Here is a 144,179-nt window from a genome sequence, read left to right as displayed (position 1 = left end):
AATACTTTCTCAGAGTGGATTTGAGTATTGCAATAATAATTCATTTAATCTAAGACCATTTACACCTGGACTATAATGCCAACGTTATAACTCCGATTTCAGAGTGTCCGCTACAAAACACCACCAAGTGGAGAAAATCCGAGAAAGTAATCCACAAACATGCAGCAACCCCCTTTTTTTTATCCCCCTTCTTTAGGAGGCGCACGGTTCGCGCTCTCTTCCGCTGTTTTTCTCGGACTCGTTGCTCCTCTTCATTTTTAGCGGGTGGACGAGTATCTAACATAGAGCTCGGCGTTTGGTTAAGAAATAATCACTTTATTTTTTTTTATCCACAAACGAAATTATCGTTAATTATTAAATTGCTATATAGCCGTGGATAATATCCATGGATAAACAGTTAATCGTAATTTTTATGGTCAATCAAAACTTGATCGGTTAATTTATCTGTTTTGCCGAGCTGTAATCTAACACCATGATAAAAATGAGTAAAAAACATTTCCTTAAAAAATTAGAAAATTCATAATTAAACATACCTTCAACAAGTTTCCAAAACGTTTAAGGTGGGATTTCAATAATCTTTGCCATGTGGTTTCCACTTAAGCGTTTACGCCGGAAATAACGGGCGAAAATTGGTCACGACTCGCGAGGCGACCGAGTTAAATGTCGGGAGAGGAGGGGGCCGCTATGAACGAATGGAGCGCGAAGTGAACGCGTTTTTTCAGTTCGAATTCCCTTGTGGACGAAAGTTGCCTCTAAATAGCGATGGTGGCGTTGGGGTAGCGGCGACACTAGCCTAACAACAACGCCTATCTTCATTGCAGTCCAGGTGTAAATGCTCTTAGATTTAATTAATATCGAAAATAAATTAATATCAGATTGAACTCCGAAGTCACTAAGCCTAAGTGCCTAACCCGAGGTCCTTGTAAAATGTACTGCCAACTTTTTATTCAGTTGTAGAAAAAAACAGTGAAAGCACGTAAAAATATTTTCGTGTATCGTCAGTATCGCGCCATTTGTTTTTATGTTTCGCTCCGCCATTATACAGATCTGCTGAATTCGGGTAGCTTTAATGTTATATTACAGCGAGCTATGTGATATTTTCGCCTTTATTATAAGAAAGAAATATCTGTGATATGAATTAATGTATTTTTAAATGGACCTTTGAAGCATGGAATCTGATAAAGTAATTAAAGTTAAAATAGGTAAGTTTATAAGATGAAATTTGTATCTTTAGACTTACGCCTTGGCTGGCTTAGGATTTGGAATAGAACCATTATTTATTATTATTTTCTTGATAAGGACTAGGAGATACAGAAGTGCAATTTCCAGATCCAAACAAATTGACCAATTGGGAAGATGATGTGAATCAATGGCCATCTGTGACATTTGATCAAATATATTCCGACCTCACTAATACTAGAATAACTGAAAATAAAGATGGGTAATTTAAAGCTTTTAAGAGCTTAGAAGTCTACAACTATTTATGGAGTTGTTAGGTCGGGACCATTTTCCATCACATGCATAATGACGTTGCCATAATGAAGACAAAAGTAATTCCATCTCAAAATATCAACAACGAGCAGCACGAACCCTGGGTTGCCACACTAAAAAATGGGACAGTGTTATCGGCATCATGTACTTACATGTCTGGCTTGGCAAAATGCTGTAGTCATGTTGCAGTTTTGCTATTTAAAGTTGACTATGCCCATTTAAAAGGACTCACACAAACTGGCTGTACGGATTTTTTAGCCAAATGGAATTCTGGCACTCAAAAAAATATAGTTCCAAAGAACTTACCTGTTCCGAATGTAAAGATTTTAAAAATAAGAGACATTTCAAATTCTAATGACCAAGCTCAAGAAAGACTAGCAAATTCTCAGCAATCTAAACCAATGTTTACAAGCCATGAAAATTTAAAAAAACACCTATTATCAAGTCCTTTATCACTGGTACTTCAAGACAAATCATCATTTTTCAAACACTAAATAACATCGTAAAGGTTGTAGACCAACGCGCTCAAATCGGCTCAAATAAATCTCAACCACACTTGTAAAAGTGAAACTATTTTAGATGAGGAAAATATAGTCATTTTAAATTGTCAACGTTGTAGGGTGTTCTACGAAAAGTTAATAGTTTTATTAGATTTTAAAAGATAAAATTTAACAACTAATACAATTAATCAATCGGGTAGTGCAATATGTTCTCAAAGTCGTATGATACGAATAACTGGCAGTGGCGTAGCGTGGGTCATTGTCGCCCGGGGCAGAATCATAATTCCAAGGACGATAGGAAGAGAGGCGAAGTAGAAGGGATGAACGCGCCAAAATCATCCTTGTAAAAAGGGGCAATTTTGCCACCCTCCTAATGGTGGCGCCAGGGGCGGTCCGCCCCTCCGCCCCCCTCGCTACGCCACTGATAACTGGTTCCACTGCTTATAATATTTCCCAGAGGGAACCCACTAATCTTCAAAATTTTCTTCGTACAAAATTGGGATTCAAGAAATTTTCTACAGCTGCCATGGAAAGAGGAATTCTCCTTGATCCAGTCGCTCGTGAACAGTTTAAAGCCATAACTAGCTATAATGTTATTGAAACTGGTACTTGGATTTTTGAATCGGAACCTTGGTTACCGGCTAGTCCCGAGGGGTAAGACAGTCTCAGATAATCTGTACACCGAGTTCATGCATTTGGCACTGTTAAAGGTACATATTTTCAAGAGTTCGCGAGTTCCATTTAGCACTGTCAAAGGTACGGCAGTGTAGACCGAGTTCGCATAGTGTCTTACCCCTCGGCTAGTCCTGATGGATAAATTGGGAGCTTCGCCATTTTAGAAATAAAAAGTCCGAATTGCAGTTATGCAAGAAAATTAATTCAAAGCGGGAAAAAATTGATAAAAAATGCGAAAGCGAATTTTTCTTAAAAGAAAGTAGTAGGTATTATTTGCAAATACAAAGTGCCATGTTTTGTATGAATCGACACTACTGCTTCCTTTTCATTTACAGCGAAGAAAATCCTGTAATTTTAGAAATTACATTTGATCCTAGCATTTTTCAAAGAAGCAGAAGTTCCCAAAACAATTCTATTTTACCACAATGTTGTGTTACATTGAAGAAATGTACAGCCATAATAATCTAGTATTAAAAGAATATGAAAATTTTTGTTCTGAATAAATTACATGTTTTATTCTAAATGAATTCAAACAATGTTAAAAATGTTCCAAATTGAAAAGAATTAAAATACAAAGTAAGTGTGAAACATTTTTCTTGGTTATGAATGCTAATTGTCAAATAAAAATTTACATTTCCTGAGATATTATTGGTGACTGTAAATTACAAAGTGCAGCGCAAGTAATAGCAATACCTAAAACTATTGAAGTAGTTACGGGTAATATCTGCTTAAAAATTCTGAAAGTTTTCCACCTGCCAATGACACGCTCAACGGAAATTCTAACTGAAGCAATTTTTCTAGTTTTGTGCACGTCTTCAGCTGGTAGCTGTTTTTCCCCTTAGAGAAAGCTGGTATATTTAATCCGGCATAACGTTCACTCAATTCTTCTTCAATTTAAAACCCCTTGATCACACATTAATTCGTCACTTGGTCAAATGAAATCTAATATTCCACAATAAATAAATTTGTCACTAGCGCGTTCATCGGATCCGTCTGATACTAACATAATAAGACCATTTGGTGATATTGCTGTTAAAAATTTCGCAGTATTTTTCTTTTTATAATTGCTATAAGTTAACGCTTTTGTCAGATGAGATCTAGGACCATCAATGAATATTCTGTGCAGTCTAAAATGGCAGTAGTGTTAGGATACTTTTCTTTAAATGCAGTTGGCATGTTCGTTCGAATAGTCTCTCTTGGTAACCAAACTACTAGGGGTTTCAATGCATTTGAAATTTTTCTGATCCATGTATTAAATATGTTGCTAGCGAGGCTTGTTGAAATACCAAATCGTCACCCTAAATCTCTAAATTATGATCCAAGCCTAAGTCGCATAACTACTATTAATATCAAGAGGAAATAGGGGAGAGTGTAGCTCTTCACAGAAAGTTAAGTTAGAATATTTAATAATAATATTTTTACTTTAGTTTATTACTCGAAGATCTATTTGATCCGAGTTTCGCGTTACTCGAAGACCTATCGGTACGAGTTATTAGTAAGTTTTTAATTTTCTTCAAATTTGTTTAGGATTTAGCTATATTATCCCTTTTAATTATAGACTTATCTACCTTTTCGCGTATTTTATCATCCTAGCTCTTCACAGAACGCGCGCGTCGCCTTGTTTGAGGGGCAAAAAAATCCTCAAGAATAGCTGGCGCCCCCCCTCCCGCAGAAGCCTCATCAATTTTTCATGCGTATCTCGTTTTTTTGTTAATTTAAAACCGAACTAATGATTGTTTTATATGATATTTTTATTAACAAAGGTTAAAATTAAAAGTAAATTTTTATTTTCAATTACGAAATTTAGATGAAAGGAATATTTCGTCACGTGTCTACTAAGCTTTGTAGTAGTCTGCCTGCCTGGAGTTTTACGGTTTATGTCCAGTCAAAATGGCAACGCAAGGAATCATGAATCATATTAAACCCAGTCATTTTGATATAGAATTTTGAGTTAGACGAATAAGGAATTTACAGGTACATAATTATTTATTATATATGTAAATATTAAAAGCCACGAAACCAAGGGTTAAAGTTCTGACATTTAAGCGCGCTTTTCGTAGATAACGAGAGATAAACGTTTCCCTGTTTACCTCGGTCAGCACTACATTCCCGAGAAGAATGACGTTGGGGTCACATGACTTACGCGCGTCTTTATTGGTTCTCGCTCGCGGGGGGGGGGGTTGAAAAGATTGAGCCCCTCAAACCAGGTAGCCAGCGAAGGGAAGGTCATTTTTACCTCTCCGAGGGGACAAAGTCCCTTAGGAGGGGTTATACAACGACCGTGTCTATCTGTGGGTCTGTGGGTGGGTCTGTCTGTGGGTCTGTGGGTCTGTCAGGCCTGCGAACGCGTTCGCATTTTCGGTGCAAAGTGTAATCACTGCGTACGCAGTTTCTCAAAGGGTTGGCAAAACCACCGTGTGACGGTGAGCGTTAACGGATGCATTTGCGGTTTGGTTTGGATGGTGTTTTTTCGCTCACCGTCGTGACGGTTTGGTGTATTACGTTTTTGTAATGTTTATGCGTAGGTTGTGAGTGTTGAATTTGTGGTGTTTGTGTTCTGATGGTTGTGCATGTTGAGTCTGTTGTGTTTATATGGGCGTTTTCTCTCCAACTTCTTCTTAATGACTTTGGGACGGACCGAGTGCTGAGTGTAATGCTACCTCTCAACGTTCAATGGCAGGGTTTCCACCAGTTGTACACGGTATTCGTCTTAGTATCAATTTGCGATCGCATCGGGCGGGATTTGAACCCGAGACCTCCTGATTGACAGGCGGACGTTCTACCGCAGAACCACCGACACTTGTTACGCCTTATTGAAAATTAGACCTTCAGCTTTATCGGAAGCGTATTTAATAGAGTACGAAATTTTGGTTTAATTGAAATAGAATTGAAATTGAAATTATTGCATCGAAGAAATTCTAATTTAGCGTTTCTCTATTGATTATAAAACAAATGCGCCACCCAGGTTTCGAACCCAGACCATTCGGCTTGGCAGTCGAGCGCTCTATCACAGAACCACCGATCGCTGCTTAGATTCACTGAAATTAAGACAGGCATCGTAAGCATAATAGGTAATAAAGTCTTTTTTTATTAATGAATTTATGAAGGCCTAATCTGGTATTTTTTAAAGGTTAAATCTTGTTTTAGCGCAGTCAGCCGAGATTAGAGGGTTAAAGGGTAGACCCTGTGGGTGGTCCACTTTCTTAACGACCTATATATAGTTCTGTTAATTCAAAGGAGATAATTTAACGTTAATTGCTTTAAGAGCTGACGGTTAGTCAAGTGGCTCTCTGTGCTTTGTTGATGGTAAGGTTTTTGCTTCTTGTAAATACATTTGGTGTGGATATTTGGATATCTACGATTTCTAACGCAGTCAATGATTTCTTGGGTGTGCGAGTCATTATATGATATTGGAAGTTGGACGGCATTGGTCTTTTTCATGTGGTATGTGTCACAACGTCAACAGGAAGTGAACGAGCCGTCCACTACCAGATATCTACGGTATATTCATCAAGGGCGAGTGTTGAAATAAAATGAGCGTTAAAGATGCGGCAAGTATTTCGTAAGCGAGTAATTCCAAAAAGCCTCTGTAGATATTTCTTTCATTAAAATTTGCTTCGTATTATATTTAACTGATAAACTTGTTCTGTAAAAGGGTTTAATTCAATTGTGCATTGTTATAGTACGTCTAACTTACTGTTGTAACTACTTAACTTATGATATTCTGAATAAATTAAAATTGGTCGTTTCGTCTCAATTATTTTAATTATAATTAAAATTTTATACCGGGCGGGATAGAACTGGGATAGCATTTTTAACAAATAACTCTAAATTGCGGAGATATGTCTTTAAGGGTTATCTCGAGAAATTAATACCACTAGGGACAATTCTTCCGAGGAGAGGTATATTTTGGCTTGCCAACTTGTTGTTTTAAGAGGTACACTGTACACTCAAACATGGGCAGTTAGAATGAAGCCAAGGCTTATGTTCTTCACATAGGTAATTTTTCCATATAAGTAATTTTTTATTACTGTTTGAACAATGATAACACTGCACAGTATTTACCCGAAGAATTTTGGTATGCCATTTTATAAAAAAAAAACATTAAAGGGAATATAACCTCAGGTATTTGGTGTAGAACACCAACGCTTGCAGCTCTGGCCGCTCTTGCCTTTGGCTTTAAAAATGTTTGACGCCACTGAACAGGGACATTTGAAAAATTGAAGGGGTCTTCCGTAAAGTTTGCTTTGCAGGTTATATTCCCTTTAATATTAATATAGATTCACAATCGATAAAATTTCATCTCTAACAACAAGACCTATCATTGAAAAACATAATAGCTCGGGGAAACTTTCAGATCTATAATGGCGAAGAAAAAATATTTCATGCCGACACTAACGCCATCTTGTGATAATAAAAAGCCAACAAATCTAGTATTCCGGTAATAGCGTAAAGTAGAGCCATCGATGTGTCGGTATATGCACTTTTTCATTTATAGCTAAAATATTTTATTTTCTCAATTATTAGACCCGGTTTTTCTTTCCCAATTTTTCTTCCAAAAATATTTTTACCTCTTACAATAATATTTTTTTTTCAGAAACCTTTTTTTTTAAATATATTTTATTTTCTACTTTTTTTTCAGCGAAAAATACCGTTTTTCTTTAAATTTTGACCTGGGTGGCGTGACATATTTTCCACGCCTAAAACACCTACAATATCGATTCCACCCGCGGTTTTCAACACGTACGAAGCTAAGCTTCCCAATATTAGTATGACTTGTATACATAGAAGTAAGGAAAGCGTAAACTTGACCATGCTGAAACTATCGGTGAAAAAAAACATGAATTAGTCGCGCCTCCCGCTAAAACGCGCTTTGCCATAGGACGAAACGAGTCCGGAGTCGTCGAGGAATTATCGGCTCTTTAAATATCTTTACTGCAACAAAACTATTTGTCCCGAAGAAATGTATTTCGATCCTATGTTTCGATGAGGTAGAACTCGCAAGGAAACAAAGAAATATAAGTAATAAATACAATTAACATACGTAATAACAGCATTTGACAAATAATAATTTTACGTATTTTTATTCAATCAAAAATTAGTTAAATTAAATTACTAATTAAATGGGAATGTTCAGAAATAAAAACATTAATGCATTTATATCAAAGATTTTTAAAATAACTTGATTTACAGTGATTTAAATAAAAAATAGATACTTAGGTTCCTTTATTTTATCTATGAAGCACGTTTTCAACCGAAAGATAGATTTTATTCTAGTCGCGAGTCCGGCTGCATCGTAAATATTTCGATTTTAGCGTTTAAGCTTTTGGCTCAGTCCATAGACTTTCAACCAATGATGTTACCATGGCTCAATGGATTTTTTTCAAACTTTACATATACCTTCGCATGCATGAAAAACCTTGTACTCCAAAGTGTTAGTCCAAAATAAAATTAAGTTTTGGAGATATAGGCTCTTAAGTGTTACCCCTGGTTTTGAGAATGTCAAAAATACTAATTTGTCACCTAATTACCATATTGCCAATAACCTCTTTTTTATTTATGCAAAGCTCTGCAAAATCGGTTTTCTAGAGTACCTTTGTATGGGGAATTCATTAATTGCCACCAAATGTCTCTATTGTGAAGCGTTTCTAAGTTACAAAGGCCTAAAGTCATTTTGTCTTGGTTTTGGGGGGTCCTATTTGGGCACCCGTAACGGTCTGTGGGACTAATGGTAAAAATAAACTGAAAGTAGCCTTGGAAAGCCATTAGGCTGGCCTAAAAAAGGATGCAATAAAATTAAGGTATGTTTGCTTTTTTTTTAAATTTGGCGTGCTAAAAACTAAATTTAAAAAAATGACAAATGTGTAATTTATTTTTGTTTTATTTTTTGTAAATAACATTATAACATTTACTTTACAACCAGAATTATTTAGTAAAATGCTTAAGAATGCTATAGGTTGACTAAACATAGTTTCGAAATAAATTGTGATTTTTTTTAACTCAACTTCACTAATAGTAAATATTCTAGCTCTGGTGCCTTTTCCAGTTGGTTTGGAAACTGGACATAAAATTGATGAGTCATCAAATAAAGGCCAAGACAACTTATTTGTATTTTTGTCTCGCTTCATAAACTTTAAGAGAAAATCATTTTCTTCTTTGAATGTGTTCAAAACTAAGGCGATGTACCACTCCTTATCGTAAATAGCTGCAACGTATTCACCAACAGCTATTTCATCGAAAGACAAAACGTCTTCATTAGCTCGTACAACTTTAACTTTTGATCCAAAATCATCAACTGAAATTTTATACATGGTCAGTTCTATTCTGTTAAGAGGAACAAATTTATGATGGCTACGAGTTCCAATTATTGTGGAGAATTTTTATTTGGCGCTTGAAGTGAAGCTCGCGCAACCAAGCGCTTAACAATTCCTCCTAAACCATCGCAGGGACTTTTACCGTGACTAGTGGCATCTTGCACGAGAAACGAATAACTTTCTGCGATTTTCGTGTAATTGTCCTTTAAGATTTTTTAGGTAAGTTGATTGTGATTTTGCAATGAAATGATGCGGAACGGTACGAATGAGACATCTAATCAAACAAGGTATGAAATCGGCAACTGTTTCATGAATATCCAATAATTTGGTTTGCCCATCAACATGAACCCATTGTTTAAACGAAACCTCATCATCGAAATCGATTTCCATTTCTTCAAATAGGGTCGTCAAGTAGTTTCAACATTAAGGTTCTATAATCAATTTTAATAGGCAATGCAAGAGTCATTAACTTCAGATTTTGGTGAAATTCACAGATACACACTGTGCATTCCTTTTGAGGAGACCGTTACACACCACTTTGGACACAAAGAACAAAATTTGGAAAATCCAATTTTTATGTTAGGTCTACTACTTTTGAACTGAAGAAAAATCTCTCGAATATTTGACAGTAAAAGTCGTTTTTGCTTTTGAACTTTTTCGCCATTCACACGAATAGTGACAAATTCTTTTTTGCCGGGACACATTCGGGACACTTCATCATCTTCATAAAATGTTATTCCTTTATTTTCAGTTTCAGCTGAAAGTGCATTCCAGTGGCGCCTTTCTAAATTTGGCAAAATTCCGTATTCTTTCTTTAATTTTCTAGCCGTTTTATGGGGCGTCCATTAATTACGTGAGGCGTTTAGGGGGGGGGGTCGTGCTGAATCTCACCCAATCTCACGTGGGGGAGAGGGGGGTATCGGAAAATATCACGTAATTTTTTTCCGCAAGAAACAGCGTAAAATTGAGACCAAACTGGGCTAAATTTATAAGTAAAGCATGTTTCTCAACTAAAATATGGCTAAATGCTACACAATAACACCTTGCGCAGTGGCGTAACTACGCTGATGCAGTGCATTGGGACCCACCGTAGATAGGGTGCCCATACACCTTCACTTTGTCGACTATCCGATCGGTGTTCCACGAAAAAAACGCCGTATAAATAAAGTCAATTACAGAGAAAATTAAAGAAGAACATACATAATAAATATAAATGCGTCTGTTGTAGTATTGTCCAAGATTCCAATTACGAATTTTTCCTTTCTAAGTCCGGCGGCTACCAACGTAGTAATAACCATAAGTTATAAATTCCATCCAACCACGTCGACGTTTTAGCCGATCGACGATCATATTCAGTCTTATAGATTAACGAAACCTGATTATACCGTTAGAAATCACTCATTTGACTCAGTCTAAATTAAAATTGTAAGTTCTTTTTCTTTTCTGTATTATTTATTACTTCATTAATTTAACATAACAGTGATAGTGCATATAGTTAAGAATTAAGCTTAATAATCCTGAATTAACGTTTAAGATCTAAAATCTTAAAATCGAAAGTGAAACTAAAACTATTGCTTTCCTCAAACACCCCATATTTTTCTGATGTAGTAGGGTACACTACCACACAAAATATAATAGTTTGTTTAGGTAATACTATTATACCATTATATAAAACCCATTTTAATTCCAACTAATTCTAAGGTTCTACGTAGGCTATGATGGGAAAATATAATAATAAAACCTTTATAGTTATTCTCTTTACCGAAAAAACACGTTCAAACAATCTTATTCTGTTAAAATACCTTGAACACGTGTGCATTTTGCACCTTGTTATTTGCAATTTAAGGAGTTCTACTTTACTTCACTTTATTTTGCAACTGCCTTGAATTTGTTCATAAAACGGAATACACGACGGTGGCGTATTTACATGTTTTGTTAATAGACCGTTTCCAGACAACGTTCTGTCTATACTAGTCTTATTAAACTAGTCTTAAATATAAATAATAGAGCAAATTGTTTTTTTAAATAAATTTAACGCTATCAAACACATACTAACGTATTTACACTAAAAATACGCATTTTGAAAATCTCACGTGATATTAGGGTGGAGGGAGGGGGTTTAGCCAAATCTCACGACATCTCACCAAGGGGGGGGGGGTTGAAAAATCGTCAAAATCACCTCACGTAATTAATGGAAGCTCCCTAGCCTTTAGGGTGTTGTCAAACTGGCACGCCAATGAAACGAAATTAAAATTTCTTATTTAAAAATTACGCGCTTTTACGCTCCATGAGTTTCAAATTTTACGCCAGATTGGAATTTCAAGAAACAGGATTTGAAACTAGATGGGCTAGGTTGACGCCAGCTCGCCAATAATTACAATTTCCAAAATAAGATAGCACATATTTAGGCGCCCATTTCGCGCTATTGTGCGCCACTAGTTTCAAATTTTGCGCCATAAGGGTTCATGACTTATAACACATTTAAAAATTTTGAATTCAGTTGCAAAACTCATGAAAATAAGTAAACGTATTGCATAATATCGCTTGAATTATGCGCTATTGGGCATAATTCAAATTGGGCATAATTCAGATTGGGCATAATTCAAATTGGGCATAATTCAGATTAGGCATAATTCAAATTAGGCATAATTCAATTTAGGCAAAAATACATAAGTTTAATCATTTTTGAAACCAGGCGAGCCAATTTAACAAAAATCACAAATGTCACAAATTTCTATGTAACTAACTTTGTAATATGAGAAAAATTACGCGCTATTACGCGCCAACGATATTTTATTTCGAAACTTTCTGCATTGGTCTCAAAATCAATTTGAAACATGGCGAGCTAACTTAACGCAGAATGACAATATGAATAATTAGTTTCCTGAAATAGCCTTAAATTACGCGCCAATTAAATCATTTTGGAAACACATATAAGCTACTTAAAAAAGGTAAAATAATATTTTATTATTTGGTTTCTCAAAAACGCCTATAATTTCGCGCCATTAGGTGCCACCACTTTTAAATTTTGCGCCAAAATGGGACTTCGAAAATAATTAAAAATAGTATCTTAACTTGTAATACATAAGCTACGTAAAAATGATAAAATATAATTATATTATTTAGTTTCCCAAAATAGCCTATCATAACGCGCCGATTAGGCGCCACCACTTTTAAATTTTGCACCAACATGGAAATTAGGAAATAATTAAAAATAGTACCTTAACTTGTAATACATAAGTTACGTAAAAATTCTAAAATATAATTTTATTATTTAGTTTCACAAAATAGCCTATAATTACGTGCCAATTAGGCACCACCACTTTTAAATTTCATGTTTTTTTTTCTCTAGTGTAAATGCATAACGTCAGACGTATACATTTCCTATTTTTTTACATACATTAGAAAAAATAGTTGATTATCCCTTTCTTAAATTTAAAACACATCTTAAGCTCAACAAGAATCAACTAAACAAGAATTTTGAAAAAGTCTTTTATTTAGTAGAATATATGTAATAACTTCAAATCTACTCGGAGTACATTTTCATTAGGCGCCATTCTTATTTAGCTCAAGCGGTGGTTTCAAATGTTTGTACATTTTTATATTTATATTTTTATTTGTATATTTTTTATTTTTATATTTATATATTTTACTATTTTTTAATCTCCGTTTTCGCGTAAAAATTAAAAGTGGTGGCGCCTAAAAGCGCGTAGTTCGGGCGTATTTATAGGCTAATTTATGAAAATAATTAATCAAATAATATTTTACAATTTTTACGTAGCTTATATGTGTTTAAAGTTAAGATACTATTTTTAGTTATTGTCGAAGTCCCGTTTTGGCGCAAAATTTAAAAGTGGTGGCGCGTAATTGGCGCTTAAGTATAGGCTATTTTGGGAAACCAAATAATAAAATAATATTTTAGCTTTTTTAAGTAGCTTATATGTGTTTCATAAATGATTAAACTTATGTATTTTTGCCTAATTTGAATATTATTGAATTTTAAGTTGCTGGAGCCCAAGAAAGCATAATTCGACCGAATTTATGCAATATGTTTCCTTCTTTTCGTGAGTTTTGCAACTGAATTCAAAATTTTTATATGTGTTATAAGTCATGAACCCTTATGGCGCAAAATTTGAAACTGGGGCGCACAATAGCGCGAAATGGGCGCCTAATTATGTGCTATATTTTTTTTGCAATTTGTAATAATTGGCGAGCTGGCGTCAACCTAGCCCGCCTAGTTTCAAATCCGGTTTCTTGAAATTCCAATCTGGTCCGAAATTTGAAAATTATGACGCGTAAAAGCGCGTAATTTTGGAAAAAGATTTTTTTATTTTCGTTTGATTGGCGCATTATTAGAAACCTTCTCATATTATCGAATTATTAGAAACCTTATAAGCAAACTTTTTAAACAAAAAAATTTAAAACAAAGTTTAAGTAGGTTATTTTTTCCTTATTATAAATGAACGGTTAGTATAGAGGCTACAACGAAGGAGAGCAACGTCACATTAAATAGAGCAACTAGATTCAAACTTCAACTATTTGCTTTAAATATACGTAAACTTTCTTTATCTATAAATGGCTATAACCAGTATGTTTTACCCTGCGAGGAATTGTACACTAACTCATTTTCAAATAAAGACGCTAAACAAAATAACAATTTGTAAATATTGTAAATATTTTAGACAATAAAGAAATGTAGAGATGTTTTAATTAAAATCTCTTTATTTATTATTATAAATATTTCAATAATAAAACAGTTTAAAAATAAAATAATTTAATTGCAGTGATGTTTTAAAAGCAAACCTCAATTCTACAAAAAATAAAGATTTAAAAAATACTTTATTTTAACTAGCGATAAATCTATTTTAATAGATGCTTTGCGGACATCTATCGACATCAATGGAAAATATTATACTAAAAGTTTCAAGTGTTATTAAAATTTTATTTCCTATATTATATTTATGGTATGTACTTGAGCCAATATTGGTATTTAAAATAGCTTAATATAGAAGTAAATACATTACTTAACGCATAGAAAGCGTAATTATTTATATTATTTATTAATTACCTATTATTAAGGTTATTTTTCTTACTTTATAAAAATTAATTATATATTATTTACAGAGAGTTCTTATTTAAAAAAGCTTCGAGTGCGTTTAAATCATACAGATACTCAATGTAAAATAAATATTATATTTATATGCATAATCACACAAATACAAAAACCAATATAACGCTAGCTAAAAATTATGAAACAAGTTGGCAAGCCAAAATATAGCTCTCCTCGGAAGAATTGTCCCTAGTGGTATTAATTTCTCGAGATGACCCTTGAAGATATCTCCGCAATTCAGAGTTATTTACTAAAAACGTAATCCCGGTTCAATCCCGCCCGGTATAAAATTTTAATTTTAATTAAAATAATTGAGACGAAACAACCGAGTTTAATTTATTCAGAATAATATAAATTAAGTAGTTACAACAGCGAGTTAGACGTATTAAAACAATGCACAATTGAATTTAACCCTATTTACAGAACAAGTTTATCATTTAAATATAATACGAAGCAAATTTTAATGAAAGAAATATCTACAGATGGTATTTGTATTTTTCTCGCTTACGACATACTTGCCGCATCTTTAACGCTCATTTTATTTCAACACTCGCCCTTGATGAAGATACCGTAAAATAGCTATATTCGACATCTGGTAGTGGACGACTCGTAGACTTCCTGTTGACGTTGTGACACATGCCGCATGAAAAAGACCAATACCGTCCAATTTCCAATATCATATAATGACTCGCACACCCAGGAAATCAATGACTGCATTAGGAATCGTAGAAATCCAAATTTCCACACCAAATGTATTAACAAGAAGCAAAAACCTTACCATCAACAAAGCACAGAGAGCCACTTGACGAAACAACCGCTCGTACATCAATACACGTTAAATAAACGCCTTTGCATTATTATAATTTTTTTAAGACGATAATAAAACCCGTAAATAAATAACCAAAAACCCACAAGTTCTACCCTTTAACCCTCTTATCTCTGCTGACTGCGCTAAAACAAGATTTGACCTTTAAATTTTCATACATAAAATATTTAGACTTTAACAAGTTCACAAAAATTAAAAAACAAAGTTCAATAAAAAATATATACAGATATTGTATTCATCCGTTTAGTAAAAAAACCCCTTATCATAATGGTTCCTTTACTTTAATATTTTCCCTTAGGAAGTCAATGGCTCGGTGGTGAACTATCCGCATTGTAACAATGCGACCCGAGTTCAATTCCCGATCACGATCAAATTTTACGTTAAAGTACTAAAATATTTAATTAAATATAAAAATAATATAATTTATAAATATTTCATTAAATATAAAAACAATATAATTTGTAAATATTTAATTAAATATAAGATTAATATAATTTATACGCAATGGTTACGCTTTGCTCCGAAAATGCAAACGCGTTCGCAGGACAGACACACACACACAGACGGACAGATACTGTGATTGTATAACCCCTCCTAGGTTACATAGTACCTCAGTAGAAGGAAAGTGAGGGTGTGGCATCGATCCCGGGGTCGGGGTCAGGTTCGGGATCGGGGTCCGGGATTTAAGGGGTGAAATGAGGGTAAAATCGTCCAAAAGTCAATGTATTTTTGATATTTCTCGCGACGATTTGTTTTCTCATATCAACATATTTTGTTCAGGCCAACTTGTTTATTTATCTCCGCTTATCTTGAAAGACACTTGAACGTATATCTTATCACGTTTTATCGTACGGAATAAGTTGAAATGATGTAAAAAGTGATAACCTAGGCGGCGCGTGCGCGGATTACCCGGGAGGCGCGGAGCACGCGTGCGCGGTTAATTTGAATTTAAGAGTGTTTTGACGTCATTGAATATTCGTTGTTAAAGTAGAATGGAAATATTTTTAAACTTTATTTTAATATCATTGTAGTGGATTTGAGTGTTTTGACGTCATGGAATATTTGTTGTTAAAGTAGAATGGAAATATTTTTAAACTTCATTTTAATATCATTGTAGTACTTAAATACACTTGACACTTGAATCTATATCACGACTATTTCAAACGAATATTTTAAGTATGAGAAACGTATCGTTCTCAAATGATACTTGAATATACTATAAAAGGGGTTGTATAATGTTGTGGGAGGTCATTCCACGGTTAACTGCGGTAGCTATATTCAAGATGCCTAAAGCCCAACATATTTGCCCTACATGCGCGAAAAGTTTTTCTACCAAGTCCCACTTAAATCGGCATGTTAGAGAAGTACACGGTGATAGACATAAGTTTGTCTGTGAAGTATGTGGTAAGAATGTGGCTAGATTGGAACATTTCAAGAGCCATCAACGAACTCATGACTTGAACGCACCCGGCCCTTCCGAACCCATGGACCTGTCTCGCACAGAATCACCAATGCAACGTTCGCCATCACCAACCCGTCCACCATCACCTAGTCTGCTTCAAGACATTCAACTGGAATCTATCCAACCATCTGCATCAGCTTTACCCAACAGCCCAACACCATCACCTGTTCCCGCCTCACCAATACTTGATGAAACACCACCAGCATCTCCAAGTATGGTCCAGGCCCTAAATGATACGCTAGCGTCTATCCGTTACAATGCCGAGGACTATGATATTGATGTGGCTATGTTTATCGGACGTTACCGAGCCGCTTTCCGTAAATTGTTAGTAGAAAGACTCGCCAGTAAACGTGGAATTAAATGGTTCTTACTCGTAAGATCTGTTTATATGAGACCTTTGGGGGGTGCGGAACAAAGTGCGGAAGTGAGACCCTATTTCCGGAGCATTATGCAGACAACATTAACGGTCGATGTAATTGAAAACTTTGAAGCGACAGGTATGTACTAAAATTTATAAGTTATATTTTGAACTAAAACATTATATTTTCGATAGGATCGGGTTGGGTAATTGACCGTGTTCTGTATGTAGAATTAAATGTAGCATCTTACCAACCGTTGCGAGGGTCATCGTATATGGAACTACCTGAAAAACTATCTCGACGTCACGCGATTCTTAATATTAGAAACGAAAATGACGAGAAATGTTTTCTCTGGTCAGTTCTCGCTAAACTTCACCCAGTTCCTCGGACTCAAAACGCTAATCGTGTTTCCAAATATACACCTTATGAAAATGAACTTGATACCAGTGATATATCTTTTCCTTTCAAATTAAACGCTACGGAACTTAAAAAATTTGAATTAATGAATAATTTATCAATATCTGTGTTCGGCTTTTCGGGAGACATATTCCCTCTTTACGTAAGCGCCAACAAGTGTTGTAAGGAAAGGGAGGTTGATTTGCTATACATCACCGACGAAACTAAAGATATTGACGATGGGAATAGACATTACTGTCTTCTACGAGACCTAGGAAAACTGCTACAGCATCTAACAAAACACAGAAGTACAAGTTATTATTGCAGGTAATTTAGTTTCCAATATATTAGTGTGTAATCTACTAATTATTTTCTTTATTAGAATGTGTCTTCACCGATTCAGTGGAAACAACGCGGAACAGCGACGTGATGCGCATATCGAAGAATGCGCCACCCACGGCGTCCAAAAAACAGTTTTCCCTACCAAGAAGAAGACGCTTTATTTTGATAAATATGAGTGGACAGAAAAGGTAAAAATAAAAATTATTTAATTTAACTCTTAATGAAATGAAATTATTAGGTGCAGTATGTATTTTACGCCGATTTTGAAGCAATCCTACCGAGAGTTCAAGGATGTGATCTAGATCCCGATTTAAATACCAGCAAAGTAAACATGCATGAAGTCTATTCTAGAATTAGAGAAGGAGTTGATGGAACTCATTGAGACAAATGTACCAATGATTATTACCCCGGAGGAGGAACAGTTTCAAGCTGCTACGCATTGCTACATTTGTCAGAAGCAGCTAAATCAGGGAAATATGCCCGCTATTCGAGATCATTGTCATTTCAGCGGCAAATATAGGGGGCCAGCGCATAACGTCTGTAATCTTCAAAAGAAAGTTCCAGAATTTATCCCTATTTTCCTTCATAACCTTAGCAGGTGAATTTATTAAGTTAATTAACCAGGAAATAAACCTAATAATAATAAATCTTCATAGGTACGATTTACATCTTATATGTCAGGAGATTGGTCATTTTAAGGAACAGACACTTGACTGTATTCCTTCCACTAGCGAAAATTATATTTCGCTGAAACTAGGTAAAATATATTTAATTATGAATTTAACCTTAACATTAATTTTATTGTTTTTTAGGGAGATTTCGGTTTTTAGACTCTTATCGAGTTCGAAGTGATAGCCTCGATGCTCTAGTATCTAATCTCGTTTTGGAAGGAGCCAGTAAATTCCAGATTGTTAGGAAATATTTTGAAAGTGAGAAAGTTCAACTGCTTTTGCGGAAGGGGGTCTACCCGTACGAGTATATGGACGATGAAAAGAAATTTGACGATACGATGCTGCCACCTAGAGAAGCGTTTTTCAGTTCATTGAAAAATCAAAATATTTTAGAATCTGATTATTTACACGCCCAAAATGTTTGGACAGCGTTTAATATTCAAACATTATGTAAAATTACAATAGTATAAATATTTCAAATCTCTTAAACTCGGTTTTCGTAGGAGAATACACCGACCTCTATGTGAAAAGCGATGCGTTGCTCTTAGCCGACGTTTTTGAAAATTTTAGAACATTATCTATAACTCATTATAAACTAGATCCCGCTCACGCTTACACCGCACCAGGTTTAGCCTGACAAGCAGCTTTGAAGATGACCGATGTTCGCCTCGATCTCATACTTGATATAGATCAACACTTATTTATTGAAAAGGGTAACGCTTTTGTGATATTTTAAATATTATTGTATTTACATTGAATTTTTAGGTATTCGAGGCGGTGTTTCAATGATCTCAACTCGTTATTCTGAAGCGAATAACAAATATATGCCCGACACATATGATTCGTTTAAAGAGAGCAGTTATATATGCTATTTAGGTAATTTACATTTTTTTAAAAAAATATTTTTTTTTATTTTTTTTTATTTTAATTATTTTAATTTTAATTATATTAATTAACTTAATTTAACTTAATTGAAAATGCTAATAATTTGTACGGTGCTGTTATGTGTGAACCACTACCGCTAGGCGACTTCCAGTGGGTTCAGGAGGATGATTTGCAAACATTCTGTGAAAATATTCTGAGTATTCCCAATAACGTTGAAAACGGATACATTTTAGAGGTAAATAACAAGTGTTATAATTATTGAATTATATTTTTAAAGAATTGTTTCCTTTGCAGGTGGATCTTGAATATCCTCCAGAGTTGCATGACTTACATAACGATCTCCCAGTAGCGGCGGAATCTAAAGTTATTACACATGATATGCTATCTCCATACTCCAAAGATCTCTTAGGAAAATTAAATATTAAGGAGAATCAAAGTCTACCAAAACTTCTTCCTAATTTAAATAATAAAGAGAAATACATAGTACATTACCGCAATTTAAAATATTATGTAGAATTAGGTTTGAAAATAACCAAGGTTCATCGAGCTCTAACCTTCACTCAAGGAAAATGGTTAGAAAAATATGTTTGATTCAACACTGAACAGAGGAAATTATCCAAGAGTTCATTTGAAAAGAATTTCTGGAAACTTATGGTTAACCTGTTTTCGGGTAAATCAATTTAAATAATTTATTGCTGTTTTTTCCCTTACTTCATTTACTTCTTTAGAAAAACAATGGAAAATTTACGGAAGCATATAAATTTCGAGTTGATTCATAAACCAGAAAGAATGTTAAAAGTTACAAGTTCCCCGCAGTTTGAACACTTTACCATCTTTAATGAAGAGTTAGCCGGCGCTCATAAGAAGAGAACTAAAATTGTTCTTAACCGGCCTATATTTACCGGATTCACCATTCTAGATTTATCCAAGGAGCTCATGTATCGGTTCCATTATGGATTCATAAAAAATACGTACGGGAACAAAGCATCACTATTATTTACAGACACTGGTAATTTAATTTAATATGCATTTTTTATTTAAATAGTACTAATATATAAAATATTTACAGACAGTCTAACGTACAACATTAAGACGGATGATGTTTATAAAGACTTTGAAGTTCATAAAAACCGCTTTGACTTCTCTGATTATCCACCTTCGCATTTCCTTCATTCTAATCAGAATAAAAAAGCTCTCGGTTATTTTAAAGACGAGACAAATTCGCAGTTAATTCAAAGCTTTGTAGGACTTCGTCCAAAGCTTTATTCTATTAAATTGTACGGGGAGTCTAAGACCGCTGAAGAGATAGAAAAGGAGTTGCGATTGGGGAAATCTTTAGAGTCAATTTTAAACCATAAAAAGGTTTGTAAGGGCGTTGCCATGAACGTTATTAGAAACGTCATCCGCCACGAAGACTATGAACGTTGTCTTTTTAATCAAGAAACCATGTCAGCCGAGATGATGCGTATATAGCTAGTTTCAAGCATGAACTATTTACTTTAAATACTAGAAAACTTTGTTTATCACCAAATGATGATAAGAGATATATTCTACCCTGCGGGGTTCGTACATTAGCGCACGGTCATAAAGATATTGAAAAATTATAATGAATGCTTGTATTTATGTATATATAAAAAACTGCTATTGCTATAAATTGTAAAAAATTATTTTATTGAATACATTTTGCACATAAACTCTTTAATCATTTTATCGTTTACATATTTATCTTTCTTAAACCTAGACACAATGTTATACATTTCTATTCCTTTACACCTGTTTATAGCAAAATAGATACAGAATGCTCCACACGTATTACTAGAATTACTCGGTAATTGATTAGAATTAAATAATAAAGTCATTAAATTTAAAATAACCTGGCGGGTTTCCAAAGGAATCCATGAATTCACAATTTTTATGTTTAGAAAAATATATTAGAACCCAGTGTTCTCCAGGTTCAGCACTCGTATCGGTATTTACAATAAATAGAGAAGGGAATATTTTTACACGCCTCGAAATATACTTTTAGTACTTAAATCTTTTTCAAGAATTTTAGTTATCTGTAGCGAATCCATTAATTACTGTAATCGAAAATCACGGTTCGATTTTTATCAATTTCAATCAAATTTTGAAACTCAGCGTAAATTAGAATGGAAATCGTCTCCGGTAACGGTTTTGCAAATTTTAATTCTAATCTCAGGTTACTGTTTTTTACAAGATGCAAGTGATTAGCGTTGTTATTAAGATCCGAGGTTAAATTGTACGCGAATAAACAATTTCCGTAAGGGTAATCTTCCCGACTTATCTGATTCCCTTCATCTACGTTCCACTGATTAGTTTGAATGAAAAGATTGCAATACGCTTGAATATATTGATTTTCCTCAAAGTTTAGAGATAACCCCATTATGAGGGACGCTGCTACCGTCAATGTACAATCCAATGCTTGATAAATCGAAATGTTGAAAGTTGTACGGTGATTTTTTCAAATCTCCTAGAAACGCTTTTGGTTCCACAAACCCGATAACAACTTTCTTGGGTGCTTGTCCGGTAAATAAATGATCTTGCACACTAGCCATAAGACCAGCGGGTATAGAAAATGAGGTGCACTCCGAACGAGTTACAGGATATTTAGCGGTTCCATATTGTAGCGCCTTGGCTTGAGCGAGCGATAGTTCCGGTATCACTTTAACTTTCCTCAGATAAAGGGAAGCTGATAAAATCTCCACTTTACATTTTACGTCGGAGTGAACGCAAAAAGCTGCTCTATTTTTATCGAATTTAAATTTCAAATCAACCATATTTAATAAAAAACGTGGTTGTTGACATAAATCAGTATGGACTACGCCTAACAAGTCAACCGCCCCTCGTTTAGAGAAACCATCGTTATCGAAAAATGAATCGAACTTCCCAGGCGTATCCCGATAGAAAAGTGAACTCGTTAAATAACTTTTCTTCGCAGAATCTCCGAACGTTAATAAAGTTTGTATCATACTTTTATAAGCGTAATTTTGACTGGAAGGTGTTACTGATCTTTCATTAAGAAATACGTGGACGTCGCTAAAAAGCGAATGAAGAAACAAATTCTCGGGGGCGATATTGTCGGCTGGAGTTCCGGCGGCCCCACCCGCAACACCTGGAACCGCGGGTTGCGGTAGTTGACCATTATCTTTAGTTACCTTAACTCGAACGTGCAGCAAAGTTTGTGAAAGGTCTATATACGTTTCAGAGTTACCGTTGATAGAAAATGTAATTGATGCGTTATCAACTATATTTGATATTGGATTATACTCAACCCATTCTCCACCAATAATCGAAGATTGTGTCATAGGTACTTGAAACAAATCTAGCTCGGAATTTATACACTCAACTGAGTGCGGGTGTAAAAGGGACATTATGAGAATATATCGGAACGCTTAGGGAACCGTCCTTTCGCTATCATGCCTGCTGTTGAAATGGCGCTTTTCGACTGAGTTCGTTTCCTTTAATTTCCGGAACCCGTCATTCTTTTAATATGATCCGTAGCTGAAGATGTAAGCCTCATGGCTTCATCAGCTGCTGAAGCTAATGTTTCCCTTCCAGCGTTAATAGAATGCGATTTAAGCGCTGTTTTAATTGGGACTCCGCTAACAACATCGGTCGCTACTTTCGCTCCGGTACTTAAAAGTTTTTTTCCCAAGTAAGAAGCGCCTTTCTTCAGTAAAGGTACCGCGAATCTAAACGCTGAAGATAATATATTTCCTAGTCCATGTCCTCTTTGCACAGCTAAACCTCTATATACAGGTATTCCACCGAAACCAACCTGGTTTAAATAGTAACTTTCATAATCAGTTCTTGAAGGTGAATATTCAGACCTCATGATGTTAACTGTTCGCTCTCTTAAGCTAGAATGAGGGTGTGTCCTGAATGATTAAAGGTTTATAGTGAAGTCCACATTTTACGGGGTTTAAAATGTAATACAACGTGAGCTTTTCCACTATGAAACTGTATTGGCTCACCTAAATCATCTGTTATATTAATCTCTATAGTCTTAATATGATTACACACGACTGGTAGGTAATGAGGTTGTGAAAATATTTTTGTAGCTGTTTTCCCATTAGACTCGGCTTTCTCTTCGACGCTTATGATTCTTAATAGAGGTGCTAAACTATCCCCAACAACGTTATTTTCAACCAGATCTGAATAAACGAATAAGGAATGTAGCCCAGCGTTCATATCAACTGGGTAGGGGGTTATCATTGAATTTAAAATGGTGAAATCATTATCTCTTCTATCCTTAAAACCTAGTAAAATCGATAGATCGGGACCAATTACAACTCTGATTTTCGGTTGCAATTTAACTTTAATTCGATTAGAATAATTTAAATAACCGAATGCAACTTGTTCTTCTTGGTTGTGGACGTTCATAACATGTAATAGTTCTTCCGGAGTTTTATAAAAACCCGCGGGAACTTCAATTATTTTATCATATTCGAGAGGGTCTTTAACTAGAGGGTTATCAGTCATTTTATCATATTCGAGAGGGTCTTTAAAAACCAATAGATTAGGTTTTCGAACGTTATACCATGTCCGAGGATAGCTTATTTCCGCTAACCCAACTTCGTACTGTTCCTCAAATCTTAACGGTTCAGCTAAATACGTTCGAAATTTACCAACGCTATTATCTTGGTAATATAATGACGAGGAATCTGAAGGTAGCGTTACGTAAAAACTCATTTTAAATCCACTTCTTGTATCCAAGAATTAAATGTAGGGTCGTAATCTTGCCACTTGACATACAGTTCTACGCGGCCGTCCGATTTTTTCCTCTTTTTTATTACTTTTTCGATTATGAAGTAACAGTCTTTTAAATCTCGACCAACAATCTGAACCTCCTCTCGATAGAATACTCCTAAAATGGGGTTAGAATTTAAATCCATCAGCTTATATACAGGTGGGTCACGTGGTAGTCTCTCAGCTATTTTAAACAATTCTGTAGTAAAATTCGGGTTATATTTCTTATCGAAAATTGATAAATTTCTACTTATTCTACAAATATTTCCAATTTCAAACGCGTATGTTAACGGAGGAGAAAAATTTACCGAACCGTAAAGATTTTTCCATATTTTAGCAGAGTTATCTAGAGTAACTTCCGCGGGTTTACATTTAATTGATCTGTGATAACTATTGTTATAAGCGTTTATAATATCATCTAAAACGTCGATATATTTAAGGGTGTTATTCTGCGTGAAATAGCGATATAAACGAGATTTAAAACTTCTAATGAATCTTTCAATAATGGACGCTTTCATTTCCGATCGGGTAGCGAAAAATTTAATGTTCCTTCTTTCTAATTCACTCTGCACTTCTTGACAGACAAATTCGTTTCCATGATCACTTTGAATTCTTTTCAAAAATGTTACGTAACGCTTCTAAAATTGTTACACCTTTCTTATTTTTAACTGCTACAGCCATAGCGTATTTGCTAAATATGTCAATAATACATAATACGTAGCGGAATCCTGAATTATATTTAGACAGCTTCTGAAAATTGCCAAGTCCGCTTGCCACTGTTCGTCAATTCCATAAACAATAGTTCGATTTCGTTTGAATCGTCTTCTAGCAGGTTTATGCAGCGTATATGTATCCTGCTTTATTAGAAATTGTTTTACTTTTTCCAATGAAACCTTTAAATCTTTCTGTCGAGCTGAATTATAGAGCGTTCGAACTCCAGCGAATGACCCTGGGTCTGCGGGATTAGTATAGATTTTCTCAAGTTCTTTCTCCATATCGGGTAATATTTTGATGTAATGGCATGTAACGCCAAAAAAGGAAATTAAATAATTCTAATATTATAATATCTATGATAATTAATACAGCTGTGATAATTTTCGGTGATTTTGAAAATGATTGTGATAAATAGGCTAAAAGTCCCAAAGAGACTGTTTCTGTACAACCTTCCATTGTAGGCTTATACTATGAAATGAGAACAACATTATCAGGTTAATATATTTTATTTAGTATTTATCCAAGGACTAGGTGAAGATGATGATAACATTGAACTACTTGGTGGTGTATGAAATACAGCGAATGTTTTTAACAGTGTCAATATTACAGGATTTTTAATTAAACGTTTTGAAATATTTGACTTATGAATGCCCTCGTAAAACTCAGTAACTCCTATAGGATCAATTGCTGTTCCAGGCGTTTTTCTCACAGCGTCATACAAAAGATCGATTATATTAGATCCTCCAATCACTTGTCCTCGAATAGAAAGCTCTCCTGAGTTAGTCCATCTAATATATCTCGGATCTTCCGTAGTCGCTCGGTATAATGAAATCGCATCACTAACATAAGTTGCAGGTAGACGACAATTATCGCTCATTGCAGCCACGAAAAATGGCGCTGGTTCTGGCGACCTGCTGTTACGACGAACGTCGGTTTCGTACCGACTTCAACTTCATTGAATATTTTGAGTCGATAAAGTTGGCCCCCCTTTTTTGATTTCCCAGAAAATTTCTCTATAAATTTTATTAACCCACAATGCGACAAAATGCGAGAACAAGAAAAAGAGATGCGACTTAACCCTTATCGAGATATAATTAAAATTAAAAGGGGGGCTAAATTAACGTCAGCCCCCATAATTTCGTTATTCAACCAGGATACAATATCATAGCCACTACATGTCAATGCGAAGAAATGCGACAGATATAATTTTGATTGCGAAAACATAGTTTATGAGAAAAAAATAGAGAAAGTGGGGGGCTAACTAAACAGTAGCCCCTCATATTAATTCATAATTTTAATTAACATTAATATAAAGATACGTCAATGCGAATTAATGCGACACCATTTTTACCGAATGCGACAAATTAGGTTATGAGATAATTGACAAACGAAAAAAGGAGGCTAATTTAATGGCAGCCCCCAAATTATAAAAAATAAGTTAAAAAAATTACATTACGTCCTTAACGCCAACCAATGCGACAATCGTTTTTCCAAATGCGACATCAATAGAAATAGTTCTTCCTAACCAGATTGGAATATGACCAATAATAGATAAAAAAGGGGAGCTAGTTTAATGGCAGCCCCCAAAATATAATAAAGAAGTTTAAAAAAAATCATTTGCGTGTTTAACGCTAATTAACGCGACAATCGTTTTTTCAAATGCGACCTCAATGGAAAGAGTATTTCTTAGCCAGAATTTTTTTTATCAGAATTAGAAAAAAGAACAATCTAAGGAGACGTCAATCAAATTAATGCAACACTATTTTACACGAATGCAACAAATTAGGTAAAGTAAAAAGCTAATTTATTGGTAGCCTCAGAATATTAAAAATTTGAAACAAAATATTAAATTATGTCTTTAACGCGGACCAATGCGACAACACCTTTATTAATTGCCACAACATTTAATTCCGGCGAATCTGACTACTAAATGCACCCCATTTGTCTTTTAGAAACGATAGCTTTATTCAAGAAAACTGATAGCACCAATTGCAAATGATTACGAATCATCTCGATTCGAAAGAGACATCTGGGTGACTGCTTGCGACATCATTTTAATGAATGTGACCTTATTTTAAATGAATGGGACATCATTTTAACTGAATGCGACATCAATATAAAAATATAACATCAATATAAATAAATGTTACATCAATATAAATGAATGCGACATCAATATATATGAATCAAATTGATTTAAATCAGCCATCCCTGATAACACTTCCTATTCTTCCAACGCAATTCTTTTTCTTATTTCTGTTTCACCATTGGTCTTCGGTGCCTAGGGACTGACAATTCTCCGCTATGTTTAACTAGTCTTTGAAATTATCAGATAAAGATACCTAAGTACGAATAACCGCGAAGATATACATCTGTATGAGCACTGCCTTCTATAATACCAGCCCTAAAAATGCCAGCAAGGATTATTTTTTTTTACATTTTCTACCTGGCAATATTTTCACGCTAGATGTCGTTCTTCTGGTTGTGTGATTTGGAATGACATAACGAATAGGCAATCGCGAACCTCGTGTCGACAATGGCCGATTTTGCGTGATAAAAATTGTGTAGCTTTGATTTCAGGTATTTCTGCTTTTAATATTTAAAATTTCTTACAAAAGGGCTTGGTTTTAAATATACAAAGAAAAATGTAATGCCTATCAGAAGTTAAAACGCACTACTTATCATGGGGTGGCGGAGTGGTTAGCACTTTGGCCTCGCGGTAAGAGGAGCAGGGTTCAATCCCAACTTGTGGTACTGGGTGAAAACTCGGAACAACTCCTGCGTTGAGTTTGAAAGTTCTCTCCCGACTGGTTTAAGGGTTTTCCCCGAGCACTTCGGTTTCCCCTTCCATAAAAACTTGTCGAAGTTAACGGTAATAATTAGTGTAGGGAGCTGTTGGCTCGCGTTGCATGACGGGCTTGCCACCACTCTCCTACGCATTGTAACCCTGCCGCCTGAATGAATGGCTTTAGAAGTTGCTTGATGACTTGGGTATTAGCCTTGCTGATTATTATTATTATTATCTTTTCTTCTTTGGAAAATCAAAAAAGGACTATAATGGTTAACACTTGCATCATAAAGGGTTGCATAAAGGATGGAAGTCAAACTACTAAGACAAGTTTTAATTCTTTCCCTAAACATAAAATGGCAAGAGATATAATGTAACGTTACTGAGAATACATGAATATGCAGCACGAATTTTAAGGACAGCGATTTCAATATTTCAACAGGTTGAAAAAGTAGGTTATTACCAAATGATAGTCCGACATTATTTAATTTAGAACCAGCGGTTAGTAAACAACTCCAAGCTCCATTGAATTGCAGTCAACTTTAGTTCCTAGAAATTATCCTGTCCATGAAAATTACCATTGGTCCAACACTAACAAAGAGGCAGAATTATATGTTGAAAAAATTCTGTAGCCCAAACTCCGAAGAATAGGTCAACTTTAGCACAAACTCTAACTTCAACCATAAGATACCAAAATAATGTTAATATATTACGAAAAGACTTTCTGTAAAACCTATTTGAGTCAGCTGAATTTAATATCAGCCCAACTTCAATTACGAAATCGAAAGTCATATTAGATAATTTATCTTCACAAAACCAAAAGCGAAAAGCTGAAAATGTGATGAACGATATTCGTGATGTACATGTAACTGAGAATCAACAACACTGTGATCAGAATGAATAGCCTAGCGACGGTTTTAATCACAGTATTACTATTAATGAAGTTCCTAATGAAATATAAAAGTACCTACTGTAGAAAGAAATAAAAAGCACAAAAATTCAACATCATCTCGTAATTGAAGAAATTAGAGAAAGCTCATGCCCGTGCCAAAATAATTGAGGCAAAAGTCAAAGATATTAAACTTCTCACTACTCTTTAAGGAAGAAATATATTACCGCAAATCTGGGAAATTATTAATGCAATAACGAATGGAATCCTGAAATCTAATATTATAGCAGAGCAGCTACTTTGTTTTGGAAAACGAAAAGCCAAGTTTAATTAAACAACTCTGGGAGTGTGTTTTGTGGAATCAGAAATCACCCGCAACTTATAGGAACATTAGATAACTTTGGGTTTTATACAGGGTGTTATGAATTGCTCTGACTGGGAATTTTTTTCAGAAACTGCAAGATATAGAGTTGCGAAATTTTCATGGTATTAATTCTAGTGTGGGATCGCTTTAAATCGTAAATTTCAGAAAAATAATTTTGGGTTTTTGTAAAAAATATTTTTTCACCGATAGGTGCTAGAAAAAACGTTTCAATGAGAAAATTGTGAGGCTCTATGATACCCCCGTTTGCCGCTATACTTGTTTGGGCACGATGAAGCATGTTTTGATCATATTAGGAGTGACAAGTTCGAAGGCTGCAATGATTCGGTGATGCAAATCTTCGATGTTCTCAACGGGCGTCACGTAAACTTGCGCTTTGATGCACGGAGTTAGGTCCGGACACCTCGCAGGCCATAGAACGTGACTGTTCCTGCCAACCGGACGCTGAGGGAACTCGTTGTTAAGATGCTCCACTACACATCTAGGTACGTGGGGTGGTGCGCCGTCATGTTGGTACCATATCTGTCTGTAAGCTTCCAGAGGAATATCTTCTAAAGCGTCTGCTATTTCGTTCTGCAAAAGCGCCTAGAGGTCGGCATTATCTGACCGTTATCCACGTTATTTGGGGTTATCTATGGATAAGTATGAAAGTCCGATAATTTTTTTTGATTACATGACGTAGTAGAATTAATCAAATAAAATAGTTGTGGATGTAGAAGATTACCATTTTAATAAAAAAAATTATTGCGTTAAAACATTTTTCCAAATCTCTTTGTCAACAAACTAAACCGTTCAACTTTCGACAGAGAAACAAATGTTCAACTTATCAATAACAAAATAAAGAGTCAAATAGATAGTTTCCGTAACATTATTTTTTTAATTTTTTTTAGAAAGAACTCAATAAATAATTGTTTATGGAATTGTTTTTTAAAGGTTTTTAGAATCAATTATACAAAAACCAATATTTTAATTTGTTGAATCGTTATCCTTCCACCATAACTTCAGAGACATCATGTCGGTAATTGTATCCGCCTGGAGACTTCCCCTCTTAGTGGTAATAAGATCACTTCCAGCAGAAAATGCACTTTCGGCTGGCACTGATGTTGCTGGTATGGCAAGAGAGTCTTTCGCCATTACACACACCGAAGGATACATAATTTGGTTATCCTGCAAAGAGGACATCGTAATTAAGGATGTATTGGTAATAGGTTTTCTAGATTGAGTATGTAAACCTGTTTGTTTAGTAGGATCAAAATTTGGTCGAGTCTTGTATCAAGTACTTGATTAAGAAAATATTATTTACGTAGTCAAGTTAAGAAAAACGTCCGGTTACTCGCACGAGTTTATTTAGTTTAGCACTTTCTTTACGCGCGTAAAAAGGTCTAATGCTTGTTTTCCACTGGCGCGCGCAACGACGCGTTTCTCAGCTTTGAAACGTTCAAACGTTTTTACGCGCGTAAAGAAAATAACATTATGAAAACAAGCATAAAGCGCGCGTCATAATGTAATTTTCTTTACGCGCGTAAAAACGTTTGAACGTTTCAAAGTTGAGAAACGCGTCGTTGCGCGCGCCAGTGGAAAACCAGCTTTAACGTGTCAAAACTGAGGAACGCGCTATCGCGTGCTAGTGGTAAACAAGTGATATGCTTGTTTCGGACTTAAGACCGATCCACACTAGGAATTTTTCGCGATTTGGCACGCTTTGCACGCATAATCGCTGGAAACGTGTCTCGTCCACACACGAAAATTTTGAAAACTTTCTGTGTGAACGAGATGCGTTACAAGCGATTTTGCGTGCGAAATCGCGAAAAAATTCATGGTGTGAATCGGTCTTAACGCGCGCGATGGCGCGCGCCGGATGTAGGAGGGTTTTGCACGCGTATAGAAAAATACATTATGACGCGTGTTAGTGGAAATTAAGCTTAATGCTTGTTTTTCACTATAGTGGCCGTAACGACGCGTTTCTCAACTTTGACAAATACAAACGGTCTTACGCGAGTAAAAACATAAGACGCGCGCTAGTGGAAACTAAGCTTTACAGTCGAACGATAAATTCACGCAACTGCTTTATGAACGGTTTTTAGTTTCAATCGCTCAAGATCGTGGAACAGCGGATATCTCTCCATCACTTTTACTCCTTTAACGTTAAAGCGAATATCGCCGATAGCAAATCTCGGAAATAGCGTCGCAGCGAGCTTATAACATGTACCCAACGGAATTAGAAAAATAATAAGTCAGCTTATACTGTTATTAATAGATAAGGTATAATTTTCCTAATCTCGAAAAAACGACTGTAATCACAATGAAACCGTTATAATTACTTACTTTCCACCATTGTAATATGTTGGTTTTAGGTGGCTGGAGGTCATCCTGGAAGAACTTCAATAGTTCAGACCCGCGAACGAATTTGGCTGGGCGCTTCGGGAAAAACGCGAGAATACCCGTGCGATCTTCGTCAACGCATGCGGCGTTTGAAGTCGAGGCTACGCTACTCTTCTCGTAGTAGGTATTAAAAATATTTAAAATCTTGGTCTTAATGGATTTAGCTTGGGTTTTTTCGCAATTTGCTTGAATGAAATCCATTTTTAATGTAGGGTCCAAAGCTAAATAATGAAATAGTGAAAATAATATTTTACTATACGTTACATATATACAGAGCTTAATGAAGGTTCTAACTTAAGATTTGAAAACATTAATAGTAGGAACATTAAGCTATGTGTTATGTTTCGAAATAATGGCAATCATAAGTTACAACAGTGTGACGCTTTCTAGTTGTACAACGCAACGTTTTTAATTGATAGCAGGTGAAAACTATTCGCCAGTCTTGAACCGTTCGGACTGTCGCTACGCAAACTACTCGCCGGATATAGAATTTTCGGACAGTTCGGGCGCAGACTCTTCGCTCTCGAAAACAGGTTTTCGGATCGCTCGGGACTGTCCGAGCAGTACTTGCTCTCGAGATGGAACTGGGCTAGAACTCAAGTAAAATTCGTCTACTTGTTAGTCAGCCGTCAAACATAGCCCCTGCCTTCTCCATTTTTAGTAGTTCTTAACCCATCTATTCGAAAAAAAAATACCGAACTGTTCGGAATTTTTAGTGACGTCGCATCTCGGTTTTGAACAGTACTGTGGACTGTTCGGGATTGGCAAGAACCACACACTTGTCTTAAAATTGCGAACTACTGAATTGATCTAAAAACATTTTACTCGTATATATAAATTATATTCATCAAACTACGTGGAAATAATTTCTAGGTAGTAAATTCTAGGAACCGGAACCGATAATATCAAAATTTAATAACTGGAATCGAAACCGGTACCCTTAAAGTAAAAATTTTAGAACAGGAACCGATAAACCGAAACTTTAAGAATAGGATCCGGAACCAATATAGCTCAAAAACGTTGAACCTTTGCATCCGTACTGTTCACTACCCGTAAATAATACCCAACCCTTTAGCTTTGACTTTACAAAAGATACTACCTAAGATTGTACTTTCTGTACTCGGTGTACATAATTATCAAAGGTAGTGCACCCCTCGCGTTTGGGATAATGAAAACCAACGTGCTTGTAACTAGTGACGTATGAAAAAATATCGTACCAATAGCTATCCAAAATGCTTCGATATTCGAAGATTCACGATAGGTGTTGAGCTTAGATCTAGCAATTGAGCACGCTTCCTCCAAAAGCGGGTCCATAGTTGGATTGTTTAGTTTCTCAAGCAACCAGTGGTAGGCCGGCATTACCATGGACATAGTGGGATATGCCACAGAGGAAAAGGAATTCGTTGCTTCCTTGAAATCCTAAAAAAATTTTGTATTTTAAATTTACCTACGCTGTTACGAGTTTGTATAATTTTTCCGGCCTGCTCTTTCAAATGAAGAAAATTAGGAGATAGTAAAGTCAGATAAATATAGGCTGGCAGTTTGGTCGGGTTTAAGTAACCTGAACCCGCGTTTTGGATTTAACACGATTTGGCCCCAAGCCCAATGCGCATTTTCCGATCGGGTAGGTTTCTAGTAACTTGAACTAGCCGGTCTGTAAGCCTAGTTAATATGTTACTATTAGCAACACTAGAACAGGGGCGTAGGAACCGGGAGGGGCAGGGGGGGTAATGCCCCTCCCTTGAATTTTGCTGGGAGGGGTGATTAATGTTATTGCCCCCTCCAACTTTTTGGTCAGTTGAAATCTTCAAAAGGCTCAAATTCTCGTTTTAAAAGCATATAAAGCTTATAGAACCTCAACTGTGTTTAAATTTCAGTCTTTTCCCGCTTATTTACATAGTGGTAAAAAGTACACATGCATTCGGAGAAGCTACACTCCATTAAAAATTCAAAACCATTCTCCAGAGACCTTTCCATTTCTCTTTGCCCCCTCCAACTTCTAGAACGTTCCTACGCCCTTAGTATAACAGAAAACGTTGCCTTTGAGTACATTTTCAGAGTTATAGCGCAATCAAGGTTTAATTCAGCACAGAGCCCTTTAGCGTGTAAAATATGTCCAAGCCGATTTGTACTACTATACCAAGGACCAGTGGCGGAGCTTGGGTTAGTAGCGCCCCCACGCCGCGTAAGATTTTGCGCCCCTTATATATATATGCGGAAAATGAGGTGAAAATGCCGCTTTATTTAAATTTGCAAACAATATATTAGACAAATCATGGAATGAAAATGTTTTTAATATTTTTCGGAAAAATACCGGAAAAAAGGCCTCGGTAATTTTCCGGAAAATTTTCCGACTTACAACACTAAAATTATATATATATATATTTGCGCGTTGTCGGTTCCGGTTCTGGGTCCTAGCATTTTTCATTGTTCAACAAAAATGTTGTAGGGTACATGACGGTACTTAGACAAAACTACATCGAATATCCAGTGGCAGCGCAAGGGGTAGGCTACGCAGGCTACAGCCTACTTTTATTTCGCTTGTAGGGGCCCTAAATCTAGATGAAGGGGCCCCGAACAGCCCCCTAAAACGATCCTGCTTGATGAGCTAATTCTATGCAGTAAAACATAAAGTAGAGTAAATATCGTAACGTGACTTGATAATCTAAAAAGTCTCCGGCGTGTACCCTGCGTTATGAACTAATTCTTCGAAGAGTAAGTTCAAATCAAGTAGCGTAAAACTCGTAACGCATTTAAATAAACTACTCGTGTTTAAAGACTGAACTACATAAACTTTAAACCAGTCTTTACCTACTTTTGGCGCCAACTATAAATCTTACTCACTTTATAGTCCTCGAAAAAATGCGCCCCCAAACCTCTTGCGCCCCCACGCAGTTGCGTACCCTGCTTACCCTATATCGCCGCCCCTGCCAAGGACGAATAAAACTCCCGCAACGGTTGCGCGTTATATAAGCCATTGGTTACCAAACTGCTCCGTCACTGAAACTAAGATTAACCAGCATCTGCACAACCCCAAAGGTCAGACGGATTTTGGTATTCAACAGTCTATTAATACGTTCGAAATAAATCTTCGGATAAAGTTTCGGAAACACTGGTTTATGTTTCCACCGTTCCGCTTGCAAACGTTCAGAACATTTCGGCTGAACCGCTATCGCGTAGTAACTTAATATCGTTTGGTGACGTCGTCGCATCGGCGTTCAGGTAACACATGACTATCACATCGCATTCAAAACCAAACCTATTAACGAAGTGTTTCCTAAACACTACAAGCCACTTCGATATCGAAACGACGCAACTCGTCTCCGAGGGCTCGTGTGAACCCGACTATATCCCACTTACAAGTTAGTTCGGTTGCTAGCTACTGCGCGATTTCGTTGTTGAAAATGGCTGGGTCAGAATTTAGCATTAACGCAAAACGAAGTATCATACTCAGTATTTTTAAAGTTACTTATGATTATACTAACCTTAAGCAAATTAAGGAGTACGGATAATGCATCCCATTCGGCGTCTGATAAAGTAAATTTCCTTATGTCTTTATCTGTTTGCATTATAGCTTGCAGAGACTAAAGAGAAGATATTTACAGCAAAAGTCAAAATTTCATCTAAACACGACCAAATCGCTAATCAAGAGCGTATCAAGGATTTTATTTCCGGAGGCGTAATAGTCGAACAATTTCCCGAGACTCATTTAAGCTAACCCCCTGCCACTCATCCATTACCTACGGGGGGTTTATCTACTAAAACCCTCCGCTTCGATACGCCCTTGTATGCAAATTAAAGACCTGTCTTAAGTACGTAGCTCGGGAAAGCATGTCGTAGGTTGAATTCCAACGAGTCTTTACGTCGAGTACTAATTTCAAATCCTTTATCCCAAAAGAAACATTCAGCTGTGATAAATTCTCTTCACGAATTCCAGATAACCTTATTTTGGTGACCACATTTCGAATCTGTAAACCGTCGATAATTTGACTTTGTTCAGAATTTATTTTAAGCTTATGTAATTATTACCATGAAGCGATATTAGACCGATTTTTAAAACAATAGAAAGACACCGACGGTCGATATATTACAAAAAATAAGGTATGCTCGAGAGGCCAACGACTTGTCTACATACTGAACATAAGAGTACAGAGAGGGTCAGTAAAGCGTTTGGTAGTACAGAGTTCGCGCACTCTAAGTACAGCCCAAGCTACAGTATCGTACACAGATTTCGCGTGGTGATAAGCCGTTTTGAAATAGAAATAGCGCGATACTTCGGCAAATATGCCTTCGAGGCTAAACTAAAATTAACAATAAAATAAAAGTAAATTTGATAGAAGCGCAATTACAGGATTTATTTAGAAAGGGAATAGAACCTAGGCTTTTTGGAATCGAAAACCTCCACTTTCACTATCGGCGCTAGTTGGCGAGTTCTCGCTAAAATTGTTAAGGTCTTCCTTGAAGAATTCCTTGAGGTTATATTTCGTTTAAATTACTAACTCTTTAGCATTACCTTTGCCACAGCATTTCCTATGTGACAGTCCGTACCTGTCCACACATCGACTGCATTCTCTCGATACTCTTCAATAGTATCAAAGTTTGGTTGCGATTTCAGGTGTTTGAGTAGTTCCTGGACTGCTAAATTCAGGGGACGTGGGCAAAGTATCGTATACTAGGACGTCACTTCGGCCGCGTACAGGGACCACGGCCGGGTACAGAGCAAAACGAGTTTCCATAGAAGTCGTTGCTACACTCTTCGCTATTCTCAATAATTCCCAGATTATGTACTTAGTTTATTTATTGCTATTTCAATAGTATAATCCAAAACATCCGCTGCGTCTACCATGGCACCGATTTACATGTAAATATTCTAAGCTCGTAGTGCATTACTCTCTCTCTTATTGGGCAACACGGTCCTTTACCCCCAAATTACGAAAAATATTAAGATTTCATTATTAAACCCTCAAAAGGTCGATTGCCAACTAAGTTCTTTAATATTTTAGGGCTGTTCGTAAATGACGTAAAGCAAAAACAAATTTTCGAAATAAGTTTATACGTAGTTCTCTATTGTTTCAGAAGTGGGCAAAAATGGTGAAAACTCTTCCAAAATGGGCGCTCACTCATTGCCAAGCTATTGTGAAATATCATCGCTAACAATTTTTGCCCACCTCTGTATTTTTTTACTTTTAGATACTATTCATACTAATCATAAATAAAAAAGGACTAAATTGAGACTTAAGTTTAAATGTGCAAATGTTGCAGTACAAAATGAAAATAAGTAACGTAACATTTCCGCGTACCCTTCCTTTCCCCCAGTAATTTTATTAACGCTTCAACCAACCTGCCTCCTCTGCGTTATGAAATTTGTGAAAGGCGCCTTACCAAAGTAATTAGTCTTTTAAAGTTCGTAAATTGCTGGTATATCGTCTGTTAAGTGGACCATTTTCATTGATAAAAGACCAAAGCTTCTGTTTAGCAGACACAAATTCAGCAGTTTGCGAGCTTCTCACATAAGCCACGGCGTGGCTTTATCTTAATCTAAAGGGCTAATTTCGCAATATGTATAGCGATAAACTGTACAACCTACCTTACACGTATCTACTACTAGTTGCGATTCTCGTTCGTAGATAGTCATTAGGTTTGATCTCAAAACTTTGGCCGATTGAGGTAATGAATCAACAAGGGTAGTATTTTTGGTACACAGAGAATGTAGTAACGCTTTAAATCTGGGATGTTCAATTGTAGAAACGGCTGATCTGTTTCAACGACCCAGCGCCTTAGGCAATCCTTCGCGTGGTCGATGGCTACTTCGCTTGGCTATACGGGTCAAAAGTCTAGTTAACAGTCCACTCGATTTCTTAAGTCATTCTGAAACTTACCTTCGCGGTAAATAAAACGCCCACCACCGACGAGTGTTTTTTATCCAAATGGTATTTCAGGTGGCTAGTTCCTTGGTAGTTCAAAGAATCCTGAATTTTGTACTCCCTACAAATTGTTAAAAAAAAATATTCTAAGACTTTGGTGGCCACTTTATATGACACGATATGTAAAACGGTACTCCTCTTTCAATTAGATCGTGATAAAATAGTTGAAAATGAGCTTAAAGACTACTAAAAGCTAGACCAAGTCTGCACCTATCTGTGCACGCCTAGCAGTGCTTAACGGTTAAGTGACGCCATTAAATTGTACCCAATTGCAAATGTTTTACCGTTAATATGCCCTATGGTCTGGAACAAACAGTGGTGTAAATTCAGTCCGCTTGCTGTAAGAGCGAATGCCCACAGGGGGTTGAAACTGGCCCATTGCCGAATATATTAAAAAAAAATAAAAAAAAACCACCCCCGTTTGAGTCACGAGTTCGCCTGTGATGGTAACCTTTGAGGATCCATTGTTTAGCCACGGCAGTCCAAGTATAATTTCATGATACGATCCCTTTTTTTAATATTCAGTGTATATGCTCACGGGGCCTGTGTTATCCGAGGTAAGTGAGCCGATCGCGTTGGGTTTCCCACTTAGCATCGCTTAAAGAAAATTTATTGGTGGGAGGGGCCAGCTCATTTGTCGCTGTACGCTGAGACACAAATGTATTTAGTAAAGTTTACATTTTCTGGCAACAAATTAAACCCCGTCACTCGTAAATACCAAAATTAAAGCATGGAGTACTTACTTCTCGCAATATTTACGATGAGCCATACTACCCACGATTTGAAAATGAGCCCACACTGGACTACGCACATTTCGTTTCATATTGAGGTTATCATTGTGCGTTGACTCTAAATCATTACCTGCCATTGCCTAAATCTAAATACTTTTAAATACTCGTAATATATCCAAAATCAGTATACGCCACCACTTTATTACCACCCTCGGATGCTAGCAGAAATATACGAGCCGACAAATTACCATCACATAGCCCAGCAGCTTACGATTAATTAATTCATTTAAACAGTAACCAAGTAAACTTATTTTGGATTTTTTTAAACACATCTGGGTAGGTGATTCACCAATTCAATTTTTTTTGTAACCTGAAATAAACGATTAAACATATATCAAACAACCGAAGCTTCCCTTATTTAAAAAAACGTCAAACGAAAATAAATCATAAAGCCTAATTCTTTTAAATAATAATAACACTCCGCGGGTTGTTATAATGGTCATTTTTTAAATTTAAAATATAAGTGTGTGTTCAAATATTTATGTTGCACAGCTAACTGATATGGATAATTTTTTAATTAATTGAGACCGGTCAATTTTAACTGCGAATAATTATCTATGGATAACTCTAAGATTGCTTAATCATGGATAAAAGTTAACTGAACGCCGACCTAGCGCCAAGTAGCGTTGTCCATTAAGAGGAGCTGAAATGAAAAATGGGCCAATAACTCGATCCCCGAGCAAACCCACCCAAACATTTTTTTTGCAAGGCACCACCTTAGGCCTAAGTCATCAAGCGACTTTTAAAGCATTAATCCAGGTGGCCGGGTTACAATGCGAGACAACAGCTCCTTACACTAACTATTACCGTTACCCACGACTTAGTTTTTATGGAAGGGGAAACTGAAGAACTCGGGGGAAAACCCCTTAATACAGTGGGAAGAGACCTTTTAAACTCAACGCAGAAAGAATGGCTCCGAGTTTTCACCCAGTGCCACAAGCTGGGATCGAACCCGGCTCCTCTTGCTGCGAGGTGAAAGTGCTAATCACTCTGCCACCCCACCCCAGTCGGAGTTGTTGTTGGGGATTTTCATCACAACACATGTGGGTGTTTTGATGGTTGAAAGGCCCATCTCTCCCAAAGGAACACTCGTCGGTTACCAGCATTTGATTGATGAAATTTGGGTTCTCATCAGACATGGTTATTAGCCAGTTGCAGAAATCAAGTCTACGTTTCGTATCTCCTTCGTGCAGAGCTTGGTGGAGGGTCACTCGATACGGATGGAAGTTGTGATTGTGAAGAGTGGTCCACACGTAGTTCGTCGATAATCCGAGTACGTCGCTTGCACCTTTAACGCTTGCTCGAGGATACGCAAGAAAATAGGGTAGAACGTTGTCTTCCAAGTTGAGGGTTTGACGACCTTGTCCATTAAATCTGGGATTGACGTTTCCGTAAGTCTGAAAGTCACGAACAGCTCCAAGAACGGTGTTGTGGCTTGGTCTTCTATCTGGATATTGAACGGTGAACAATTCACTAACCCTATGCGCGTTACGATTGGCTTCACCATAAAATTACTCGACCATAAAAGCACGCTGATCACGAAAATAATTTAGTGGCATGTTGATTAGACTCAATAAACGTTAGAGAATGGTTGAAAACAAAAATATTTCACATTACATACTAATTTAAAAATTGATCTTTGAGCGTAGTTGGCCTACTGATATGTTTTTCGGCCTACTGTAGACTTTTTTAATGGAATTTAATCATTTAACGTGATTTCTCATTTACGTACAAAAATGCGAAGGCTATTGGCCCCTAAGGACAGCTTGTTTTTTTCATCAACTCATATCTTCGTGAAAAAGTGTTCTTTTCCAATGAAACCAATTTATTTGAACATTATCGACAGCACTCTACAACTTTCTCATTGAAACGTTTTTTTTTCTAGGACCTACCAGTGAAAAAATGTTTTTAACAAAAACCCCAAATTATTTCAGATTTTTCTGAAATTAAGGATTTAAAGCAATCCCACACTAGAAATAATACCCTGAAAATTTCGCTACTCTATCTCTTGCAGTTTCTGATAAAAATGCCCAGTTAGAGCAATTCAAAACACCCTGTATTTTCCTCACCTCATAACATTTAAGCACTACCTCGGAAGTACAACAGGTGAAACAGTTTGAATTAAACAAGGAAAGTGACACCTAAGAGAAGAATCTGAACGAATAGAAAAATAACACCAACGACGGGGTTCTCTAGTACTTTATGAAATGTCCATTAACTCTAAATAGCTTTATGATAGAAACCTCGACATGATTTTTTTTGACGAAAATGATATCACGAGAGAAGAACTTAGAGTCAGCGAATCTCTAGCAACGCATTTACTATGCTAATATTTCCAAAGTCTTTCATCGAAGTTTAGAATTCCAGTTGCGTATTCCTTTGTTTCCAAACTAAGTTGTGAGGGTCAACACAAAATGACCCAAAATGTAATTGAAGAAGTTGAAAAGGAAGGCTTTAGAGTCTCCGCCTAGTTTTTGACAACGCCGAAATATACGTATCAACCTTCCAAAGATTTACTAAAAATTATATTCTGGAACCAGCGCTTTTCGCCTTCGATCAAAGCCACATAATGAAAAATCTGAGAAACCGGTTTCTGGCGAGATACTTTGTTCTAATGGGCTGTATAATTTCATCAACATTTGTTTAAACTGGGTGATTTGGACGTTACCATTTACTTTAGGGAGGCAATATCAAAATGGTTTGATATTCATAATATGCGAAGTAAGAGATGAAAGGTTGATTTAGCGGGATCACGAATTCATTCCAGTACTAGAAGTAATTCAAGAAAATGCCACGCTCCAGGAAGAAAAGCAGTCTTTTGAACCACGAAATCCACCGTAGCACTTATCAAATACCTCTTGGAAATCGATTTTCATTTTGTGTTAACCAGCAAGCTCTCAAGTTACGCAATATAAATGTTCTTTAGCCACGCACCTTCGCCCTAAAGGTGGATAAAATGACATGATGGATGCGAGGTCGTGATCTACAGACAAAGAAAACACTAAAAATTGGAATAGTAAAACCCTAAAAATTTGGAAATACGTATACGCAACAAAAGTAAACTGATCACTTTTCAACAACTATTAAGGCATTGGTACCATTTCGAAAAGTTGTTAGAGGTACCACCGCATCTTCTGAAATGGAAACTAAATTCAAAGGCATTCCAAACATCATTCTTAAACGGATCAGCATTGTGTCCCCTCGCCATTCGTGCATGCTCTCGTTTCACAAAACCGCAGTAGCGTTAGTAGGCGGCTATATTGTGCGGGTTGCAGAAGATAATCCTGAATGCGACAAGTGTTTGGACCGCCTGCGACAACCGAGAAGTAACTCTAAAGTTTTGTGTATTGATTTTAAATCACTTTCTGGATAGAGGTGGCCCTAGATATCCAAGTAAATATCTCATTAACATTTTGAGTATTATGGCAGACTTGGTATTACTAAAAATGAATCTTTAAAAGTATTTCTGCAAGTCATTCAACCTTATTTCACAAAAGCTTTAGAATTGGACTGTGAAAAATATGGTTCGCGAAGTTTTTGAGACGTTTGTTGTATAATTACTCCAAAGATCTTACTGATTAAACGCCAAAACATTGCACTCCAAACCACTCTCACGAAACATGTTAAAATGTAATTCAAATTTCATTGCGATATTTACCTGTTGAAAAGCTGGTTTTCAAAAAAAACTCTCACGAAAATATGTTAAAATATAAGTAACATGACAAAGTGATATTTACCTGTTGAAGAGCTTGTATATAAATAGACAATTTAAAAAATTTATATGTTGAATTAGCCTAAACTGTTTCCTGATGTTTTAATTACCTGCCCAATCCTAAATCGGGACAATTGTAAATTTTTTCAAAATGTGACCAGAGTCTTCCCCGCAAATAAAATTTATGCGAACGAAGAAGGTATGTCGAATAAGGAAATATACCGAAAATTGTTAACAATTAAAATACGAGATGGAACTAAATTTATAATAGGATGTGATAAAAATGATTGGGCCAGGGTATTCAGAAATAGAGTGAAAATAAAAGAATCTAACGTAAAAGAAGAAAAGAAGGTAAAAAATAAACTATCTATAAGCGCTCCGAAGCGGGAGTTTAGCAGAATTTGTTATTATTTTTTTCCGTTTCTTTCGAGTTTTTGTTCAGTGGCATTTCTATGTAATAAACGTCAGAGAAGGAAGTCGTCATAGCCCGGGAGTTTAGCAGAAATAAATAAATAAGTTACATTGCTTCTACGACGCCAGTCAAAAGGCCTACGCCACATGTATATACGTGAGATATAAAACAATAACAAACCGAGTAGGCGTATATTTAGTAATCAGCTAAATCTAGAGTAGCTCCCTTAAAAAACCAAGACCTAAAATTAGGTTGTTTAATCGGGGCCAGATTAAACAAAAACATTAACCCAATATTTGAGGATAAATTAGTAGGAACGTATAACTGGACCGATTCGATGATAGCTCTAGCTTTGGGTAACTGGGAATTCCACTGAATGGAAGCTGTTCGTCTCGAATAGAGCTGTCGAAATACAAAGGCTGTCTCAAAGAGAAAATTGATATCACTGCCCAGGGAGGGACAATCTGGCCGACTTTCCCACCCGCGGTGTAAAAGCGGCAGAGTTGCGGGACAATAAAAAATGGAAAGAGGGCCCTACATGGCAAAAGAACCAATGACCGAATTGCCAAATAGGCAGCAACCGTGTGAGAAGGAATAAGAATCCGTATCCAATGAAAGGAGAAAAATAACCATTACCGAAAAAACAAGCGTGCCAAATTTAATAGACCTGTCCAAACACTATCACCTAAACAAAGTATTAAGAATTACCGCCTATTTATTCAGATTTCAAAATAACTCTAACGGAAGGGAGAAAATAACCGGGCCTTTTACCACAGAAGAATTAAATACGACAGTTAAAAAGTAATGAAAAAAATCACCCTAAATCCAAAGTAGCATCCTTAAACCCACTTTTAGACGAATCGGGATTATTACGCGGGGGTGGGCCGCTTGGAGCAATCTAACCTCTCATACGTTGAGAAACATCCTATCATCATTCCAAAAAGCCATAAATTGGCGAAATTGCTAGTTATTAGAAGTCATAAAAAATAATAATAATCAGCTAGGCTAATACCCAAGGCACCACCTTAGGCCTAAGTCATCGACTTTTGAAGCCTTTTAATTCAGGTGGCCGGGTTACAGTGCGTAGGAGGGTGGTGGCTATTATATTACTTGTTTATTACTAGGGGGCGCCACATTAGTATTGTTTGTTAGCCTCCAACGAGGCAAGGGGGACCGCGTGTGTACAACTAAGTTGGTGATGAGACTAGACAGTTAACTTGAATAAAACTACAATATAAATGTTAACCTAATTGCAATGTCCTTTATTGAAATACAACTTGGTGACAGAAGTGGGATCTATAAATGATGTAACTATTGAAGGAAATTATCTTATCTTTGAACAATACTTCACCATAGTTAGGCATAGTCAAATGGCATAAGCCTTGGCGACCTAATGGCGACTACCAACATCAAATATCCTGATCACTTTACTCCAGGCTCAAATCCAGCAGAAGCATGGCAATTCTATAAAGAGAGATTTGAAATTTTTGCCGAGGCGGCTAAACTAACTGGGGAAGCTGATGTGAAACATTTACGTAATATTTTCTTACATGTTCTGGGAGCTGAAGGGCTCAAGATATATAAGACATTAACAATTCTGACTCCGCATGACGCCAGAACTCTACAGGATATTTTCTCTGCCTTTGACTCCTATTATCAGCCATATCATAATATTATATATGCACGATATAAATTCCTTACTGTGAAACAAGCACCAGAACAACCATTTGTAGATTACTTATTAACACTCCAAACGCTGGCTGACAGTTGTGACTGGGGTACATTGAAAGAATCTATTATAGCGACGGTTATCACTATTAGAATAACCAACTCAGAAGTTAGGAAGAAACTTTTAACACAACCCACCTTAACTTTATCTCAAGCTATTTCCATATGCCAAACTGATGAAACTGCCAACAAGCACTCACGGTCAATTGCTGTAACTATCATGCCAACAGAGGAACCCTCAGCCACGCTAGATGCTATCCAGAGACAAAATTATTCCCGACCAACTTTCCGAAGGGACATATCACGGCAAGATACTTTTCGCTCATCAGGAGCAGACTCATTTCGCCCACGTGCATTTAGTGATACTACGTTACAGAAACCTTGGCAACGTCCTGGTTGCCCTACATATCATGATTCGACTCGCCCATCATACGCCAAATGTTCTCGCTGTGATCGTTCCCATGGCCCACGGCAGCTGTGTCCTGCTAAAGGAAAACGTTGTAGAGGCTGTGGTGGCCTAGACCATTTTATGATTAAAGGTCGAACAGTGAACTCATTAGAGCAATATCTTCCAGGCGAACAGCCAGTGGCATCCGCATATCAACACTTAGATTATATTACCCAGATACAAGGTAACCAAAAGGATAATGATCAAAATAAAGAAGACCCATTTCTTCATCTATTTTCATTAACTCGAGCTGAGCTATACGTAGTGGTGGGAGACCCATGGACCGCTACATTGAAGGTTGATGGCCATAATGTCATCTTTAAAATTTATACTGGCGCGCAGGTAAACATACTTCCGGAAAACTTATACAGGTGTTTCCCAACACAATATATCATGCAACCACCAACATAAGCTATTAAAGCCTACTCTGGCCATAATATTGAGGTTTTGGGTACAGTTACCTTGCCATGTACATCTACGACTACAACAGTGCCTACTCAGTTTCATGTCACGAAACAGAACAATATCCCGATACTTGGGGGTGCGACGGCTCTCCAGTTGGGACTCATCGCACGTTTACCAACCAGTACAGTGGATCATGTGACGTCTTGTTCAACATCCAACCTGGTAAATTTACATTCGAAGGCTTCACTCCCCAATGCCATCAACGTGACACAGCCACCAAAAGAACTCTTAAAAGATTATCAGAACTGTTTTGACGCAATGGGTAAACTGCCCGGTCAACACAAGCTACGGCTGAAACCAGGAGCAATACCATATATCTCCCCACCACATTATATTCCACAACGATTGAAACCTAAAGTGTACGCAGAACTAAACCGGATGCTAAATTTGGGAGTGATTGTACCTGTGGTCGAACCCACCTTATGGGTTCATCCGATAGCTATTTCTCACAAACCTAACGGTGAAGTGCGAATATGTTTAGACCCCAGGAAATTAAATGAAAATCTGCTACGTGAACATTTCTTAATGCCAATGCAACAAGACATATTTGCCCAATTACACGATTCCAAGGTTTTTACGGTTTTAGACGCCCAAACCGCCTTTTGGAAAATCGCATTGGATGAGGAAAATTCGTACCTATGTACTTTCAATACTCCATTTGGCCGATTTCGATTTAAACGCCTACCTTACGGTATAGCTACGGCTTCTGAGATTTTCCAGAGGACTATGAATACAATATTCGGGCATATCCATAATACTCATATCTCAACGGATGATTTTCTCATTCATGCGAAAGAAATGCCTGAACATGTTGAGATACTAAAACAAGTCCTAGAGCAGGCACGACGCCCAGGTCTAAAATTCAGCACAAACAAGATCCAGCTAACAGTACCAAAAATTTCTTACTTGGGCCACATAATATCATATCCAGGAATTCAAGTGAATCCAACTAGAATTGAAGCTATACGTGAAATGCCCCCACCCAAGGATAAAACTGAACTGAGACGTTTTTTGGGAATGATAAATTTCTTATCAAAATTTATACCCAATTATTCTGAACAAACAGCGGTTCTAAGACAGTTACTAAAAGGCACAGTGGAATTCTCATGGGATGCTAATTATCAAAATGAATACGACAATTTAAAAAACGTTATCACGAAGGCCCCAGTCCTTGCCTTTTATGACCCAAGGAAACCAACGGTCATCTCTGTTGACCGACCCACAGAATTCGCATCAATGACATTAACTCCTACGCAAAGAAACTATGCCCAAATTGAAAAAGAATTACTAGCAGTAACGAACTCTTGTAAACACTTTCAATTCTACATAGCTGCATCTCCAGTCACGGTACAAACCGACCACAAGCCTTTATTGGCGGTCATTAAGAAGCCCCTGACATTGCTTTCTCCAAGACTACAACGTTTATCTCTAGAACTGGCAAGATACAATCCAACATTGATTTATACACCGGGTTCACAGCTCTTCATTGCTGACACACTATCACGTGTGCCTTCATTACGATCAATTATAAATACTGAACCCCTGGAAGGTCCTTATGTCACACTCTATGGACTTACCACACTATCAGAGGAACGAGAACAAAAGTTAAAACAAGCCACGTTACAAGATAAGGTTCTGCAGTTACTAAAAACATATACTCAAGATGGATGGCCGAAACACTATAACAAAATCCCATTGGAAGAATTAAGATTTTTCTGACCACTACAGGAAGAAATCCACGGAGAAAATGGACTATTATACCGAGGAAATTGTTTAATCGTACCAATGGAATTACGAAATAACACTATGGCACAATTACATTCCGCACACTAAGGTATTACAGCATGTTGGGCAAAAGCCCGACAAAATATCTTTTGGGCAAATATGTCAAAAGATATAACAAACTTTATTTCAACATGTCCAACATGCTGTCAAAGGAGCCGAGCAAATACATCAACTCCATTGCAACCTCATCAAATACCGCCGTTACCATGGCATACGGTTGGCACTGATCTGTTCAAGTATAAATCCAAAAATATGATACTATTGGTTGATTATTACTCGAAATATGTGGAAGCATAGGAACTCAATTCCACGAATGCCGAAGCTGTAATGAAGTTAATGGTTCCCCACTGGGTGCCAGCCGTTAGGCAACTAGCGAGAAATGTAGTAAAAGATTGCGTAATCTACAAAAAATTAAGAGCAAAACTAGGCGATAAGCCAATGGCGCCGTTACCTGCCGACAGAGAAGACCAATCTTCCCATTCTCTATTATTGGTATCGATTTCGCGGGACCTTTAATTGCGAAAATTAATAATAAAGAACAAAAGACCTGGATATGTTTGGCCACCTGCGCAGTAACCCGCGCAATTCACTTAGAACTTGTACCCTCCCTTACCACGGACAATTTCCTATTAGCCTTTAGAAGAATAATATCATGTGCCAGCGATTGTCTACACCGACAACGCTAAAATCTTTGAAAGGGCTAATACGGATCTCCGTTTGTTCTGGAAAAAACCTTAACGAAATCTAGTTGAGGGAGTATTTTGGGTCCCAGGGAATATCTTGGAAGTTCATAATTGAAAGAGCCGCTGGTACGGTGGGTGGTGGGAAAGATTGGTACGGTCCACCACGACAACTCTTAAAAAATTTATAGGAAAAGATCTATTAAATTACCCCGAATTAGAGACCACATTGATTGAAACCGAAGCCATTATTAACAGTAGACCAATTACTTATAATTTCAATGATTTCAATGAACCAATGCCCTTCACACCGGCTAAATTTCTTGTTCGACGGAGAAATTGTTCTCTTCCACCCATAACATTTAAAAATCAAAGAATACCATTGTCGCGCCAAGAAATAACCAACGGTTAAAATATCGTGAAAAAAATTTGAACCATATTTGGAATCGTTGGTGACATGAATATGTCATGGAGCTACGTTCCACCCACCACGCCAAACTCGCCAAAGGCGAAACCGAATTCGAAGTCGGGGATGTGGTGTTAGTATATGAAGACAAGATATCGCATCACTTGTGGCACCTCGGATTAGTGCAAAAAGTTATAATCGGGCGCGATAAGAAAGTAAGATCGTACGTTGTAAAAACCAAAAACAATAACATTACCAGACGTGCTGTGCAGCACTTGTGTAACCTCGAAATTACAAGTGAAACGCGTAATTTGGGGGGAGTGTAAAGAGTTTGGAAGTGTAAATTACGCGCTTTCATTTGAAATTATTTTAATAACAACAAATTTAATCTAAATGTATAAATTTAAGCTTACAAAGTAACCTTTCTAAAATGTATAACATTAACCCTCTTTAACTGTTTCGCGCAAAAAATATCTATTGTCGCGTTTTATATTTCAGCTTTTAAACCATAAAATTGTATTCTACCTTCACTTTCGTTCTCAAGCAATTACTGTCAACCTTTGAAATCTTATCTCTGCTTGATGAATTGGTCATAAAGTGTAGGACAATGGGAGCGTTACTGCGCCTCGAATTTACCCAATCTGCGAGAAAAGAGTGACCTTCGCCATTGTCCGCGCCGCCGACGCCGGCCTTTCTTGGGGGTCCTAGTGAGATAATTTCTCACGAATTTCTACCCTTTGGGATGCCGCGCGCTGCGAATTGGTTAAGTGGGGGATACCGGGGCCGTAAAAAAGGGGAACCCAACCCTTCGACGGTGCCCATTGCGCTACACTTGACCACATTATTGGTATGCTTCAATTGATAATGCAGTTTCACCATGGACTCTATTATACCTAAAGGGACGGGTTATGCCTGTGGCTTCCACAACGCTATTCCCCTGGTTTCACAACGGCTTTTTATTTTGGGGGTATCAGGGAAAGGGGAAGACACAACTTAGGATATTCAAGGACATTATTAAGCGCCAAATCTGAATAGCAGACGACTAGTCGTCGTAGTCGACGTTGAAATCGCTTTTAGAACAGTTTCAAATATCACAAATAACTTACTTTAAATTAATATAAACTTAAATTACTGACAGTGGTATTTATTAATAGTTTAAAGATGGTTAAAAAGAAATGTATGTATTCTTTGTGTAATAATAGGGATAAGCGGGATAGCGAGCCTCAAATTAGGTATTTCCCATTTCCTCGTCCTAAGAAAGAAACTGAAAAATGTAGAAGATGGATTGCTGCTTGTGGTAGATTTGATGAATGCTTACATTTATCAAAGTTTAACAAATCTACACTCTACATTTGTTCTGAACACTTTGTTGGTGGTTTGGGACCCACTACTGAGCACCCGGACCCAGTGCCTTTTCAAGAAAATCTTGATACTCTACAGCTGATGGTAAGTAATAATGAAAATACATTATTTGAAGGGCAACACAAGTGAGCTGGTAAAAAAGAAAAAGCAGCATGCTTTTCAGAGGCGGGCAGAGTCCACCGTAAATTTCGCACTTTACTGACTTTACCCATTTTGCCAGCTCACTTGCGTTGCCCTTTAAATTTCGAATTACATTGTACGTACTAATTTTCTATACACTTTAGTATCAAAATGTGGATTTGTCTCTTCCTGATACGTCTATTAACGTTGTGAAGGATAATTTCAACCAAATGTGCAGTACTCCTGCGAAAGAAAAGGTGGAGCTTCCGAGAGTGGACTCTTTATTCTCCGAAACCATTACTTCCACAACCCAAGAAATAGATGAGTGTTTAGGGACTTCAAGTTTAATTGATTTTGAAGAAACACAAGAATGTAATGACAGTGAAGAAAAAATATTACCTACATCAGACCTCATAAAGGTTGAAGAAAAATATGCAACATCTTTCCCTATACCAGAGGATAAAGTGTCACAATTTAACGAGCCTTTGACAACTTCTTACACTAATTACATCAACCACTCTCTGGCGGGGAAACCAATACCCAATGGATGGGTTGTAGCTAGCGTAGATGATTGTCTTGTTTTTTCCCAAATGAATATACAAAAACGCCTAATAATCAAATCATTCTCAATTAAAAATGGTTGTTCTCGGGGAGTTCTCACGGTGCATGGTCAAAGCCTGGAACATAATCTTATTATACTGCAGTTGCTTCCAGAAATACATAATGTCGACATGCTGTTTGTTTTACTAGAAATAATAGATTCTTTGGCTTTATGCTCTGGAATTTATGAGACACAGCTTGTGGGTCATTTTGATAATAAGGTCAAAATGAAAGGAGTCAAAAACGTATGTACAAATGCTGTGCATGCTCAAAACTGTGAAAGAGTTCTTCACACTTTTAAATCTATTAATTCAAAGAATATTTCAACAACAAACCTATGTGGAAATTGTATGAAATATAGAAAATCACTAATAAGAGGCAAGATTTGAAGCAAGCAAGACAGCCGTGAGAATAGAAATAGTTATATGTACAGAGCTCAGCTACAGAAAAAATTAAAAGAGCAGAAACAAATCAATTTGCAATTAAAAAGAAAAATTAAAAGCATTAAGAATAGATTACATTTGCAATTGAAGAAAACTGGCCAAACCTTATCCTGTGAAGATTCAAAATTTTTTACCACCTTGCTAGAAAAGCATAAAAATGAACTTCCTAAGAACACATTTAAAAGGTTATTTGTGGAACAGCAAATTTCTGCGTTACAAGCTAAAAATAAACGACTAAGAAGGTGGCATCCAAAGATATTGCAATGGTGCATTTATTTATATAGGAAGTCACCTGCTGCGTATCGCTCCATTGTGTCAACAGGTGTCATTGAACTACCATCTAAAAAGACACTGTACAATCACTCATCCCATATAGGATTGAAATCAGGGTTTAATATAGAAGCATTTCGAAAAGCAAAAAGGATGCTTGATAGTTCATGCCCCAAAGAACATCAGCGTTACGTGAGCTTAGTTCTCGACGAAATGAAAATAAAAGAAGACATTATTTACAAGGCTCATACTGGGGAATTAATTGGTTTCAGCAACCTTGATGAGGTTGGCAATGAGATTCTAAAATTAAAATTCGAAACAAGTGAGTCCGAAATTCCAGAAGTCGCAACCCATGTTCTGCAATTGATGATCAAGAGTGTAACTGGAAAATTCCAATTCCCAATTTTTTATTTCCCATGCAAAAACATGGACAGCGACAATTTGCAAACGATTATCTCTGAAGCTATTGGCAAACTAGAATTCCACGGGATAAAAGTTATCTCAGTTATCACAGATGGTGCAAGCACCAACAGAAGAGCGTTTAAAAATTTTGTTCAGGACGGTTATAAATGGGAGAACATTTATGCTGCTGATGAAGAAAGATGGGTGTATTTTATTTGTGACCCGCCCCATTTGCTAAAAAGTGCTCGACACGCTTTTTCAAACAGCAATTTTCATTTAAAAACTAAATATTTGTACCGCAATGGTCAAAATATATTGTGGACCACAATTTTAACTCTGTATGATGAAGATTGTGCAAGGGCTCCTTTTAGGCTTCTTCCAAAGATAACCAAGGACCATGTCTATTTAGAAAGTTATTCTAAAATGCGGGTACGGCTAGCTGCGCAAGTTCTCTCGAAAACTTGTGCCGATGCCCTCGAGCATGAATATGGTTCCAAACATTCTGAAACTGTCAAGTTCATTAGAATAATGAACAGGTTTTTCGATTTAATGAATGCAAAAAACCTGAAAACTGGTTTGTTAAAAAGAAACGGTGATTTGGAACCATATAAAGATCCAGCTGATCCACGTTTAGAAGTAAGTAATCATTTAAGTTCAAAAATAGATATAGTCGATACCTAAAACCTTACATATTAATTTGATTTCAGTGGCTAGAAAATGACTTCATTCAGTATTTCAAGGATTGGGAAACTGAAGTGAAAAATAGACCAGGCAATTTCACAGCACACGAGCGGAATAAGATGATAATTAGTAGAGAGACAATTGAAGGTCTAATTATGACAGGTATTGTAAAAAAAAACTAGTTTCTGTAACTTAAGAATAATATCTAATAGCGGTATATTCATAATTTTCAGCTCAATCTGTTCCAGAAATTGTTCGTTTCCTTTTATCAAAGAACGCAATGTTTGTAATGACATATAACTTATCCCAAGACGTACTAGAACAAGAGTTCGGTAAACATAGAGGTTCTTGTGGTGGTAACACCAACCCAGACGTAATGCACTATGGACAAAATGTAGACCGTTTTATGCAGCTAGAAAATGAAATAACTGCCCCTTAAGCGGGTAATACTTTAGTACTTTAAAAACAAATAAACATTTTATTTTTGAAAAATAATGGTTTTCCAATATTTTGAAATTAAAATTCATCACAAGTTCACTTTTATAGGAACAACTAACAAATTCATATGAAAGTATTTTTTGGCACTTATTATCACAATTTTCATAAAATAGTAACTTATAACCTACCCACTTACCAGGCACACTACCTATTTCTTTCCTTTCGTACTTTCACTTAAACCTTTTCTCAAAGCAGGTTCTGATTTTTGTCTTTTAGGTAATTTGCTGAAATGCTTTGCCCGCAAATATAACATTAACCCTTTCCCCCTAACTTTGAGGAAACTTTCAATTAATTTATTTAATAATTGTTTAGGTGCTGTAGAATAATTAATTAGGTTCCATTTATCTTGAGTTGTTTGGTTTTCGAGAAGGGTATCAATAGCTTTCTTTTTTCTTTCAGAATTAAAATCTAACAAATTTATTCCATGCCTACCGTTATAATAGTTGTCCACTAATTTATCCATTAATTGGAAAAATTCAAATGTATTTTTGTTTACATAAAGCAACCCCCACGGTTAGTTTGGGTGACCCATGCTGTTATGGCCAAATCTGAGAATTCTTGGTCTAAATAGTCCTTAATGTTAGAATAAGACCCCTTTAATGCTAGATTATTTCTATATTTAAAAAATTTTGTATTATTAAATACTGATTTCACAGTAGCCCCAGCTACGTAGTATAATATTTGTTCATCTTTCAAGTTCCTCAATCTTGGTGAGGTTTGGCAAATTGAAGGATAATTCATTGTTTCCTTACTTTCTGTAATTTTTCCCATTTCATTTTTCGTAAGTTGAATTAAAGTTAAAATGCAACGGAGAAACTCAGCAGCGCATGACCTTTTCAGATATCGTGAGAAGCAAGAAAATATCTGAAATAAGATAATATTATTAGAAAAGTTACGGAAAATTATACATTAGATAAGGAAATTTTTACCGGTGGTGCTATAGAAGAAATATTAGTAATGGCTTCTTCTAGGAAATAGGCGTTTGAATGAGCCTTCTGCGCTTTTGACCAGAAATTGTTGGATGTTTTAATATCACCAAATTCTTCATAAACCATGCTATACCCTTGGGCCCAGAATGGAGCTCTCTCTTTTTCACCAATACTGATTAATTCCTCCAAAACAGTAACTAAATTTTCATTTGGCGAACCAAGTAAATCTGAAAATTTAGCTAAACAATCATTCACCATTTTTTTAAACTGATCTTGTGAAAATTCTATAAAAAAGGTTTGTTAGAATATTTTTGAAGAATTAGAAATAGGACTAAATACCTAACTAGAAGTATACCAGTCAGTTTCACTCTGGTTCTTTTCTTTTGAGAACTTGATTCTGAATTGTTTACTAACGTTACCAGACATTCTGAAGAACCCCGCAGCTCGCTTCGTTGAAATTCATCATTACATTCAAGTAATGCTGAGACATCTAAATCTACATATTCTTGTATGAATAACTCTGAACTTTTCTGGTCTAAATCGGTCACTGCATAAAAATTGTCTTCTTTGGAGTTATAATTTGGGGCTAGTAGAGATATACTGATAAAAACAGAAAACATTACATTTAGCAAAGGCTTAGCATGAAAGATGATTTTTTTTTAATTTGCTAATATATTATGCACTATTCATTAAAAAAACAACCTTCTAATTAACTTATGTAGAAAAAATACTAACGTTTCTGAGTAAAAATGATCTTTATGAGGTTCGTTTCCCTTTTTTCTTGCTCCTTGAGAATTTAACACTTTCACTGCCCGCGCCATTTTCTGAAATTCTGATTGACCTTGACAAACCTAACTTTAGGTACAGCCAAGTAGTTTTCACACAACGAAATTGGCCGAAAAGGGTCTCACGTACAGACAACAAAATAGCTGGATAACCCGTCCCTTTAGGTATAATAGAGTCCATGGTTTCACGTAGCTTTTCCGTTTTTGGTGAATATTTTGGTTTTTTCGCTGGGGAAATAAAAATAACCGATGTTTATAAAAAATAAAAATATGCTTTTAAGAGTGGGTATTTGATCATTTTTAATGATTTACGGGAATAAAATACATTTTTTATGAAAATCTGCAGATTTTATCGGTTGCTATTATGAGAGCGAAACATTGCACTTTCAGAATAGCCGTCCACGTGGTTCTCTAACCCATTAAACGTTCTCTCGCGGGAGATAATTCTGGACTAATTGAATTTCTCCAGGGAAGTAATTATTTTCTGAGATGTGAATGTTTTCAAAAAGAAAGCTTCGTGATAAGCTAACCGAGTTTTACAAATAATTAAGCCAAGTCTTAAAAGTGCACGAATAACTAATTTTCGACTAACAAATTTTTTCAAAACCATATTTTTTTTTATATTTTCAATATTTAAAATTCCACTTTCTAATAAACCGGAGCCGAAGCCCGGTTACCAGCCCAAACCTGACCGAAGTCGGAGATGGAGATCAGACCATTTGATTAGATCTAAAATCTCTTAGTGCGCCACCGCTCGTGATGGGTTAAAAGAGCCGGACCCCGACTTCCCGGTTAAGCCACCAGTTATTGCACACCCCGACCCGTTAAGGGCCAAGTTTCGAGGACAATCAAATTTAAACATCCTGTATACTTAAGGGCCCCAATAAGAAAAGCACACGTTACCTATATTGGCCTCAATATGCCTCGGTACACATTATTGCGGTATATGTAGACTTTTACACTCCCAGATATACCCATAAATTTTAAGTACTCGGTTTTCAAAGATAATAATTTAATCCACATAAAGATGATTAAAATAATAAACCCGTAAAAAAGCAATTTTGACCATACAATTATAATATTTTAAAATTTAATGTCAAATAAAATGAACTTTCAATTGTTTATAACATGAACGAATTTACGTTAGCTGGGATTATCTGGGTGCGATTTGAGACTCGGCTTTCGTGTAGTCTCCGCCTACAGCAGAGAGGGATCTTGCCATTACGAAGCGAGCGGTGTGTCTTCCCCCTTTAGCTGTCTTCCCCCTTTCACTGGGAAATAGAACAGAATACATCACATTCTCATTCTTGTTTTAGTTAATATGAATGTTAAATAAATTTGTCAGTAGTAAATAATTAAAGGACTCTTGTATTAAATGTTCGCCTAAAAGCAAAAACAACGAGCCGTATTTGTCGGGAACTTTGGTAAATATTGAGTTGAATAAAAAAACGGTAAAATAAAAGTTTGTGCTTGATAAAGAAATGTCAAATCTTCGCGACTATTTGGAACATAAGAATACAGCTTTCGCCACTGATGTCAGTTTTCATCATAGTATATAATTAACTCTTTAAAACAAAAATCAATTACTTAATGTTACGTGGTTTTTCCTTTCAAGCGACGATGTAGGTTTTACCTCTGTTTTACCGACAAATGCTGACGCGGAATTTTAGCAAATGAAAATATAGAGTTAATCAGAATATATCACAAAGAATATATTAATTTGTATTTCAGCAGAATGACTATTTTGAGACACACCAATATTCCCTTGGGCCGAAAGGCGGGCGGGGGGGGACGTCACTCGCGTTGGACCACGTAAGTTTTAAGTAACCAATGAGATGCCGGGTTGGTTTCATTTTTTAGAGGGAAAGATTTTAAGGGGGATTCGAAGCGACCCTCAAAATCGTCTCCACCTCTTCATTCTCCCTAAGCTCAAATAAACTAATTATTGCTATTATTTACTATTTCATTATCGGTCGCCAGGCACTACTTTGATTTCTACAAGATAGTGCACGTCTTCGTTTTTCGCTAAACCCTGGGAACTTCTAATAAAAGTAAGTTCTAAATAAGTTATGTATTTTAACCACTAAAGTTTATTAAAAATAGTCATTATTTACAGATTAAAGATTCTAAACCTAATATCGAAAGACCATGAAATTGTTATTACTCAGTTTCATATTGGCGGTTCATGTCATTTGCTCTGTGATGTGCGCAAGTTAGTAATGAAGCCTGGTTTTTTAAAGGCTGTTTTTAAACATACTAATAAATAGAAGATAATAATGAGAAAAATAAAATTAAATAAAATATTTATGAAAGTGAAAGGGTATAGTACAACGGGTATTCGGTGCGGAACACCAACACTACCAATATTGGTCGCTCCCTCCTATGGCTGCAACCTGCAGATATTTCAAGTCAAGTCAAGTTTATTAAAATAATACATTGAAGTTAAAGGGTCAAGCCATCAAACGACTTAAAGTCCTTTCGGGCGTACGGAGCGGGTATCTTCGATATTTCCGAACCATTTTAGCATTTATTTTAATTTATCCAAAACGAATCTCTCTGTAGAAAACCTGGTTTAACCGAATGTTGCATTTACCATTATTACAGCCTGTAGGAAATTGAATGAAAAAGAAACCGTCACTGTTAATGGAAAAATACGTTCTTGTAAGACTGATGCGAAAGGCCGGCAATTGGAGTGTTCCGTAGACTGCGATCATAAATTTATTTGTGTAAGAGAAAAAACCTCACTGGCCAAGTGCGACTTAAAGACGGGAAACTGGATATTTCCGAAATGCTTATTAGAAGGTAACTAAATGAATGAATTAATATTTATTGACCCTTTAAAATCCGAATCCATTTTGTCTCACGTAGGTAACCATTATCCGGGTCGCCTACATATTTATTCAGTTTACTCTGTTTCTCACCAAAAGTGGATATTAAAACAAAAAGTATACTTCGTCACCCTTTCCTTGCTCCATGTAACCTGAGAGATCCCTTCTCAGGGCCAAATTGCTTCCATTCCCCTTTGCGTAAGGTTACTATTGACGGTCATCGCGCAGGGACATGCGAAAAAAGTCTTTTAAATATAGAGCCGATAGATTTTGCTTCCTAAGAGAATTAAAGAAAAACTAAATCGCCTTTAAATTTAAATTCGTATTGAATCGGAGTTAATATATAAATTTAATCTTTAGGGAATTAAAAATATTTTTATTTTATTTACAATTTTCTTTTTTAAAACTATTGGTCACGTGTCTTACTTTTCAAGAATAATTTCGTTGTCGGTTACTGTAGGTAGGATTTCGATTCGCGAAATTAATTTAATTAATGCCGCGGAAGAAAATTCGGATTGCAAAAATCAGCAAACTCAATGTAACACTTTTACAGTTTTTAAAGATTTTCGTGATGTAGGACTACACACTTTTGAAACTAGGGCAGTCATAACTCATAACTCATAACGTCAAATAGCAAAGGCCCAGATAAACTTATTCAAAGTTTGAATAACTTTATCTAAGCCTTTGCAATATCGCCCGTTTGAATTTCAAACGGACGATATTGCAAAGAATCTACGCTGGTATCGCTAGTGTCGGATCGTACTATTTTGGACAAGAAAAATAAACATATGACGTGAGAAAGCTAAAGCCTGATTGGTTAGTTCCAATAGGGATAAAGGGGAGGCCTCAGATTACAAAAGGTGTACGGCCAAAGGCTGGATTCGAATATCAAAGTATACTTTTGGTTTTAATATCCACTTTTGTTCTCACTCGTAGTTGGCTGCTTGCATATAGCATATGTGTCTTGCCGCGAGCGAACTTCCAGTGAGAGACTGAGTAAACCGAATAACTATGTAGTCGGCCTTTAAGGGTTTACCTTACGGTTTTGATTGGATGTTCTTTACGGTTTCCCTCATGCCTACCATTGGCTGTCCTTAAGTGTTTCCCTTCCGTAAACCTTTGAATATCCTTAAGGGTGTTCCTCAGTCATTTCATGGGATACCCTTAAACGGTTTCCTTTCAATTATTTTTTGAAGCCTCTAAAAACTGCTAATTGTATGGAACTTTTAAGTGGTCCTTAAATTACATAATTATTAAAAATGTGTATTATTGCTATAAAACTTCACCAGTAGTAACATGATTTGGTTTAATCATAATTAACAAATAATTCAATATTTAAATTAAATAAACATCATTATTAGTTCTGTTACCAATAATAAAACACTTAAAATTTCTGAATTTTCGATAATATCATTTTCTAGAAGAATAGCTAGAACGAGCAATTTAAAACTTTCTGTATACACAGTAAAAGGTGCATTTATTTACCATTATCCAGAAAATAGTATCCCTCTGGATTGAAGAAACTAGAATATTGCTTTGAACAAACCCTTTCAGAAATTATGAAGCATCGATGCGAGCTTCGGGCAGGGTTCTTTAAAAGCAGCATTGATGGTTTTACGAGTTAAAACGCCTAAATTACCGTTATTTCCGGCAAAAGCCAAAATTAAACCTCGTACGGACCCTAGACATAGTCAAGTTTCGCGACAAGTCATAGACCTCGCCCAGTCTTTTTACGGGCCCTAGATGTCATCTTGTTCCGTTGCGAGCCCTAGAAATATTTTCACGCCGCTACAAAAGTTAATAATTTTTACAACCAAAGTTAATAATTTTTACAACCAAAGTTAATAATTTTTACAACCAAAGTTAATAATTTTTACAACCAAAGTTAATAATTTTTACAACCAAAGTTAATAATTTTTACAACCAAAGTTAATAATTTTTACAACCAAAGTTAATAATTTTTACAACCAAAGTTAATAATTTTTACAACCAAAGTTAATTTTTACAACCCAAGTTAATAATTTTTACAACCAAAGTTAATAATTTTTACAACCAAAGTTAATAATTTTTACAACCAAAGTTAATAATTTTTACAACCAGTCATGAATAGTGTATATCGTCGGAATGCCAGCGCCACCACAATGTGCTCGTTAAATAATAGAGACAGTATATTGCTAGTCCTTTCTCCTCTCCAAACCTACGGAGCAACCAAAATTGGAGGCTTCACCTCTGAACTGCACTTAAGAACAGAGACTACAAAGTTGCCCACTACGCGAATTTTATCGGTATTCAACGCGTCCTTTTTTTTAAATTACGCCACGGTATCGTAATTACATAATAAAAGTAATTAAAAATCAATTGCAGACGTTCGAGCTCTAATTAATCACCACTAAGCCATATGGAATTGTACCTAGTGAAATGGTTCCAGCGTCCATATTATTATATTAGGGGGCGCCAAAATTGCAGCTCGCCCCTGGCGCCATTTTCTCTAGCTACGGCCCTGAATGATTCTACGGATACAATACGTATTCATTTTTAACCCACTTTTCTAAAAAAAAAACACAATTTATTTCTAAAATATATTAAATTTGGTCCCCATCTAAAGCCCTTATTTTCCACTTTGGTGCCATTATGAATATTTTTGATGTTGGGATACTCGTTATTGATAAAGAAATATTGAAATACGGCACAAATTGCGTTGGAAAAATGTACTTAACAATGCGATAAATCTACCTTAAACATTCATTCTCATATAGACAATATCGGTCGATTGGGAATAACTTTCTTATTGATGAATAATTGTGTCGATCGCTTCATTATATTAATGAATATCGAATAGAAATGATTTATTGATCGAGTGAGAATTCGGTCCAATACAAAATCTCGTGGATTTAAAGGGCTTGCCTCATCCCCTGAAATAAATACCTTTCTACGCCCTGGTACAAGACAGTCAGTGTTCCATTTGTAAATAATATCTCTTTTATTTTTAAGGTAAATGACATATTTACTATGTACATATATGAGTGTATTAAACTTATAATTTTTGGTCAGATAGCTAAAGGTTTAAATGTAATTTTCCAAAACTTGACGAATATCAACATTTGCTCGAAAATTTGATAAATAACACGGGTTAACTAATTTAAATTTGAAAATAAATAAAAATTTACTTTGTCAAAGGAAAGAAAAGCCAGAAACCCTCTTCAATTGCAGATCTTCTTGCGCCGCTCTTAAGTCCACGAACTATAACGTTGAAATCGTAGCGGATATGTATATTGCCTATTCACATTTTTTTTAAATCTACCTATTAATTTATTGTAGTCTCATTTAAAACCTTCAAATTTAAAAATAACTACATTTAAGTCGATGCTTTTCAGACAGAATCGCTCATTTATTAACTTCCACGGGTCGAAACATAATTGTTGGTCCGCTAAAAGTTCACGAAAGGGTAGAAAACTAGAAATATACTGGACCCATGGCCCCAAAGGTAATAGAGAAAAGGAGTAACAGGTCCCCCACTCTACAAGCCTAAATGTCGACCTGTCCGCAAAACATTCAGAAAAAGTACAAGAGAGTTTCCGGTTAGCTTCGTTTTGATTGGCCTAGCGACGCCGACGCGCCACCTATTGATAAGAACAAATATGAAACCAAATAGATAATTATTTTGAAGTTTTGATTGTAGGATATATTTTCAGCATTATCAACTGCAGTTTATTAGACCACAATTTTATTAATTTAAAACTTAATATCATTCTGGGCAGGTAATTTAAATAGCTACAGTTGTTTATAATGTAAATTTAAGTGATTTGAAGAGGTGTTATTGTAAACCCTTGGCTTTTTATTGAACATATCATATAACAATTAAGTTTTATTTCAAAGTGATAAAATAACAAAGGCAGTGCAAAATGGTATGAAAACATTGTATCTATCTGTTGAGCACCCAAAAAAATAAACTAAGTGGGTTGCGGTTCAATAATTTCCCTTCACCCAAAACTGAACGTGAAAATGTGAAGCATGTGGACGTAAGGGCTTCATGATATCAAATGTGAATGGCTCAACATACATAAGTGGTAACCATTTTAACGTCTTCATTGGGCTTACAGAAGACAACCCAGATCAGATTCCATTGTCAGAGGTTCTAAGCCCTGAGCTACTGCCATTATTTTTTGTTGAAAAATCTATTTCCGAATAAGTGGTAATTCAATTTCTCACCAATCTAAATACTAAATTATTTCAATATTACCTACAATATTAACTTTTTTAGCTAAATAATTTTATCCAAGAAACACCATCAATTGAAAAGGGAGTTCAAAACGCAGAGGTAATAATTTTAACTTTAATTCAAATATGCTTTAATTTACTACAAATATCAATTTTTGTAGGATGAAACTCCTAAACCCAAGGAACGAAAATATATGGAACGAAAGCAGTTATGTTTACAAGGCGAAAATCAAAATATCACAAATACTCTCAACTTTTCATTAATAACACCACCTATTGGCTGGTGCATGGAATTCAAATCTAATGGTATAATCCTTAGCCAATACAAAAATGATGTAATCTTGTTGCGGTGCTTTTTTTATAACCCGCAAAAATGGATATGAAAACTAAAGCTTTGGGTGTTAATTTAGCCCCGGAAAAGCTCTTGGAACATTTTGCCATGGAAACTAACAGTGATATTTACAAGTTCCTATTAAAAATTAATGAATTCAAAGTTTGTCCCGGGAATGATGATGATGACATGGTTTTAATTTACAAGTCGCGTATCAAAAACAATCGCAAAAAGAAAAGCCATTATTCAGAACAGTTAAATTCGGATTATAGTAATGATTGCCATGGTTTGATTCGAGAGAGAAAGAAGAAATGTCAAGCGTGCCTTGTTCACAGACGAAGTTTAAGAGTTTTGAGACTACATTACCGTGCCAAAGCATTGACTAAGATTGAAGAAGGTAAAGTTATATTAAAAAAACATGCATCTAATAAGAGTAAGCGAAAATCAAAAACCAGACTTGTATTAACTGAAAAATCGAAAATAAAAGAGATTTGTGCATTGAAGCGACTGCTTAAAGCTCAGCTGCAGAACGAGAAACCAGGATCTTTCATGACTATTTTTTCGGAACAGCAAATAAGAGCCCTTGAACTACCGAAATTTGGAAAGAGGTGGGATGAGAAGTTTATTAAGTGGTGCTCTTATAAAAAAAAACAAATCCAAATCAACGTACGAGGCATTAAAAAGTCTCGAACAATTTTATTGCCAAGCGTTAGGACATTATACAATCATCGTCATACTGTAGATAACAAATATGGTTTCAGTCAAGAGGTTTTCGATTAGATGGTTGAAGAGACAAATATAACTAATCCCGGAGATAAATATTTTGTTCTATCATTAGATGAATGTGTGTAAACCCTGATATACTTAACTTATAACTGGTTTTAAAGATATTAGTGAGCACCACAACACCTTAGATAATTTGGAACGCAAGGTTCAATGTGATACAACTTCCCCGCTTGCAACCTACATCTTACAATTAATGATTCGTGGGGTTACAAACAGAATCAAAGTTCCATTTGCTCATTTTCCAACACCTGGTGCGTCAAGCAGCGACCTCTATTGTATAATATGGGAAGCCATCAGCTGGCTTGAAAACTCGGGATTTCGAGCAGGAAATTTTTCCGCATGTATGCCAAAGTGGACCAAAACTATGAAGAACCCTTGTGTACAACAAAATTTCATGCAGATGATGAGCAACGAAAGTTGTATTTAATAACACATGCACCGCACCTTATCAATATTTCGTACTTTATGGAAGAAAAATGAAGAAGTATCATGGAAAGTTAGCATGCATTTGTAGTATACTCATCTTAAGTTGAGAGGTTAATTTAAGCATGTTTCAAAATTAACTTATGGGCATGTATATCTAAATTCATACTCTCGGATGAAAGTGAACTACGCTGCGCCGGTTTTGAGTGAGACTTTTGCCTCGGGAATTGAAACATTCAAAAAATATGATATACATGTAGTAACCACGAAATTCTTCACAATATTTAAAATTTGTTGGACCTGTGTAATGTTAAAAACTGAAACGAATCCCATCGCTTTAGAAGATCCAAAAAAGACCATACGAATATGTGTATGATGAAAGAATGAAAGTAATATCAAAATTGCCATACAAATTACATTCTTAAAACTTTTAGTGGCTGGAAGGTGATTTCATAAAGTATTTGGATGATTGGGAAGCAGAGGTAGCTGATCGTCCTGGGAAATTTTCCAAAACTGAAAGAGACCGTATGCTTTTAAGTAGAGATACTATAGAGGGTTTAAGAATGACTATTAAATTCAAAATTTTGTTTAAACTACCTGGTGATAAATATCTAAACTTTCATTTTACGACAGCCAATCCTACTCAAGTCACTTCTCCTATTAATTATATAGAACTGATTTTAAGGGAAATTTATCTTTAGCTCTTTCAACGGAAGCTGTCGTTAAATTTATACTGAACAAAAGTGCCAGCACTTAAATCAGGACCCACTCGAACAGCATTTTGGAAGGCACCGTGCTGCCGGAGGAATAAAAAGTAACTCATCTGTTTGGCTCTTTCAAGCAAATATTGATAAACTTAAGTCTTTGGTAGATCTTGCGCTGGACGCAACTAATGGAAACACCAAAAATCTGGATATTTAAATTTTGTATTGAATATTGGTTTGTAAATAAATTTTTTATTTAAGTATAATTTTTGCGTTAAAAACTAAATTGAGACATCAATCCCTGTTTAACAGCTTTAATAATTTTACAGTCAAATATCCTTCATATTTATCAAAAACAAAAATTTCATGCATATGGTAAAATTAAGTTGAGATCAATTCCCATATCACTTATAAAGCTAAGATTGTTGCTTTCAGGTATATATAGCGTAGGAACTGTGTCTGAGATAGCATTAGGTGCTGAGGCTGCAAAACTATTAGTGTTATTGACTTTTTTGACCCCGACTTAATTTCAGTTTTGGTGAACACCTCTTGAGATTTTTTTGGTACATTTTATTGACTAGAATTATTTTCTTTTAGGTCTTCGCTCTTAGCGATTCTTTAGTATCATGTTGGTAGTGTTCTAGCACTTTTCGCGTCAAATATTTCCATCTGGTGTTTCAAAAGGTGTCTAGCACAACGAACAACCATATTTCTTCATTTTCTTGACATACAGATTTCCAAAGCTCTCGAATATGTCTCATTTGCATGATATGTCGTATGGTAATTTTTTAAGTCGTATGTTTCAAATTTTTGGAACTTCCAACTCATAGAAGAGGCCTGAAACTTTTTGATTTCAACAATGGCTTGGTAAAAAGTGTTCTTAACTTTAATTAATCCTCCTCGTGACAACTTATTGATCCTCTCCTCAAAGCCATCATCCTCATCCACATCCTAGCTGGCCTACTCCGTACTATTTCCAATTTGGTTCCTAATGATGTTTTTTAAAGTAACTTCTGTGCATTTTTTCTAATTTGTTGTCTGGCGGTATATCCAGCCATGTGCCAAATAACATCCCAATTCTTTCGTGTTGGTATATTACCGTTTGTAACTTCAGCATGTAGAACGACTATTTGTAGAAATCTCGATACTAAACTATTTTATAAATAAATAAAAATTTAAAATGTTTTTCAGCAATCTATTTTTTCTTTCATCAATGCAAATTTTGCTCCATTCCATATAAAAGGTATCCCTTGACGTGAGTTGAGTTGTTGTGTTGCAACTAATCTCCGAAATATATGAACAATTTTTTTATCTTAGTTCTGGAATTTCTGGCTCTTCATTTTCTTTTCATTTAGGAAGAAACTGACTTACAGCTTCGTTGTCAATTTTAAACATTTTACGTTTTCCAAACAGGTCTTCATTACTTAAGTTAACTGCGTAGCTAACAGCACCTGAATTAATTGATAGTGTTAAAATAACACCTTTTAATTGGTTTTAACTCTATTAAATTATCACCTTTTAGTATATACGCCTTTTTGAACATTTAATTTCCTAAATTATTATCACAGCAACGGTTCAATAAGATTCTTTTTACAAGCAAATACAAGAAGAAGAATACGAAAACTACCTAGCAATTTCCTTTATTCAAATTCGCAACGTAAATGACGTCATGCCGGAAGCCCCTTTGTAGAGGCTTGTACCACAAAAGAGCAACAAGTTTTGGAAATCCGGCCACTTCTTTCCTTTATTCTATTTGATGGCTCGTCACGGAAAGTGGGAAAATACCTAAGATATAAAATTTTTTCATCTAGCTCCGTTGCAAGCCCAAGACATATTTCCACGCCACTACAGGCCATTCGCCCCAAGATATATCCTGTTAAATTCCAGTACGACAGTAGTGAGGCATTGGTGCATTTAAACTTGATTTTTTTTATAAACACCTTATAATTTTAATGAGGTCAAATCCCTAACTAAACCTAGAAGTACAATTCCAAATATTTATTGAAATCGATGGATCAGAATGTGTTTCATCACACTATAGCGTTAAGGAAATAGCTTCCGCTATAAATTGAATTTCGAACTTAGGTGACTCTCGTACGACTTCTTGAGTATGGTTTTCAAAACAAGCAAAAATTAAATACCTAAACATTGATTTCCAAAAATTGTCCTCGTTTTAATACATTTTTATTAAAAGGTTTAACTTGGAAATGACGGTAATTGATGACGCTTGAAAGTATAAATTCCGCTGCCCAGATTCCATTTGAAGCATTACGGAAATATAGCAATACTCTACAACCATAATAAACGTTTAAGCAGGATATTTATAGAAAGGGCGTCATTTCTAGAACGGAAATGATACCATCGTATACCATCTATCATAATTTTATCGCTAAAAATAATAATAGTCCCACTAGAAATCCGCGAAAGTGCGATGAGAAAGGGTGATATTTTCCAATCTTTTATGTCTTCCCCCTTCAAACTACGCTTCTGACAAATGGCTTTGGCTTCTTCTAAGTCAAAAATTAGAAAGTGCAGAATCCATGGATTAAATTCCATCGAGGGGGGATTGTGCAAAATATAAGTATCGTATAAGTGATAAAAAAAACCCAAAAATAAATCTGAGATACACCATTGACTGAACTTAGCCTTAATTGCGCCAAAAATCGGAAAACCAGTTCAGTGGTAATTTCATACTTATTTATATTGTGTATGATAAAAATAAATAGCGCGTGTTCGTTTTGTCTTGTTCAAAATTAAGTGTTCCCCTGTCACCGATTTTCACCGTTAGGTTGCGTTCGGCGCGGGTATCTTCGATATTACCTAGCCATTTAAACATTCTTTACTTAATTAATCCATAACAAATCTCTCTGTAAAGAACCAGCTTTAACCGAATGTTGCATTTACCTTTTTTACAGAAATACCGGGTACATTCTGTGAGTACTTGAAAGAAAATGAAACCGTCATTGATAAAGGAAGAATAGGTTCTTGTAAAACTGACGCGGATGGCCGCCAATTTCAGTGTACCGTAGATTGCGTTGATGAACATAGTTTTGAAGATGAAAAAAAAGAACTGGCCAAGTGCAACTTAAAGAAGGGAAAATGGACATTTCCGAAATGCACATTAAAAAGTAACTTGACAATTGAATGAATGCATATTTATTGACCCTTTAAAATCCGAATCATTCTTGTCTCAAGAAGGAAACCATGATCCGGGTTCGCGGGTACTAAACTTTTCCGTTGGCTATCCTTAAGGGTTAACCTTACGTTTTTTATTAGATATCCTTAAGAGTTTCATTTCCGTAAACATTTGATATCGTTAAAGGGATAATGAAAAGACTATCGAAACTATATTCAATCGATATATAATCCAGACATAAGTACGAAAATTATACTCACAATGTTTTGTCGATTAAATTCAATTTTTAATTAGTTAAAACCTTCGGGGAAAAGGGGCCTTGTCCATTTCGGCCTCTTTCAACGGTATCTTCCACGCTTGCTCCATTTGTTAACTAAACAAATCAGAACAAAATTACATCACCTTCGTCGCAGCAAATGATAAATCTAGTCTATTTTTATTTCCGAAAGAGACAGTCAGTCCTCGTAACAGTTTTACCTTGCTTAAGCCTTAACCACTCGTTTGTAAATTTCTACCAAGTTTTCCAAAATATTATTAATTTATACCGCTCGGAGCATTTCCCCAACAATAATCCCCCACAATTTTATCTACGTTAAATTCCCCCCCCCCAAACGGATTCCCTCCCTTACCACAAATCATCATTGTAACAAGGTTGTGGATCACAATTATTTGGATTTTTACGGTGAGATAATTAGTATTTTTTTTAAATCGTAAATTGTTTTATTCCGATATTTTAGTTTTGAAATCGTTCCTTAAATTTTTTGCTTGCTGTTTTTACATGTTTTTTTTTGTGAGAGTTGAACTGTTGAAGTTAGTATGGAAGAGAAAAATTTTGGTGTTCAACCATATATGTTTGAACCCAGGTTATCCGAACATCGAAGGGTCTCTGAAGAAGATGAGAATGTAGTTAGTGTTGCTCCTAATAATGAACTTTTTGGAAATACACACTGGTTAGACTGGTTAGTAATTATGCCAAATTCTACACACATACTATTTGCTTTAAATTTAAAACCTAAATTTCTTACCATAAATTTAAAACCAAATAGGTGCAGATGCAACAATTGCATACCAATGTACAATAAACGTACTCTTAAATATCCAAGGAACCCAATCTTCAGGTTTCCCTAAAACTTTAAACGACTGCTTTCCGAGTTGAAGATCCTTGGGAAAGCTATGCAACTCTATTTGCTTTTCTTTTGTATTCTGGCGAGTATTGTTACAGTTATAAACTGCAGAGATATTTCCTCCTCCTCCAGACATCATTAGAAGTTCAATCTGGTGTTTCCTCTGTTAATAAAATCTGAAGCAAGTGTTAGAAAATTCAATACCTGAATTTTACAATTTAAAAAAAATATCTCACCAAACAAATCCAAGTTGTTCTGATACTCTTCCGGATTGGCAGATTTTTTTTACTAAAGTTCAATTCCCACAAAAAAAAACAATATACAATTTCAAAAAACACCAATTAGCTCATCGTAAAAATCAAAAAAATTGTGATAATCTTCAAGATTGGAAAATTATTTTGGGCGAGCTAAGGCCTAGGCATCCACAACCTTGTTACAATGCGGACTTGTGGTGAGGGAGGGAATTTCACGTAGATGAAATTGTGACGGATTATTGTTGGCAAAATGTTCCGAGCGGTAACAATTAATAATAATTTGGAAAACTTTAGGCTTAGGCTTAAGCGAGGTAAAAAGTTTTGAGGACGACACTGTATTTGCCAGAAATAAAAATAGACTAGATTTATCATTGCCTGCGGCAAAGGTGATGTAACTTTGTTCTGATTTGTTTAGTTTAACAAATGGAGAAATCGCGGAAGATACAGTTGAAAGAGGCCGAAATTTACAAGGACTATTTTCTCCGAAGTTTTTAACTAATTCAAAAATGAATTTAATCGACCAAAAATTATGAGTATAATTTTCGTACTTATATTTGGATTAGAAATCGATTAAATATAGCTTCTATAGGCTTTTCATTATCCTTTTAAGGGTTTTCCTGAGTCATATCATGGGAAACCCTTAATAATTTTCCTTTACATTATTCATAAAAGCCTCTTGAAACTGCTTAATGTATGAAACTTTTATGTGGCCCTTAAATTACGTTATTATTAAAAATATTTAATATTGCTAGTTAAAACTTCACCAGTAGTAACATGATTTGCTTTAATCAAAATTAACAAAGAATTCAATATTTAAATTAAATAATCATCATAATTAGTTCTGATAGATTAGTAGAGAATAAAAATTAAAAGTTAATAATTTTTAAAACCAAAGTTAATAAGGATTTGGTAATATATATAGATTAAAACAAAAAGAAGTTTAAAGTTACAATAAAGGACCCGCGAAGCAGATTTCTTCCAGAAAATGTTAAAAAGCTCTAAAAGAACCAAAGATCAATAGAGTTTAACATTGGAAAGTGGAAGAAGAATATCAAGCAAAAGCCCCTGATAACAAAGAGTTACAATCGGAAAAATGAAAGCTTATCAGATCACTCCGATGACTAAGAAATAGTTTATAATAGTTTAAGATTTCTGAATTTTGTATAACATACTTAATAACCACTTTTTAAATTAAAAGTTATTTTAATAATTTTAAATAAATCCCAACCCGTCTCGATCCAGTTTTTCGTGGATTTAATCTCTCCTAATCCAACCCCCGATACAAACTAAAATTTCTTCAGAATTGCTGAAATTTACAAATTCAAGAGTTCCGTTACCAATAATAAAACCCTTAAAATCTCAGAATTTTAGATTTATAATTTTTGAAAAGAATAGCCTGATCGAGTAATTTGAAACTTTCTGCATACACTGTATAAAAGGTGCATTTAATTACCCTTACCCAGAATATAGAACCCCTCTGGATTGAATAAACTACAACGGTACTTCGAACCAGTGTCGTAAATTGACCAATGCACCCCACGCACCGCATTGGGGCCCACATTAACCAAGAGGCCCACCAGTTCCTTCGTTCATGTCGAAGGTTTAAAAAAACGACGGTTTAAAAACGTTACTAAATAAACGAAGTATGCATGTATTTGTAAGTCCAGTAACTAAATAAGCGGCGCTGTCAGTCCGTCACATATTACCGTAAATTCGGTACATTTATAAGACCAGTAACTAATTATTAGACGGTCTGACGCTCAAAAAGGTTAATTAATTCATTTTCTCCGATTTTTCTCGGAAACGTCTTAAAGGGTACCTATTGTTCTTACAGTGTACCACTAAACGACCATAGAATATTCTATTGCTAACGCCTTTTTCGCCAAATAGACCAATTTAGTGGCGCCCGTATATGAATTTAAGCCCCTTTAAAAGGAATATAAAGTTATCTTCTTTTTCCATATATTGCCAAAATATTAAACCCAAAAAAAATCTATTTCTATGCTCTTTGTAGTATTTTTGATATACCTTGCCAGTTTTATGAAAAATCAAGTTTCAATGCCAGTACGACAGTGGTGAGCCATGGGTACAATTAAACTTCCTTTTTTTATAAACACCTTATAGTTTTAATGAGGTTAACTCGCTAACTAAACATGCCACTACAATTCCAAATATTTATTGTAATCAATGGATCAGAATAAGATTCATCACATTGTAGCCTTAAGAAAATAGTTTACGCTATAAATTGAGTATCGAACTAAGTTGACTCTCGTACTACTTAAGTATGGATTGTCGGAACAAGCAAAAATAATAACATAAATATTGATTTCCAAAAATTGCCCCGGTCTTAATACATTTTTATTAAATGGTATAGTTCGGAAAGGACGGTAAGTGGTGACCCTTGAAATACCTAATTCCTTTGGCAAAAATCCATTTTAGGCATTACGGAAATAGAGCTATGTCAAACTCTACAACAATAATAAACGTTTAAGCAGGATATTTTTAGAGAGGTCGTCATTTCTAGAACGGAAAAGTCTCATTTCCCAGTTTGAACTAATTTACATATAAAACAAACAAAACACAAAATTAAATGAAACAGATTATTTCAACGTACCAACATAATTTGATCTTCTGCATTGGTTATTATTGCCTTATATTTAAACAGAAGCTATGTAATATATTTAAATTTTAACATTTAGTAGATGGCGCTTCGTAATGTGATTTTCTTTACTAATTTAACCATTAGAACTAATACAATTAACTACATATAAGAAGTTTTAGGAATGAAATTATTTTATGACACCATCATATTCAGACTATCATAATTTTCACGCAAAAAATAATAATAGATGTCGCGAAGAGAATGGGCGATATTTTCCAATCTTCTGTGCCTTCCCCCTGCAAACTACGCTTTGACTTCTTCTAATTGCAGAGATTAGAAAGTGGAAGAATCCATGTTTTAATTTTCATCGAGGGGGGATTGTGCAAAATGTAATTATATAACCAACGTTAATAATTTTGAAAACAAAAGTTAATAATGTTTAAAACCAAAAATTAATGTTTAAAACAAAAGGTAATAATTTCCTAAACTAATTTATCAAAAATGAATCTCTCTGTTAAGAACCGGGTTTAACCGAATGTTGCATTTACCATTATTACAGCCTGTAAGAAATTGAAAGAAAAAGAAGCCGCCTTAGATAATGGAGAAATTCGTTCTTGTAAAACTGACGCCGATGGCCGGCAATTGGAGTGTACCGTAGACTGCAATAATAAACATGTTTTTGAAGATGATAAAAACGCTTTGGCCAAGTGTGACTTGACGACGGGAAAATGGACATTTCCGAAATGCATATTAAAAAGTAACTAGAAAATAGTATGAATTAATATTTTTTAACCTTTGAAATATAGACCCTAGAGGAGGTAAAAGTGTGCAATAAGTGGTGGATTTACCGGGGAGTCGGGGTCCAGCTCTTGTAATCCATAAGGGCGGTGGCGCACTGGGAGATTTTAGCTCAGTTCAAATGGTGATATCTCCACCTCCGACTTCGGTCAGGTTTGGGCTGGAAACTGAGCTTCGTCTCAGGCTAATTAAGAGGGTCCGTGCAAACTGGCCGCCTCGGTGGATTGGGTTGCCTGCTCTGGGGTGGCGGGCCTCCGTATTAGGGCACGGTGGTTCTATTTCCCGACCTTTTGGAGAACACCGGGATCTCCGTTACCACCTGTGCCGGATTATGTAGACCGCTGTGTGCCCGTCGTTCCCCTTTAGGAGCTCACTCCAAAGGGTATGACTCTTTACCTACGTAGGTAGGGTGTCGGCTGGAGTTGTTATAGAATTCACTATTAATCCCACTGTTGTGTGCGAAGAAGGAAATGGTCCACACATTGCTGCACCTTCTGCTGGGTTGAGTGGCTTGCGTCAAAGGTGCCACCATCAGTAGTAGGGTACTTCTACCCATGCTGGATTTGTCACCTTTCCGTTCTTGGGGACGCTGGCGTAGAGCATTATGATGATAGACCTCCAGTAGTATGGCCCCTGTTACAAGTTACACCGGGCTATAAATTCTGACACACTGACCTTTGAAATACGAATCCATATTTTGTCTCAGGAAGGAAACCATTATCCGGGTTAGCGGGTACAAACAACAACAAGCATTCAGAAACTGCAAGAGATAGAGTTGCGAAACTTTCGAGTATTATTTCTAATGTTGGATCGCTTTAAATCCTAAATTTCAGAAAAATCAGAAATAATTTCGGGTTTTTGTAAAAAACATTTTTTCACCGGTAGCTGCTAGAAAAAACGTTTCAATGAGAAAGTTGTAGAGTGCTGTCGAAAATGTTCAAAGAAATTGGTTTCATTGGAAAAGAACACTTTTTCACAAAGGTATGAGCTGATGAAAAAAACAAGCTGTCGATAGGGTCCAAAAACTTTTGCATTTTTGTACGTAAATTCTCACTGGGGTTATCCTCACGATCATCAACAACAATTCCGACTGAATGTTTGGGCGGGTTTGCTCGAGGATCGAGTTATTGGCCTATTTGTCCTCCCAGCTCGTCTTAATGGACAACGCTACTTGGCGCTTTTGCAGAACGAAATAGCAGACGTTTTAGAAGACATTCCGCTGGAAGCTTACAGACAGATATAGTGCCAACATGACGGCGAACCACCCCACGTGCCTTGATGTGTAGTGGATCATCTTAACAACGAGTTCCCTTAGCGTTGGGTTGGCAGGAACGGTTACGTTCGTTGGCCTGCGAGGTCTCCGGACCTAACTCCAATGGACTTTTTCTTGTGGGGGTTCATCAAAGCACAAGTTTACGTGATGCCCGTTGAGAACATCGAAGATTTGTGTCACTGAATCATTGCAGCCTTCGAAATTGTCACTCCTGATATGATCAGACGCTCGTTTGAAAACATGCTTCATCGTGAACCAACATGTATCGCTGCAAACGAAGGTATCATAGATCCTCACTTGTAAAATTCTGATGTTTATTCAAATAAAATGTTCAATTAAATCTTTTGGCCCCTATGGACAGATTATTTTTTTTCATCAGCTCATATCTTCGTGAAAAAGTTCATTTTTTTTTGCAATGAAACCAATTTATTTTAACATTTTCGACAGCACTCTACAACTTTCTCATTGAAACGTTTTTTTCTAGCACCTACCGGTGAACAAATATTTTTACAAAAACCCGAAATTATTTCCGATTTTTCTGAAATTTAGGATTTAAAGCGATCCCAAACTGGACAAAATACCCAGAATATTTCGCAACTCGATCTAGTGCGGTTTCTGAAAACAATGCCAAGTCAGAGAAATTCAAAACACCCTGTATACGCCTGGGGAACTCATACTAAAAAGTATAATAAAAACAAAAACTCTAAATGATAAAAAAAATATTAGCAACCGTTTCAGTTAATAATTTTGAAAACAAAAGTTAATAATTTTGAAAACAAAAGTTAATAATTTTGAAAACAAAAGTTAATTACCTAAAAATTGATTTCCAAAAATTGCCCTGGTCTTATTACATTTTTGTTAAACGGAATAATTTTAAGTGGTGACACTTGAAAGTCAAAATTCCGTTTGCAAAATTCCATTTGAGGCATTACGAAAATAGAACTTTATCAAAATCTACATCAATAAAAAACGATTAAGCGGGATATTTTTAGAGAGGTCGACTTTTCTAGAACGGAATAGTCTCATTTCCCAGTTTTGCACTCTTTACATATAAAACAAACTATATGAAACAGATTATTTCAACGGAGCAACATAATTTGATCTTCTGTATTGGATATTATTGCCTTATATTTAAACAGAACCTATTTAATATATATAAATTTTAAAATTCAGTAGATGGCGCTTCGTAATGTGATTGTCTTTACTAATTTAACCATCAGAACTAATACAATAAACTACATATAAGAAGTTTTAGGAATGAAATTATTTTATGACACCATCATATTCAGACTATCATAATATTCACGCTAAAAGTGATAATAGTCCCACTAGAAGTCCGTAAATAGCGCAAAGAGGAAGGGTTGTATTTTCCAATCTTCTGTGCCTTCACCCTTCAAACTGCGCTAGAGACAAATGGCTTTGGCTTCTTCTAATTGAAGAGATTAGAGAGTGAAAGAATCCATGGTTTAATTTCCATGGACGGGTGATAATGCAAAACTGAAGTATTTTATAGGTCTAAAAGGTGGTGAACAGTTCAAAACTACAACCGAAAGATATCCTGGACACACCATTAACTGAACTTAGCTTTAATTAAGTCATAAATAGGAAAACCAGTTTGGTGGTAATTTCTCACATTTGTCATACTTATTTATATAATGTATGATAAAAATAAATTGCGCGTGTTCATTCTATCTTGTTCAAAATTAAGTGTTCCCCCATCACCGACTTTCACCGTTGGGTTCCATTCGGAACGGATCAATTCGATATTACCTAGCCATTTAAACATTCCTTAGTTAATTAATCCATAACGAATCTCTCTGTAAAGAACCTGGTTTAACCGAATGTTGCATTTACCATTATTACAGAAACAACGGGTACAGCCTGTAAGAAATTGAAAGAAAAAGAAGCCGCCATTGATAATGGAAAAATACGTTCTTGTAAAACTGATAAGTATCGCCGGCAATTGGAGTGTACCGTAGACTGCGATGATGATCATATTTTTGAAGATGATAAAAAGACAGTGGCCAAGTGCGACTTAAAGATGGGAAAATGGACATTTCCGAAATGCACATTAAAAAGTAACTAGACAAATGAATGAATTAATATTTTTTGACATTTGAAATACGAATCCATTTTGTCTCAGGAAGGAAACCGTTATCTGGGTTCGCGGGTACAAACAACAAAAATCTCTGATAGCGCTGTTGGGTACCTTTGTTAAATACTAAACACACAAACTGAAAATAATAATAATAGCTAGATTCTTATTAAATAGCACCTGCTTCCTCTTTAAATATTGTCAACAATGGTTAAGAAAATCCCTGAGAAAATCTTAAGTTTTGTTTTGGGAATCTTTGGGAAATTTGACACCTTTTTCTCAAAACAATTTAGTTTCCCTAACGCAATCCTTTGGCTATCCTAAAGGGTTTACCTTACGTTTTTGATTATATATCGTGAAGTGTTTCCCTAATGTATACCATTGGCTGTACCTAAGGGCTTCCCTTTCCCAAACTTTGGATATTCTTGCAAGGATGAGTCATATCATGGGATACCCTTAAAGGTTTTCCTTTCAGTTATTTTAAAAAGCCTCTATAGGAACTGCTAAATGTATGAATCTTTAAATTACGTAATAATTAAAAATATTTATTATTGCTAGTTAAAATTCATCAGTAGTAACATGATTTGGTTTAATCTTAATTAACAAAAAGTTAAATATTTAAATTTGATAAACATCATAAGTAGTTCTGATAGATTAGTAGAAATTTTACATTGTATAATTATTTAAAAGTTAATAATTTTGAAAACAAAGGTTAATAATTTAGAAAACAAAAGTTAATAATTTTGAAAACAAAAGTTAATAATTTTTAAAACAAAAGTTAATAATTTTTAAAACAAAAGTTAATAATTTTTAAAACAAAAGTTAATAATTTTTAAAACAAAAGTTAATAATTTTTAAAACAAAAGTTAATAATTTTTAAAACAAAAGTTAATAATTTTTAAAACAAAAGTTAATAATTTTTAAAACAAAAGTTAATAATTTTTAAAACAAAAGTTAATAATTTTTAAAACAAAAGTTAATAATTTTTAAAACAAAAGTTAATAATTTTTAGAACAAAAGTTAATAATTTTTAGAACAAAAGTTAATAATTTTTAAAACAAAAGTTAATAATTTTTAAAACAAAAGTTAATAATTTTTAAAACAAAAGTTAATAATTTTTAAAACAAAAGTTAATAATTTTTAAAACAAAAGTTAATAATTTTGAAAACCAAAGTTAATAATTTTTAAAACAAAAGTTAATAATTTTTAAAACAAAAGTTAATAATTTTTAAAACAAAGTTAATAATTTTTAAAAACAAAAGTTAAACATTTTGAAAACCAAAAGTTAAACATTTTGAAAACCAAAAGTTAAACATTTTGAAAACCAAAAGTTAAACATTTTGAAAACCAAAGTTAATAAAGAATTTGAAACATATATAGATTAAAACAAAAACAAGGTTGAAGTTACAAAAAGACTAATAAAGGACCCGCGAAGCACATTTCTTCCAGAAAATGTAGGGGAAGGTTGCTGTAGGAGTTTCCCACGGGAGTTCGATGAATTCGGAAGTAAATACAACTTGATTTAAGTTTAAAGTTAATCTTTATTATTTCTTAAAAAACACCACGACAGCCAACGGATAATTAAGTGATCACCATCAAGGGTAGTCCCGTCTCATCTTCCAATTAGCAATGCAGCCGCCTTTTATATTCATGAAACAGCCCGTGCTCTCCTGACCCTTGATCGGTGATAAGGAATACCTCGGACCAGTGGCGCCATCTTCCCGTCTCCGCATCAACCTGTTGACCCGTTTAGGCCCAATCGGGGTTTCCCATACAAGCTCCCCGTTACATCTTCCCCCCCCCCCTACATAATGGGAAACCCCGGAAAAAACCACCGCCAATACAAAACCATGGATAATTTTATTTGAAACACAATTCTACAACAGGCAAATCCCATATAACCGCTGGACATTGACTAGAACCGCTGCCGCCAACCCCCCAACCTCCTCATTACGCAGAACCGCTAAAGAGTCAATTAAAAACCGCACTACCCCCGGAACAGTAACAGAAACCCCCGAGAAATAGTCCGCCGGAAGACCCCCAGGAACCAACAAAGGAGCCCCAGACTCTACCACGATACGCCCCACCGGAACCCGACGGAAAACCTTGCGAACCTCCTCCATCGAGGGAAACGTTGCCAAAGGACCAAATCCAAGCTTTAAGTTGGGAAAATGAGCCATCATTTGCCCCGCCATCCCCTCGGACCCCGAAAAGTTATGGAGTAATACTGCATGTCCCACCGAAAGACACTCCTTCAATGCCCGAAAAACCTCCGGATATGCTTCACGACACTGCACAACCACCGGATAGCCCAATCGATGAGCCAACCCCAATTGTTCCACAAAAACCGCCCGCTGAACACTAAACCGAATTCGCCCCCCGATAGTACGATCCAATGGCTCCAATAGCGACAACCCGCCGGTAACACAATACTTTGTCCATCATTTCCACGAAAGATGCCCGACTAAGCGCCAATGCGTTACATGGTGGTACGCCTACCACGACCCACACTAAATCATTCCTAACCAACCGATCCAAAGAAATTGGCAAATTAGCCGGAAGGGCCAAACTTGTCACACATCCCCGAAACCCCGGCGAGAAATATTGAGGCATAGATTTCACGAAACGGTCAAAAGATATATGCAACGGAAGAGCTAAACGTTTTGAAATTTGAGATATATATCCAAAGCCATCCAAATGATGATAGTCCACACCGATCCCCCGAGAGCCCCCAGAAATCTGTACCGCAGCCGAAACCTCTGGAACCGCCGAAGAGACACCGACCGGAACCGCCGAAGAGACGCTGACCGGAACCACCGAAGAGACGCTGACCGGAATCGTCGAGGAGACGCTGACCGGAATCGTCGAGGAGACGCTGACCGGAATCGTCGAGGAGACGCTGACCGGAATCGTCGAGGGGACGCTGACCGGAATCGCCGAGGAGACGCTGACCGGAATCATCGAAGAGATGCCAACCGGAACCGTCGAAGAGATGCCAACCGGAACCGTCGAAGAGATGCCAACCGGAACCGTCGAAGAGATGCCAACCGGAACCCAATCCGTCCTGGATCTTCCCAGAGAAACTGAGCATAATGGTTCCAAACCCGGCGTAAATCCGGACCCCAAGTACGGCAATGGAGACATCGTTACATCGCCTAACGCTGATGCAGCCTCCAACACCTCCCGAAGCAATGCATCCCCTGAACTCAGCACTTCCGGAGAACCGTGGACGCAAACCACATCCTCCTCCATGTCCTCAGGACCCACCCCCAACAACAAAACGTCCTCCTCCGACTCCCAATCCGTCAAAGCGCATGACTTGCCAACGGACCCCGACATACTAAACCCCAAAGATAGAGAAGAGAAAAGGGAAACAGGAGAGAGAAAAAATTACCAACCGCAATATAACTACCCTAACGATACCCGACAGGACCCCGCATCAAGACCCTTGCCTGGCCCACCACGGAGAGAAAACCTGAAAAAAAACCACAGCCCGCCCCCACCGGAAAAGACATATGCAAGAGAACAGAACCCCACCCATGATTTCCCCTATGAAGGAATTGCCGACCAGAATCTCCCCTCGACTTTAGCTTAGAACCATCGGAAGTAATGATGAAGCCCATCAAGGTAACCCGTCGCAAAAACCCCTTCCACCCAACAGCATGGTCCCCGAGACCACCCGGGTAGTTCCTCCAATTGCACCACGTCCCCCCTCCAGTGGACCACAGCTCCAATGACCCTGTTCCCCAATTTCTCCAGCCGTAGTGTCACCAAGCCCGAACCCCCTACACGGACCACCCTGCTTCGGAGAGCCGAACAAAGAAAACGCAGCGATACCCCGTCCAGAACCAAGAAGAGAAACAAATTCGCCAGTATGTACGTTACCGACGTGATAAGAAATCACCAAAAAAAATCCCGCTCTCTGGATCCCCAATGAAGCTGACGGAACTGCCGCCCGACGTCTGCCCCCGGTTCGAGTTTCCAACTACCAGTTTGATAGTGCCCGCCAAGGTAAACCCGTCGCCGACAGAAATCCTCCTCAACCCACCAGAACCAACCCCGAGACGAGCCAGGTGAAGACCATCATTATGCTTCACGCTTCAGTCCCAGACGACGACAACCGCACCAACTCTCCCCGGCTAACCCCCTAGGAAGGGAAAATAATCAATTCGTCCCGAATTCCACCGCCCACGTGCCAGCCGGGCCGCCAAGGAAAACCATCCTCCACCATCCCACAACTCCGTACCCTCCTGTCTCTACAACTCCGAACTATCGCAAACCATGACGACAGACCCGAAAGAAACCTATGTTCTAAGTCAACCCGACGATGGACCCCGATATCCCCAACCATCAACCGTAATATTGCCCCAGCAATTAGTACCACAACCGACGGACCCCAGATAGAACCGCCACCAACCATGTCCCTCATTATAGAAAACAAGCTATAAAGAAACCCTTCCCCATTTAAAAACCTTCCATAAGCCCCATTAAAAATAAACCAAGACCATCAGAAGATAGCCCACATAGAACATTGTATAAAAAAACTAAAACCAGCCCATTTACCATAGGAAAGACATTGCGGAAAAAAAACTCCAAAACTTACGATCAGCGGAAAAAAAAAATTATCTCGGCGGTACCTCCAAAAATGTAGGGGAAGGTTGCTGTAGGAGTTTCCCACGGGAGTTCGATGAATTCGGAAGTAAATACAACTTGATTTAAGTTTAAAGTTAATCTTTATTATTTCTTAAAAAACACCACGACAGCCAACGGATAATTAAGTGATCACCATCAAGGGTAGTCCCGTCTCATCTTCCAATTAGCAATGCAGCCGCCTTTTACATTCATGAAACAGCCCGTGCTCTCCTGACCCCTGATCGGTGATAAGGAATACCTCGGACCAGTGGCGCCATCTTCCCGTCTCCGCATCAACCTGTTGACCCGTTTAGGCCCAATCGGGGTTTCCCATACAAGCTCCCCGTTACATACAACCAAAGCTTTCCTGAAATTTACAAATTCAAGAGTTCCGTTACCAATAATAAAACACTTAAAATTTCTGAATTTCAGTTAATATAATTTTCGAGAAGAATAGCTGTATCGAGAAACTTTAAACTTTCTGTTTACAGTGTAAAATGTTCATTTATTAACAATTACCCAGAAAATAGTACCCCTCTGGATTGAAGAAACTAGAATGTTGCTTTGAACAAACCCTTTCGTTGAAAGAAGCATGGATGGTTTTACGTGTTAAAACCCCTAATTTACAGTTATTTCCGGCAAAAGCCAAAACTAAACCTCGTCATGGACCCTAGACATAGTCAAGTTTCGCGACAAGTCATAGACCTCGTCCAGTATTGTTACGGGCCCTAGAGATCATCTGGTTCCGTTGCGAGCCCAAGACATATTGCCACGCCGCTACAGGCCATACATCCCAAGATATATTATATTGCAAACGCATTTTTTGTCTAGTAGACCAAGTTAGTGGCTCCCGTATATTAATTTCAGCCCCTTTTAAAGGAATGTAAAGTTATCCTCTTTTCCCTAAACCTTTCAAAATTTTAATCCTGAAATGTCAATTTCTACCCTCTTTGTAGTATTTTTGATATAACTTACCTATTTTATGAAAAATCAAGTTTAAATGCCAGTTTGACAGTGGTGAGCCTTGGGTGCATTTAAAGTTAATTTTTTTAACACCTTATAATTTTAATGATGTTAACTCGCTAACTAAACCTGCAACTACAATTCCAAATATTTATTGAAATCAAGGGATCAGAATGTGTTTCATCACACTGTAGCCTTAAGCAAATAGTTTTCATTATAAATTGAGTTTCGAACTTAGTTGATTCTCGTACAACTTGGTTTGAACAATCAAAAATTAATTACTTAAATATTGATTTCCAAAAATTGCCCTAGTCTTAATACATTTTTATTAAAAGGTTTAATTTGTTAAGGACGGTAAGTCTAAATTCAGTGGGCAAAATAATATTTGAAACTTTACGAAAATAGAACTAAATCAAAATCTACAACCATAATAAACGTTTAAGCAGGATATTTATAGACAGGTCGTCATTTCTGGAACAGAAAAGTCCATTTCCCAGTTTTGCACTATTTTACATATAAAACAAAATACATAGGGAATTATATGAAACAGATTATTTCAATGTAGCAAAACAATTAGATCTTCTTTATTGGTAAATATTGCCTCATATTTAAACAGCAGTTTTATAATATTTAATTTTTAAGATTCTGTAGATGCAGCTTCGTAGTGTTATTATTGTCTTTATTAATTTAGAAATTAGAACTAATACAGTAAACTACACGGAAGAAGATTATTTTATGATACCATCGTACTCAGTCTATCATAATTTTCATAATAATAATAGATGGCGCGAAGAAAAAGGGTGATATTTACCAATCTTCTATGCCTTCCCCCTTCACACGACGCTTATGACAAATGGCTTTGGCTTCGTCTAAGAGCAGAGATTAGAAAGTGCAGAATCAATGGATTAATTTCCACGGACGGGGGATTGTGCAAAACTGAAGTATCTTATAGGTCTAAAAGGTGGTGAACAGTTCAAAACTACAACCGAAAGATATCCTGGATACGCCATTGATTGAACTGAGCCTTAATTGCGCCATTAATCGGAATACCAGTTTGGTGGTAATTTCTTCAAAGTTTCATACTTATTTATATTATGTATGATAAAAATAAATTGCACGTGTTCGTTATGTCTTGTTCAAAATGAAGTGTTCCCCCATCACCGATTTTCTCCATTAGGTTCCGTTCGGAGCGGATATCTTCGATATTTCCGAGCTATTTAAGTTTTCCATAACGAATCTCTCTGCAAATAACCCAAATTAACGAATGTTGCATTTCATTTTTTTTTCAGAACCAGCCTGTTTATTCTGTAAGAATTTGAAAGAAAAACAAACCGTCACTGTTAATGGAAAAATTCGTTCTTGTAAAACTGATAAGGATGGCTGGCAATTGGCGTGTACCATAGACTGCGATGCTAACTATATTTTGGTAGGAGGTAAAAAAGCAGTGGCCAAGTGCGACTTAACGACGGGAAAATGGACATTTCCAAAATGCACTTTAAAAGGTATCTAGACAAATGAATGAATGAATATTTATCGACCCTTTGAAATGGCAGCTAATGGGCCATAGTGTGCAATAACTGGTGGCTTTACCGGAGAGTCGGGGTCCGGTTCTTTTAACTCATAACGTCGGTAACGCACTGGGATATATTAGTCGTGGTCAAATGGTCCTTTAACCACCCCTGGAAACTGAGTTTCAGCTCACGCTAATGGAGAAGGCTACCTTGGAGGACTTGGTAGCCTGCTGTTGGGTAGCGAGTCTCCGCATGAGGCACAGTGGTCCTGTTTCCCGGCCTTTTGGAGCACACCGGGATCTCCGGTGCCAGCTAAGCTGGGTTATGTGGGCCGCTGTGTGTCATTTATCCCCTTAAGGAGCTCTCTCCAAAGGGTTTGACTCTTTACCTACGTAGGTATATAGGTTGTCGATTGGAGATGAATAAAACATCCACTCTCTATCTCACAGCTATGCGCGAAGTGGGAACTGGTTGCCCCATTGCTGCGCCTTTTGTCGGGATGAGTGGCTTGCGTCGAGGGTGAGACCATTGTTAGTGGGGTGCTACTACCATTGTTGGATTCTCACCTGTCCGGGCTTGTGGACGCTGGCGTAGGGCAGAATGATGAGACCCAAATATGAATCCTTTTTGTCGCAGGAAGCAAACCATTATCCGGGTTCACGGGTACTTTTGTAAGACACTAAACACACACATTAAAAATTAGAATACCTTGATTCTTACCAAATAGCACCAGCCTCCCCTATTAATACTCTTAAGAATGGTTAAGAAAAAGTAACGGGAATGGAGTAAGTTGGGACCTATCAAGGATCAGATTATTATATTTTAGACTAGAGGTATGTTTTGAGAATTATTAAAAGATATGTTGTAAAATTTAGTTTTTTTCATAAATGTTTGAAAATCATTGTTGTTAATTTTCGTTACCTTTTCATAAATTTATATACATATTTATCAGATGAAAATGTATATATTCTAAAACCACTTTCTTAAAATTGAGCCTTGAAACCGTAATAGTAAGTTGATAAAATATTTAATTGTTAAGCAGTAGGTTGGTACGTTCAGGGTTTTTATTTTCGAGAAACCTTTCCAACTCAGGTTGTAGCTAACGCGCTTGTATACCAAAAATGATTAAAAGACTGAGTCTAGGTTTCTGTAACGGAAAGCGTATATTTGGCCCGCTTGATGTTGTTAACATTTGGAGCGTTATCTGCTACACTTTTATTACCCATTTGAAGGCTTTCCTGCAAATTTTATCGCAATTTTGCGATAGGTTTTTATCTTTTAATGCGTTTTAATAACCTTATTTCCAAGGTTTTTATGTATTGAACTGTGTAGAAATAGAAAAAATTAAACGGTTAAGGAGTTGACAACGCTATACGCAAGTCAATTTCATCCATAAGGGTACGAAAAGGAGAAACCGAAATTATAACCCAGAATGATACCATTGCGATACTTTGTGTCATATCTGAAGAGACTGTCCGAAACCGAACAGAGCGTCTGGAGTAAACAAGAGATAAAATAAACCACTGGGTCTCTTCACGGCAAATAGCCAGGTTGATCGCGCAGTGTCCGAAGCTATCGGGTACTTCGCTTCCCTTGCAACGCAGCACATTCCAAATGACACCACAAAGTTCATCCAGTCCAGGAGGTTAGACAGACCAGTCGCAAATAAAGTTAGAAATAAAGCGGGGGTTTTGCTGTCGGAAAGATAAGCCAACACGAAATCATCAACAACGACGGGTATGTCTGCGTTTTCGCCTACAATGTCTTCTCCTTGAAGAGCACTACGAGACAATGGTAACCTAGAATTCAAAGCTATGGCGACTGCATGCTACCTGTAAGATAATATGAAAGGCAAAAGACAGCTTCGCCTTCCGAAGAAAGTCGAGAGCCTATTCCAACTTGATATTAAGGTAGAACAGCCAACCAATTTTACATATCGGTATCTATAGAAAAATGACACGGCACAGGTTTGACCCACGAACGGATAAAGCAACGAAACCACTGGAAAGTATTCATACGCCATCTATGAAGGGAAATTATTCTACCTGCTGTTTAAGTAAGAATTCTCCAGCATCTGAATTGAGGTTTTCCTGACAAAGAAATCGAAGGCTTTCAACAGATCCAAAGACTTTGTTGCCTTTTGCAAGAAATACGAACACACCATTCGAATACTCACGACTGATAAGGCCGTAACGGTACAGAGTATGTTAATGAAAAAATCGACCGAGAGCCAACGGAAGATGGTTGGTTTCAATCATCACACCCTGATGCCGTACACTCCAAAGGAGAATGGGTTGATGCTGCACTCCAAACTGGATTAACCACCAAAGCTCGGGGCTGAAGCAGTCATCAAGACAACGTTCATCCTGAATTACACGGTGCCAACCAGTATTCCCGTATAAACGCCGTTTGAGCTGTGGACTTGAAAACCAGATCCATCACTCAGGCCTCTCAGAGTTTTTGGAACTGAATGCTCTGCGTATATCCCGAAGAAGCAAGAAAATTGTATAGTGTGAGCCGAATAATTGTAATACTTGTCCCCACTTTTTCTGTTTACACTATATGTCACCACTTTTTCTGTTCACACTGTACAATTTTCTTGCTTACAATTAGTTGTATACAATTAAGTGGCCCAATTAGTCGTATAGTGAGAACTGGGCTTAAGTTGTAAAATTTGTAACACATCAGACTATCAGTAACGCTAGATTTCGCTCTCGTCTGGGGTAGGAAGACAGCGTTTCAGAAACAGCTAAAAAATATTTTTTCATTTAATTTGGGGGCCCTGGTGGCCCGCTACCCCGTTCAATTGATTTATTTTAAGGGCCCCCTGATTTTTTTAAGGGCCATTGGCCCCAGGACTACCGCTGTTTCCAAGTCTGCTAGCAACTATAATAATCTGGAGCCATGCAGACATCAGAGCCATAAGTATTAATTCTATTTTGTAAATGTAGGGAATATTAATGATGATGAAGGAATTAGTTTTTCAGATATGTTGATTTTATTCCTTGGCCTAAGACCTTGGCCATTGGGATACGGAAGTTAATTAAACTATTTAAAACACATGGCAGCGATGATAATCTAGTGACATTTACTAATTTAAGTCCTTGGAATGATATACAGGAAAGTAATGTATTGTCAGAAATTACAAATCATTTATAAAACATATATAAACTTAGCTGACGACTTGACTATTTTGGCGGGTAAAATTCCGTATATTTTTTTAAAAAACGGACGATAGATGGCGTTAAGAACTAAGTCATTTTCGAATTGAATCACCAAATTTCTAGCCGGGGGACGCGGGGGTGGCTTGTCAACGAACGTTTTTCACGAGAGGTATAATAAAATAAACCGTCCCTACCTATAGAGGGTAGCTCAACGGCAAAATTCGTCCCGACTTGCAATTTGGCCTACTTTAAGGATGATGAGTCCGCAACGATGCGGGGTGGCGAACATAGTTTTTGGGGGGTGGGGCAAAGGAGAAAATAGGGGGCAGTTGACCCCGAAATTTGCGTTCAACGATTTGGACCGCGTTTGGTGTTGAGCCCGATGATAATTTTGACGCTGAGTCGAATGAGACCAATCACAGGTCTGTACGATTAACTGTTTCCGATTCATTTGTACTGAATTACGTGGTTGCTTTTCTCTAATATGAAAAAAAAAATTAATTTAGAACTCTGGTCAAGTTGGGTATCGTTCTGTAGTATGTGTTAACGCGGGTCGCTAGTACTAATAATTTCCGAGTTATGACCATAAGTACACTCAAAAAAGTGGTTTTCTCGAAATTTCACTAAATATTGGACAAAACCAACAATACTTTCGGATGTTACGTATTGTTTAGTGCCGAATGTCACCGACCGCAAATCCGTACGAATTATAACTAAATATGTGAGGAACATTAGAATAGGAAAGAAGCAAAATAAACGGTTACATCGGCGCAGTCGGATCTAACGCGTTATTAGCGGAAACTTTGGCTTTTATAACAGAAGCCGTTTCAAATCTATATCCGAGAGGAACCATTTTGAACACTTTAAAACACAGGTGTTTAGGTTTATGCTGGTTTTGTTAGTCGTCTAGGTTTCAAACGTGTTTCTATAGATTTTCGATTCCTTCTCGTGTTTAGTTGTTTAGCCATTTTGTCCGTTTACATCTATAACGCGTTACATTGCAATTCAAGTGTTTAAAAGCTAAACGTTGTTTTTTCTGAGTGGATCCGTTTTGAACACTTTAAATCACAGATGTTTAGGTTTATGTTGATTTTGTTAAACGCCTAGGTTTTTTATGCGTTTTTATAGATTTTCTCTTGCTCCTTGTGTTTAGTTGTTTAGGCATTTTGGATTTAAACATTTTGGTGTTTAGTGAATCAACGGCAAAAGTAGGCATTTACATTTATAACGCGTTAAATTGCAATTCAAATGTTTAAAAGCTAAACGTTGTTTTTTCTGTGTGGAAACAAGCCTTTCTCGTTATGCCACGCTTTGCAAAAAAATGGCGAATGAAGCGCGTTCAAATAGTGACTCCACAGACTGGCAGAACGTCCGACGAGCTTTTAGCCATGAAGAAGCACGAGGCTTAGGAGATTGTCAATCCCCCGCCTGGTCGGGAAATCTATGGCTATCGTTGGGTCTTCCGAATGATAGTAACGGAGAATGTACGATAGAAAAATACAAGACTATGTTCGTAGCGAAGTGCTACTCGCAATGTGAAGAAATAGACTACGGCCATAATTTTCCTCCAATCGTACGTTTCGAGACCTTTAAATCTTTTTTAATATTTACGCCTAGAAACAACTGAGTCTAGGACAATTTGACGTGAATACAGCGTTTCATTACGAGGATTTATCGGAATAAATCTTCAGGCGGCAACCAAAATGTTTGGACGATGGGAGCGGCTGATTCAGGAAACTCAGAAAACGCCTCTATGGTCTAGAGCAATCGCCATGCTCTAGGACTGTTGTTCTGAGCTCACGCTATTTCGACCATCCTTCCATAGTGTGATGCAGAAAAAGACCAGCCGATCAAAATCCGTTATCGTTTGTCTGATGGAATTCACACAGGTCTCGTGGTCCATCCGAAGACAACCGTCAGTTACGCTCTCAACAACGGAAACAATCCGCTAAAGATGTCGTCTAGATCCTGGACATTAGCGTTGTGCCAATTCTTTAAATTGACAACGCTGGAGCCATCAATTTGATTCGAAATACAGAGTTCAATCGACGTACGTACTAAGCACATCAGTATCTGACAATACTATTTTCGAGAACTCTTTGAAGAAGGAACATCGAAGTTCAGTATGTTCCCAGTGAAGATCTGCTTGTAAATATCCGAACGAGAAAGTCGTCAAGGTGGAGTGTTGACGACTAATTAGGAAATTGAGTTTTTTAACACTTCGCGTTGAAGTGTAATGTTTGTACATTATTTATTGTATACATGGTGTTCCCAAATTGCGCGATCAGGGAATTTGTTTCAAAAACCATGTACTATAGAAAACGGATACTTTCAGGTTGAAATTTTTATTTATTGATAGGTGCTCGTTGAAAAGTGTCAATAAGAAAGTTGTAGACCATTATGCTTACAGGTTTTTGATAAAATATATATTGCCTCCTACTACCAACTTAATGTTTTGCTTAGTGAAAAATTTACCTTTTCCGACCGAACCAACGTTACTAGTAGTTTTTCGAGTATGCTCTACAAGTTTCTCGTTGGAACTTTTCAAATAGCATCTATCAGTAGAAACAAAAATTAAAACCGTGAAAATATTATGATTTTTCTGAAATTTACAAAATAACGCCTTCCTACGTAAAAAGTAAATCCTGGAAGTGTCAGTTTTCTATAGTAAATGGTTTTAACAGTATAATCTATATTCAATCAGTTCAGTTTAGTCCGCCTTGTCCTATACAATGACCTTTAACGGAGGTGAGCAAATATTGTAAGCAACTTCCAAAATTGAATGTTAAATTTTCTCCCTCGATTGATCAACTGAGCGAGCGCTCACACCAGATGATTTTATTTTATTTCTCTTCAAAGAGGAAACTCAGGGCGAGTGCCGATAATATCACTCATCCAGTGATTGTTCACTGCGCGATAATAATAATTAATCAGATTGAGTAGAAAATATAATTTTTAAATTTCTTCTCACCGTGCGGGGAGCGGATTCCGGAAAACTGACTATTCCGTCGCTTAGCGCCATGAGAAATTCAAATATGAAAAAACTACCGCCTCTCTCGGCTCGATCTCGCTCTGCCCGCCATCAGCGCTTTCTAGTTAACGAACTATCCCGCCGTTAGGGGACGCGGTGCTTAAAATTGAGCAGACTAGAGCGTCGATCAGCTGATCTCGCTTACTGCACCGTTACTATCACCGACTAAGCGAACTACTCGACGTTCACCCTGAGCTAGCTCAAATTATCTCTCTCGATGAACCAGATCAGTTAACCTTTTCAGTTTACACAGAGCCACGTAGTGGCAAATGTGAGAAGCTCTTTAACTGCTGGATTTTCGTCTGCTAAGCAGACGCTTTATTGAAAAATCGTCTGCTTAGCAGACGAAAATCCAGCAGTTCATGAGCTTCTCGCATTTGCCACTACGTGGCTCTATGTAAACTGAAAAGGCTAATTGAACTTCGTATTTGAAGTACTCGCTCGTTACGAGATCATTTTCATAAGAGATTGCTCACAATTTTTGCTCACCTATGCGTTATATTATATTAACCAGTTTACTTGGTTGCTGGTGTTGAAGTCAAATTACAACAAAAACTTTTTAAAAACAAATTTTTATAAAAGTTTACAGCTGCAAATTGAACAATATTAAAGGGACTACGTATAAATGCACGAAAAAACCACCGTCTTATGATTGCACTGCTGTTTGCAATGATGAAACCTACATTCTTCAAACTAAAAATCCAACCCGCACGTGCCAGAAGAACAACACGTGGAGTGAATCCTTACCGTACTGTACAAGTAAGTATTTCTCAAATTATTACAATCCCAAATAATTTAAAACGTCAAACATTGTCCGAATATATATCACAACTTTTGATATTTTCGATTATCTGGTAGTGATCGCGTTTCATGATATTGCTACGGTATGAGTATGGATGCGCTTATTATCAAACAACAATATGAAAAGGTAATAGTGGTCACCACTTAGTAATGCGAAAACAAATATCGGCTTCACTTCGCTTTAAAAGATGACCGAGGTCCAAATTCGAGTAATAACCATTTACCTCAAAAGTACGTGTAATTGTTCGAAAACTACTAGTTCCGTTTCGGTGTCAATCTGTTAAATCAGCGTTATTTTATTTTAATAGGAGCACTACCTATAGCAAAATGAAACAAGTTGGCAAGCTTGCCAAAATATACCTCTCCTCAGAAGAATTTGCCCTTGGGTGTATTAACTACTGAACACGGTACTCAATGATATTTCTCCATCAAAAGCGTCCTCCAAAACAAAATTTTTCCGGGTGCTATCCCAACCAGCAGATTTTTTTTTATTTTAATTATAAATATTACAAATGTTATTGTATTAAACAAATTTCCAATATCAATAGAATAAAAAACCCACTTTAGACCCAAAAAGTAGTTAAATTACCAAAGCAACAAAATGAGAAATAGAAAATACCAAATTTAAAATTATTAGAACGCTCACGAAACGTAAAATATACGCGCAAGAAACTATTTTATAGAGAAAAACCCACCCATTGTATTATAGGTCTTAAACAATCAAATTTATATGGTAAAAACAAAGTTAAAGTGAAAACCAAAACTATAAATGAAAGCACAAATAAAAACTGCGGGGGCTCATGACGACAACCCAACGAAGCCGATAAAAATCAATGCAAATAAAAAATCGTACACATGAATTATCTCCCACATTATCAACAAACAAGAAAAATAACTAATAGAAAAATATAATAATAACCCAACTAAGTAACAAGTTAATTAAAATACTTAGGAATCAAGAAAAAGTCAATCTAAATACCCACAGTAAGAAACATTGTATTAACAGAAATATGCAATAAAAAATTTATAATAATAACATTATAATTTTTTTATGGCACAGTTCTGTTAATTTATAATAATAACTTTATCACACAACAAGGTAATTCATATACTTAGAAATCCAGAAAATGTCAATACATATACCCACGGTAATGAAAATTGTAATAATAAACCAAAAACACCTTTCCGTTAGAAATTCCCGGCTTATAACGCACACAAAAAAAACCTTAACTGAATAGTGAAGGCTAAACCACAGCGCATATCTCAAAATATGAAACCAACGTAACCATATTAATGAAAATGTATCACACATTTAAAGCCGATAAGAAAACACGTAAAATTAATTACGAAATTACGAGTAAAGTAAGCAAAATAAAAAAGCGCTTTGTATAACACTTGAAATTGTATTTATAAATGACCCTTGTCAGCTCAAAAGTACCGATAGACAAAAAACGAACTAACAATGTAAGTGGACATCCCGCGGGTTCAACCCTTTAACCCTCTTATCTCTGGTGACTGCGCTAATACAAAATTTGACCTCTAAAATTTCATACGTAAATAAAAGGAAAATTTAACAAGTTGGCAAGCCAAAACTTACCTCTCCTCAGAAGAGTTTGCCCTTGGGCGTATTAATTACTGGACACGGCACTCAACGATACACCGTCGTATTCGGACCGTCCACTTAAAAACATGATCACGGTCCTATCCTGACCAGCAGAATATTTTTATTGCAATTAAAATAAATATTTACAAATGTTATTGCCTTAAACAAATTTCAATATCAATAGAGCAATAAACCAACTTTAGCTCTAAAACGTTATTAAATTAATTAGGCAACAAAAATGAATAATAGAAAATACAAAATTAATAATTATTAGAACGCTCAAGAAACGTAAAATATAACCATGCGCGAAACTATTTTTAAGACAAAAACCAACCCATCGGAAAACAATATATATACGAAAAACAAAAGTTAAGGCGAAAACAAAAACTATAAGTGAAAGCATTAATTAAAACTGCGTGGGCTCACCACGACCACCCAACGAAGCCGGTAAAATTCAATGCAAATAAATAAAACCGTAGACATTAATTATCCCTCACATCCTCAACACTTTCGAGAAACGAAAGAAAAATATAGAATAACTCAACCAAGCAATAAGTTATTTAAAATAACTAGGAATCAAGAAAATGTCAATCCAAATACCCACAGTAACACAAATTGTAATAGCAGAAATAAGCAATATACAAATGAATAATAATAACCCAATCAAACAACAAGGTAATTCAAATACTTAGAAATCCAGAAAAAGTCAATCCATATACCCACGGTAATGGAAATTGAAATAGAAAAACCAAAAACACTCTACCGTTAACAATTCCCGGCTTATAACACACAAAAAACCCTTAACTGAATAGTGAAGGCTAAACAACAGCGCGTATCTCAATAAAAACAAGTTGGCAAGCCAAAATATACCTCTCCGTCATAACACACTACACATAAACATTACAATAACAAACTTTCCAATAAAACTGGGTTGAAACTGTCACGACTGTGAGCGTTAACGAAAAAAACAACCGAACCCAACCAAACCGCAAATTTATCCATCAACGTTTACAAGGTGGTGTTGCTAACACGGTTTTTCGACTTTGCCCCGGTAACGCGTTCGCGGCACACACACAGACAGACAGACAGACACGGTGATTATGAAACCCTTCCTAGGGGACATAGTACCCTCGGAGAGTTAAAAATTAAACTTAATAAAGACGCGCGAGCTGTAACAAGACGCGGTTGACGGGTCGCCATGGCTACCGACGGGATTATACGGACGCTTTAAAATCAATTACAAAACAACCACTAAATATTTTTTAACGCGGTTTTGAACATAAATTTAAGATTTCTGTTGTCTATACGGCCACGCTTTTCGTTGAAGCTTAGGAAAGTTTTTAACGCTCTTTTCATTATTTACACTTTTTCTACTTGTCTTCAAACAGAATATTGCGGACCTACGGTAAAATGTTCAACGTATTATTGTGATAAATGTTGCCAATTTGCCTCAAATCCCAACAAAATACAAAACTGCAAGATTTCAGAGAGAAGGGACGACGGGAAATACTGTATCTGTAAATAAAAAAAGAATTGAAAGTCGCTTGACTATTCAAAATAAAAATACTGTAATAGATTAAAAATTCATAAACGGCTCTTCCAAATCTCACTTGAAAGCTAAATAATACGCATTTGCACATTTCGCTACCTTATTTAAGAAAATCAGGTGTCCCCACTTAAACGAATTTCCTTTTTGCTGTTTTTCCAAAAACCTTTCAACCTTTTATTAAAATATTAGTTCCAATGTTAAAGATTTCTTACCATTATTAAGCCTCGCGTTGTACGGTTTTTTAAATTTCAAATAGTTGTTAATCGTATTTACCTGATTTTGGATGTATGGTTTTTATTGTCTTAAGGTAGAAGATCATTAAAACCTGACTTATAATACGCCTAAAGTCATTATAATTTAAATTAGAATTAAATTAGGCCAAAATACAGAAAAACATAGAAATTTAACTTTTAATTTTCTTTAAAATTAAAATAGTACCGAAAGTTGATTGTTATCATAAAGTATTAACTCCATTTCGGCCAAATGATTGTGCTAGCGTGTAAAAACCTCAGTTTTAAAATGGAATGTTTTGGAGCTTCTATTCAAATGTTTGTATCACATTAAGGAATTTGCGAATCGGTTTATATTATCTTAACTAAATATTTAACTTTTTCAACAGTAACTGTAAACCATCTCACAAAGTATCAATATTATAAGCCTCTGAAAATGTATGTACATCAAAAATATAAACGAAACGGGTTGGGGTGCGTATCGAAATTCTTCAGGTGGAAGGGTACTATAACAATGTAGAATTGCTATGATTTCATATTTACTGCCAGAAACTTTATTGCTACGCACAAACAATAATGAGTTTATTTATATTTAAGAAGAGCGACTAGGTTTTATAGTTGCTCCCAATCCACATCACGCTCTATCGGTAGGCTCATTCCCCCATTTATTGATTTATTGGTGAAAAATATTCATCGCAATTAAAAAATGTAAAAGGTTAAGCTAATTTTAAATTGTATAACGAAAAACGCAGTGGTAGAGAGGGCAAAAATAGGGAATAGCTACAGCCTCCGTTGCATTAGATCAACACTTTGTATGAAAATATTGAAGTAAAAGAATCTTTTTATGGCAATTCCCTGACTTGCTCAGTGGTGAAAGTGGAAGATCATCGAATTACACTCCAAATGAAGTGGGCTCGAACCTAAAACTAGTTTTTTTTAACTTCGCTGTTACTAAACAAATTTTACCAAATTCTAGTCGTTATTTCCATTTCACGCTCCCCGTTCAACTCGCAAGTAATTGTTTCGTCGAATAAGTTTCAATAAACAATGAATGTGTTTAGTGAATTTTTTTTGTAATTATTATTTAAAAAAAACATAGATACTTTTTCATTAGGCCGTCCTGGTTTTCTTGGGTCAGAACTCCCGAGGCTAGCAACCACCCTCCTAGTTTAATTACCTGTATTAAAGCTAAGACCATTTACACCTGCACTCTAAGAAATTACCGTAACTGAACAGTAATTCCATGGTTAAATTGACAGTAATACGATTGTTTCAAATTGTGCCGTTAAATAAACTGTCAAATTAATGTTGTGCTATTTAACAGTAATCTGACATTGAAAATTACGGTAAAATGAAACTTCAATTTTTTACTGTTACATTAACTGTCAAATTAATGTTGTCATATTTAACAGTAATCTAATATTAAAAATTACGGTGAAATATACCTAACTTTTCTTTACCGTTAAATTAACGCTCAAATTCATGTGGTACTATTTAACAGTAATCTGACATTGAAAATTACGGCGAATTAAATTTAACCGTTAACTTAACAGTAAAATGATTGTTATACCACTTAACACTAACTTGACATTTAAAATTACGGTGAAATGAAAGTTGAAATTTTTACCGTTAAATTTATGGTGAAATTAATGTTACGCTACTTAACGGTAATCCAACATTTAATATGATTGTGAAATGAAACTTGCATTTTTACCAATAAATTAAGGGACAAATGAATGTTATGCTACGTAACGGTAATCTAACATTTAAAATTATGGTGAAACGAAACTTGAATTTTTTTTCGTTAAATTAACGGTCAAATTATGTTATGCTACTTAACTGTAATCTGACATTTAATATTAGGGTGAAATTAATCATTAACATTTTAACGTTAAATTAACGGTCAAAGTAATGTTATGTTACCGTCCTTAATGATAATTTTGCATTTTTAATTTCGGTGAAATGAAACTTGGATCTTTACCGTAAATTTAACGGTAAAACTAATGTTACGCGACTTAACGGCAATCTGACATTTAAAACGAAACTTTACCGTTGTTTTTTTTACTCAAATCAAAAAATTAACAGTTTTTCGTGTGGAGAGGCGAAAGTTTTTTCATTTTCGGGCTCAGCATATATGGCTGCCATATTTACTATTTTGGAAATTTCTCGGCCTTTTAGCGAATCTTCCTTGCGGAAACAGAACTCTAGTTAACTCTTGCCAAGGATTCTATATTTTAACAAATGGAATATACGAAGAAAACATAATTTTGAACATGAAAAAATTCATAAATCGAACTAGAGCAGCCCATAGACATAATAAAGAAATAGATAGAAATAGAAAGATTCTTCGGGCGGTTAATACGGAAGCGACGCCAAGCGGATAATCATTTCTTCCTATGGTACTATGCCTGTCGAGTGGGTGATAAAATAAAAATTATCACGTGTTCATGTTTGTAATTTTTTAGGGACTCTCACATGGTTCGCGAATATTTCGCCGTTAGGTGGAGCTTTAAAATTGTTTTTCACGAGCGCGAGTCATTATGTTATTTTCTTTACGAGCGTAAAAACGTTTGTACGTCTCAAAGCTGAGAAACGCGTCGTTACGGCCACTAGTGGAAAACAAGTATATGGAAGTGGAACAGAACACTAGCCATGACGGTTGTCTGCCAGTTATCGCTCCCGTATATTTTAGGCGAATCACAATCCGTGTAAGGTATCTATTTCTTTATTATATAATTGGAGCAGCTACAGAAAGCTTATAAACTGACCGTAGACAGTGTTGCCAATGTGTGGGATTTTTAACTTTTTTTTTGCTGTGAGGGCTAAAGAGATTTTTAGGCGAAAATTATTGATTTTGTAGTATTTTTTTGAACGTTAAAGGTTTTCACATTTTTTTTTGAGAAAAACCACTATCTCAAAAAAATATATATATATCTAGTCAATCTATTTGTGTATTGTATAATGCCTTAAGAGTTTTGTATTTTGTAAGAAATTTTTGTAATTCATGATTCATCTAGTACTTGCCCTCGCTAGCGTATGAAAGATATGTTTCCCCTGAGTTTTGGGAGAGGGCGTGGCTAAAATGGTTTGGTTTGGCTGAAAATTTTAAAACTGCCAGCGTAAGGCAGCGTTTCCAGACCAAAACCTCGGTCACAGTTACACCTCGAAATCGTTTCGAAGAGCTTTGTTACTGGTTTTCAACGCGTTCACACTTGCCAGAAACAGCTTTAGAGTGTTTCAGAGCGGTTTACAGGTGTTCGTGTGAACACTTGTTTTCGAGGTTTTCTATAATTTTAACTGTATACTATATTCCGCCAGGACAGTGCCGCGGTAAAATAAGAATTCAGGCAGATTTCTTGGGGCCCGGGGCAAAAGTTTTACTTGCGGGCGCTTCGTTTTGCACCCTCCCTTGAGATTTAAAATCCTCTTTAAAATCTTTCTGATTTGCACCCCTCTTGAACTTTTTCGGTGGACCCCTACAGCTGCGGGCCCCCTACCAGTCCCTCATGGGCCCTTTTTAGCCGGGCCCTGGGGATTTTGCCCCTCTGCTCCCCGTCTGCACGGCCCTGAATTCAGGGCCGCAAGGCTGCCGTTATTACTAGAAGTATCTCTATGATTTCGGAAGACACCAAACCCGGGTACCTCACCTACTCGACAGGCGTCGCTTAAACGTAGTACCCCAGGAAGAAAATAATTGTCTGCTTGGCGTCCCTTCCGTATTAACCGCCCGTAGAATCTTGGGTCTATTTCTTTATTATGTCTATGGTTGCGAAGGTTTAAATTTTCTGGACGTAGTACGTTAATTTCCTTGACCTGGCAACACTGCCAGTCGTGAAATTTTGGTCCTGAAACATTGGTAACACTGAAAGTATGGAATTGAAACAGTCATGTAACACGTTGGAATTTTCTGTTCTGCGTGGCTATTTAAAATTGAGGTAGTTATAATTTTATTTTGAAATACGTTTTTTATATTTCATTAATTTTACTCTAATTTAGGAAGACTGTACTCTAAACAAAGTGTTCTGCGGACAGTTGTAACTGGTAAAACCGAGGTCGTGGTAAGTAATTTTAGCTAAGGCCTAGTTATTATGTAAGGTCAGATTTCCTTAATCTTAGATCCTAAAAAGTAAATTCGAACTTTTTCGCCAACAGTATCTAAAATCTATCATTTAGGTAACAAGAGGGTAAATATTTTATTAAAATTACCAACAATTTGTTTACTTACTACTATTCGTGGTCATACTATTGTAGCCAAAATAATTTTTTATTAAATTATTTATTACCTTGTTTCCACTTTAATTTCTCTAACAACTTTGTCTAAAAACGTAATTTACAGTTCAACTGCTTAACATTTCACTGTGTGATTGAAAGAAGGCGATTTCATTAAAATAATTCATAGTTTTATGGCATTTATGCGGTTTAATTAAAAATTTAAATTATTATAACTGAAATTTACATTTTGATTGCAAATTAACGGTTTGTATGAATTAAATTTTACAGGTTGATTGAAAAATATAGGTTTGAGAAATTGTTAATTTATGGTTTGAGTATATCTAATATTACTGGTGAATGTACAATGGATTTTACTAGAACAGTAATATGAAACATGTCTCAACCGTTATTTAAACTGCAAAATCAATGTAAAATTAACTGTCATGTCACCGTAACATTCGGTTAAGTCAACGTACAAAGCATAGGCACGTCACCGGAAAATGCACAAGCGTGTCACCGTACAAAGCACAGTCGCCGTAAAATATACAATCGCGTCAGCCTAAAATGCCCAGTCGCTTAATCGTTAAATGCACGGTCACCGTATAATGCACATTTGCGTAACTGTACAATGCACAGTCACGTCACCGAATAATGAACAGTCGCCGTAAAATGCATAGTCGTGTCACCGTACAATGCACAGTCAGGTCACCGCACAATGCACAAGCGTGTCACCGTACAATGTACAATCTCGTCACCGTACAATGCACAGTCGCGTAACCGTACAATGCACAGTTACGTCACCGTACAATACACAGTCGCGTCACCGTACAATGTACAGTTGTGTCACCGTGCAATGCACAATATCGTCACCGTACAATGCACAGTCGCGTTACCATAAAATAAAGGTTTCAAAAACTGTTACTTAGAAACTCCTTACACAGTAATATAAATCTCATTGCTACTGTATTTTTTACTGTAATACGGACATAAATTTTAATGATCAATTTGACATTTTTTTTAACAGTCAAATCTGACTGTAAAATATACGGTAATTTCTTAGAGTGTGGACTACAATGCCAACGTTATAACTCCGATTTCAGAGTGTCCGCTACAAAACACCACCAAGTGGAGAAAATCCGCGATAGTAATCCACAAACACGCAGGAGGCGAACGGTTCGCGCTCTCTTCCGCTGTTTTTCTCTTGACGCCGTAAATATCGGGTGAAAATTGGAGGAGCGCGAAGTGAACGCGTTTTTTCAGTCCGAATTATCTTGAGGACGATAGTTGCCTCTAAATAAGAGATGGTGGCGTTGGGGTAGCGGCGACACTAGCCTAACAACAACGCCTACCTTAATTGCAGTCCAGGTGTAAATGCTCTTAGATTAAAGGCAATATAATATGACTTGGGCCTAAGATGTTGCGTTGGCTAGTGGGTAATAATTTTTAAATTAATAAATTCCCCTCTAGCAGTATGCTTAGTGGACTAGAATTTGGCGGAAACTGGTGGCAGGCCTATTGTATCAAATGACCAAGTCATAATCAAGACTAGGATTTTCTCAGATGTTTGTCAGAAATGTTTTTAGTTATTATAATGAAATATACACCCTTTTTCAAAAACAATTCTAAAGGACCACGTCTGGCTCTAGTACAAGCGTGAGCCCGTGACTGCCCGTCGTAGAACTGATTCACGTACTTGTTCAAAAATTAAAGGCGTGTTACGAATATCCTCACAAACTTCAATTACGCGTGGTCAAAAGTCCTCAAAGTAACGTACTTTGGTGTTGAATATTAAATACTTCAGATAGCCCCAGAGGAATAAATCGCGTGGGCTTGAATCTGGAGATCGGGCCGGCCACTCAACCACTCTGCGTTGACTTATTCACCTCAAAGGAACCAATGCATCCTGATTAGCTCTAACTTTACGACTAAAACCGTAGGCCACATGGTTCAAACGGCTCATCTTCCAGTAATTCGGTGAAGTATTTTGCAGAAGACGTTTCGTGGTGGAAAGGTGTAACAGGTAGGGAAGCAACTCCTCACGCTGGCTAATCAAGGCTCTGCTACTTCCTTAAGCCAAGGTGTGAAGTATTGCGCTATGAGCTGAGTGATACCGGGGAAGTGAAATTACGGTATCGCTAACGATCACCTCGGGGTACCAGGTGACATTTAGTTGTATTGTAGCCTTCCGCCAGGACAGAGGACTCTTTGCTTGATTTTTTTACTTCTGGGATCTTTTACGAATTCCTCTAATAAAATCAAAAACCAAAAACATTGTCCGTCATCGGCAGCAGCTGGCTCTAGCTAGGAGAAAGGTGTATCTTAGAATGCTACCCTCCCGTCAACAAGCCCAAATTGCTAGGAAATGGATAAGGGTTAAGTAAGACCGTTTTAATTTCAAATAAAGCGGTAGTTCGGCACATATGCCTTCGAGGGGGAGAATAAATTAACAATAAAAATAAATAAATAATCAGATATAATTTTGGTTAATAAAGTAATTACGGGACCAGAGAAACACCATAAATCACCCAAATGAAAGTTTTTCGTTTAGGAAGCAGGGGTATCCTGTTCCGAACTTGAATATTAGTCGATTTGCTTCGGTAATTCTACGATTTCGGTCGTCGTTAAGAATCTTCAAAACACGGATCGACTGCGCGTAGTTGAAATTTCGAGTGATTTGATTTTGGTCCGAGTGACTCCTTATGTCTAGCAGGTGTTCTCTTACACGGTCATCCAGACAACGACCGGTTTCACCGATATATAACATGTGACAGACAGTACATTACAGGGCGTGAATCAGGTTGGACGTACGGCACGTAAAAGACCCTTGGTGATAAAATTAGACTTTGAGTGACGACAGCTAAATTTGAGCTAAGGTAGGCGCAATTATTACAACGTGGACGATTGCATTTTGCAGTCCCGGAATGATTTGCGGGTAAGACGTCTCCAGGTAGAGAGCTAGACACGAGTAGAGATTTGATATTCTGGTCTCCCCGATAGCAAAATCGAGTCGGATCTTGGCAAATATCTTTAGTTTCGGGGTCAGTCTGCAGGATCCTGAAGTTATTTCGAAGTATTATCTCCACTGCATAAAGTTGATGATGGTAAGTCAAGACAACAGTGGAGGTATCCGATGAAACAGTTGGAGCAAGGATCTACTGAAGACAACACTTATACTAAGTGCTTCCAAGGCTCGCAATCGTAGGAAGTTGGCAGAAGACTCAGAAAAGAGTAACTCCTCTCCCAACAAGAGACCACGAGAGTCAGACCAATACTCTCCAAACTCTCAACAACTGGCTCCATAAAGGTCCAAAGCTCAGACCTTCAGCGAAGCTGTCGGTTCGACGAGGATGGCCATTATAAAAGATATCTTTCCCTCGAACTGTATAACTGAGGAGGAGATGGGCACCATTCAGCGTGGGGTTCTGTAGAGGTTAGATGGAACATAATCGGGTGATCCTTTTCCTCGATTCTGGTTCTGCCTTAGTTTACTTGTATAAGGATAAGTTCACTGGTAATAGGTTATGTAAGGAGTTCGACCTACACGAAAAGGTTCTTGGAGGAACGAATATTTGGTAAAAAAAGCCAGTGACACGGTGACAGAGGATCTCAAAGTCTAAAGGCCATCGGACCCTGAAGAGGTCAAAAATAAGGTGGTACTAGTCTAACCAGCAGGAGTGGTGGTAATTCCACACTCACCGCTGGGGAGGGCAGGAAGTAACACCGGTCAACTTAAAAACTAGACCCGTCGCATTAAAGTGGTAACGATAAATCTTCACAACTGTAAGGCAGCTTCTACTGTACTCTGGCGAAGGCTTGATAAGTAACAAATTGATGTTGCTCTTATTCAGGAACCTTAAATTGCCAATGGAAAAATCCTTGGTCTTAATAGTGCCGGTAATGTCTATTATGACTAAACATCTTTATACTATTCAGCTGAAAGACAGTCATTCTTCTTCGGCTAAGGAGACTAACTCATATGTTAAATGTTCACTTTTCTCACTCCAGAGTCACGAACAGAGCCGACTCTGATCCTCTTCCCATTATGATTGCACGTACCAAAAGAGAAAATTAGCAAATAAAATTGTCTCGAAATCCAGGCTTATTTGGGCTATAAAATCTTTTAAGCGTTATAAGTCTCCAGGACCAGATGCGATTACTCATTTTTTCAGGAGGGCATTGACATTCTCTGTCTCATTCTGTGTTGCCCTGGTTATATCGCAAGCATCTGGAAACTTTCTATGGTGATCTTCATTCCGAAACCCGGGAAATCTAATTCCCTCGAGGCTAAGGCCTTTAGGCCGATCTCTCTTACCTCCTTGTTCCTAAAGGTTTTGTAAAATTTAGAGGGGGAGGTTATTTCTCAAATGCCTCTCTCAGTGGCTCAGTATCCCTATCAAAAAGGCACTCAATGGCATAAGTAATTGCATAGAGAGGGCTATTTACTTTAAAGCGATCTCTTTAGCTGTTTTCCTTGATATTGAGGGCGCTTTTGATAAGGTGTTTAGTGCAGTCATAAAGCGCTTTGGCATTAACGACACTCTGTATTTGGATCAAAGCTATGCTGACCAATCGTGTGGTGGTATCCTCCCTGCTTCGTGAATCGCTTATGGTCGCCACCAACCGTAGCGGCCCGCAAGGGGGTGTTCTTTCACCGTTGCTGTGGTGCGTGGTTGTGGATGAATATTGGTGAGACTAAACCGAGATGGGTCCCGCTGCTATGGCTATGCTGACGACATCGCCATCAACTTCACGTGAATGTTCCCCAACCCTATTAGTGATTTAATAAGGTATCTTGCGTCAGTGGAATGCTGGTGCAGGTAAGTTGATCTTACGGTTAATCCTAATACAATGGTTATCGTTCCTTTTACTCGAAAAAGGATACAAAACTTATTCGGGACTATCTTGAGCAAAAGCACTGAGGTGAAGTACCTTGGTGTTATTCTAGACAGCAAACTAATGTGGAATGCAAATCTTAAGTTTGTAGTTAGGGAGGCTAAGATGTTACTTTGGAGAACCAGTAAGCAGGTTTGTCATGGGGACTTAGCCCCAAAGTGCGCTCTAAGAAATTACCGTAAATTTTAAAGTCAAATTATATTATAGTAAATAATACGGTAACAATGGGATTTATACTACTGTGTAAAGAGTGTGAAACTAACAGTAGTTTAAAAGTTTATTTAACAGTGACATGACAGTTCATTAAACTTGGAATTTGTATCAAAAATAAAGGTTAAGACATGTTTAATATTACATTTGTGGTATACCCAATTTTACATTCACCGTTAAAATGTAATCAAACCGTAAATTTTAAATTTCTGAAACCAAAATTTTTCAATCAACCTGTAAAATGAAATGTGTAGAAACATTTAATTTTTTATTCGTAAAGCATAAACATTTCCAATCAAACCGTAGATTTTATATTAATTTTAAACCTGTTGAAGTTTTTAACAGCGACACTGATCAGAGCGCCGATACCGAAATAAATCCAGTGACGAAAAAGTTTTGATTAGAAAATTTGCTATTGAAACCTAGTTTCTAAACCCATGTTTTTGTTAGAGAGTGATATAAACTTATGCCCAACTTGGAACCAAACTGGCGATAATGTTTCCAAGCGGGTGTATATTAGCTAATCACTTGTCTCTTTGTTTTTAGTTCTAGAAAAATCTCTGTGTCAGTCTACTTTTGTACGTCTTCATAATAAACCGTATTATTTTATTTAGCTCCGTATTTTTGATATATTCCGTAAAAATCTAAGTTTTCACACCTTAAACCACGTCTTCAAGGTCATCCAATTTTACAAACTTGAAAACCTCCCACCATAATGAGTTTGTCTAGCAAATTTCGATGTAACACGAATTGGTTTCGAGTTTTGTGCGTTTTCTTTCAATTTTCATTTTAACGACCTTTGTGATTTTGAAAAACAGTTCCTCGACTTCCTATTGGTCAAATTCGATCGAATCAAAGCTAATTAGACCTACAATGTGACGTGAAACACTTTTCCAATTGGAACCAACTTTCTAACACTTACGGTTCTCGCGTTAGGTTTTGGATGACCTTGAAGACATAGTTCAAGGTCATTGAAATTTTTAAACTAAAGATCCTCAATCCTGATGAGTATGTGTAGCAAATTTCAGTACTCTAACACGAGTATCTTAAGAGTTATCAGCTCCCGAACCTCGCTTTCGACACGTTATCAACTTAACGACCTTCTTGTTTTTCATCTAGCATTTCTCGGCTTGCTATTGGTCACATCCGATCAGGTCAAAGCTATTTGTAATTAAAAAGTCACGTGGAACACTTTGCTAGTTGGAACCAACTTTGTAACACTTACGGCTCTCGAGTTAGTTTTTGGATGACCTTGAAGACATGGTTCAAGGTCATCGAAATTTTCGCAGTAGGTTTCCCCCTTCCTCTTCTATATGACTTGAAAATTTCGAAATCGTACCTAAAACAGATTGAGATATTCGCCCTGGTTCATTTTTAGTGGACACCCTGTAATGGGGAAGTCTTATCTCTTAAAAGATAACGGAAAGATAAGACTTTGTTACAAAAAATATATTCATTGTTTTTTATTTCTTCAACACTCGCCCTCAATGAAGATATGTCAGGAGTGGTAGAGACTCCGGTTCTGGCGATGTTGTTTGAAGGTTTGATCAGGTAGTGGCTTTGTGAGGATATCTGCGACTTAATCTTCGCTAGGCACTTAGGCTATATTCAGGATGCCTTCATGGACCAGTTCTCGAACGTAGAACTGCCGGACCTCGATATGTTTCGTGCGGCGATGAAACTCTGGATTATGGATTAGTTTCATCGCTCCGGCGTTGTCGATTTGCAGAACTGGAATCTGGTCTTGATAGTGGGTTAATATCTTTATCCCAGACAACGTCCTTGGCAGCTTCGGCGGCAGCAACCAACTCTGCTTCGGTAGTGGAACGTCTGGTTTTGTCACAGCCTGCATAATCTGCGTCACAGTAAGGGACCAGGATTGAAGTATCAGCAGACCGGAACAAGAGGCCCATCGTCGTTGTTCCTCGTAAATACGTTTGACGGCATTCCAGTCAGTCTTCGTTGGGTTAGTCATTGCTTGCGAGGCACGATTGACGGCGAACACGATATCGGGACGTGTGCCAATAGCAGCATAACGAAGGCTCCCTATGGCGGAAGAATAGACTGCTAGAGTTTCAAATTTATCTAGACTCACTTCTTTCAGGTTTGAAGTGACAGCAGGGGTCTTGACGGGTTTTCAGTCACTCATATTGAACCGCTCCAAGATTCTCCAGAGATAGGCTTTCTGGTGAAGGAAAATTAATCCGTCGTTAGTAAAATCAATTTTCAGCCATAGATACGTTGCGGCGTTTCCTGCAGTGATCTCGAACTCATCTGCGAAATGGTCGACGAAATTATCAACGGCCTTAGTTTAATTTCCGGCAACTAAACCGTCATATACATGCAAAATGAGTATCAAGTATACGTCACCATTGGTGTATATGTACAGACAAGGATCGCCGTAAGATCGTTTGAAATCGTTATCGATCGTAAGACCTGGTCAATGCGCTCGTTCCAACACCTTGGCGACTGTTTTAGACCATATAGACTTTTCTGGAGTCTCCAAACTCTCCCGCTTCCATCATCAAAACCCTCTGGTTGGCGTAGGAAGATTTCTTCTGTGAGATGACCATGGAGAAGCGCGGTCTTCACATCAAACTGCATCATATGCAATTTCTTCTGGGCGATTGTACTGAGAAAAAGTCTCAGCGTCTCAAAACGGGCCACTTGAGCAAACGTTTCTTCAAAGTCAATGCCTTCCCGCTCGGAATAGCCCTTTGCGTCGAGTCTGGCCTTGTGTCGTAGTACCGTGCCATCTTCGTTGTTTATAGTCGTGAAAATCCAATGGCTCCCGATGGCTAGTCTTTCGGGTTGTCAACGGATCTGGATGGCTCGTCTTGACTGCTGGACTCTTGATATCTGCTCATCCTGTCTGGTGGCATCATCATAAGCAGGGATAGAAGTTTCAATGGAACAACGCTCGGGGTTGAATTTTACGTCTCGGGACCGGAGAACTTTTCTTAGTTCTGGAACGTAAACTCGGTATCCATCTGCATCAGCTTCATATCCAACCAGAAACCCCTTGTAGGCTTTTCTGGATAATTTCTTGGGATTCACCTTCGGGACATGGACGTAGCAGTCAGTTCCGAATACTCTCAGATGCGTGATGGACTGGGCAGGTTTCCCAGACCATAGCTTAAGTGGAGTATTCCCAGCAATACGAGTCGGTGCTGATCGGTTGAGAATGTAGATTGTCGTATTGACAGCCTCGGCCCAGAGATTCGGCGGCAGATCAGGTCTGGAATGGAGCATGGCTCTTACGGATTCCATGATCGTCCGGTTTTATCTTTCAGCGACGCCATTCTGCTCCGGAGCGTACGGCATTGGCGTTCGATGAGTTAGACCAGCCTCTTGAGTAGTAATACGGTGAAATTCGTCGTTGACATATTCGGTCCCGTTATCAGTGATCAATTCTTGGACGGTATGGTCATAATTCTTGCAGAACGCGAGAAACTCTTTGAGATAGTCGACCACACAGGAGGTAATAAGGCTTTCCACCCAGCGACGGCGTCGGTGATGGCCCCCAGAGATCTGAATGTACTCTTTCTCCAGGTTTCGTGGCCTTGTCTGTATGGGTACCAAAACTGTGACGAGTCATCTTCCCATAAACACAGCCCTCGCATAGCGTGTCCGTTTTCAGATCGATAACCTCGTATTTTTTCCCAAGCGTACACGCCATACTTGGAGGTTAGCTTTCTTGTCGTTCTTTGGATCTGCGGCAAGGTAGATTCGAGTTGTAGGCTAGTCTACCGAAATATCCAAGCGGTACAGAGATTCGACTTTCCCAGGGAGACATAGTTGACGCTTGCCACTCTTTACGTCGTACAGCCCACAGGTAGTTGATGATGCTTGAAACTCTAGCTTCGGATTACACTTCACGGCAGCTTTGAGTGAGAAGACATTACATGCAAAATTGCCAATAAGCTAGACATCATGGATAATGTTGCAGAGAACGGCATTGCCAACTTTGTAACGTATTCGGATGTCCCCTTCTCCATCTGCTGTCATGTGTGCCTTGTTACCAACTTGCAGCGTAGCTGAGCTATCGAAGGGTCGGAAGTTATTAAACTTGGTCGCATCATTCTTAACATGCTGTGTTGCTCCCGAGTCAAAGTACCAGCGGCTTTCGGTGGATGACACAGCCATCAGGCCATTTGCTGCGAAATAACCGTCGCTACTATTGACCTCTGTGGTGTTGCAGCTGCCTCTGGCAGATTTCCTGGCTTCTTGCAATCTTTTGACAAATGACCTGGCACCTCGGCCGTTTCTTCCGAGGATTCCGGTTCGTTGCCCATCCGGAGTTACCGTTGTCCTTTCGACGAGCTATTAGCCCGGATGAATCTGCCGAAGTGTTGTCGTCTCGGGTTGCGCAACCAATTAGAAGGCGCTCAAGCTCAGCGACCGTTTGCTTTTCGTCCGGCAGTGTGTGCCACAACATACTGAACTATCGGTATTCATCATGTGGTAAGGACTCAAAGATGCAAGCAATCAGGATACAGTCATCAAAAAAGATATCCTACTCTCTTTTAACAGTCGTCAGAATGTCAGCCCACAGTGAACGCAATTGGGCGAGGTGTGTTGCAATATCAACGTCAGAGGACTTTGTGGCTCGCATTAACTGAGCGAGAAGCTTCCGGAGCCCGTTCGACGACTTCTGTTCGCAAATCTCGAGAAGCTTATCCCACATCTCTTTCGGCGTCTCGCAATCGGTAATCATGTTCTGGACTTTGCGGGATTACGCTGATCAAATGACCGTACGGGTTATGCTGACCGCTACTTGATATTTCTTAAGGCAAACGGATACGTTGCTTCTGTCGACGTGGATCTGATCAGTTCTGTCCAAAGCCTGTGTAATACCGTAGACATCTCGGATTATTAGGACATCGCTGACTTGTCTTTTCCAACTACGCCAGTTCTCGGGACCAGACAGCTACCTATGCCTTGGCGCAGGAGACTGTCCATCATCAGGATTCGGTAGACCAGGAAGCAGGAACCAGTTGAGAAGCGACCGTCAGTGGATCATGGGCATCTTAAAGTGGCGCAGTGGGAGCGTGCTGGGCTCATAACCTGTTGAAGTTTTTAACAGCGACACTGAGCAGAGCGCAGATACCGAAATAAATCCAGTGACGTCAGTTAAAAGTAATGAACGGTTTATTTACAACTTGGTTAAAATATATATACATTACAGTTAATGAAACGATGGTAGTACAATAGAAAACTGACTAGTAAGAGCGGACTAGTATTGTTGAAATGGCGATCACAGCTATACGCAAGTTTGTTATATATAGGGGAAGTCTTATCTCTTAAAAGATAACGGAAAGATAAGACTTTGTTACAAAAAAATCTTCATTGTTTTTTATTTCTTCAACAAAACCGTAGATTACACATTCATAATGCATTCAATTTCCAATCAAACAGTAGATTTCACATCTAAAATGCACACAATTTCCAATCAAAACGTAGATTTCACATTCATGATGCATTTACTTTCCAATCAAACCGTAAATCAATATTCCTAATGCAGTATAATTTCCAATCAGTAGATTTCACATCTATAATGCATTAAAATTCCAATCAAACCATAGTGTTCACAATCATGATGCATTCAATTTTCAATCAAACCATATTTTTCACATTCATAATGCATATTATGCATTAAATTTACAATAAAACCACTTAAATAAAAACTATGAACCCGCGAATTTAGTTTTTACGAAACTTTGGCCCATAAGTTTGGGGTAATTACCTTCCTTATCTTCGTGTCAGTCTAGCTCTGGACAAGATCTGGACCCCTGCTAAGCCTCTTGGTAAATCCTTCACTGATTGAACCGTTAAGTAAGTATTTACGGTAAAGCTCATTTTACACTCTGTTATAGAAAGTGGGATTCCTGTAGTTTCAATAGACAATTAAATCAACTGTAATAACACTTATCTGTTACATATTTTAAATATAACCTATTCTCTAAATAGCTTAGTATTTTACAAATAAAACCAGCATGTCAACTATAAAATCCTTTAATGTATTCAAATAACACTTCCAAATAATGAAAAATGGGACCTAAAACTGTTGGCAGAAGATCTTTAGTCTGAAAATAAAATTATTGTTTTATTTTTCACAGAGGGTCTTGTAATAATTACCCGGTAGACTAACCTCTTATTTAAAAAATATATACTTTAGTTCCTAGTACTTAAAAAAATCAAATTAGAAAAAAAGTAAAAAGGACAGACAAATGTAGAGAATGGGGTTGGGGTCACCAATCATATAGGGACTTCAGTTCCTATATTTTATCTGTGAAGCCCTTTTTAACGGTAAGATAACGATTTTGTTTTAGTCGCGGGTCCGGCTGCATCGTGAACTAACGATTTTCGCATTTTGAATCGCATCAGGGAGGCTATTCTCTAATTTATCTCGATCTCACTCTCGATGTCGACTCGAAGTCAATCTCGAAGGCGATCACTTCGATCGAGAAGTCATTTCTCGATAAACGCTATTCTATACTTTATCGAAATCGAATTCGAAGTTATATATCTCGACTCTCGACAAGCGAGTAGACCACGTGGGTTCTACATATTTCCGGTTCTAATCGCGCATAGGCTCTCTATTTTCCGACCAATAAGAATACACCATCACAAAAACAGCTGATTACAAACGCCCTTGTTTTATAGTTTAGAGAAAGGATATTTATTTTCATTGTAATACTGCAGTATATATTTAAAGTTCAAATAGAGCTCGGCGAAACAGCTAAATTAACCGCTAAAGTTTTGATTAACCATAAAAATTACGATTAACTGTTTATCCATGGATATTATCCACGGCTATATAGCAATTTAACATGTAAAATAATCGGGTTTTTTTCGGATAATTTTCGTTTGTGGATAAAAATGAATAAAGTTATTATTTCTTATCCAAACGCCGAGCTCTAAGTCCAAATGATTTATTGTTTGATCTCTTATAACTCTTTATCTTTGAAAATTACGCCTATTATCGATTTCTAAGGCTATATTGAACAATTCAAGACGAGCTATAGCAAGCGCCATTGCTTTTTTCCCTAAGAAAGACGGTTTGGGTAGTGGTAGCTTTTTGGCAACACGGGAGAAGGGGGGGGGAGGTGGTTAAAAAGAACTACTAGCTCGATGATTGGTTACAAGCACGTAGATATAGAAATTCTAAGGGGGGGGGGGACGGGTTATAACACAACCAGATGAAATCGCAAGCGCAGCGAGCGCGAAATTTTTCGTTAGCAATAACGCATATTTAAAGTACTTGCTAGACTCGGGACGAGTGACAATGACATTTCCGATCGAGAAGTGCTTACAGAATAGGGTCCCTGGTTCACAGTAATATTGATCAGTTGGAATTTAAAAAAAATCTCGGGGAGTATTCTTTAGTCACTGGGACAACGGAAAATGTAGTAACTGCTCATGGTGTTTAGTTTTTAACATTTGCGCAATGAAGTGCTGAACGTGATGCCATTTTGTTTGGCGGAAATGTATATTTAATTCTTAAAAATCAAAAACTAATTAAAGCTTAGTACTACAAAATGGGCATCCCAGCCCCATTATTATATTACATCGTTGGGCCATATAAAATAATTCCTAGTGACATAGTAACTAGTGAAATAGTATTTAGTTACCACGTGATCCCACCTCCATTTTTAACTTTACTTTCGTCGGCAGCAGATATTCAAGCCTTACAATAATAAAATTTATTTTATTTTTAATATTATTTGTTATTTCCACCGTGTTTTTCCACCACAATTATTTAATATATATTACAGTACTTATATATATATATATATATATAATTGAACCAATATATTACTGGGAGCTATTATTATATTTAGCAAAATATGTATTCAGTCTTTGTACTGTTTTGTTAATAAAATACATGTTCAGTAGTTTTACGTTACCTCATTTTCCGTTGAAAATTTAAAGGTATTAAGCAGTAGTTCGGTTTAGGAAATAAAACACATCAAATCAAATCCAATCAAATTCAAATTATTTTATTATCTTTAGAACGCTACGTTACTTTATATTCCGTTGTCCCAGTTACTAAAGACGCGGCCAACTCATTCGTCGACGTTTCTGTGTTAACCTATGAGCAAAAGGTCTGACTTCTTACTGTTTATGAAGTGAAATGGATAAAAAAGTGTAAGAAAGATCTCAATTAAGAGAGCAGAAGGTTTAAATATGCTCTGTGGTAATGCCCTGAATGGTCTTAAATGTTGGAATTTTTCCTAACCACTTAAGAGGTATAAAATGAGACCTTTATTTATAACAGTGTAGCCTCTAGACAAACCTAGGTCGTCGCTCGCGGATTTAATGCTGGGTCGGGGATACGCAGTAAAGTAGGCGAGTATTGTCTCATCCATGTTTACGTTATGTTGACCACCTCGACGAAACCTTGGATTGACATTTCCGTTGAGGTCCAAGTCCCGTATAGCTCTGAGAACGATGTTATTGGTTGGTCTTCTGATGGGATAGCGCATACGAATTAACTGACTAGCTCTAGTAGCGTTACAATTAGTTTATCCGTAAAACAGTTGCCCATTTAAGTCCGCTCTGCTGCAGAATAACCCGGCATACTCGACTTTACTGACTAAATTGAGAGTGTGATTTTAAACATGAAAGGTTACGCTTTTTATAGGAAATCGAAACTGGACTTTTGTTCAAAGCATTCAAATGTTAAAACCTTTTTTAAGTACTAGAAGGTATACTGTAGACATTTTCCTCAACAAAGGTACTACACCTACCCTGAAATATTTTTTTGAGAAAAAAGCACTGTTCGAGCTATTTGGGACACCCTGTATAATAATATAAGTATGACACTATATTATCCTGATTCTTATTTGAAAATGATAGTTGCTTTCGAAAATTATCATTAAAATCAATGCGTAGCAAAGACTGAAAACTATTTGGAACTGTCAAACAAATATGCCCAAGAATTGTATCAACAGCCTATCTGAAGGATCAGCTGAGGCTTATTTAATAATTAAACGCTTTCAACGGTAAAAATAACGTTTACTTTGGCGAAATATCGTTAAATTATCGAATTGGAACATAAAATTGATTGCTATAATCATCCTTATAAAAGGGAGATATTTTTGAATTTGAGACCTCGTTTATATCGCTATCACAGAAATTTTGACAACTAAAATGGTCCTCTCACATTGTTAGTCTACATAAAGCCTCGTAGGGACAAACTCGAGAGCTTCTTTATCCGTTGACTTCTCGTCTGTTTGAAAGACGGAAATCCATCCGATTATGAGCTACTAGAGTTGATCGCTCTACGTAAAATAGGCTAATTTCCGACCACGCAATCGTTCTGTGACAAACTACCCTTAAGATAAACCTTTCCGTGTCATACTTATAACTATTATGTTACTTATGATAGTAATGACTTATTTTGCTAAATACGCGTTTATGAATTCCAGTTAAATAATCGACCCTTCTTTTTCTGATAATGACCCTGCGAAATCAATGATGAAATCAAAGGTATATAAATATCTCTTAGGGAGAAATATTCAGCTCCCTACACCACAAATAATTTTTTCACTTGAAAAATGAACATTCTCAGGTTCTCGCTGATTTTTCGAAAGATGTTTCGGAAGAAAAATGGCGCCCATTGAAATCTGTATCGAGCATGTTTCTTTCTTACGGCTTAGAATTATACTTTTCTCGTGAGATGATATTAAATATTTCTGATGATCTGGAAGTAACAGAAGTTTATAAGTAGCCATTAAAATGACAAATAAAGGTACTAACTTATTTATAAATTTTATTTTATTGATATGATTGGTTTATTTAATCACAATTTATTGTGTATTTTGCAGCGCACTTATTCGTGTTTTGAAAAATTAGCGGAAGCCTATAAAAGCACTTTCAAACAAATAACATTTAGGCGATTGACAGTTCCTAAATAAGATATTTATTATATACTTTTGATAATACCTACCAAAATTAAGTAGTAGATTACATATACGTCCTGTATTACAGTGAAATAAAAGTAATTTCATTCTATTTAGTAAATGCTCCGCGTGATATCAATGATATGGAATTAATTCTTGCTCGTTCTTTTTTCGGTCTTTCAAAATGGAAAACGAGTATGAGTTTACAAATAGTTAAAGCATTAACATTAACGTTTAAGAGGAAATCCGTTGCGAGAATTCTAAATGACTCGAAGGAATTTCGGTGGGGTTCAATGTTAAACGCGCGAAACCGAATTTCAAGGATACATAAAAGCTAAAAAAAGAAAACATTTTCCGTCGAAAAGGAGTCCCAGAAACTTACTCAGAATGGGTGCAATACGCAGTTTCTACTCACGCAAACAACCTTTAAACGAGGCAGGGACAAATATCCGCCTACCAAACGCCTCTCTCTCTCTCCACCATTCATTAGAAAAACTTTCGAGTCAAAACCTGTTCTTCGAGTTACAAAATTATTTAAAGGTACGATGTTCCGATAATTCACGGACGGCGAAGAGAAATATATTACGTAATATTCCCCATCAGCTGCTGATCTTTGGCAATTTCTAAAAAAAAATTCAAAGGAAGTGAGGTTCAATTAATTATTTATCAGATAAGTTCCAATCGGTGTTTATCGTGAGCGGTGTCGGGTTTTCGTGCGTCTATATTTTGGTCTTAAAAGGAGTCGGAGTTTCTGGTTGGAAAGACGAGTGTTTTAAACGTCTGATCAAGCAAATTTCGAAGATGAAAACGTATTTTACCGTCGTTATTCTACTGTTCGTTTATTTTCAAGTTGGTTGGTCAGCTAGGTCATTAGTAGGTAAGTGTTATTATATTTGGTTCATGCTTGTAAATGTAAAAATGCTTATTGTCAATTGAAAAATTAAAATACTAATGAATGATTAAATTTCAATTCTTAAAACATTATTTGAAAATTGTTAGAATCTTTCAGTTAGAATATTTTCGTGATTTTAACAATTTTTAAATAATGTCTTACTTTATTTAACCCTCGATGTGTATTTCTTACTAGTTGGTAAATATACTCTATAAATATTTCAGTTGGTTGAAAGGTAATTTATAACTTAAGCACTAATTAAATAATTAATTAAGTGCAGAATAATTTAAAGCTATTTATCTCAAAATGCGTAGAAAGTTATATGGGTCGTTTTACAATAAGGCTATAATTAAGTTCAGATAAGGGTCTCAGTTAGTTTGATAGCTTAAGCGCTTAAAACTAATTAAGTCCGTTTTTTTAAATTAAATATTTTAATAGAAAAGGGTTCGTTTTACCATAAGTCTATAATTACGTTTCCAATAAGTGTCATTTAGTCAGAATAGTTACTGATAGCTTAAACACTAAAAATTATTTAAGTAAAATATTTTAAATGAAATGTTTTAAGATAATTAAAATTTATGAAATAATTAAAATACAAAAAATAATATTTTGGTGCAATAGAAACTATGGCCTTGAGAGGTTGACCCGAAAATACCGCTTGTCTACAGCACTATAGCCAATAAATAACGCAGATATTTTAATTTATATAGCGAAATCAAGCGTTTTCTGTCCAATCGTTATAGTCTTTGGATGCATCTCCTTTTAAACAGGGTTACCATCTTTTTTGTAACGTAAAAGTGGATGTTTTAAGTTGTAGAAATTATTATAAATATAATATTTTTACGGTCTACTCAAAGTTTGTAGGCCATTTTTCTTTCTTACCATTAAACCAATAGGAAATATCATACTTATTGTTATTTTGTTACTTATGCTAAGACTTGCAAATCATGAGTGGCAGATATTCGGACAGAATTCAGAACAGACAGAAGAAGTAAACCTATTCAAATATATTTGGAAATATTCTATATTTTCATTTAAATTGGGGTCCTGATGACCCCTCGACCCTGCTACGAATGATTTATTTCGAGGGTCCTTGCATTTGTGTTTAGAGTCAATGACTCCCAGACTGCCAATATTTAGAAGTCGGTTTCACGCAGGGTTGGCAAGAACCAACCTTATTGAGTTAATCCACCCTGGTTTAAAACGGTTTTAAACACGGAAACAAATCCATGGCTAAACCTACTTTTAAAAAATATTGAGAAATTAATTAGAAATATTGAAAAAACTAAAACCTAACCTTCACGTTTTGTCGTAAGTAATGAGAGCTAGATATAAGCAATTAGGGGATCTTAAAATTCATTTTGCACGTGAAAACACGCCGCCATGTTAGGGTAAAAAAGCGGGTAAATAAGTCTAGTAGAAGGAAAGTGAGGGCGAGACGCCACTCCCGGGTTCGGGTTTGGGTTCGGGATCGAAATCCGGGATTTAAGGGATGAAATGGGGGTAAAATCGTCAAAAAGTCAATGTATTTAGGGTATTTCTCGCGACGATTTGTTTTCTCATATATCAACATATTATGTCCAGGCCAACTTGTTCATATATCTACGCTTATCTCGAAAGATACTTCAACGTATATCTTATCAAGTTTTATCGTACGGAATAAGTTGAAATGATGTAAAAATTGATAACCTAGGCGACGCGTGCGCAGATTACCCCGGGGGACGCGGTTAATTTGAATTTAAGAGTGTTTTGACGTCATGGAATATTCGTTGTTAAAGTAGAATGGAAATATTTTTAAACTTCATTTTAATATCATTGTAGTATGCTTGACACTTGAACCAATCTCACGAGTATTTCTTAAAACGAATATCTCGATCGCGTTTTATCGTACGAAATAAGTGGAAATTATGTAAGTTGTATGATTAATAACCTAGGCAGGAAGATAGCGCGCGCGTGCGCGGATTACCTGGGAGGCGCGGATTGCCCGGGCGCGCGGTTAATTTGAATTTAAAACATGGATTCCCTCTCCGAAATAATTCATGTACCCAAAATTGGACCGCAAGTTTTTTTCTTTTAGGGGAATCTCTATGGGAGTTTAACATTACAATAAAGCTAATAGGTCCAGTTTGGGGTACTTTTGGTCCGAAATGGGGTACATAGGGCCGAAAATGGTGACTTTGGTCGTTTTAAGGGTACTTTTGGTCTATTTTGGTCCATTTTTGGGTACATCAGAAAAGCAGTTGGAAAAACGAAGAGCCTTATTTTTTTTTCCACTCATCTCCAAACTCCAAAAATTTATTGCTATAATTTATTTATCCCTTCCGTAGGTATAAAATAAGATAAAAACCACTTACCTATATTTTAATAACGGTAAATTAAAAATACTTAATTAGTGTACTAAGTTACGTTTAAAAGAACCTTTTGTAACAATTCCAATATGTAAATATAGGTATAAGGATTGAAAAATACTTAAAGTGGTTTTATTGATAAACTCTAAAGGAATTTAACTTTAAAGGGTATCTTAGATTATTGTTTTTAATTTTATTCAAGTTGAAAACGTATTAAGAGTCCTTCAAAGTACTATAAAAGGATTTTATTTACGAACTTAATTCATATTTTCTTCAAACTTTCAATTCGCTTTTATTACTATTTAAATACGGTAAAATATAATTCTTATACACAAATATAGGCAGAAAGATACTATAAAACACTAAAATTAAAATTAAATTAAATTTGTGTGGATAAGATTTGTAAATATCATTTTGAAACTAATAACTTTCACGCTTTATTTAAGTCAAGCCAATAAAAACAATTACCTATATTTTAAATACGGTAAAATATAAATACATTTCCGATATGTAAATAGGTAGAATAACACTATGAAAAGTTCCTTTTTCTTCTTTTAATACGACAACACACAACTCTGATACGCAAATATATAAAGAAAATATAAAAAAAATTTACTCTACGTTCGATACGTTAAAATACATTTCCGATACACAAATATAGATAAAGAAATACTATAAAATGTAAAAAGGTAGTTTTAAAAATGAAAGAAGTTTAACAATATAATTATTCTAATATAATTTCAAAATCAGGTATTATTTAAAGTACAAATGCATAATTTAGTGAAGCAATTCTTATTTAAATACTTTTATTTAATTAATTTGTGTATCTGAAATGTATTAATTGAAAAATAAGTGGGTTTTACTATTTATCACGGTTTTATATATTGGAATTGTTACAAAAGGTTCTTTTAAACGTAACTTAGTACATTAATTTATTTTGGAAGTTCAAAACGTATTAAGAGCCCTTCAGAGTACTATAAAAGGATTTCATTTACAAACTAAATTAATATTTTCTTCAAACTTTCAATTCGTTATAATTTGAATTTAAATGAAAACATCATGGATTATAGGTGCGTAATCTACTATTAGACCGAACGGATTAAAAAATACTTAAAGTAAGTGGTTTTACTGATAAACTAAAGGAATTTAACTTTAAAGGGTATCTTAGATTATTGTTTTTAATATTATTCAAGTTCAAAACGTATAAAGAGTCCTTCAAAGTAATTTAAAAGAATTTTATTTACGAACTAAATCCATATTTTAGAAGTTAGTTTGTATGAAATACTTACTAATACCTGAAAAATGGACTTTAGAGTTGATAAGATTTGTAAATATCATTTGAAACTAATAATTTTCACGCTTTATTTAAGTCAAGCAATTACATTTTTAAAAATGAAAGAAGTTAAACAATATAAAAATTTGTAAATATTGTAAATATTTTTAGGTAATAAAGAAATTAAGAAATGTTTTAATTAAAATATCTTTCATTTTCCACTACATTTTTAAAAATGAAAGAAGTTTAACAATATAATTATTCTAATATAATTTCAAAATCAGGTATTATTTAAAGTACAAATGCATAATTTAGTGAAGCAATTCTTATTTAAATACTTTTATTTAATTAATTTGTGTATCTGAAATGTATTAATTGAAAAATAAGTGGGTTTTACTATTTATCACGGTTTTATATATTGGAATTGTTACAAAAGGTTCTTTTAAACGTAACTTAGTACATTAATTTATTTTGGAAGTTCAAAACGTATTAAGAGCCCTTCAGAGTACTATAAAAGGATTTCATTTACAAACTAAATTAATATTTTCTTCAAACTTTCAATTCGTTATAATTTGAATTTAAATGAAAACATCATGGATTATAGGTGCGTAATCTACTATTAGACCGAACGGATTAAAAAATACTTAAAGTAAGTGGTTTTACTGATAAACTAAAGGAATTTAACTTTAAAGGGTATCTTAGATTATTGTTTTTAATATTATTCAAGTTCAAAACGTATAAAGAGTCCTTCAAAGTAATTTAAAAGAATTTTATTTACGAACTAAATCCATATTTTAGAAGTTAGTTTGTATGAAATACTTACTAATACCTGAAAAATGGACTTTAGAGTTGATAAGATTTGTAAATATCATTTGAAACTAATAATTTTCACGCTTTATTTAAGTCAAGCAATTACATTTTTAAAAATGAAAGAAGTTAAACAATATAAAAATTTGTAAATATTGTAAATATTTTTAGGTAATAAAGAAATTAAGAAATGTTTTAATTAAAATATCTTTCATTTTCCACTACATTTTTAAAAATGAAAGAAGTTTAACAATATAATTATTCTAATATAATTTCAAAATCAGGTATTATTTAAAGTACAAATGCATAATTTAGTGAAGCAATTCTTATTTAAATACTTTTATTTAATTAATTTGTGTATCTGAAATGTATTAATTGAAAAATAAGTGGGTTTTACTATTTATCACGGTTTTATATATTGGAATTGTTACAAAAGGTTCTTTTAAACGTAACTTAGTACATTAATTTATTTTGGAAGTTCAAAACGTATTAAGAGCCCTTCAGAGTACTATAAAAGGATTTCATTTACAAACTAAATTAATATTTTCTTCAAACTTTCAATTCGTTATAATTTGAATTTAAATGAAAACATCATGGATTATAGGTGCGTAATCTACTATTAGACCGAACGGATTAAAAAATACTTAATGTAAGTGGTTTTACTGATAAACTAAAGGAATTTAACTTTAAAGGGTATCTTAGATTATTGTTTTTAATATTATTCAAGTTCAAAACGTATAAAGAGTCCTTCAAAGTAATTTAAAAGAATTTTATTTACGAACTAAATCCATATTTTAGAAGTTAGTTTGTATGAAATACTTACTAATACCTGAAAAATGGACTTTAGAGTTGATAAGATTTGTAAATATCATTTGAAACTAATAATTTTCACGCTTTATTTAAGTCAAGCAATTACATTTTTAAAAATGAAAGAAGTTAAACAATATAAAAATTTGTAAATATTGTAAATATTTTTAGGTAATAAAGAAATTAAGAAATGTTTTAATTAAAATATCTTTCATTTTCCACTACATTTTTAAAAATGAAAGAAGTTTAACAATATAATTATTCTAATATAATTTCAAAATCAGGTATTATTTAAAGTACAAATGCATAATTTAGTGAAGCAATTCTTATTTAAATACTTTTATTTAATTAATTTGTGTATCTGAAATGTATTAATTGAAAAATAAGTGGGTTTTACTATTTATCACGGTTTTATATATTGGAATTGTTACAAAAGGTTCTTTTAAACGTAACTTAGTACATTTATTTATTTTGGAAGTTCAAAACGTATTAAGAGCCCTTCAGAGTACTATAAAAGGATTTCATTTACAAACTAAATTAATATTTTCTTCAAACTTTCAATTCGTTATAATTTGAATTTAAATGAAAACATCATGGATTATAGGTGCGTAATCTACTATTAGACCGAACGGATTAAAAAATACTTAAAGTAAGTGGTTTTACTGATAAACTAAAGGAATTTAACTTTAAAGGGTATCTTAGATTATTGTTTTTAATATTATTCAAGTTCAAAACGTATAAAGAGTCCTTCAAAGTAATTTAAAAGAATTTTATTTACGAACTAAATCCATATTTTAGAAGTTAGTTTGTATGAAATACTTACTAATACCTGAAAAATGGACTTTAGAGTTGATAAGATTTGTAAATATCATTTGAAACTAATAATTTTCACGCTTTATTTAAGTCAAGCAATTACATTTTTAAAAATGAAAGAAGTTAAACAATATAAAAATTTGTAAATATTGTAAATATTTTTAGGTAATAAAGAAATTAAGAAATGTTTTAATTAAAATATCTTTCATTTTCCACTACATTTTTAAAAATGAAAGAAGTTTAACAATATAATTATTCTAATATAATTTCAAAATCAGGTATTATTTAAAGTACAAATGCATAATTTAGTGAAGCAATTCTTATTTAAATACTTTTATTTAATTAATTTGTGTATCTGAAATGTATTAATTGAAAAATAAGTGGGTTTTACTATTTATCACGGTTTTATATATTGGAATTGTTACAAAAGGTTCTTTTAAACGTAACTTAGTACATTAATTTATTTTGGAAGTTCAAAACGTATTAAGAGCCCTTCAGAGTACTATAAAAGGATTTCATTTACAAACTAAATTAATATTTTCTTCAAACTTTCAATTCGTTATAATTTGAATTTAAATGTTGGGCTTTAGGCATCTTGAATATAGCTACCGCAGTTAACCGTGGAATGACCTCCTACAACGCTATACAACCTCTTTTATAGTATATTCAAGTATCATTTGAGAACAATACGTTTCTCATACTTAAAATATTCGTTTGAAATACTCGTGAGATAGGTTCAAGTGTTAAGCATATTTAAGTACTACTTACGCGTTAATGCTATTAAAATGAAGTTTAAAAATATTTCCATTCTACTTTAACAACAAATATTCCATGACGTCAAAACACTCTTAAATTCAAATTAACCGCGCCTCCCGGGGAATCTGCGCACGCGCCGCCTAGGTTATCAATTTTTACATCATTTCAACTTATTCCGTACGATAAAACGCGATAAGATATACGTTCAAGTGTCTTTCGCGATAAGCAGAGATAAATGAACAAGCTGGCCTGGACACAATATGTTGATATACGGGAAAACAAATCGTCGCGAGAAATACCCTAAATACATTGACTTTTCGATGATTTTACCCCCATTTCATCCCTTAAATCCCGGATTTCGATCCCGAACCCAAACCCGAACCCGGGAGTGGCGTCTCGCCCTCACTTTCCTTCTACTAAGTCTGCTATACCTCACAATGTAAAGGTACTGTCACGCGCAAAAACATAATTTTTAAATCGGGAAATTTGAGCATTTTCGAAATAATGAGGGCTAGATATAAGCAATTTGAGCATTTTTTTATTAATTTAACTGGTTTAAACGACCGGTTACAACAGGCTTTATCCATATTGGATTTTTAAATATTTAAAAAAGCCGTTTTTTTGTCAACCCTGGTTTCACGTGGTGCATTGTTGCCAAATCAGTCAATTTTTGAAAATCTGCCATCTTGGAAAATGGTGACCCACTTTTATTATATAACGTTTTTTTCTTCGTTCTTAGGAATCCCGCCCCAGTACAGATCGACCCTGAGAAGAACGTGGAAATTTCCGGAAAATGAGAGTCGAGGAGATTCAGTGACTTTCACTGACGAACTAGAATCCTGCGAGTACGGCATTCACAAGAAACACGGATTTTGTTTGAAGCTGACGGAATGTCCTTCGCTACGCGGAGATATCGCGAAACTGAAAGCCAGGCCGGCAGTTTGCTATTACGAAGGCCCTGAACCAATCATTTGTTGCCCCAACACCGCCGAAAGCGGACACACTAACACCTTACAGCAGAAACAGTCCACAATAGGTAGAAGAAGTTAAAAAGAGGGTTATTAAAATAAAACATATTGTTACTTTAATTTGAACAAGTTGGCAAGCCAAAATATACCTGTCCTCGGAAGAATTTCTAATTTTGAGTGTTCAAAGCGAAACATGTATCCGTGGTTCTGTGGTAAAACGCTTACCTGTCGCGCAGGAGGGCTCGGATTTGAATCACGCCCGATACTAACGCAAATTGAAATAATTTATACTTAACCCAATGAAAAGTTTTTCCCTAATTACAAGAAACTGCGAACGCAGTGATTACACTTTGCCCCGAAATTGCGTACGCTTTCGCAGCCCAGACAGACAGACCCACAGACAGACTGACAGACACGGTGATTGTAAAACCCGTCCTCCTAAACTTTGGCAAGTTGGTCTAAATTAAAGCTAGAGTTACATTTTCTTTAAACTAAGGTAGCTTCGGAACTTAGACATAATTACCGTAATATATAAAAATTACTCTGCCTAAAGATTATAACGTAATTAATAAATCAATATTTTCTTGTAAAAGTAGTTTAAGAAAGTTATTATATATCATATTTCCACCCGCACTATGTTTGACGTATTTTGAAAAATCAGAGGGAGCCCGCGAAGGAACATGTTCTGATAAAATATGATTATCAGTAAAAGGAAATGGGTAATTTTCTCCGAAATGTATTTTGGAACGTCACTTTGGGAATTTTCAATTTCACTACTTTCTATACCGGGTGCTGCCTTACGCCTTTTACCAGTTTTAAGCTAGTATAGTACGTTATAGGGAATACAGTATAGTTTGAAATAAGGTATTCCCTGAAACTTACAATACACCCCCGGGTTGATGGGAAGCTAAAGCTGGTCCAAGGGCAACGAAAACTCAGCAAACTACATAAACCTTGATTTTGTACAAAATAGTGATAAACATCGTAAGTTCACAGTAATGTTTCATTTAAGTGTGTAAGTTCCCTTTCTTCTTAAAGGATTATTGATAGCCATTTGCAGGATGAGCAGACCTTTTTGGTGTATTTCACACAACGTCAGTAGGTCTTTCCTTCGTCATCGTCATAGTGGGGTAGCCGTATGACGTTGAAGCTACGTCAAATTACCTCATAGCTATTAGTAATTATTTCGTTAAACGAACGCAATTGTGAAACATAACTGTAGAGTAGACTTATGTAAACAATTATTGTATTTCTATTGGTAATCAAGTAAGCTCGCTTTCAGTCAACTGATAAAATGTATTTGTAGGTTGCGGGAAAAGACCAATTGACCTGTCCGGGCGAAGTGGCCAGAATCCACTGGTCGCGGGAGGCAAGGACGCAGCCCCGCACTCGTGGCCCTGGATGGTAAGTAAACGCGACACAGTATCCCCATAGTAAAGTAAAAGGTACATCCAGGACAGCTATACGTGGTAAAATTGTCACTCCTCAGCGTGCTGTGGTTTCTGGTGGAGTCCGGCGATTTCGGGCTCATTTCTAGGATAGCGGGACAACCACCTTAGCCGGACGTACGTTAATAATCGTATTCGTCGATAACTTTGGTAAAATGTTCACGATATTATTATTTAAAAGGGCCATTCTTGAGACCACTCTTATTCTCAGAACCACGCTGATTGACCTCTAAAGGGAATTGCCTGATAAGATTACAGATAGCTGTTTTGAAGGAGTAGAGATTCCGTTATAGGCATTCTATGTTATTTCCTTATCCTAAAATAATATTTTTGGCAGGTGGCAATTTTTGTAAAAAGGGGAAACAATTTTCGGTATCATTGTGGAGGAGCGCTTGTGAACGAACAGCACATCGTCACTGCTGCTCACTGCTTTGCCGGCAGTGCTAGGTCCAGGTCAGTCACTCACAAAGAGGCTCCTATACAAAAAATTAACATTCGTTACACTTCTGCAGACCGTTCTGCAATTCTGCTTCTTATAAGCGCAGTAGTGCCCAAGTTTCCAAATTGTAAAGATTAAATCGTGATTAACTGGTTGAAATTGATTAACTGGATGAAATGTGATTAACTGGACTAAATCGTTATTGACTGGACTAAATCGTTATTAACTGGATGAAATAGTGATTAACTAGATCGTGTTTAAATTCTTAAATCACGATTAAAAGATTAAATCACGATTTGAATGATTAGTTTGAGATTTACATGATTAAATCGTGATTGCAATTTGAACCATTCCACCATGATAATTATGACAGACTTAAGCATAGTGACATACCTCTCGGTCGAGATCACAATTTTTAAGGTCGAGGTAAAGATTTCCTAAAGAACGTATAATTCGTCGTCCTTGCACTAAACAGTTTTAATATGACGTAAAAAAGTTTGAATACGTGTAAAACAGCCTATTGATAACAATTTCCGTGTTACTGATAGTTCCAGTCCTTCAAACTCAGTTTATGGTCTCCCAAGTGTATCGAGTAATTAAATCTAAGTGTAGAGGCAATAAAAATATTTCCCACGGGGTAATTTTCCCCCTCTTAGCAATCCTTTGGATTACGGCGTGCGCCTGGGAGCTCACGACAGGCGCAACGGAACGTTGCATTTCTTAAGATCCATCACGATTCACGGGAAGTACACCGCGGCGCAACACTACCACGACATCGCCGTTCTCAAACTGCGGGAGCCGATCGAAATAAAAAGGACACTCCAGCCAGTGTGTCTGCCCAAGAAGGGCTCGATCCCCGCGAACGGCAGCCGGGCCATCGTGACGGGCTGGGGCGACACTTCTTTCGGTAAGTGATCTCTGTGCCTTCAAAAATCATTCAACAATTCACAATTTATGTTAACAATATGATTAGTGAGTATAACCTCTTCTTACCGTTTTTGGTTATTATTTAACCAATTAACGATCTCAACGATACTTTCTCCAAGGCTAAGGGAAGATGATGGTAAATGCTAGTCGTGGCCTTTGGTGGGGTGAAAGATATCGGAGCGAGAGAATGATTATAAAAATAAGGGAAGGGAAAAAAAGGAGGAGGTTCGGATTTCAGTCTGGTAACACTTTGCCTGCGATTAAATTCCAAAAATCTTTATTTACGTATTAAAATATATATACATACAATGAACAAATATCGGACGGTAAGGATATTATATTATGCAATACAGTAAATTAGGGCGTGGGTTAATATTATACACTCTACGGAACACAAAATAATAAACGAAAGGGAAATGGAAATCTAATTCTGATTTCCAGTCATTAGCGCGGGACATTCAAATGCTCTGACCACAATTTTTAACATTAAATATTTAGATTACTCACAATTATTTATGGGATCAGTCCCCATTTCTCGGGCGAAAGCCATCGGTTTGTTTAGGCGAGGGAAATGAAAATACTAAATACACTATTCTTAAATAAAACTACAATTAAAAAAATGCTACAATTAACTTCACTCCAATTAAGACTTATATAACAAAAAGAAATACACCACACTGCGAAAAAGATTTATATATATATATGGGACAGAAAACAATTCGGAACGACCGTGAAAATAGTGGGACCTCCTAAGGGATAATCTACGGATAAAATGAGCTCTCAAACTCGGGCCTGATTTTATCCTCTTCGGACCATGGCGAGGGAAAAACCCTTTTTGCTTCTTTGTATTTTGGGAATTCTTCCAGTCTTACTGGCTACTATAGATTCTGACCCTAGGTATCTACGGGGGGAGGGAAGGAACGGAAAATTGTACTCATCACTGGTTATTTTCGGCTCGTCAGTTTGCTTTTCTCTGGGACGTTGTAGCACTTCGTTACGGTACGATTGGGGTCCGGATTGCGCAAGATGCTCACACACGTGGTTTTGGTTTCGCGGGCGTGGGATTTGACAGTTCGATTCGATTACGGCACGGGACACGGATTACGGCAAGGACGTCCGGATTTCTACGTCGAACTTCAAGACGGGGGCGTTGGCGGGGATGTAGATACGTCAAGGGTTTTGATTCTGGAGTTTCCGGCTAGGCGTTGGAAAGGATCTTTGATGTCGGATGGCTTTGGATGGAATCAGCTGATTGGTTTTCATGGGCAATTTGGTTTATCGCCATGGAATTGCGAGGGCCTGGTCCGGTGAGGCGAGGGAGATCTGGGTCCCTTTCTTTCCGGACTTCTAGCGGCGGTACATCATGGGTCCCGCTGGACTTCCGGGTAGCTTATTCGTCTTGTTCCTTTTTCATTCCGGTTCGCAATGTCTTTTTTCGGTCTTGTTCCTCGGTTTTGTTTAACGGATATGGGGCGGAGTTCAAATAAAAATAATTGGTGACTTCACTTTTTCCAGTGGTCATTGGCTGGTTGGTTTCACGTGGTTGCGGGGGTTTCAGAGGTCTTTCCATTACTTTTGTTTTTGAAGAAAACATCCGGGGTTGAAATTCGGCCCTTGACAACGGATATAAGCGGGGGTATCGGTTTCTATCTTGGAGTAGGCCAAACTCGCTTCTCTGGTCTCTTTAGGGTTACCTGGAAGCCTGAACGGAGAATAGCCACTCGGAAATATCTCCATGGAGTCGCGGTCCGCTGGGGGTATTAAGTAGTTAAAGTAGACCTTGCCCGGGCGCACCTCGTGATTGTTGAAGGTCTTTTACGCGTCCGCGCCAGCAAGTCTACGTACGTTGGGAAATACTGAGCCACGAAGAGGAAAGCTTTTAATTAGCACCACCTTGGCGACGGATTAAATATTAGCCTTGTGGAAGGCGGGGATTTAGTTTATAATTTATTTGACCTATACTTTTTAAATGATCAACTTAATTTTTTGTTTAAGGGTGAGGGTAGATCATTTGCTATGATCCTTATAAATTTCACTTAATTCCTACAGATCGTAGGATAAAAAGGGGGCTTTTAACATAAATATTGTAACAAGATGGTCAAAACCAGTAATTTTCTAGAAGGCGAGGATTTTTATATATAAGAGAATCATGTTGCGTATTTACATAACACTAGTAACAAAAGTAAATAAAAAATATAAGTATGCCTGAGGAGAAGGTGAACCTGAAAGGTTACATGAGCTTCTATCCGTCATATTAGGTACCATTTTCGAATTAATGCAAAAATCCTGACCTATATCTAATATCTAAAGATACCTGGGGATATCAGATATATGATATCTTCGGATATAAAATATCTGATATCTGAGAATGACATATAAATAATATCTAATATTTGAAGATATCTTCGGATATGAGATTAACTATATGTAAAAAAGTTCGATATCTTATATTAACATACAAACGATATCTGAGAGTAACACATAAACGATATATGCGAATAACATATAAAGAGATATTTGATAGTAACATATTAATGATATCTAAGAATAATAATAAACAATATCCAGATTTCAGTCGGAGGTGTAATGTATCGATTTGTATTCCCAAAAGTTCAGTCTAGAATTTTTTAAATACATTCTGATGTAGAAATATTTGGATAAAGGAGAAAACACGAAAAACTTCAGAAAAATGAATTTTTAAACAAATTATTTCATCGTTTAGTTATTGTTGGGTAAAGCAGGATACGAGAGGTAAAAATAAATTATCGCGCGTCTATACTCAAAGTCATTACTTTCGAACACTACCATAGGCGGAGATTTTTCGGCCTCTGCCAGAAATATAGTCCGCTAAATAAAGTTATTTTTGTGAAATATTTATGATTAGAGTTTAGGATAAATTTATTGTCTGCCCCTAATATGGAGTAAGAGCTTGAAAGGGCTTTTAAAAAAATTAGCATTTTGAAAATATTATTTTCCCTCGTAAAAATTTAATTTAAAATAACACCGTGACGTAACGAGCTCAACCACCGTTATTCGTAATATCATGGAAACCCAGTTTTAAAAGATTTTACAAAAAAGGATTAACGATTGGACAGAAAAAGGCAAATTTGACTAGGTAATTTAACATGATGATTTTTCTGCGCGAGCTTTAGTGTTAAGTCCGTGTAAGATAATTTTATATCTGTGGGTGCTCTTATTTGTAAATTGCGCCCTTAAAAAACGGAAGAGGAGTAAGGCCATCTATTGATCAGATAATGAAGTTACTCGGATGTTTATTAATGTTTACTGTCGACCGCTTTAATTGTCTCAGGTGACATTGTTTTCGAGTATAGTCAGGACACACCAAACCTGAAAATTGGCTTTGGAAATTCTTAATAACTGGGCCAACAAATAATTTTAATTTTGAAGGTGTGGCTACAGAATCACTTGTTTGAGTCACGTGATGGAAGGGGGAGGAACTACCGGAAATTCGACCCTATTTTTCATACGATTCTGTGAACATTTTTAACGTACATAAATGTTTTATTTTTTGTAATTTCTGTTAAGGTGGAAGAGATAGCAATATATTACAAGAGGCTGGGGTAACGATATTTCCAAACGCTCAATGTAACACGTCGTATAGTACCCTATCCGGATCTTCGTTCCCAAAAGGTATCACCAGCAATATGGTCTGCGCTGGTGTCAAGAACGGAGGCGTCGATGCTTGTCAGGTAAAACCATGTTTGTGCAAATAGACTATTCTAGTAATTCCCCCGCGATTGCTTCCCCTCTTTTGAGAATAAAGGGACCAGGGTTTCGCCACTTCAAGGGCGTCGGAAGACACACAATTTAGGAAACAAATGAGATGATTTTTCAAGGGCAAAGAGCCTACTCTTCGAACAGGAGGGGGATGCTAATAAAGGTGTTAACATAAATAAATGCATTATTGGTTATATCGAATGTATGGCTTAAAATATTATCCAAACTTATAACTAAGTTATTGTTGATTTTTTTGTTAGTCCTAATGAAGTAGTGCTATATAGTCTTCGTTATCGGTTTTACCGACATGTTTAGAAGCGACTATTGCAGTCTCTTCAAGATTTCAATGTGCAAAATGACTATTACAGGGCGATTCCGGAGGTCCTCTAGTGTACCTCGAAGACGACAACTGGACATTTCTGGGTGTAGTTTCCTTTGGATATGGCTGCGCCCAAAAAGGATATCCCGGAGTGTATACCCGTATCACTTCCTTCTTGGACTGGATTGCATCCAAAACATAAGTTCCAGGGACAGCGGTGTATTAATCCTAAGGGCCAAAAGGTAGGGTGCTCGAGATGAGGGCGGAGCAAGCTCAGACAGGTGCCCTAATAAAGATTATACCTAAGGCCCTTTGCGGCACCACTGTCTATAAACAATTAATACTTTGATTATGAAACCAAAGAACTTTACGTAGCTAATGAAATCACTTTCAAATAAAGGAAACTTTCACTCTAGGTTTTTTAATTATATTGCTTTTAATTATATCTTTTTGTACCCTCCAAATTAAAATAATGTATATAAATTGTCCCCTTGTGGAGTTATATCACCATCCAAATGTGGGATTAGAATAAACCCTCTATAGATCGATTTACAATTTTTAAGAACAAAGATGACTTTAAAGGGGTAATATTCATCCGAGGTAACGTGGTGATGGCGTTATTTGATAGTAGATGGCGCTCTGATAGCAGCATGACGTCATAATTTTTATTTTCAACGATTGGTTGAAAGTTTTCAGTTTTTAGTGGAGAACGGTTTTGTCGAGATTTAAAATACAAAAATTATAAATTTTGGATAAGAATTTAAAGTACTATAATTTAGAAATTAATTAATAACTTTTTAAAAAAGTTTATTTTTCATAAACTTTATAGTGTCGCCATCTACCTCAAATATTATTAAATAGGAAGGTACCTCATGTGGATTTCGCCCCTTTTTGCATATTTCCCTGTAGGCAATATGTGAATGCGTCTATTTATTAATATGTAAGATTTTGAAATATAGTGGGAAACGCGAAATTGTGTTAAACGCGAATAGACATAAAAAAGGCGATTTTACTTTGCTGGGTCTAGAGCACGTTCTCCAAATATGCAACTGTTAGTTTAAAAAAGACATTAAAGCTAGTATCTTTAATTTTTGATGTTCTCAAAATGTAAGTAAATAAAGTAACGAATAAGAATATTGATGTACAACAAGAATATGACTAATGTTCACTTTACAAAGTTAAAAAAACACCAGTGGTGGTGGATTCAGACGTACAAGCCTTCAGGGGTACATTGAATCCTACCGGATTCAGGTATGCTTATGTTTAAGCGAATAAATAATTAAATAAATAAAGGATAGATGTCAAAATATTTTTATGGTTTTCCAATGGATTACAAAATTAACCTTTTTTTGTAGAATTTTTCTAAAGGTCATGTTTATTCGGGGGTTTTTAGTGTCGCATCGTGGCACAGAATGATACCAAAAGGTATTTGTTGGGTGGTGCATTATTAAAAGGGAACCATGTTCCAATCCAATTATTTTATTTGGTAAACGTGAGTGTCCCTGGTGCCTAACATCTCGGTGACGCAATAGGAATTGGCGAGAGATACCGAAGCGATGGGCGCCATCGGGTCCCAGTCGGGTTCATTGTCCCTATGTTCGCCGATGTGGTCATTTCCATCTTTGTATCTGTTCACCCACACAAACTTAAAACCGTAGTTGGCGATTTGCGAATCTAAATCACATATTTCTTTTAGCACTGGGTCCCATGGTTTGGCACAAAAAGTGTTCCCGCTAAAACTGTACGACCACCCGATGTCTCCGTAGGCCACTTGTTTTCGGGGAATGCTTTGCCTTGCCCCGATTTATAAACTTGGGACATTCGACCCGTGAAGTAGGTAACTTCCTTTTCTAAATGCTCAAAAAGGTTGTCTGCTGTTTCTTTGTTCAATAGCTTGTAGTAAGCTAGTTTTAAATTGTCGTCAACAATCATAGTGGGGATGACTTTAAGAATTACTTCTTTTTCATTTTTTAAAACTGATGAAATGTCCTTAAATGCCCTTTTCCTTGACCTTTCGGGATTCATATTTCCGCATACAAAAAGTTTGTTGTAAAGTATTTTGCCTTATACAATGAAAATAGGGTGAAATTATTATAGATTTAATTTAAAATGTAATTAAAATTAAAATGTATTGTACATTTAAAATTAGAGTTATACAAAATAATTAAATTTTGATAAGATTAGTTTAAATTAGTGCTTTTCGAAAAATCTAGATCAACATTATCTTACTTATGAAATTAGGGCCTAACTTTCAGTGTCTTTTGTCACCGAAAATGGTGCAGTAATTGTTTTTCCTTCGGGTGTCGAAACAACAAATTCGGCCCAACCAATATAAGCAGGATTTGTTGTTAAGAGTCGAGGCGAAAGTTTCCTGTCTCGTGTAGCACTCCGCCGTGGATGTCATCAACTACTCTTGCCCTGGTCCACACAGACCCAATTTTCAATTATCAAGATTTATCTATAGAATTGAAAAAAAGTTTTGTGTTTCTTTAGTAAATACCTATTAATTAATCTGATTTTTAATTTAAAAGAGCAATATTAACTTTTAAAACCTATTAAAAATAGAATTAAATACCTATTTATATGAATTAATCTATATATTTGAAAGTTACAATAATGATACTATCGAGGGGGTAGTCACTCGTAAAAAATTGTACACCTGATTTCCGATTACAACATTTTTAAATGAATTCTCTGATTTTCATGTTTCCTTAATGTTTTTTGAATTTCATAATATATCTACTGATTAACGGAGAATTTCAATGAAAACTGGTTGAATTACATTGCATGCTGTTTGAATTCCTTTAATTTCGATTATTTTTACCTCTCCAAGGGGACTATAACCATGTCTGTGGTGTGTGTGGCTGCGAACACCGGGTCAAAGTGCTAACCCTGCCTTCGCAGCTTCTTGTATTTTGGAAAAGGTTCACGGCAACACCCCCGTTACGGTGAACGTCAACGGATAAATTTCTCATTACGTCTATGGTATGTTTTTACGGCAGGGTTTGCACCAAATGTTTAGGGTATACGCCTTATTGCCATTGTCATTTTGCGATGGTATCGAGCGGGATTCGAACCCGAGACCTCCTGAAAGACAGGTGAGCGCCTACCATAGAACCATCGATACATGTTATGCTTCAATGAAAATTATAAACTCAGCTTAAGCGGAAGAGTATATTAAGAGTTTTAAATTTTTTAACGTATCAAATTATAAAGGTCAAATCTTGTTGTATTTATAAAAAAAAAGCTACAGAGTGTTTCGCATAAAAACTTTCTGAGGTTAAAAATAATTAAATTAAATTTTGAGAAAGCCAAATGCCAAAAAGGAATTCCGTCACTAAGGAACGAAATTGCGGTATTGAAAACTGAGTGGCATTCTCCCTGATGTCGGCGGCCAACCAGGGCCGGACTTAGAGATTCTGGGCCCATAAGCAGATAAAGAGTCTGGGCCTCTTTTTCACTCGCTGCATTTACTCTTATCCCTGGAACTAGGCTGTGCCTGAATTTCCCTGATTCAGGGTAGAAGTCTGAGCTCTACGGTTATATTACTAAATAAAAGCTCTTAACAATCGTCGACTGAATATGCGATAATTATGCAACATTGCGATTTAAGGCTGCGTCCGTAAACTGCCAGGCAGAAATTTTGCTAATTCTACCTAGGAATTACTCCAACATAAATACGATTGATATCGTAGATTTATGTCTTCGAATACAGTAATTACGATCACTGGAGGGCCCCTTAAAAGGATGGGCCCCTTAAAAGGATGGGCCCTTAGGTGGTTCTGTGGTAGAGCGCTCGACTGCCAAGCCGAATGGTCTGGGTTCGAAACCTGGGTGGCGCATTTGTTTTTAATCAATAGGGAAACGCTAAATTAGAATTTCTTCGATGCAATAATTTCAATTTCAATTAAACTAAAATTTCGTACTCTATTAAATACGCTTCCGATAAAGCTGAAGGTCTAATTTTCAATAAGGCGTAACAAGTGTCGGTGGTTCTGTGGTAGAACGTCCGCCTGTCAAGCAGTAGGTCTCGGGTTCAAATCCCGCCCGATGCGATCGCAAATTGATACTAAGACGATTACCGTGTACAACTGGTGGAAACCCTGCCATTGGACGTTGAGAGGTAGCATTACACTCAGCACTCGGTCCGTCCCAAAGTCATTAAGAAGAAGTTGGAGAGAAAACGCCCATATAAACACAACAGACTCAACATGCACAACCATCAGAACACAAACACATCAAATTCAACACTCACAACCTACGCATAAACATTACAAAAACGTAAACCGTCACGACGGTGAGCGAAAAACACCATCCAAACCAAACCGCAAATGAATCCGTTAACGCTCACCGTCACACGGTGGTTTTGCCAACCCTTTGAGAAACTGCGTACGCAGTGATTACACTTTGCACCGAAAATGCGAACGCGTTCGCAGGCCTGACAGACAGACCCACAGATAAAGGATGCACATACAACAATTAAATCACCTCATTAGTTTTTTGAACGCGTAGCTAGTAAGTTTAATCAACCAAAACCAACGTGGGTAACCGCGTCATCCGATAATTTCGCCCCTAACAACAATATAAATGATTGTGGCCCAATGATCTGCCTTTATCGGGAAATGGCCCTAGAGATTTTAACACTCTTTGCTATCCAATTAAAACTTGTCGCAAAACCTTTAAAGTAGAAATTGAAAATAGAAAATTAAATTTTGATTAAAGGCCGACTACATAAATCTTCGGTTTACTCTGTCTTTCACTGGAAGTAGGCTGACTGCATGGCACACATGTAATGCAGTAAGCCTACTTCCAGTGAAAAACAGAGTAAACCGAAGATTTATGTAGTCGGCCTTTAAAGTAATTTAAAAGTATACTTTATTAATTTTGGGCTAAAGATGCATTTGTTAAATGGCGGAAACTTTTCAAATGATTAAAATATCTATGATAAAAGCACAACAAGAGGCGATATGCCTCTCGAGACATCAAATGGGGCGATATGCCTCTCTCAAGACATCAAAAGGGGGCGATATGCCTCTCTCAAGCAGTGGCGCACCCAGGAATTTTTATGGAGGGGGCCATGATTGGTCTAGAAAACTAAGTTGAAATAATTTGAAGAAATTTAATGAAAGACAAAGGCTAAAATCTTTATAAAAGTTTATTATATGGTAAAGTCTAGTTTTCGTTTCTTTTTACAAAGTTCTTGGACAACTTCGCTGGTGGAGACTTTAATCTCTCTATGTATATACAACATAGCCAATCCATTTAATCGCGATTGAGTCATGGTTGATCTTAAATAAGTCTTTAAAAGACGTAACGTTGAAAATGACCTTTCACTAACGCAAGATGTTACCGAAAGTGTTACAAATATTTTAAGTAAGCTATATATGTTATTTTATCGCATTTCGATAACGCGTCAATAGCATTTTTGCAGGGATTGCTTGAAACAGGGTTTTCAAATTTTTTGTGCCATAATTTAATTTCTGCTTTTAAAAACGCTGAATTAGTAGTAGACAAATCACGTTCGTAAAATTCGCAAAGCTCAAGAAATTTATTTATTTCACTTTCTGCTAAGATATTTCCTTTAGGGAGAAGAGTGAAAAAGTTTTTTAAAATGCTCCGGTGTCGCGTGAAACGTTCGTGGAGTAGACTTAATATTTGGTCCAAAAATGGTAAAAAAGTAGTCCTCCTAAAATATTCTTCGACGGAATCCGATGGAACATTGGATTTTAATGTTTGTTTCGATGTAGTCCTTGGCTTTTTAATATCGAAATTGAAGTTATTAGCTTTTAAACACGCTTCATCGTAAATTTCTTTAAACGAAGATTCAGGTGATTCACGAAGAACACTTATTTGATCCACAACGTCATCAACAAAACTTAAGAGCATTTAACAGGTCACTATAAGATTTTTGCATTATTTTAGACAATGGTAATGTATACGCAAATACTTTTTGTATGGTATATAAAGATATCATAAAGCTAAATTCGCACAAAGAATTAATCAAACGTTTTGAGTTAGAGGTCGAGTCTTTATCGTCCCATGTAGACGTTATTGCTTCAAGACTATGTATTACAGCATCATACAACTCTACCATAGTAATAATTGCTTCCTGTCTTTCTACCCACCTAGTCGGGCACACTCGAAGTAGTTTCTGCTTCATAGTTTCAGGTGAATATTTATCAATATTTTGAATCAATACGTCTTGTCTTTTTGGGGTATTAAAAAAATTGTACACCTTTTCAATTATGCCGATGCAATTTCGTATTTGCGTCACCGAAACGGCATTTCCTATTGCCAAATTTAAACTGTGCGACGCGCAGTGAACATACAACGCTTGTGGATAAATCGCTGATATGTGAGACTGAACATCGTTAAACTTTCCACTCATTGACGCTGCTCCGTCGTACCCTTGCCCACGTAGATACGACAAATCGATTCCATAATCGGTAAAGCTTTCTAATATTTTATCAGACAAGGTTTTACCTGTAGTACTAGTTACAGGAACGAACTGTAAAAAATGTTCACAAATTCTGATGTCGTTTTCTTCGTCTATATATCTTACACACAATGAAAATTGTTCCGTTGTAGATATGTCACAAGTTTCATCCGCAAGAATGGTAAAACATTTCGCTGAATTAATTTTCATGACCAAACGGTTCAAAATTATATCGTTACACGCATTTATTATTTGGTTTTGAATGTTCCAGCTGATGTACGTTGTGTTTTTACCACAATGCTTTAAATGTTCGATAAGGTTTTCGTCACCCGCATCGACTCTCGCTCTTAACAAAGCTCGAAAATTACCTTCATTGGCAACTGGTTCGTTTTCAATTGAAAATTCACCATAATCACGATGACCCTCTTAGGGAAATATTTTGCCGACCGCATAAAATTACTGTTTTCATTATCGGTTCTAATCGTTTTCTATTAGTTGCTGCTTGAGATGCACTGCTTAAATCAATTTGTCGATCGATTGAAGTACAGTGTCCGTCTCGTATCTCGCGAAGCTTTTCGTACGACAAAACGGCCGTTATATGATATTGCGTGTGTTGATGATTATAAAATTTTTCAATAGCTCTTTTCCAGTAGTTATAACCTTGCGTAACTAATTGACCTGGATCTTCGTTTTTGTTTTTTCCAACATTAATAGGAGCAAAAAAAACGCAATATCTACAATACGCATTGTTTTCCACTTTGGAATACAAAAGCCATTCAAATTTTTTAAACCAACTATATTGAAAACTTCGATTATGACTCGCAGCGGACGTTGCGGGAAATTTAAAATTTGGTTCAGGTTTCCATACCCTTTTCAATATATCCAAATCTTCCTCAGAATTTAATTTTCGTTCTTTCAATATTGCAATATCGCCAGAGTAGTCAATAGCTAAAGACCTACTATCTTCTTTCAGATGATCATCAATCGTCGGATTGGTAATTGAAACATAATCCAAATTAGTCACTACGTCGTCCGTAGCCTCGATTTCCGCAGCCTCAGCCTCGCCATTGCTTTTGTCATTTGAACAATTAGTTTTTGATTTTTTTACGAAATAATTCAGTAAAGTACCACTTATAGTGCGTTTTTTATCAGTCATAATGATAATGATAATTACCAGCGTCAATCTGCCAGAACGAAAATTCGAAAAGAACATTTTTGGCTACAGTAGCGAACGCGACGAAAGAAGAGGAATGTTGGTCTATACTAAAGAAATACGAATTTAACAGTTTTATTGAATTTCTACGTCCCTGGGACCCTAAAAAATAATCTGAGAGTGCCCCGTGGTGCCCCCTCAAAACGTCTCGGTGCCCCCTTAAAAATATCATTATGCCCCTAGAAAAATTTCAAAGTAAGTAAACAAAATCAATAAAATATGTCCTATTTACAGTTTGGTCTAAGCTACAGAAAAACGAATTAGGGAGATACTGCCAGGGTTATTATTTCTCAAAAATTGACGAGGGAGAGATTAATGACATTAACGTCATTTGTATACGTTTAAATGCGTTATCGTTTCAAATTAATTTTATTCTGGGAGCTCCATAATTGACCGAAATATCAATGACGTTAGCTAACCCTAAAACGCGCCGTTTTCGAAATCATGACCGGCATACGGTAGTATTCTATTTGAATTTTAGAAATATTGACGCGGGGAGGTTAATGAAATTAACGTCATTTGTATACCTTTAAATGCTTTATCGTTTCAAATTAATTTTATTCTGGGAGCTCCATAATTGACCGAAATATCAATGACGTTAGCTAACCCTAAAACGCGCCGTTTTCGAAATCATGACCGGCATACGGTAGTATTCTATTTGAATTTTAGAAATATTGACGCGGGGAGGTTAATGAAATTAACGTCATTTGTATACCTTTAAATGCTTTATCGTTTCAAATTAATTTTATTCTGGGAGCTCCATAATTGACCGAAATATCAATGACGTTAGCTAACCCTAAAACGCGCCGTTTTCGAAATCATGACCGGCATAGGGTAGTATTCTATTTGAATTTTAGAAAAATTGACGCGGGAGAGGTTAATGAAATTAACGTAATTTGTACACCTTTAAATGCTTTATCGTTTCAAATTAATTTTATTCTGGGAGCTCCATAATTGACCGAAATATCAATGACGTTAGCTAACCCTAAAACGCGCCGTTTTCGAAATCATGACCGGCATACGGTAGTATTCTATTTGAATTTTAGAAATATTGACGCGGGGAGGTTAATGAAATTAACGTCATTTGTACACCTTTAAATGCTTTATCGTTTCAAATTAATTTTATTCTGGGAGCTCCATAATTGACCGAAATATCAATGACGTTAGCTAACCCTAAAACGCGCCGTTTTCGAAATCATGACCGGCATACGGTAGTATTCTATTTGAATTTTAGAAATATTGACGCGGGGAGGTTAATGAAATTAACGTCATTTGTACACCTTTAAATGCTTTATCGTTTCAAATTAATTTTATTCTGGGAGCTCCATAATTGACCGAAATATCAATGGCGTTAGCTAACCCTAAAACGCGCCGTTTTCGAAATCATGACCGGCATACGGTAGTATTCTATTTGAATTTTAGAAATATTGACGCGGGGAGGTTAATGAAATTAACGTCATTTGTATACCTTTAAATGCTTTATCGTTTCAAATTAATTTTATTCTGGGAGCTCCATAATTGACCGAAATATCAATGACGTTAGCTAACCCTAAAACGCGCCGTTTTCGAAATCATGACCGGCATAGGGTAGTATTCTATTTGAATTTTAGAAAAATTGACGCGGGAGAGGTTAATGAAATTAACGTCATTTGTACACCTTTAAATGCTTTATCGTTTCAAATTAATTTTATTCTGGGAGCTCCATAATTGACCGAAATATCAATGACGTTAGCTAACCCTAAAACGCGCCGTTTTCGAAATCATGACCGGCATAGGGTAGTATTCTATTTGAATTTTAGAAAAATTGACGCGGGAGAGGTTAATGAAATTAACGTCATTTGTACACCTTTAAATGCTTTATCGTTTCAAATTAATTTTATTCTGGGAGCTCCATAATTGACCGAAATATCAATGACGTTAGCTAACCCTAAAACGCGCCGTTTTCGAAATCATGACCGGCATACGGTAGTATTCTATTTGAATTTTAGAAATATTGTAAAGGTTTTTTGTTTATTTTTCTAAATGTCATGTTTAGCCTTCCACCTTGAGCGTTACATCTGGGCAGGGAATGATACCAATAATCGTTGGTAGGGTAGTGAATTAAGAGCAATGATCCGTGCGCCAGATCTATTGCTTCCATAGAAATCTCATAGGTAACTAGAATGCTGCCGTGTAACTGGCAAATGGGCCAAACGCCGTGGCAGACGATAGCCAGATCTCAGCCAATCAGAGCTCAAAGAGTGGTTCTGCCAAGAATTTAATGTCACCAGAGAGAATGACGTCACCTATCTCCCGCTATAGTAGCGGATCCAAGGAGGATTATTATCCTCCTTGCCCGTAAAAAAATATTCTTTAAAACCTCTATAAAATCGTATAGAGAGTGATAGAGGGCAAAAGGGGTTCTATAACCTATAGAGTCTTCTATAGCGAAAATCATAGGAAAACCAAGAATCAATTCTACAAACCATTCTTTAGAATCTATTTAAAATAATTTCTATTAAAACTCTTTAAGGCTTATATATTTAAGTATAATTTTGACCTGAACTTCTTAATAGCTAATGTATTTAAAGTATTACGATGCTTCTTAAGAAACCATTTAGTATCTTAATAGAAACTCCACTTTTTAAAAAGAAGTATTCTTTAAAATGCTTATAGAAGCCACTAATATAAAACTAAAAAACCTTTAAAATGTTTATAGAAAACCCTTAAAATGTTTATAGAAAACCCTTAAAATGTTTATAGAAATAACTTACTTTGATCTTTAAAATCATAAGTAAGTTTCTAAAGAAATTCTAAAAAAACATTTTAGAAAAATGACCCATTTTCCACAAACATTCTATAGCCACATTCCATAAACATTTTATAGAAATAGCTTAAGACTACTCTATGAAATTTTTATAGATCAACTCTATAAAATACCTTATAGAAATTTTTTGTAAGGGTGGCGGAGCCACTCTACGGCCTCTCATTGGCTCAAGGTTCAAGGCGAACTGGCGTCAAGCTCAGCCGTAGGCGGCAGCATTCTAGTTACCTATGAGATTTCTATGATTGCTTCCGTCGGAATTTTGTTTGATTTCCCAAACCTGACGTCACGATGACGCAATTTAAATAGTCTTTTTTGGCCTAGGGAAATCGATGCTATTGGGGCCTTTGGGTCTAGATCTACCTCGTTATCTCTGTGCTCAGCTATAGAATCTTTTCCATTTCTATATTTATTAATTAACACGAAGTTAAATTCGCATTTAGCTATTTCTGAAACCATTTTGCACAGATGTTTTAACAGAGGGGTCCATGGTTTCGCGGGCAAGGTAGTGTTCGAAAAGGAATACGTGATACCACTTGTTGCCTGGGTATCCCGTAAAAAAATATTCTTTAAAACCTCTATAAAATCGTATAGAGAGTGATAGAGGGCAAAAGGGGTTCTATAACCTATAGAGTCTTCTATAGCGAAAATCATAGGAAAACCAAGAATCAATTCTACAAACCATTCTTTAGAATCTATTTAAAATAATTTCTATTAAAACTCTTTAAGGCTTATATATTTAAGTATAATTTTGACCTGAACTTCTTAATAGCTAATGTATTTAAAGTATTACGATGCTTCTTAAGAAACCATTTAGTATCTTAATAGAAACTCCACTTTTTAAAAAGAAGTATTCTTTAAAATGCTTATAGAAGCCACTAATATAAAACTAAAAAACCTTTAAAATGTTTATAGAAAACCCTTAAAATGTTTATAGAAAACCCTTAAAATGTTTATAGAAATAACTTACTTTGATCTTTAAAATCATAAGTAAGTTTCTAAAGAAATTCTAAAAAAACATTTTAGAAAAATGACCCATTTTCCACAAACATTCTATAGCCACATTCCATAAACATTTTATAGAAATAGCTTAAGACTACTCTATGAAATTTTTATAGATCAACTCTATAAAATACCTTATAGAAATTTTTTGTAAGGGTGGCGGAGCCACTCTACGGCCTCTCATTGGCTCAAGGTTCAAGGCGAACTGGCGTCAAGCTCAGCCGTAGGCGGCAGCATTCTAGTTACCTATGAGATTTCTATGATTGCTTCCGTCGGAATTTTGTTTGATTTCCCAAACCTGACGTCACGATGACGCAATTTAAATAGTCTTTTTTGGCCTAGGGAAATCGATGCTATTGGGGCCTTTGGGTCTAGATCTACCTCGTTATCTCTGTGCTCAGCTATAGAATCTTTTCCATTTCTATATTTATTAATTAACACGAAGTTAAATTCGCATTTAGCTATTTCTGAAACCATTTTGCACAGATGTTTTAACAGAGGGGTCCATGGTTTCGCGGGCAAGGTAGTGTTCGAAAAGGAATACGTGATACCACTTGTTGCCTGGGTATCCCGTAAAAAAATATTCTTTAAAACCTCTATAAAATCGTATAGAGAGTGATAGAGGGCAAAAGGGGTTCTATAACCTATAGAGTCTTCTATAGCGAAAATCATAGGAAAACCAAGAATCAATTCTACAAACCATTCTTTAGAATCTATTTAAAATAATTTCTATTAAAACTCTTTAAGGCTTATATATTTAAGTATAATTTTGACCTGAACTTCTTAATAGCTAATGTATTTAAAGTATTACGATGCTTCTTAAGAAACCATTTAGTATCTTAATAGAAACTCCACTTTTTAAAAAGAAGTATTCTTTAAAATGCTTATAGAAGCCACTAATATAAAACTAAAAAACCTTTAAAATGTTTATAGAAAACCCTTAAAATGTTTATAGAAAACCCTTAAAATGTTTATAGAAATAACTTACTTTGATCTTTAAAATCATAAGTAAGTTTCTAAAGAAATTCTAAAAAAACATTTTAGAAAAATGACCCATTTTCCACAAACATTCTATAGCCACATTCCATAAACATTTTATAGAAATAGCTTAAGACTACTCTATGAAATTTTTATAGATCAACTCTATAAAATACCTTATAGAAATTTTTTGTAAGGGTATATTAACTGTTTCCCCGCGTATTTTAATTTGCGCTAATGGCCCAGAGAAATATTCTAAAGTTTCCTCCAAGTAATTAAAAATTTTATAGCCTAATTCACTTTTTAGCAGAATGTACAAGCTAAGTTGTAAATCTTGTTTTTTTATTATTAAGGGTGCTGAAATTTCATTATCTTGTAATTGTGAAATTATTGTTTCTTCACTAGTGTGGACCATGTCTAACCTATAAAATAAAATATAAAATATTTTAATGGACATTAATATACGTTATAACCAGGAGTATAAATAATTTTTATTATCCGAAGTCAAAATATTTTTTTTAATGGCGGGAATACTTCCACCCCGAAGCGGGAGCTAAAAAAGTTGACTTCTGGCGTGACATAGTGCTAGTTGATGCTTACCATAATTTTGGTGGTTCCAGCCTATATCCTTCTTGCGATGAAAGCACACAAAATATGCTAGACGACGTTGGCGTTGTTAGAAGACCAACTCTTGTCGTTGGCGTGGGAAGTAGGCCAACGCTTCCGTTGGGGCTTGCGCACCTCTTGTTTTTTGACAGGCAGGACATGCGGGGTCTTTCTCCGCTATGTGTTCTCTTCATCCGAGAAGAGTTTGTCATATAAACTTTTACCTAAGACGTATGAAAAGATTTAATTATATTTTAAAGAGACGTTGTCTTCACGATTAGTAATATGTAAATTGAGTATTACTTATAAAGTTTGGTTCCAGACGTTCCAAATCGGTAGTTACCGAAAATGGCGCGGATGATTTTTTACCGAATCTGGTTTCAATGTCAAATTCTGCCCATCCGAGATGTTTCGAGCTTCCACTCACGACTTACGGAGAAAGTTTATACTTCCCCGTTGCTCTCCAGAGTCCGAGAGTTGTCTCATTTACATTGACCTCCGGCACCACGGTGGCGGTGGTCCACACCGAACCAATTTTTATATTCACTTTCCTATACATTAAAAAAAAATTGTCGTGAAAATCTTTATTCAAAAATAAAAAAATAACAATAATTCTATTACTTTTTGAGAAATAGCACTGTCGTGAACAGCGAAATAAAAGACGCGAACTTTTCCGACATAAAAACCGGTAAACCTTTTTCCTCTTATTTCAAAACAGAACTGGCCGTTAATTTATTTTTACACGTGCAAAATAACACCTTTTTTAACAGCAACCAAAAACTCACTTTCACGCGCGCGTGCGCTATATAAACATTTGAAAACGAATATAGGTACATGTACTATACAAAATTACGATGTGTACAACCGAACATTCCGCCCGCCTTGAAATAACGAATTTCAAATGAGATAGTAAAAGTCCGAAAAGTTACATTTGCATACATAAATAACCCTTAGTAAACAGTTTGAATACAATTAAAATCAGTCTAGTGGTAACTGGCATAATTTAACTACGGGTCTTTTCAGTGATTTGTCAGAGGTTCTGACAGTTACGACGCGAACTTGATTGTCTTGTCCTGGATGAAGTTCAGTGATTCTTGCCATTCTCCACTTGGTTGGAGGTAAATCTTCATCTTTGAGCAAGACCAAGTCGCCGACTCGTAGATTCGGTTTTGGTGTAGTCCACTTTGGACGTTGTTGAAGGCGAGAGAGGAATTCATTTCGCCAACGGTTCCAAAAGTGCTGCAGTACTTGTTGGCCCAATTGCCAACGTGACAGGCGGTTGACGTTTTCAGAAGTGAGATCTGGTTCGGGTATTGCGGTGAGCGCATCTCCGATTAGGAAATGTACAGGTGTCAACGCATTGAAGTCGTTTGGATCCGAGCTTAACGCCGTTAAAGGACGTGAATTTAAGCAAGCTTCGATTTGGCAAAGAAGCGTTTGCATTTCTTCAAAGTTTAGAACCATGGTGCCAAGAACTCGTTTCAGATGATACTTGACGGACTTCATCCCGGCTTCCCAGAGGCCTCCAAAATGTGGCGCTGCAGGCGGGTTGAAGTGCCAATTAATTCCTTCGTCTGCGAGCCATCGTGATACTTGATCGTTGTTGTTTGTAGAGACTATGAATTTGATGAATGTTTTCATCTCTCGATCGGCTCCTGTAAAGTTGGTTCCACAGTCGCTGTAAATGTCGGCGCATTTTCCTCGTCGAGCAACAAAGCGTTTCAATGCTGCCAGAAATGCTTCGGTGGTCATGTCACTGACAAGTTCAAGATGAATTGATCTTGTGGTAAAGCAAGCGAAGACGGCAATGTATCCCTTAAACCTGAAGTGACTTCGTCCCTTTATTAGTTTAAGGGTAAATGGTCCTGCGTAGTCGACTCCACACTTCAAAAATGGCCGAGCAGGATTTACTCTCGCTGGTGGTAAATCGCCCATAAGTTGCTTTACAGTGACTGCCTGCTGTCGTACACATGAAACACATCTTCTGATATGGAAACGTATGGCATCACGAAGACCGACGATCCAATAACGTTTCTGTAAGACAGAAGTTAGTAGTTGAGCACCTCCGTGAAAATGTTTCTCGTGCTCGTGTTGTATTAGAAGTTCTGTTAATTTGCTCTGTCTCGGTAACAGTGCCGGATGCCTTTGTTCGTATGGTAAGTTGGAGTGGCAAAGTCTGCCACCAACTCTAAGAATCCCATCTTGATCGATGTACGGACGCATCGAAAGGAATTTACTTTTCCGTGGTAATTCCTTGTTTTGTTTAAGGCAAGCTATCTCTTCGTTAAAACTGTTGCTTTGGACGACCCGAATCCAATGGGATAGCGCCTTTTCGTTCTCTTCCTTCGATAAAGGTCCAGTAATCCTCAATTCTGTCGCATTTCGCGAATTGAAGACAAAACGTAGAATGTAGGCGGTGATATGAATGAGTTTTTTAAGCGCTAAAAATTTGGAAAGGAGCGTGAAATCCATTTGATGATGTGTTACTAACGAAATAATTCTTCTTTCCTCGGATAAACATTCATTTGGCTCTGAGAGTTCATGTAGTTCTTGCGTTGTTGCGGCGAAAATAAGGCACTGCGGTCCATGCCACCAGAGACCATGATTTCCCAGTTCGCTAGCGGATATTCCTCGAGAAGCGCAATCTGCAGGGTTGCTATCTCCTGAAATGTGATGCCATTGCGCTCTCGGTAGTTTCTCGTGGATTTCTGACACTCGATTGGCTACGAACGTTTTCCAACGTTGCGGTGGAGCTTTCAACCAAGCTAGGACGATTGTTGAGTCCGACCAGCAATGAACATCAGCTATATCCAATCTCAATGACTCCCTGATCAGTTGAATCAGAGAAGCCAAAAGTAATGCACCAGATAATTCCAGTCTCGGAAGTGTGATTTGTTTGAGCGGAGCGACTCTTGTTTTCGCAGCGATCAGTTGTATTTTGATTTGTCCGTTGTTATTCACCGTCTTCAGGTATACGGCAGCTGCGTACGCTTTCTCCGATGCGTCACAAAATCCATGCAGGCTAATGTCTGTAGCATTAGCTTGCGAAATGTGCCGTTGAACCGTAATGTTTTCAATTTCTGGTAAATCGGTTCGAAACGACCTCCATTTAGCTTCAAGTGGTTGGGGAAGTTGCTCATCCCAATTAAATTTTAGCTGCCACATTTCCTGTAACATCAGTTTCGCTCGAACGGTTACTGGTGCCAACAGTCCCAGAGGATCGAATATCCTTGCTGTATCCGAAAGAATCGTACGTTTAGTGATTGAACTTCTTGACGCTGGAGAAGTAACCATAAACGAGAAATTATCAGCCGAACGAGTCCAATATAGGCCGAGAGTCTTGACTGATTCGTCGTTCTCGATGCATAGTGGCTTTTGTAAATCCTTCATGTTGGCTGGTAGTGTATCCAATAATGCAGCTTCATTCGACGCCCATTTCCTTATTTCAAATCCTGCTTGAGATGTAGCTTGAATGATTTCTGATTGAAGTCTTAAAACGTTCTCAATCGTTTAGTCTCCGGTCATTAGATCGTCCATGTAGAAGCCATTTTGTAAAGCCGAAGATGCCAACGGAAGTGTCTCTTTCACGTCATGGCCGAGTTGCTTCAAGACTTTAGTTGCTAGGTATGGCGCTGATGCGGTTCCATATGTAACCGTTAGCAAACGGTATTCGAGCAAGGGTTCGTGTGAGTTGTTTCGCCAAACAATTCTTTGAAGATCGGAGTCGTCTGGATGTACTCTAATTTGACGAAACATTTTGGCAAGGTCTGCTTTCATTACAATGCGATGTTGACGAAAGCGAATAAGGAGGTTGACCAAATCATCTTGAAGTTTTGGCCCCACTAGCAGATGATCGTTTAGGGAAACTCCAGTTGTAGATTTGGCAGAGGCGTCGAACACCACACGAACTCTCGTGGTGGTACTGTCTTCTTTGAATACCGCATGATGAGGCACGTAGTAAGATGGATTGGTTTCGATTTTTATTTCATTCGAGGGAATGAGTTCCATATGTCCAAGGGCAATGTATTCCCCCATGAACTTGCGGTACTCCTCATAGAGATTCGGGTTAACACGTAGACGTCGTTCTAAGTGAGAGAATCGACGGATTGCCATTTGTTTAGAATCTCCAAGTTTTGGTGCATCGTTTATCTTTGGTAATCGTACAGTGAATCTTCCTGTAGAGTCACGTGTATGTGATTCTTCAAAGTTCTTTTCACATTGAATTTCTGTTGGAGATAGTATTCTTCGAGGCTGGATGTCTTCTAGCTCCCAAAGATGTTTCAAATCTGCTTCCAATGTACAATGGTGGACCTTTATTTTCGAACTTCTTCCGGACATCAGCAATGGACCGGAAACTGCCCATCCGAAAAGAGTATTAAAGGCACCTGGAAGACCTTCTTTCCCCTTGCAAATGCCATCTTGTAAGAGCTCTAGATACACGTCAGCACCTAGTAAAATATCCACTTGTCCAGGGCTATGAAAAGTTGGATCAGCAAGTGTTAAGCCTTTCAAATGTAGACAATTTCCAGGATCGAACGGACTGTTAGGTAAATAATCCGTGACCTTTTTCAGGACGATTGCCTCGACGATGACCTCCGACGTGTTAATGATATTTGACTGAATATTCACCATGACACTGCCTTGAGAGGTGTTCATTCCGGTTGCTCCAATTCCGTCAACCGAGACGTTGAAACGTGTTCGCTTCAATCTTAGTTTCCTCGTGAATTGTTCCGTGATGAAACTGGCTTGAGAACCCGAGTCCAGAAGCGCTCGGGCTGGATAAAGTTGCTCGTCAAGTCCCTTGACTTGGACCATTGCGGTTGCCAAGATAACTTGGGTTGATCCAATTATTTCACGAGATGGGCATGAAACTACACCGGAGGTTGCCTTCGTCTTCGTTAATTCCTTCTCTTGATGTAGAAGTGTGTTATGT

At 36.4% G+C, this 144,179-nt stretch overlaps 6 protein-coding genes across 7 annotated transcripts; 3 read left to right on the top strand and 3 right to left on the bottom strand.

Annotated features, from left to right (window-relative positions):
- Nucleotides 1-29,537: 29,537 nt before the first annotated feature.
- LOC149954453 (uncharacterized) lies at nucleotides 29,538-54,337 on the bottom strand. The gene is made up of 8 exons (XM_090169906.1): nucleotides 54,298-54,337; nucleotides 36,833-36,938; nucleotides 36,541-36,770; nucleotides 34,757-34,921; nucleotides 34,439-34,537; nucleotides 32,171-32,372; nucleotides 30,897-31,174; nucleotides 29,538-29,738 (listed from the first exon to the last, which is right to left on the bottom strand). The coding sequence occupies exons 3-8, from the start codon at nucleotides 36,586-36,588 to the stop codon at nucleotides 29,538-29,540; spliced, it is 993 nt and encodes a 330-aa protein (XP_090026032.1). The 5' UTR covers nucleotides 36,589-36,770; nucleotides 36,833-36,938; nucleotides 54,298-54,337.
- On the bottom strand, nucleotides 51,689-54,356 carry LOC149954452 (uncharacterized). Its single transcript, XM_090170345.1, has 4 exons — nucleotides 53,345-54,356; nucleotides 52,965-53,209; nucleotides 52,610-52,893; nucleotides 51,689-52,544 (listed from the first exon to the last, which is right to left on the bottom strand). The coding sequence occupies exons 1-4, from the start codon at nucleotides 53,428-53,430 to the stop codon at nucleotides 52,173-52,175; spliced, it is 987 nt and encodes a 328-aa protein (XP_090026471.1). The 5' UTR covers nucleotides 53,431-54,356; the 3' UTR covers nucleotides 51,689-52,172.
- A 385-nt stretch (nucleotides 54,357-54,741) lies between these two features.
- LOC149954450 (uncharacterized) lies at nucleotides 54,742-101,157 on the top strand. 2 transcript variants are annotated; one of them, XM_090169067.1, is made up of 10 exons: nucleotides 54,742-54,818; nucleotides 55,375-55,445; nucleotides 55,511-55,606; nucleotides 55,999-56,196; nucleotides 65,600-65,812; nucleotides 70,360-70,557; nucleotides 73,737-73,949; nucleotides 80,851-81,063; nucleotides 87,850-88,026; nucleotides 91,060-91,262. In XM_090169067.1, the coding sequence occupies exons 3-10, from the start codon at nucleotides 55,543-55,545 to the stop codon at nucleotides 91,194-91,196; spliced, it is 1,413 nt and encodes a 470-aa protein (XP_090025193.1). In that variant the 5' UTR covers nucleotides 54,742-54,818; nucleotides 55,375-55,445; nucleotides 55,511-55,542; the 3' UTR covers nucleotides 91,197-91,262. The 2 variants fall into 2 exon arrangements, with proteins under 2 accessions (XP_090025193.1, XP_090025194.1); XM_090169068.1 differs by lacking the exons at nucleotides 54,742-54,818; nucleotides 91,060-91,262 and adding exons at nucleotides 95,447-95,508; nucleotides 101,101-101,157 and having other exon boundaries at nucleotides 55,341-55,445.
- Nucleotides 60,814-62,909, top strand: LOC149954451 (uncharacterized). The gene is made up of 2 exons (XM_090169118.1): nucleotides 60,814-61,168; nucleotides 62,682-62,909. The coding sequence occupies exons 1-2, from the start codon at nucleotides 60,814-60,816 to the stop codon at nucleotides 62,735-62,737; spliced, it is 411 nt and encodes a 136-aa protein (XP_090025244.1). The 3' UTR covers nucleotides 62,738-62,909.
- Nucleotides 101,158-111,372: 10,215 nt separating the features above from the next.
- LOC149954449 (clotting factor G beta subunit-like) lies at nucleotides 111,373-127,517 on the top strand. Its single transcript, XM_090170344.1, has 7 exons — nucleotides 111,373-111,550; nucleotides 119,109-119,405; nucleotides 120,644-120,741; nucleotides 121,123-121,238; nucleotides 121,881-122,131; nucleotides 125,698-125,861; nucleotides 126,258-127,517. Exons 1-7 carry the CDS (start codon nucleotides 111,475-111,477, stop codon nucleotides 126,408-126,410), a joined length of 1,155 nt encoding a protein of 384 aa, XP_090026470.1. The 5' UTR covers nucleotides 111,373-111,474; the 3' UTR covers nucleotides 126,411-127,517.
- Nucleotides 127,518-132,074: 4,557 nt separating this feature from the next.
- LOC149954448 (52 kDa repressor of the inhibitor of the protein kinase-like) lies at nucleotides 132,075-133,800 on the bottom strand. The gene is made up of 2 exons (XM_090169905.1): nucleotides 133,105-133,800; nucleotides 132,075-132,716 (listed from the first exon to the last, which is right to left on the bottom strand). The coding sequence occupies exons 1-2, from the start codon at nucleotides 133,798-133,800 to the stop codon at nucleotides 132,075-132,077; spliced, it is 1,338 nt and encodes a 445-aa protein (XP_090026031.1).
- Between the last annotated feature and the right edge of the window lie 10,379 nt (nucleotides 133,801-144,179).

This window comes from Leiobunum rupestre, chromosome 3 (genome assembly GCF_980474605.1).
Source record: "Leiobunum rupestre chromosome 3, qqLeiRupe1.1.hap1, whole genome shotgun sequence".
Lineage (NCBI taxonomy): Eukaryota > Metazoa > Arthropoda > Arachnida > Opiliones > Sclerosomatidae > Leiobunum > Leiobunum rupestre.
The sequence above is the reverse complement of the archived record's forward strand: the minus strand, read 5'-3'. Positions and strand labels throughout refer to the sequence as shown.

Coding starts and splice junctions, on each gene's coding strand:
- LOC149954453 (XM_090169906.1), bottom strand. CDS start 36,588: ATGACTATCTACGAACGAGAATCGCAACTAGTAGTAGATACGTGTAAG. Junction 31,175..32,170: donor AGCATTTTGGATAGCTATTG/GTACGATATTTT, acceptor TTCATTATTTAG/CTTTGGACCCTACATTAAAA. Junction 29,739..30,896: donor ACATATTACAATGGTGGAAA/GTAAGTAATTAT, acceptor TCCTCTTTGCAG/GATAACCAAATTATGTATCC.
- LOC149954452 (XM_090170345.1), bottom strand. CDS start 53,430: ATGGCGCGGGCAGTGAAAGTGTTAAATTCTCAAGGAGCAAGAAAAAAG. Junction 53,210..53,344: donor GATCATTTTTACTCAGAAAC/GTTAGTATTTTT, acceptor TGTTTTTATCAG/TATATCTCTACTAGCCCCAA. Junction 52,545..52,609: donor TTTCTTCTATAGCACCACCG/GTAAAAATTTCC, acceptor ATCTTATTTCAG/ATATTTTCTTGCTTCTCACG.
- LOC149954450 (XM_090169067.1), top strand. CDS start 55,543: ATGAAATTGTTATTACTCAGTTTCATATTGGCGGTTCATGTCATTTGC. Junction 56,197..65,599: donor TCCGAAATGCTTATTAGAAG/GTAACTAAATGA, acceptor CCTTTTTTACAG/AAATACCGGGTACATTCTGT. Junction 65,813..70,359: donor TCCGAAATGCACATTAAAAA/GTAACTTGACAA, acceptor CCATTATTACAG/CCTGTAAGAAATTGAAAGAA.
- LOC149954451 (XM_090169118.1), top strand. CDS start 60,814: ATGGATATGAAAACTAAAGCTTTGGGTGTTAATTTAGCCCCGGAAAAG. Junction 61,169..62,681: donor ATTGACTAAGATTGAAGAAG/GTAAAGTTATAT, acceptor ATTTATCTTTAG/CTCTTTCAACGGAAGCTGTC.
- LOC149954449 (XM_090170344.1), top strand. CDS start 111,475: ATGAAAACGTATTTTACCGTCGTTATTCTACTGTTCGTTTATTTTCAA. Junction 120,742..121,122: donor CGCACTCGTGGCCCTGGATG/GTAAGTAAACGC, acceptor TATTTTTGGCAG/GTGGCAATTTTTGTAAAAAG. Junction 121,239..121,880: donor GCCGGCAGTGCTAGGTCCAG/GTCAGTCACTCA, acceptor TCCCCCTCTTAG/CAATCCTTTGGATTACGGCG.
- LOC149954448 (XM_090169905.1), bottom strand. CDS start 133,800: ATGACTGATAAAAAACGCACTATAAGTGGTACTTTACTGAATTATTTC. Junction 132,717..133,104: donor TAGAACCGATAATGAAAACA/GTAATTTTATGC, acceptor CATTTTTTACAG/TTCGTTCCTGTAACTAGTAC.